This window comes from Scomber scombrus, chromosome 21 (assembly GCF_963691925.1).
Source record: "Scomber scombrus chromosome 21, fScoSco1.1, whole genome shotgun sequence".
Classification (NCBI taxonomy): Eukaryota; Metazoa; Chordata; class Actinopteri; order Scombriformes; family Scombridae; genus Scomber; species Scomber scombrus.
The window spans coordinates 20,025,990-20,137,439 of NC_084990.1; the positions used below are offsets into that span (position 1 = coordinate 20,025,990).

General features: G+C 39.1%; 10 protein-coding genes and 7 non-coding genes across 18 annotated transcripts in view; 9 read left to right on the forward strand and 8 right to left on the reverse strand.

Moving 5' to 3' along the window:
• The window catches only part of prph2a (peripherin 2a (retinal degeneration, slow)), a 4,770-nt gene extending 3,190 nt beyond the window's left edge, over positions 1–1,580 (forward strand). Inside the window, exon 3 of the mRNA XM_062442870.1 lies at positions 1,374–1,580. Coding sequence (XP_062298854.1) covers positions 1,374–1,580 — 207 coding nt within the window. The remainder of the gene's footprint in view (positions 1–1,373) is intronic.
• A 7,566-nt stretch (positions 1,581–9,146) lies between these two features.
• qki2 (QKI, KH domain containing, RNA binding 2) lies at positions 9,147–25,774 on the forward strand. The gene is given in 11 exon segments (XM_062442749.1): positions 9,147–9,758; positions 12,513–12,661; positions 14,013–14,025; positions 14,028–14,128; positions 17,385–17,480; positions 17,482–17,529; positions 18,854–18,941; positions 19,180–19,464; positions 20,343–20,366; positions 21,060–21,137; positions 23,115–25,774. Coding segments are annotated over 11 exon segments (1,047 nt in total). The 5' UTR covers positions 9,147–9,616; the 3' UTR covers positions 23,138–25,774.
• A 6,719-nt stretch (positions 25,775–32,493) lies between these two features.
• timm23a (translocase of inner mitochondrial membrane 23 homolog a (yeast)) lies at positions 32,494–37,007 on the forward strand. The gene is made up of 7 exons (XM_062442414.1): positions 32,494–32,866; positions 33,430–33,488; positions 34,529–34,622; positions 35,018–35,102; positions 35,206–35,264; positions 35,506–35,616; positions 36,152–37,007. Exons 1-7 carry the CDS (start codon positions 32,761–32,763, stop codon positions 36,268–36,270), a joined length of 633 nt encoding a protein of 210 aa, XP_062298398.1. The 5' UTR covers positions 32,494–32,760; the 3' UTR covers positions 36,271–37,007.
• Positions 37,008–37,156: 149 nt separating this feature from the next.
• Positions 37,157–40,736, reverse strand: zgc:112285 (uncharacterized protein LOC561476 homolog). Its single transcript, XM_062442882.1, has 6 exons — positions 40,497–40,736; positions 40,266–40,375; positions 39,103–39,197; positions 38,687–38,967; positions 37,639–37,802; positions 37,157–37,523 (listed from the first exon to the last, which is right to left on the reverse strand). Exons 1-6 carry the CDS (start codon positions 40,624–40,626, stop codon positions 37,344–37,346), a joined length of 960 nt encoding a protein of 319 aa, XP_062298866.1. The 5' UTR covers positions 40,627–40,736; the 3' UTR covers positions 37,157–37,343.
• Positions 40,737–48,489: 7,753 nt separating this feature from the next.
• On the forward strand, positions 48,490–52,624 carry syt15 (synaptotagmin XV). The gene is made up of 7 exons (XM_062442917.1): positions 48,490–48,626; positions 49,181–49,368; positions 49,836–50,128; positions 51,028–51,195; positions 51,287–51,395; positions 51,480–51,662; positions 52,485–52,624. Exons 1-7 carry the CDS (start codon positions 48,505–48,507, stop codon positions 52,622–52,624), a joined length of 1,203 nt encoding a protein of 400 aa, XP_062298901.1. The 5' UTR covers positions 48,490–48,504.
• Positions 52,625–54,045: 1,421 nt separating this feature from the next.
• nat9 (N-acetyltransferase 9 (GCN5-related, putative)) lies at positions 54,046–58,107 on the forward strand. Its single transcript, XM_062442551.1, has 6 exons — positions 54,046–54,182; positions 54,856–54,965; positions 55,696–55,836; positions 55,982–56,041; positions 56,495–56,589; positions 56,692–58,107. The coding sequence occupies exons 1-6, from the start codon at positions 54,106–54,108 to the stop codon at positions 56,839–56,841; spliced, it is 633 nt and encodes a 210-aa protein (XP_062298535.1). The 5' UTR covers positions 54,046–54,105; the 3' UTR covers positions 56,842–58,107.
• Positions 58,108–61,877: 3,770 nt separating this feature from the next.
• Positions 61,878–69,418, reverse strand: lrrc59 (leucine rich repeat containing 59). Of its 2 annotated transcripts, none has more exons than XM_062442431.1 (8): positions 69,305–69,418; positions 69,073–69,183; positions 68,368–68,427; positions 67,182–67,340; positions 66,378–66,482; positions 66,217–66,289; positions 64,071–64,262; positions 61,878–63,774 (listed from the first exon to the last, which is right to left on the reverse strand). In XM_062442431.1, exons 2-8 carry the CDS (start codon positions 69,172–69,174, stop codon positions 63,491–63,493), a joined length of 975 nt encoding a protein of 324 aa, XP_062298415.1. In that variant the 5' UTR covers positions 69,175–69,183; positions 69,305–69,418; the 3' UTR covers positions 61,878–63,490. The 2 variants fall into 2 exon arrangements, with proteins under 2 accessions (XP_062298415.1, XP_062298416.1); XM_062442432.1 differs by having other exon boundaries at positions 69,318–69,341.
• A 1,688-nt stretch (positions 69,419–71,106) lies between these two features.
• LOC134003128 (uncharacterized) lies at positions 71,107–80,610 on the reverse strand. The gene is made up of 14 exons (XM_062442260.1): positions 80,574–80,610; positions 79,035–79,204; positions 78,649–78,693; positions 78,382–78,491; positions 77,174–77,343; positions 76,888–77,048; positions 76,105–76,315; positions 74,501–74,677; positions 74,081–74,238; positions 73,715–73,928; positions 72,715–72,903; positions 72,134–72,204; positions 71,241–71,458; positions 71,107–71,164 (listed from the first exon to the last, which is right to left on the reverse strand). Exons 1-14 carry the CDS (start codon positions 80,608–80,610, stop codon positions 71,107–71,109), a joined length of 1,989 nt encoding a protein of 662 aa, XP_062298244.1.
• Positions 80,611–82,740: 2,130 nt separating this feature from the next.
• Positions 82,741–82,814, forward strand: trnat-agu (transfer RNA threonine (anticodon AGU)). Its single transcript has one exon. It is a non-coding gene; the product is annotated as a tRNA-Thr (tRNA).
• Positions 82,815–83,792: 978 nt separating this feature from the next.
• Positions 83,793–83,866, reverse strand: trnat-ugu (transfer RNA threonine (anticodon UGU)). Its single transcript has one exon. It is a non-coding gene; the product is annotated as a tRNA-Thr (tRNA).
• Positions 83,867–84,119: 253 nt separating this feature from the next.
• trnat-agu (transfer RNA threonine (anticodon AGU)) lies at positions 84,120–84,193 on the reverse strand. The gene has a single exon. It is a non-coding gene; the product is annotated as a tRNA-Thr (tRNA).
• A 1,191-nt stretch (positions 84,194–85,384) lies between these two features.
• On the reverse strand, positions 85,385–85,458 carry trnat-agu (transfer RNA threonine (anticodon AGU)). Its single transcript has one exon. It is a non-coding gene; the product is annotated as a tRNA-Thr (tRNA).
• Positions 85,459–85,701: 243 nt separating this feature from the next.
• trnat-agu (transfer RNA threonine (anticodon AGU)) lies at positions 85,702–85,775 on the forward strand. Its single transcript has one exon. It is a non-coding gene; the product is annotated as a tRNA-Thr (tRNA).
• A 457-nt stretch (positions 85,776–86,232) lies between these two features.
• On the forward strand, positions 86,233–86,306 carry trnat-agu (transfer RNA threonine (anticodon AGU)). Its single transcript has one exon. It is a non-coding gene; the product is annotated as a tRNA-Thr (tRNA).
• Positions 86,307–86,763: 457 nt separating this feature from the next.
• trnat-agu (transfer RNA threonine (anticodon AGU)) lies at positions 86,764–86,837 on the forward strand. The gene has a single exon. It is a non-coding gene; the product is annotated as a tRNA-Thr (tRNA).
• Positions 86,838–90,709: 3,872 nt separating this feature from the next.
• LOC134003129 (5-hydroxytryptamine receptor 3A-like) lies at positions 90,710–96,903 on the reverse strand. Its single transcript, XM_062442261.1, has 11 exons — positions 96,867–96,903; positions 95,422–95,582; positions 94,303–94,347; positions 94,041–94,150; positions 93,748–93,917; positions 93,474–93,635; positions 92,911–93,144; positions 92,640–92,819; positions 91,121–91,212; positions 90,873–91,019; positions 90,710–90,715 (listed from the first exon to the last, which is right to left on the reverse strand). Exons 1-11 carry the CDS (start codon positions 96,901–96,903, stop codon positions 90,710–90,712), a joined length of 1,344 nt encoding a protein of 447 aa, XP_062298245.1.
• Positions 96,904–99,684: 2,781 nt separating this feature from the next.
• On the reverse strand, positions 99,685–108,141 carry LOC134003130 (5-hydroxytryptamine receptor 3A-like). The gene is made up of 10 exons (XM_062442262.1): positions 108,105–108,141; positions 106,164–106,324; positions 106,038–106,082; positions 105,812–105,921; positions 104,257–104,426; positions 103,470–103,630; positions 102,908–103,118; positions 102,390–102,548; positions 102,193–102,278; positions 99,685–101,406 (listed from the first exon to the last, which is right to left on the reverse strand). The coding sequence occupies exons 1-10, from the start codon at positions 108,139–108,141 to the stop codon at positions 101,188–101,190; spliced, it is 1,359 nt and encodes a 452-aa protein (XP_062298246.1). The 3' UTR covers positions 99,685–101,187.
• Positions 108,142–111,450: the final 3,309 nt, after the last annotated feature.

Genomic DNA, 111,450 nt, shown 5'->3' on the forward strand with positions numbered 1-111,450 from the left:
GAGGTCTGTAATGATTGAGTTAATGTCTCAGCTATCTTCCAATAAATTCAGGGAAGGCTCGGTAAAAAAATCTTAAAAGTCAGGTGAGGTGAGATACACGAATTGAGGTGAACAACAAGTGTATAAACATGCAAAGCTGTGACCCAGTTGGCATTCTTGTCATCCACCACCTCCTTCTATTTTCCTGTCTTCTCTCCTTTCCACTCTCCGCCCCCGCCATCAGCAATATCTACTTACTGCATCACCTTCCTAAACAACTCTATCCTCTTTTTCTAAACAGCCTCCTCCTACCGTACTGTCAGATTACCCTGTAGCACTTTTGGCATGTATGGGAGTGCAGCTTACCTACAGTACCTCCCCTGCCACTACCCAAAGAGTAATCCTATGGCACCCAAATGGCATCTCTCCTCTCTTCTCTCCTTGGCCCCCACTGCCAACATCTGTTGTTGTTGTTGTTGTTGATGTTGTTAAGGATCTTCTCCCCACAAACATACACTCACAAATTGGTGAAGTCAGCCATAACATGAGTTCCTCACCTCCAGCAGACAGTAGATAGTACTATTTAAATAACATCTCTGTCCCAGAAATCCAGCAGCTCTAAAAACTTTGTGGCGATAGCTGATCAGACATACAGTCGGAGGAATCCTAGATTTAACAGTAGTTATGCAAGCGTCTCCATGCTGACACAGATAGTGGACTCAGAGATGGAGTAATGAGTTAATCTGGGGGAGGTGACCAGGACAGACCCACTTCCTGGAGCCAGATCTCCTGATCTGATGTCACCATTCATAGTAAATTACTTAACTTTTCTGTAGAAGTTTAGTCTATAAATAAGTTCAAGAATTTCTAAGATATCTAAATGATTTTTTTAATGATTGTGATTATACAGATTTTATCAACTTTTTTCCTTTACATACAGTTTATGTAAGAACATATTAGAGATTCAAGAAGCTAAAAATGCAGCTGCAACCACACCGGTTGAGTCCAGCCAGAGATCTTTGTTGGATTTCATCCCCATCACTTTTCTCCCTTCATTTCCTGTCTGCTCCATACTGCACATTATCTAAGAAAGGCTAAAATGTGCAAAAAAAGAACATGTTAGAGCTCACTTTTATAGCAATATGTACATTAAGTCAAACAAAACTGTAAAAATGTATTTGAATGAAAACTTACTGACTTTGTCTATATCAAGTTATTTGTATTCTCATGTTTCAAGTTGGGGCCTATTTGGTTACTTTCTTCAAAAACAACATATTATAGCTTTGAAAAAATAGTGGGCCTCAGGAATTTTTTGTTCTCTTTGTGGAAAATAATCTCTAATAGCGCTCATAAAAGGTTGAATTTGATCTGATATGTGTTCCTGTCATGTCCAGATTGCGGTGACTGTGGGCCTGCAGTATGTGGACACCTCCCTGTCCACTCTGGTTAACCCGGAGGACCCAGAGAGCGAGAGCGAGGGCTGGATCCTGGAGAAGACAGTAAAGGAGACGTTCACCGACATCATGGACAAAATGAAGGCTATGGGCAAAGGTACCAAGGTGGAGGAGGGGGATGAGGCAGCAATTGCAACGGTGAGCTGAGATAACCCCTCCTGCAAAAACTGACACCACTCTACTCTCACTTGATGAGGAGGAAGGGGACGTGTGAGATTTTTTCTACCAACATTTATTATGTAGATACGACCTTCACACACATATTTGGTTATGAACTCCTTTTAAATGGACTCCTTACAAACGGACTCCTTGCATAAATAATACTTTATATTCACACATAGAAAGAAATAATTGGAAGGATGAGTTATTGGTTATGGTTTTTCATTTTGGTTTTCCCCAACCAAACGAATCCATCTCAATCTCCAACTCTGCTTTACAGATTTACTGTTTTGGTTTCTTACACTCTGTGGATTTGGATCATTCATATTTCCAAAAAATGTACAAAATAATAAGTCAAGCAAATGTGAAATGTTTTGGTTAAAATCAGATGCTTTGCATTCACAAGTAAGTATGTATTTTTTCCTTTCTAGCGTTGTCAGATAGTTTGGCGGGGAGAGCAGACACTTAGGATGGGGATGGTGGTTGCTATGCAACCCCCCCTCTCATGGAAATCAGAGGTGCAGATGGGAGATATTTACAGGCCAAAAAAAGCAGCGTTTTATTTTTGTTGACCTGTCTATAGTGCTTTGGCTTGTAGCTGATACTGTTTGTAGGCAAATAAAACAAATTAAAGCCCACACCCACCAGTTTTGATACTCCAGTCCACCTTTATCCACAATGAAAACTGGACCTGTTCTTGAGATGGAGTAAAATTAAGAATTGAATGGATCAGGATGAATTATGCATGAATGTTGCAGCACATGGTCAAACAGTGAGGCACGGGAATCAGGAGGTGAGCCCCGGAGAGAAGCAGGGGCAACTCCAAACCTGTGGAGGACGAGGGGAAATTGGCAGCTAAATCTTGGCTCCTGACACCTGCACTATAATCTGAGATCCTCTTTGATTCTTCCCTCGTGCATTCAGTATCTGTATATGACACATATGTATATTCAAACAACTGGGTTGCTGTCTTTGTACATAGTGTAGAAATTATGAAAAAAATTTAACTTTTTTAAAATAATGTAATTAATCTAAATCTTTTATTTAAATCCATGTAAAGTTTCTTTTTCCATATGATTTTTTTTGGCTCTGTGTGTCTGTGTAGAAAATGAATAAAGGATTTTAGTGATGTGAATCGAGTGTACAATAATAATAATGTTGTGTTGTCCCGACCTTGAGTCTTACAGACCTGAGATCAAGAAGTGAAGGCACGCTGTGAGTGCCGCAGGGTTCCTGATTAAGTCAATAGGATAAGGGCAATTATGGAATTACTGCGTTCACATGGACATGGGATGACTCTTCACATGTCCAGTGTGAGGACGTGTCTGTGTGTGTGTGTGTGTGTGTGTGTGTGTGTGTGTGTGTGTGTGTGTGTGTGTGTGTGTGTGTGTGTGTGTGTGTGTGTGTGTGTGTGTGTGTGTGTGTGTGTGTGTGGGCAGGAGGGGTGCAAGAGAGGGGTTATACACCAGATGCATTCACAAACCAAATAATGCACGCACATGTCTTTGCAAGTGAATTTTCCATACACAAGTTTCTCATAAATTGCATTTTTATTGATTTCATCCACAATCTGATGTTTTAGAATCAGCTTTGACTTCACAGGACGCACATTACAAATCATTTGATCCCCTCAGTCCATATATTGATAAATGACAACTTGTAAGATATCCATTTTGTTGAAACTCAAAACCCACATTTTGGTCTGATGGTCGTGATCCACAGATTCTGAAAAACCCCAGACATCAAGAATCGGCAACCATGATAAACGAGCCAGTGTGGCTTAGTTAGAGCAGATGGGAGGGGGACGTGAAGAGTCAGCAGGAACGGTAAAGAGGCCAACTCTTCACGGTATTTTTGTTGGACCAAAGCACATAACCGGCGCTGAGTAGATAAGAGGCCTAATCGGCTTTAGATTAGCATGAGCCCCTCGAACCAGGTGAGCAGGTGATGTCCTCCTGCAGGACTCACGTCACAAAGACAGAGACAAACAAGAGAAAGTAATAGTCAGAGCAGGATGAAAAATCATGTTGTTGAACAAAACGTTATGTTCCTGTCAAGGCAAACAGGGAATCACATTAAAGATTTTCCACTAAATAATAGTTTGGAATATCAAACTTTACAGCAAAGCACTTTCCTTTGCCTTAAAAGTATTGATTATTTATGTATTTTAAAGGGAACGATCAGTTCAGTTCTGCACTTTCACATAAATAGAGAGAGATCCCTTCTGGCTTGGATCCATCTTCAAAGATGTGCTGTTCTCTGATCATTCATTGTAAAGAGATATTACTTTTAATGAGACTACCTCATTAAATAAAGGTTATAATTATGATAATAATGATAATATTGCCATACATTAAATTGTATGGCCCACAAAAGGACAGGAGCAACTCTGGATCAGAGTACTTCAACATGCTTCAACTGATTTTTCTCTACAGTAGAGTGTGTTTGAGTCCAACTTTTAAACGATAAATGAAATATGGTTTGAGGAAAGAAGGTTTTTGAAAATTGTCATAAAATATTAAGTATCAGTTCATGTGTTTAGCTATATTGGCAGTTGCAGTGTTAGTTTGGCTTCTGATGGTCATAAATCAACATGGCAGACCCTTGTTTGTATGTCTTTACTCATATTGCATGATAAAACATCTTCCTAACATCTGTCAGAGCTTGTTTTATAGGCATATATTTATACAAGTTTCCAAATGTTCTTTCCAAACAAATTCTCACTCACAAAGACAGCTGTAACTACAGCCGCAGAGCCAACATCTATTTACTGTCTTGTAGTCAGAAAAACAAACAAGTGGCTGGCTGCATCCTGTTCCCACTGTATTCTGCTGCTCTCTGTTGGTGACTGCAGGTAACAAATAGAGATTACAGCTGAATCATACCCACTGTGCCAGAATCTAATCAATTATAGATCTCCTGCAGTGATCTTAAATTTAGTTAGCCTTCCAGCGGATTCACTTTCCTTTCTGTGATTTCTGCAGCTCTCCAGCTGTTTTTCATATTGCTCACACCCAACTTTTTTATGTGCCTTTCCAGATGTAAGTTACTTCATACTACAAATTACATATTTCCTCTGTGTCCTTGACAAATATGTTGGCACGCATCAAAACTCCTGACCACTGACAGCTTCTCACTCTCAGCTGTTTCAGTTACACTAAACGTCCTCAAGAGGGTATCTTTCCATCAGTGATAATGTTTCTCCCACATTCTTGTTACAAGGGCGGGCTCCCCATTGCTGAAAACTGCATCAGTAAAGAAAATGTGTTACTCAGGCTTGATGGTAATAAAAAAAGAAACATGTTTAAAACAATTGCAGTAAAGCCCCTTTTTATGTTCTGATGTTAACACCCCAGAAAGACTAATGATACGAATGAGCTTCAGTGAGAACAATTATCCCTCCATACTCTTCAACATTTTAAAGGAAATAAACTGGATTAAGGCTTCAGTGATACAATAATGATTCATTTCATCAGCAATTTATCTGTTGATTACTTTTCTGTGGAGTAACTGTTTAAAGTATAAAAAGTCAGAACAAATATTAAAAAATGGCCATTAAAAGTTCCTGGAGTTTACAATTTGGCTATTTTGTGTGACCAACAGCCCAAAACCTAAAGCTATTCAATTTATAAACGATACAACAAATGTGTAATGCACTGAAGATAACTGGATTTTATCATATTTGTCTCTCCATGGGAAATCCTCCTGTTAAATTCCTCATCCAAATGAATGAATAAATCTTACCAAACATTTTTACAACATCTAAGCGCTTGACTGCAAGAATTGTGGTTGGCTACAACAGTATATTAACATTTGGACTACCAATTTAAACATTTGCTCTGTAAAATGTCCATTACAAGTTTCTGGAATCCAAGTTGTCATCTTGAATTTATTTGTTTGATCAACCAACAGTCCAAAAACCCAAAAGTATTTAATCTAAAATGGTTTAAAACAGAGTAAAGCAGCAAATCTTCACATTCAAGAAGGTTGAAACAATGAATATTTGGCATTTCCTCTTTTTAAATGACTTAAACAATAAATTGATTGACAAATGTGATCCATTAACTAACAGTTTCAGCAGTAGAATGATGTATTCAGAGTATAGATAAACAGATGTATAAACTGAGTACATAGACGTCATAGGCGATCGATTTTAAAAGCAGCTATATATGCGTCCAGTATGTGACTTATAACCAGATGCACACTTAAATATGCATCGAGAGGCTCCACCGATGAATATATGCAACGTCTGAGTGTTAATTAATCATTTAGAGTAGATATTGAACATGCAATAGATGTAACAGTGAAAGGATGAGTGGCATGTGCTCTAATATTAACTGAGTCCACCTTGAGGTTTCGCCCAAAGGTCAGGGACACTGTGGCTCACCCAGAGCAACTATCACATCTCACTTTACACTTCACTATGGCTGAATAAATATGGCAGACAGAAAGAAAAGCAGAGGCAGAGGCAGAGAGTGAAAGAGAGGCCCGTGACTGGTAGATGTGTGGCCTGCTCAGAGGGGCATTGTTGGAGCTATGAGAGGACAATGCACTGCCCCCGCCCTGAATACTCGCCATACCAGCTGACCAGCCATTACCGACACTGCTGCTGCCCCATTACAATTCCTGCTGCTCTGACACACATACACATACACACACAGAGAGAGAAACACACACACACACACACCTACACACACACGCACTCACAAACTCTCTCAATCATAACTTTAGTCTTACAAGGCAAAAACACACTTTGTCTAACAGCGGACAGAGGAGAGAAACCAGGTGGGAGGCCAGCAGCGCCTGACAAAAGGCTTAAGTCAAGGCATGCATGGGCACACATATTATCTCGCCTCTGTGTCTGTGTGTGTGTGTGTGTGTGTGCATGTGCGTGTGTGTGTGTTTGTTCACATGTGTGTGATTTACAGCGAGTTAAGTTTAGACCCTCGCACCTAGCTGTTCCTTCAGCAATGACATTTCAGTTGCCCGAGCAGCAGCCACCCAGAGAGACCAAGCGGCACACCTCGCACCATCTTATTATTTCAGGATCCTCCCGGGTCAGAAACTTCCTAAACACAAGCGCTCAAAGATGAGGGTGTGAACAGGAGGGGAGAGTTTCACGTTGCATAAAAAGGCTGCGAGAAGTTGAAGTATTCAGATAATTTACTTCAGTAAAAAGTAGAAACACTGCGTTATAAAAATACTCTTTTACAAGTAGAAGTCCTGCATTTGCTTTACTACTTTAACTGGAGTAAAAGTAAAGAGGTGCCATTACTAAAATACATTTAAACAATCAAAATTAAGAGTGTTTATTGTGCAGAATGTCCCCTTGTATGGCTATTATTTTCTTATTAGATCATTATCATTGATTTGTTAACATGTGAGAGGTCATTAATGTTGTAGCTGGTTGAGGTGAAGCTCATTTTAACTGCTTCATGTACTGTAGGGTACAATGCATCACATTTTATAAACTCAACATGTAAAATCTGCAAAGTATAGGCCTGAAACAATAAATGGATTAATCAATAAGTTGATTTACAGGAAAATGAATCATCAAAACATAAAATATTTGAAGAAGAATGAAAAAATCTCCAAATATTATCTGGTTTCAGCTTCTCCACGGTGAAGTTTTGCTGCTTTTCTCTGTTTATCAGTACATCACTTTACATAGAACTTCTTCTTCTCTTTATTACACTAAAAATATTCAACATATTCATCAATAATAAAAATAATAATAATCTGCAGTGGTGGAAAGTACTGTACCGTCAAGTTATTATGTAGTATTTCCATTAAATGCTAGATTATACCCTATTTATCCACTACATTTCAGGGAAAAGCTCTGACAGCCATACAGTAGTTACCAGTTAATTTACAGATTGATATTTAACATAAAAACAGTAGATCCCAACCTTTGTAGCTGCATAGTGGCCCCTTACAAAAACAGCAGCATCTGGTTGGGGGCCCTTCACACGTCTCAGATGTCTACGAGTTGCTGTAAACTCCACCAAACATCTCAGATTAAATAGTTACAGGCCAGAAAATGTAGAATTGTCCAATATTTCAAAAATAAAGCAAACAGTGTAGAAAAGTCTGTTATTTTCTTATTTACAATGCTCCCAACCCCCAAACTTGTGACCCTGTGGAGAGGGTCCGACCCCCAGTTTATGTGCCACTGGCCAACACTACCATATATGTAGACCTCACGACCTCAGGGTTACTACTACTACTACTACTATGACCTAAGTGGTTAAGAGATGCTGTGCCCCATCAGTACTAATCTCATAACGAAATATGATCATACAGTATGTCATGGAGTCCATTTTTCAACAGAAATTGTACTTTTACTTCTGTACTTTTACTTTTAATTAAGATAGTAGGATTTTGAATGTGTGAATTTTACTTGTAAATGAGTATTTATAAATTGTTGTATTGGCACTGAATACTCCCACCATTGATAATCGATGTAGCTGCAGCTCTCGTAGCTTTACTGCAGCTGTCAAATAAATGAGCCATGGTAGAAAGTACAGTATTTCCTCTTGCGGACCCCCACTGACATGGATTACACGCTATATTAACGTAAAATCTCATATCTCATATCTGCACATTTGTAATCTTTGATGGCGCGTGACATTAACACAACTTGTGTTATTATTTATTAATTGCACGCTGCATAAACTGTTTTACACTGTGAAGATTGGCACATTCCTGCACAATAGTCTGCACATTTCATTTCAACTCAGTGTCATCTTTTAAATCTATTGTCTATATTGTATTGCTTTGGATCTTTTACTTTTTTTTTTTACTGTAAAGCATTTTGTAACTTTGATTTGAAAGGTGATATATACATAAAGTTATTATTGTTATTATTATTATTATTATTATTATTATTATTATTATTATTATTATTATCTTCAATTTAAAGCTATTCTCATTTTGAATATATTTTACATATTTTTTATTTATACATTCCTTTATTTCTTCTTTTTTATAGGATTACTTAATTTAGATTATTTAATGCACAAAAACACCAAATGCAAACTCCTTATATGTGCATCTACTCTGCAGTAAACCTGGTTCTGACCTGAAGTTGCATGTGTGTGTGTGGGAAATACTCAAGTAAAGTACAGGTAAGTGAGCACATATACGCACTTGTAATAATTATGTTGCACTACTGGTGAGAGGACACATGCACACACACACACACACACACACACACACACACACACACACACACACGTCCTCACACTGGTGATGGACAGTGACTCTTGCAAAACAGGTGTGGAGTGGATACCTATCTTAAGCTGTTATATTGTTATACTCTGTGTGTGTGTGTGTGAGTGTGTGTGTGAGTGTGTGTGTGTGTGTGTGTGTGTGTGTGTGTGTGTGTGTGTGTGTGTGTGTGTGTAGCTGTGCAGAGAGAGGGGGGGACGAGCACGAGCACGAGCCTCCACCCCTCTGATGACGGTCACGCGCAGCACGCCCCCGCGAGACCATCTCGTGCTGCTGCCGTACTGTAATCATATGATAGGGAGTAGATCCCCGGCCGCTGCAGAATACCGACACACCGGGCGGACGAGCAGGAGGAGGGATGGTAGATTTATATCTGTTTTTAAAAAAAAGAAGTGCTTTGGAGTTGGTTTAAAGTGTCGCCTGCTGTGTCTAAAAACTGAGCAAAACTCTCTCGATAAGGAACTTTTTCAAACTCTGGAGAGAATCGGACAGAGGAAGGGGGGATCGTTTGGAAGAAGAGAGAGACAGGGAGAGAGGGACCGAAGAAGGACAGTCGATTTAACGGGGGCTGAGAGAGGTGGTCATTGGGTCGCAGCCGGTGTTATCCCGTGGAACTCCTCTTATTGCTTCTCTGGGAAAGAGAGAGAGTGTGTGTATGTGAGTGTGTGTGTGTGTGTGAGAGACAGAGAGTGTGTGTGAGTTTTTTGTTGTTTTTTTTTTTATATTTAGGTGGAGTTTTTTTATTTTTTTTATTGAAAGTTTTAGTTTAGGTCATTTTTTTTATTATTGAAGCCATGGTCGGGGAGACAGAGGTGAAGGAGAGACCCAAGTCCAATCCGGACTATCTGATGCAGCTGATGAACGACAGGAAGGTGATGAGCTCCCTCCCTAACTTCAGCGGCATCTTCACGCATCTGGAGCGGCTGCTGGATGAAGGTAACAACGGAGGATCCTTCACTCCTTTACTCTTTCACTCACAACCACTTGTCACACTCAAGAGAAAATGTATCCTCTTCTTTTTTCTCTCTTTTTTAAAACCCCCAGAAACAAGACATTTGACGCTCAGTGTTGATAAAAGTCATTAACCAATTAATGAATTCCTCTCTGGTTGCCTGGAAACGTGACAGTTACGTTATCCCATTAAGATACTAACGCTCATAAATTAGTAAAACACTCACTTTGTATTTTAAGTACTTCCGTTTCATTATAGTTACCAGCATTTAGTTGCTCATTTCCTATAAATGTTATATTTGTGCTAACAGGTTGTTCATTTTTGCCTTAAGTCATATTTTTTAATTTGTTGAAAGCAGCAGATGAGCTCTCCTTCTCTCTCTCTCTCTCTCTCTCTCTCTCTTCTCTCTCTCTCTCTCTCTCTCTCTCTCTCTCTCTCTCTCTCTTCTCTCTCTCTCTCTCTTTCTCTTTCTCTCTCTGTCTCACACACCAAGACACCTTTTCTATCCCCTCTCTCTCTCTCTCTCTCTGTCTCACTCTCTCTCTCTCTCACACACACACACACACACACACACACACACACACACACAGCCAGTTGGTGATGGGAACAAACAGACAGTTGTTAGTCTTTCCCAGTGACCTAATGCGCAGGCTTATGTGAATGCTGCAGCCCATCCCTGAGCAGGAACGAGAGCATGTCACTGTGTAAAATATTTGATTTGAGAGGCCCCAAAGACAGACTGCTTCAATGTGCTTCGAGTGTTGATAAACTGTATGACATTTTTATAAGCCGCCTTGACATCGAGGCGTGAAGCTTAAGCCTTATTGCAACAAGTATGCATTCCTAAAAAATAAAAAAAAAAGTGGCATCCTGACTCCATTCTTTGGATCATCTTCCAGCAGGCCAACGAGAGCCTGCTGTTGTTGCTTATTGTTGTTGCCACATCAGGATCACCGAGGTCCAGACTTTGTGCTCTGTGACAAGTCTCATGACGCAGCAAAGGTTGTCCTCCGACCAGACGACCTCTACAGCCTGACAAATGGGTCAATTTAAACATCTCTAGTCTTGCCCGACTCGAAGGCTGACAGCCAAGCATATTCAACCCTCACACACATGATAATGTGACACCCACGTTTAGAGGGAAAGGCATTGTACCCTGCCCACTTTCAGCTGGGCTGTCCTGTATATTCTGCTCTGCCTGAGTTAGACTTATGTGGACAAGGCACTCAGGCATAAGGGCTCTGTACCAAAAAGTTTGTGCAGGGTAATAAGAAGGCCTGCCAGACACACATATTGTCTGGCTGCGTTTGTGGCATATCTAGAAAAGCTGTGGTTTAGTCCAGTCTATATTTAAACCTATGACAGGTTGAAGTGTTAAGATAAGGCCTGCTCTAGCTCCCCGTGTTTTATCTTTCTCTTCTTCGACTCTCTTGTTCTTCTTTCACTTCTTGTTTTTCTTCAGCAAGTGAACTGAAGTATGACAAAAGCTCTGCTTGCCTGTGCAGATTTGTTTGTGTGCGTGCATGTTTTTTTTTTTTAATAGTCGCTTTTGGTGTGTAACAGGTCAGAATAGGTTATTAGAGGATCATAGTTGTCACTGTAGCTGTGGCTGTAATTATAGAGTCCTACTGTAGTTATTATGGTCAGACTTATCACTCTCAGAGCAGGGAGACATGACTGTCAGCCTGCTTAGGTCAGATGATATTTGTGCCTCAAGGCAGTTATTCTGCCGTGTGTGTGTGTGTGTGTGTGTGTGTGTGTGTGTGTGTGTGTGTGTCTGTCTGCGTGTGTGTGTGTGTGTGTGTCTGTCTGTCTGTCTGTCTGTCTGTCTGTCTGTCTGTCTGTCTGTCGGTCGGGTCTGTCTGTGTGTGTGTGTGTGTGTGTGTGTGTGTGTGTGTGTGTGTGTGTGTGTGTGTGTGTGTGTGTGTGTGTGTGTGTGTGAGTGTGTGTGTGTGTGTGTCTGTGTGTGTGTGCGCGCGTGTGTGTGTGTGAGAGTTCAACCCGGGGCTCTGTGTGTATGTGTTGCGTATGTGTTTGTATGGTGCAGTAGTCAGTTATTATTGTGCTAGTGTGTCATTACAAAGGCATCAGAGGCTAGCATCGGTCATTGAGTCGACCCTAAACAAACAGACCGGCAGACAAACATAGGAGTCATTTATAATAGTGCTTCTGCACAAACAGCCAGACATAAGCCAAACATTTGATCTTCCAAGAATTGAATCTTTCTGCCAACAATGGTTGATTATGTTTGGTGTTTTTTATTACTCTTGATAAATATAGATGAATATTTCTATGATGCCTAACGGTGTTAACGCCTTTTCTGTGTTGTTGTTGTTGGTTAACTTTTTCTTGCACCAGAACTTCATAGACACTGGTGGGAAGGGTAGGTCACTGTGACCCCCGCCAACATTGCGTACAAAGTGAAAAGGGGGGTGGAGGGGGGAGCAGCATGTGTGTCTGTGTTGAACACGAGAGAAACTGTCGGTAGTAGAGGAGACTTGATTGCAAAGCGTTCAACAGTTAGATTCTACATTGTGGTGCAGAATGCTGTGACTGTCTGTCTATCTGTCTCGCTGCGTGTCTCCGTCCTGTAATTCTGGTAACAATGAATCATCCCCTTAAGTAACGGGTAGTCTGACGAAGCGTGAAAATTGTTGTCCGCCATCAGACATAAATGTTTGTGTACAGCCTCAACTCCATTCACTCACCTTGACCCCCCCCCCCCTTCTTTCTTCCAGAAATCGGGAGGGTACGCAAGGACATGTACAACGACACAGTGAACGGAGGCATGTTCAATGGTCGGGATATGGAGGAACTTCCTGAAGCGATCGGCCCCGTAGCACAGCTGCAGGAGAAGCTCTACGTGCCTGTCAAAGAATACCCTGATGTGAGTGACCTTTGACTTTTCTTTTAGTGGCGTTTCTGTTTACTCTGTCTCTCTCTCTCTCTGTTGTTACCTTATCTCCTCTCAGTTACAGAAAGGGTGCCAGAAAGTCAGCGTGGCTCTTGTCGACAGGGACCTTTACATTTTTATCATTTACATTTTATCTTAAAGTCATTCTGAGATCATCTCTGCTCACACTCAATGACGTAATCTAAACTGAAAATTGATCAATAATTAACTTTGATCAGTGTTTCCAGTAAGATCAAAAATTTACAATTTACAGTAATATTTTAAGGATCCAGAGTTACTCAAAAAGGTGATATTTTCATATAAATCCCATCACTTTGACACTGTTTTCAAGTCTGCGTGCCACAACTTTAAATTATAAATATTTAAGAGCTTAAAAAGATGGATTAAGTATTTCCCCCAAAATATAAAGACAAGTGCACCGCTACCAAGTGAATTTACGATCCAGTACATCCCTGCTCACGCCAAATACAGTTAAGTGCTTCAATATGAGTTGTGTTGATCCAGACTCAATGGCTCACATGACTTTCTCCATGCATCAGCTCGCCAATCACCGAATACAATGACAAGCTGTCCTCACTCACATGACGGCAGACTAACAGGACACTCACGCACACACAGGAGCGCATTGGAAAACGGTTGAGATCAAGGTTAAATTTAGAGAGCAGTTCCTCTATCAGGATTCGTGTGTGTGTGTGTGTGTGTGTGTGTGTGTGTGTGTGTGTGTGTGTGTGTGTGTGTTTGTGTGTGTGTGTGTGTGTGTGTGTGTTTGTGTGTCGAGGGTCATCCTAGAGGCCCGAAGCGAATATGTCGCAACTGTTACTGAAGTGAACATTAAGCCAGGAAGCAGACTCAGTAAGCAAATCAAAGAGGAAGGAGCTGGACAAATGTTAGAAGTGTATGAAGAAAGGCAGGGGGATAGTGGCAAAGAAACAAACACATGAACACAAATACGCACACACACACACACACACACACACACACACACACACACATACAGAGGGCCAGCTGTCTACTTAATCACTCAGTCTTGGTGGACAGATAAGGTTAAGAGAACGTTGCTGTTCTGTCATGCCACCAGCACTAGCCAGTACCCATATAATGAGCTATTTTTGTCTCTCTTAGTAACACAAACATATCACAGATGCACAAACCTCAAAGTGCGCACACACACACACTCACAATGAGCACATGAAAATACACACATAGTTTTGCCTATGTGATTGTGCCTGTGATGTAATATGCGCCTGTCTTCCTTCAGGCTGTAGTTGCTTTTATTTTTTTATTTTTTGTCTGCTTTTTCAGTATGTTTTGCTCTTTTGTGTAGTTCAACTTCGTAGGAGGATCCTCGGCCCACGTGGACTGACGGCCAAACAACTGGAAGCAGAAACCGGCTGCAAGATTATGGTTCGAGGAAAGGGCTCCATGAGAGACAAGAAGAAGGTACGCATGCACAACATACATTAAAGATACCTCTCACTGTCCGGTCCAATCAGCTATTCCTCTCTTAATACACCACTGATTGGCTAGCACTTGTTCCTTTAGTTGCTTGAGTTGACTAGGTTTAGGCATGAGGACTGAGATTTTGTTATAGGGTTAGTGTAAGAATATCAGTGCAAGCCAATCAGAGGCAGAGTCGGCGGGTCTTAGCAGCGGGATTCGTAATCACGCAGAAACAGCTAGCCTTACTATCTCAAAATATTTTTTAAAAGGACTAGCAGCACTTTTAAAACTCACAAATGAACACACTGTGGTCTTAGCCTGGCTAAGAAATAGTCCTGCAGGCTAGCTTTTTTCCCATTATTATCAGTTTGTATGCTAAGCTAAGCCAAAAATCCCTTGGCTGTAGCTTCATTTAATGGACAGACATAAGAGTGGTCATTTCATCGAACTCTTGACAATACAGCGATAAGTGTATTTCCTAAATTGTCAAACTTAAGTAAGCCATTGGTTTTCATGTATTTTTTTTATGCTCTGAAAATCAACTGGCTAAAATCCTTGGCTGACACAGGTAGTCCATCACACTGAGCATCATTTGGGCTTTCATTATTGTCAAAGTAGTGTTCAAATTCATCTTTAACAATGCAGCAATAATAATATATTTTTTTTAAAAGAAAAAAAAAAGGAATCAGGATGTGATTTTCACCACAAGCAAGTTCCAGATGTGGTTGGACAGGACTTGAAGCAGTGCTGTCATGAGTGGGAATCCAGTAGGTGACTGCAAACTACGAGAAATAATGAGAATCATTTTAAAAAATAACTCTCATTTGCTCTGCTGCTGTTCTGCAGTAAAATTGATTCATGTCATTTGTAGAAAAGAGACTGAAATGTGCAAAAAGATGAAAAAAGGAAACATAAAAGAGCAAGAAACTCTTAATACATATTACCAAAAAAACACACTATCTAACTATCTATCTATCTATCTATCTATCTATCTATCTATCTATCTATCTATCTATCTATCTATCTATCTATCTATCTATCTATCTATCTATCTATCTATCTATCTATCTATCTATCTATCTATCTATCTATATATCCGCCCTTCTCTTACAATGAGTTTTGTTACTCAGTTTTTCTCTCCTGTCCTGGTGTTCAGTCCATCTGTCCTCCCTTCCTCTCCCCTGGTGTCTGCTGTTGGATGGAGTCAGCTCAAGCTTTCCAAACGGCAGGTGGAGCAAGTCCAGCATTCCTCCCCCCCTACCTCCTCCTCGCACCCCCCTCTCCCCCTCTCTCTCTTTCTCCCTCTCTCTCTCTCTCTCTCTCTCTCTCTCTCTCTCTCTCTCTCTCTCTCTCTCTCTCTCTCTCTCTCTCTCTCTCCTCTCTCTCCTCTCTCTCTCTCTCTCTCTCTCTCCAGAACATTCCCTACCCCGCACACCCCTTAGAGAGAGACACACACAGAGACAGAGAGGAAGGAAAACAGAGACACAGTGGGAGGCAACGGGGGAGAGGAGAAAAAGATGTTGACTTTTAGTGCACTTCAGAATGATACATCTCACTTGACAAAACATGCAGAGAGGATTACTATCTCCCAGCGTACCACACTGAGATAAAGGTTTCATAATTTCAGTTTCAAACCGGGGGCTGCAACCTGAAACATATCATTTCAATAAAGATTAATCTATTACATATATAATAACTAATAGTTCAGGCTGTAAAATGGAAATGAGACTACAGTTGTGTTTGTGGATCTGTGAAGCTGTACTTAGAGGAATACTAAATTCATTTTTTGCTTTCTTGCAGAGTTAGATGAGAGGTTTTATACCACTCTCATGTCTCAACGATAGAAATTAGACCCAGTCAGCAGCTGGTTAGCGTAGCATAAAGACTGGAGGCAGGGGAAAACAGCTAGCCTGGCTAGGACGTCAATGCACCGGGCCAAGAAATAGTTCCAGCTCATAACCCTTCTTAAAACCACAGCACAACCCAGGCTTAGGTTTTTGTATGAACTATACAAATAAGATATAACGTGTTAAAAAGTTAGTATTACAGCTGATTTTATTTTACCTTTAAACACAGACTGCTTACAGTTGTTATGCTAAGCTCAAATAACCATCTACTGGTTTGTTTGGCTGTAGCTTTCTAAGTATTGGACAGAGTGACATTTTCATTTGATGATGCAGCTACATCAAAAGTGAAGGAAACCAAAGTAGTTACAGATGATACTGAGGGGAATATCAATGTCTGGGCCAAATTTCGTCGCACTCTTTCCAATATTTTTTGGATATTTCACTCTGAACCACAAGTGTCAACCTCATGGTGGAACTAGAGGAAATGTTAGATGCACCAAAGTCACTCGATGAGTGTGTCCTGTGCAGGGTGTTAATGTCATGTACAAAATTTAATGTCAGTACCTCCTAATATTTGCCAAGATATTTTTATTTAGAGCACAGACCGACTGACCAACATTGCCATCCATAGAGTCAGCATGGCTAAAAAGAAAAAACAAATCACTGTCACAAGTTTCCCAGAGGCCAATTAGACTTTGTTCAAATTGTTTAATTTAATGATGAACTTTAACGGTAAAAAGACTGTTACAAATATTGTGATGATAGGAAAAAAACTGGGAAAAGCAGATAATCCATTTTAAAGAGTAGCCAGGTTGTGTTTTGTATTGAGCAACCATGTGAACCAGTGAAAGAGAGTAACAACCAGCAACAAGGTCTGTGTTTGGTCATTTTAACTTGACACATGACTCAAACCATTAATCAACTACTAATGCTGCTATCATTTAATCAGAATATCAGTTTATTATCTAATTATTTCAGCACTAGTTTAACAGTAGAAACAGAAGAAAAAAAGAGTGAGTAAGCAAAGAAAATGCGTGACATGTGGGGGTAGAGGTTCAAGGATGGAAGATTATTAGCAGATTAGAAAGAAAGAATCAGATTCGAGCAGAAACCTTCGATAAAATGCAACACCCAAAACTGTGTTACCACTGAAGAGCAACATGGTTCCTGATAACACCTCTAAAGCTGCATTAATGGACCTTGAGAGCTTTGTGTGTGAATGTGTGTGTGTTTGTGTGTAGTTTGAGGCCGATCCAACAAAAAAAAAAACAGCCAAAAAAGAAGAAAAAGCAAAAATCCTGTTCCCTCTCTGCAGTAATGGACCGAGCTGGCAGTGCATTCAGACAGAGCATTTCAAATCTTTTTATTTTGTGTGTGTGTGTGTGTGTGTGTGTGTGTCTGTGTTTCAGGAGGAGATGAACCGAGGGAAGCCCAACTGGGAGCACCTCAGCGAGGACCTCCACGTCCTGATCACGGTGGAGGACACACACAACCGGGCCAAGATCAAAACTCCAGCGGGCCATTAACGAGGTCAAGAAACTGCTTGTACCCGCTGTGAGTATGCATCCGACCTCACGGTATCGAATATTACAGACTGGACTGATGGAAAAACTCTGTGTGTGACTGGATGAAAGTTCACTGTGTTGGTATGCATGGAAGGGGGAAGGGGATTGTCAGTCCAAAAGTGTGTGTTTGTGTCTTTTTTGTGTGTGTGTGTGTGTGTGTGTGTGTGTGTGTGTCTCTCTGTGTGTATGAGAGAGTATGTGTAAGGGGTTAGGGTAATTAGGGAACACGCATAAAGGGGTTTCCATGGTAACCCCGGGTTGTTTGAAAGGCTGAGGGGAATGAATGGAGAGTCTGTTCACTCGTTCTCCCCACTCCATCACTCTTTTCACTCGTTCACAACTCACTTCATTCCCAACTACTGGCTACAGTATTCCTTTTTCTCCCTGGGTTTTTTTTTTGTGTGTGTGTTGTTGTCCACACAAGGGGACATTTTGATTGCACTCCTCAACATTTCTCACATTCTCCAGCCACCTACACCACCCCACACAGCCAGACATACGTACATAAATGTGCAAAAGAAACAACCAAACATGACCACAAACAAGAAATACACATCTGAACTTTGCAAAGACGTGGGCATAAAGTATGCACAAAGACACTCACAAAAGCATATATTTTAAGATCACAAGGCTCCTTCCTTTTTTTGTCCTCTGCATTATTTGCAACAATGGAAACAGACTGAAAAGACCAGCAGGGGAGATTTCTATTGCAGCAATCAGCCGTCACTTTCAGCTCACATCACAGCACGGTATCAGTCAACCCCTAAAGGTTAAAGGATGTATTAAGTCTCTATAGGCAATCAGGAGCTGAACACCTGTTAATCTATGTTTGTGCATGCATGTGTGTGTGTATGTGTGTGTGTGTGCGTGTGTGTGTGTGTGTGTGTGTGTGTGTGTGTGTGTGTGTGTGTGTGTGTGGGGAGGGTGAAGTTAATAATATGTGTTAGTTTAACCCAGCTGACCTTGTCTTCCAACTGTAAATCAGTCAAGCTTTTCACCGAGCTGTAACTGGAGCTGAGAAGCAAGCGTGTTTGACACTCAATATGTCTTGTGTGGTGGAGAAGCTGCTTTCAAGGTCTGGTCAAGTCTATTTGAGACAATGTAAGAGTTATTTTAAAGAAGTGAAGAAGAAAAAAAAGACTTCTTCAGAAAATGTTTTAAATTATATCATGATTAGTTTCAGCACACTGTAAAATTTGCTGACTTCATGACCGAACTCTCAGAAAAGTTAATTAAATGGATGAATGGTCGTCCTCACTAAGAAAGCTGACTGTCCTTAATTTTCCTATGTGTGTGTGTGTGTGTTCGTGTAGGCCGAGGGGGAGGACAACCTGAAAAAGATGCAGTTGATGGAGCTGGCCATCCTCAATGGAACGTACAGAGACGCCAATGTCAAGACGCGTAAGGATGACATCATAGCTAACATGTGGAGGAGGGTTGGTGGGTGACAAAGGGGTCTCGGTACAGGAGTCCACTGTATATATGAACAATGCCTCTGTTTCTCCTGTTAAATAGACTGTTTGTCTCCCTCTTGTCCTCTTCTTCTTCTTCCCTGTCTATTGTATGTATGTGTGCTCTGTGTGCGCTCGCGTGTGGGTGTACACATACTTGCATTATTGTATGTTCGTGTGCCGTACAGCCACCGGCGCCTTTCCTTTAGGGACCCCTCATTCGCCTCGAATCATCACAGGCCCGACGCCCGTCCTGCCTCCCAGCTTGCGCAACCAAGCCCCTGTCAACACGCCGACCATCATGCCCCTGATTCGTCAGATCCAGAGCTCCGCCCTCGTGCAGGGAGGTAATCCGCATGCAACGCTGGTGCAGCAAGGACCCGAATCTGGAATTATCTACACGCCCTACGACTACCCCTACACACTCACGCCCTCCATATTGGAATACCCGATTGACTCAACTGGAGTATTAGGTAAATAAATGCAAAAGTCCTCCACAGTCATATATAGACAATGGATGTATTATGAGAACTGGATACTTGACTCAAACAATAGTTGCCTAAGATGCCTAAAAAACGTATCTCTCCCCGAGCTCGCCCGCTTACCCTAAAGACTTAAACATCACGCATATGAAACTCGCTTTTCGAGGCTCTGGGGAAGTACTGAATCTTCATGGTTTAAAAATTCAGGAAATACAGCGTAATAATTGGCATCCTGTCAACAACTTACAGTAACAGATGTGTTTTGTAATGACAGCCAATGGGGAAAATGTGTTTTGCGCCAAAGTAAAGTTCTGCAGGGGCCTAAAACCAAAACCTGAATCTGGTTTGTAGCTGTGTCTTTAAGACCTTAGTTAACTCGACTGGTACCAAATTTGAGCCCTGAATCCAATCATATACTAGTGTGAAGCAAGTAGATGATTGGCTCAGTCAGAGAGAGGAAGAGGAACAATTTTTTAAAGGATAAATTACAAAAAAGTCTCAACCCAGCTTTTTTTTTTGAGCTTCCTCAGCATATGGAAATAGCTCAGTTGCCATCACATGACGTTAGGATGGCACTTTACTTTCATGATAACTGGTGAACATATATGGGATCAGATGTGTTTTATTATCACATATTTGTCAGTATCAATGTCAGCCAGTCGAGCCTGAAGTTTTATCCAAAAAAATTTACCGAAAACCAACCGAAAAAACAAATATTAACCAGACAATCAATCAAGGACAACAAGTTGGGTTTAATAGTGGTACTCTCGATGTAGTACCACGTTTCACCACTGGGACAAATATCCAGCTCTTGTAGTACATCCTCGATTTACATAGAAGAATACCGATGCTCATTGCTGGGCTAACAGTCCCTTCTTCCTGTGTTTTTACAGGTATGGCTTTCCCAACCAAAGGCTAAGCGATAGCAACCCTTCCTAGCACACACACGGACTGGCTTGCAGAGACCTCCCCTACCCCCCTTCTCCCCCTCCCCTACATACTTGTCCTACAGGGGCAAACACCCAAAGTTTGCTCATACTTTAGGATGACAGATTCCTCGACAGTCATTCTGTAGTCAAGTGTCCATTCCTTCGCTCATTACTCTGTTAATTTCCTCTTTGTATTAGCAGACTAGTGTTGTGGTGTGACAGCGTAACCTATTTAACTTTTTTTAATAGTTCAGCTTCCGCTTGTAATTTTTAACACATTTTAGTGAACCCATAGATATTTTAGCGCCACGCTGTTTGTGATTTAATATACTGTATGTTAAGGCTTATTTTGATCACAGAGCTATAGAGTGACTTTGCTTACAGCTGATATTGAATCTACTAGTGAAGCTTAGTGAGAAATTAGTGGTTTGGATTAATCTTTTCTTTAGAGAACAGAACAGAAGACCACAAAACAACAAAAAAATTCTGTCTCTTAGAAGCGTGATGTTTGACTTATTTTCACCCTTCAGCCTTGAACACTTTTTTTTTTTTTAAATTCATGGTTTCACTAATGTTGGTGCCATGGGTGGACTGTCTGATGTCTTTCTGATGAGTAACCTTCTGTGTTCTGTTTTGGCAATGTCATCGCGCTGTTAGCAGGTGCCATGACCACTAAGGTACGACGCCACGACAAGAGAATCCATCCTTACCAAAGGGTAGTGACCACAGACAGAGGTTAGTTAGCTCACCAGCCACTTTATGTGTGTGTATGTGTGTGTGTTAGTGTGCGTGCATGCAGACCAATGGACCAATTTCAGTTTACATGTGTCTGTAATACGGCATGCCTAAAAAAAAAAGAAGAAAAGAAATAACTGTATCAGGCAAAAAGGTCACAGGCTGAAGCAGATTCAGTGTAAAATGTGAAACAGTATTTGTTGCAGTGAAAGTGAACTAAGTGAGCAGATTGAGAGGAACCATGTTAGAGGTGACAGCTGCAGCGGTTATCTTTGCTCGCCTGTTAGATAAACTGGACGGCTCGCAGGCCGGGACCCTTTCAATTAGAATGGATCACTCCATTCATGTGACTCGGTCCTTGTGACTCTGGATTTGGAGTCCTCTCAGAACTTTTTTTTTGTTGTTGTTGTTTATCTCTTCACTACTACTTTTTACCCTACAAATACTGTGGGAAGTTTTATTTATACCCAACTTCATTCCAGTAGATTTCCACAAAATGTATTTTTTATTATTAATTAATTCCTGTGTTTTGTGCCCAATGACTATATGATACTTAAAGTAATAGTGATTGTTTTCTAAAGGTCATTCAATTCAAGTGCAGTATGATCTTTGGTCTTTACTACTAAAACACAGCGTGTGATAACTACTGAAGTCTGTGTTACAAGCTCTTTTGTATGAAATACTGTTGTTTGTGGTCTTATCAGTCACCCACTGGACTTTATCATTGGGACTGTTTACATCTTTCATATATTTCCTAGCCAGAGTGGTGCTGTTACCATGTATTTAGCTGCAAAATAAATTTGTATATAGGGATTTTAAGGATTTAAGTGCTTATATGAAGCTTATGGAACAAAATCGCTTGGAAATACTTGTAGTATTCTTTTTTCTTTTTTTTTTAGTTTTTTTTTTTTAGTTTGTAAATTTTTATTTTTGTTTTTACGATATGCTTTTTATAGATGAAGTGTCTCCATGTAAACTTCAAACTTTATTCAAAAGTGTGTAGCTACTACTGTTTTAGTCACCGCGAAGGTGGCAATGAAGGCAGTGTTTTGCTCTGTGTATTTAAGATGAGGTGACCTTCTCGATTCACAGGCCTCGTGACTGTTTTATGCAATAGAAATGGACTAGCTAGCTACATTATGTGTGTGTGTGAGCGGTGGTGCTCTTGTTGTACACGATGGACAAAAAACACTAAAAGGCAATAAAGATGACTATTGAAAAAAATCTCTAAAGAAAACCAAAGCCTCTAAATTCTTGTAGTTAGACTGTCTATTGTTAAAATGTTTCTTAAGTCCCTCTAAAATCACCATCTCTTAACCTCTCATCGCTGTCTCTTATGGTGCCTCTTTGCTTACTGTAGTGATTAGGTGCTCTTCTAATACTTCCTAGCAAAAGGATCAAACCATAATCAATAATAAGAAAACCTTAATCACAACTGTTAATCATCAAGATCTTATGCCTGCTGCTAAACAACAGCTCCAGTTGTCAATGATTGAAAGTATCTCTGAGGCCCAGACACTTTTCTTTGGACATAAAGGTCACTCTCTCACCCACATGGAACCATGCTGTCTCCCTCTCTGTCCATGGTTTCACTGTCTGTCTGCTAGACGTAGCACAGCTAGCATGAGTAGTTTCACTTTAGCAGCAGTCACATGATAGGAGGGGTATCTCCTTAAACCTACCCAAGCAAACACCTTCATAAGCACATGTTAGCATCGCTAACAAGCCATTCCTTATGTCAACGCCCGGCGGTTGATCTAAGTCCTTGTGAATGGTTATGCATGGCTCATGAAGGTGTTCTGCTGCTCCTACCTCGAGCCCCTTGTGCTGTGTGACTGCAGTAGATCTGCCTTGTTGTCATCCTGACGCCACTAGCTGACACTAATCTCTCTTCTATCTTTTTTTCTTTTTATGTCCCCTTTTATGTGCCCTTTTTTTCCTTTCCACGTCTGTCCGTCTCTGTCTGTCTAACTCTAGCTGCCACGGCAACTAACCCATGACCCCTTGACCTTCTGACCTTTCCGCCCACTGATGACCCACCCATCTCTGCCCGCTGGCGTGCTCATTGGCCCACGGCCCCGCCACTCCCCCAGCTCAGCCAACCAGAGACCAGCACATTGGGAACAACCTGGCTGCTTCTGTCTAACCAACCAACCAGACGACAGCGATCATGGGAATAAACCTCAGGACCCCGCCCATCACCGAGTCCTAAACTTAAACTTTACCAAACGTGCCTTCCTTCCGAAAGTTCAAAGCCAGTAGTTTTTTTATAACCTTCCAACAGCCACAATCCCAATTCGTATTTGCATAACCAGTAGACTTTATTTGGGATCGGCCCCAAAGCGGTGAAGGGCTCCCAAACCAATCCTTGGCTGTGCCAAACTGTCTCTCTGAGCTGCCCTGCCCTCAGTCCATGTGATGCAATAATAATGACTCTATTAATAGCATGGTAACTATACTTATTATGATGATAATTGTACTTATCCAGCACAGAAACCCTCCAGAAACACTAAACTAAAAGAGATATGTTGATATTTTGATGTATTTTTTCCTCACTGGGCGCCGAAGCTTACCAAGTGTCTTTTTAAGTGTTTCCTCTTTGGGTCATTAAATGATAGGTTCACAAATTGTCAAGTCGGAGCTAAAACAGCAGTCAGGTGCCAATACTAACATTGACGTGTGTTTTTCTTGCTGTTATCATTCCTCCTGTTTATAGTGACCATTAGAAGATCCCTTCATGATGTGATTACAGTGTGTGTGATGGGGGGCAAGAGCCACAAATGTTTGCCTGAACACTTAATGAGGCTTCAGCTATCCAAATTAGTCAAATCAAGTTACTGTCTTTTTAGTGCCAAATTCCTTCTTTTTGTTAAGATCTTTATTGGACTAATTGAGACGGTTTTCGGATAAACTTTTGCAAAGAATGAAGACGGAATGGAATTTATGCCCCATCACTTACAGTCAAAGTGCATTTATAGGGTATCTTTTAATGGTCAATGTGAACAGGAGGAATGATTACAGCAAGAAAAACCTGTAGGCACCTGAAAATTGTGACCCTATCCTTTAATTTCATCACAATAACACATAATTGGTGTTAAAATGTTAAAATATATTAACAAGCTTTCCCTTTGAATGTAACACCAATTGCGTCATTCCTACAATCTCTTTAAAATGTAATTTTCTTTTCTTTTTTAAGAGCACATCATTTTGTGCTTCATTTACCTTCTAAAACTGTCTTTAAAACAATTGAACAAATAATGCTACAAAACTTTTTAAAAGCCGTCGTTTACATGAGTGAAAACGCACAAAGAACTTCTCTTGTCATGAAGCGGCAGGTGCTCAATGAGGAAAAATAACAAACTGGAATCCAAAATACCAAAATATCTTGTTTTTTTTCTTAGTAGGTAAGGCACTCTGAGTCGACATATACTGGATTAATGTCAAGCCTGTGCTCATTCACAGTACAGATACACACATACACACACAGAGAGGGGAGGTTGCACTTCTTTTGTCAAAATGTGGAGGACTTACACAACGATGCCTTTGCCTTTATCACACTACAGTATTGTATGAGCTTGAACAACAGTGCCTTTATTTATGGAGAACAGTGTTACACCTAAATCTTTTACAACTACATTATGGATTTGAGTCATTTGAGTTTATGCAGATGAATTAAGGCTGTGTGAAATGTGTCGCAGCCTAATTGTCGTGGACAGTTTATGGCTTAAATCCATATAACTCCTCTCAAATCCCATTTTAGTGCCAAAAAAAAAAAAAAAAAGTGGCTCATTTGACTTGGAGCAGCAGCACTGAGCTCCGACTACAATGTCTGAAATGTTTATGTGAGGTTCAGATGAGCCTCAAGAGAACAGTGTTATATTTTATCCTCTATTTTTTTGTTTTTGTTTGTTTGGTTGTTTGATTGTTTTTGTTGAAGATGAATTCGTCCATACGTATATTTTGCATGTGTATCCGCTTTTTTCTCAGAGCACATGCAGTTTGACTGTGACTCTACACACACAGTACACACACACACATACAAAAAAAGCACCTGATGCCTTGATATCAAACAAATCATGGAGTCGTAACATCTGTAACAAGTTTATAATGTATTTTTATATTCTATTTTGTACGTGAAAATAACATTAAATGACCTTTTCAGATAAGAATGTAATGCCTTATTATGGAGAATAATTTGATGAATTTAACTATCTATCTGTCATGTGTCATCAGTAATCCTGTCACCCTCTCAATGTCCTGAAATACTGGAGTCTCTGATGTTCTCTGTTTTAACTTGAGCCTTTGAAAATCAGCATTGCTTGCCTCCTGTGCCTTTTGTATACACGTGTGACAATTAACAGTGTAGTTCAACATTAATCTACTCTTTTGTGCCAAGTGTAGGTTACTAACTGTTACCACTTCTGTGATTATTAACCACTTTAATTGTATCTGTCTCTGCTTTGGACTCCTTTTAAAAATACATGTGTGTCTAAAAAGTGGAAGATAAAAAAAGAAAAGGAAAGAAAAGAAAATATATGTGTGATCAATGAACTTTTAACTTTTAAAGTATTTGAGCAGGAATAACTCTTTGTACTGGAAGGCAATCCTAGCACACTATTAAACTCATAGTTGTAAAAAACTAACAAACTTTGTTGCTTTTTCTCTGTAGCACTTAATTATGCAAATCAGCTTCCTTTCTGCATACTAATCACCAAACACTCCTTAGATACTGAGAAAAGAAGTGGTGTTTTTGTTGGGTTTTTTTGCACCAGCCAGACCTTTGACTACACAAACACCGAACTGATACTTCAGACTAAATGCAGGGAAAAGGCCACAACATGGTTTTTCCCACTTCTCCTTTTTTTTGTTTTTGCGTTCTTTCCCTCGTTCTCTATCTTTTTCCTCGCCGTTGAAGTGGGCATTACACACGTTTGTGTAATAAGAGGGAACAAAACACACCCTGCTCACCATGGTTTCTCAGAGGCATGCACATGTATAACAGCAAAAAAAAAAAGGGGAGTTTCAGGTTTTGGAGCACTAGATGGCTAGGGGATTGAAGGGAAATTGATTGTGCAAGCTCGCCCTCAAACATCTGCAGAGTAAATATTACACAGGATCACAGTCTGTCCCCGGAGTCCACCCCTAATAACCTACATGTGTCATAGTAGCAACATTTGTTTTAATTTTTTTTTTCACAGCTAATGGCCCACTTATTAAAAATTAAAAACACAGAAAAGTTAATTTGAGCCTTTTGAGCTTTTGACGCTTGGAAGTTAAAAGTTAAAAAAGAAAAAAAATCTCTTTAAACTAGCAAACACATTTTTTGTTTTTTAAGAAAAAGGAGGAAAAAGAAAGAGAAAATCACATGGGGTTTTCCATGGTGAATGCAGCAGTGGGTGGCTCATTCGTCCTCTCCCTGCCCTTCCTGCTTTCATTGTGGAGTCGGGGGTGATATTGAACTTCAGGCTTGGAGTTGAGCCTGCTCTACAGCCGCAACCCCAACCCCCTGATCAGAGAGAGAGAAAGGACATAATGTGACCGCTGCTGACAATCCTCTGGACAGGAAGAAGCAGAGATAGCAAAAAAAATAGAAAGAAAGAGAGACAGAGAGAGAGAGAGAGAGAGAGAGAGAGAGAGAGAGAGAGAGAGAGAGGGGGGGGGGAGAGAGAGAGAGAGGGAGAGGGAGAAAATAAAAGTGAGTGAGGATAGGGATGGGTGGGGGCGCATGAGTGTTTGGATGGGTGTGTACTCTTGTCTCTGTTTTTCCTGTTTTTATTCAAGTTTTTTTCTTCTTCTTTCTTGTTCTTCTCTTCTGGTATGAAACACTCTTCGAGCATCTGGTAATGTATTCTGCAGTCAGCTCTCACCATTGCCAACACTGGGGCCCAGAGCACCCAGCGCTTATAATCAAAGTGTGTGTTTTTTGTGTGTGTGTGTCTGTGTGTGTGGGAGAAAAAGAGACAGGGGAACAGACAGGTTGATTTACATTGCCTATGTATGCACGGCATTCTCCACATAATGAACAGCTCCAGATTTCCTCTGCTTGGTAAATATTTAATGACCGAGTGGCGGAATGATTTTAGCCGGATAACAGTGGAGTCCTAAGCTGCAGGGGAACGGCTCAGAAGTTGTATTTCAAGCCCCTCTCTCCCCTTGTCCTCTTCCCATGTAAATAAGGCCAACTCCCCCTAACTCCACACACCCCTCTGAGGCAGTTTAAAGACCCAACACTGTCTCCTTGTCTCCTTGACAACCAGCATACACTGGGGTCCTGTCGTGGCCTCTCTGTCTTTTGTGTTTGGGAGCTCAGAGAGACAGAAAGAAAGACAGAAAGAGAGAGAAAGAGTGAGAGAGGGAGAGAGAGAGAGAGAGAGAGAGAGAGAGAGAGAGAGAGAGAGAGAGAGAGAGAGAGAGAGAGAGAGAGAGAGAGAGAGAGAGAGAGAGAGAGGGAAAAAAGAGGAGAGAGGAGAAGATGAAAACAAGAGTTACTGGAAAAAGAAGATGACAACAAAGATGACATCACGGCTATTTTATCCGACAACCAAAAATTTGATGATGATGATGATGATGATTAGCCCCAAGGCACAAAATGGGTGGCAGCACAGTCTGGGAGTGTGAGCGCACAGAGAGAGAGAGAGAGAGAGAGAGAGAGAGAGAGAGAGAGAGGCCCAGGGCTGAATGGAGCATTGTGGGAAGACAGTGGGCACACTGGGCAGTAACACAGAGAACACTAACTCACAGATCATGCCAGAGAGTCTGAAAACACCCACACTGGGCGACAATGGCAAACTTCATCGCTCCACTTGGCCCCTTCTGAATACACACATACAATGGCAGAATCCAAATAAGATGCTCTTGTTATTTGCGAAATTCAACACACTAAATTCCTTCAGTGGCTCTGTCCCTTTGACCGGCAGCAGATGGCCATGAACGTGCATGTATGCATGTGCGTGTGCATGTCCGTTTCCATCGTGTGGTCTTGTCTCTGTGTTGCATCATGGGTAAGTACACGCAGCGGGGTTGAAAGGTGGGAAATCGTGCACTTACACGCCTGACAGGTGTCATATGAAAGCTGCCACATGCTGCTCTGCTTATCTGCTTGCAGTGGTGCAAACAGTAAAACCAGCTCGTATCTATCATGACAGGCATCAAATTTAACTTCATCAACCAATTAAATCTGTTTAGATTTACGACTAAGAAGAACCAGAACCAATGAGTTTGACTCCTCTTTTATCTGGTTTTGTCTTTATTGTCGGCTCTTTGCTGCCTCCCTGTGGCTCATATGAGGAGGTTCAGCCTTTATTCTTAAAGGACAAATTCATAATTTTTCAAATCTGTCTTTTAAGAAATAGAGTATTTAACATGAGAAAGAGTATAATCTGTTAATTTGAATGTATTTCTTGACCCTTGGATAAAATTGGCTTATTTACAGATTTAGTCACATGCTGTCTACAGCTGACCACCTGTTGCAGTCAGTGTTGGGAGTAACTAGTTACATATAGCAGCATTAAGTAATTTAATTACAAAATAAATGTAACTGTGATCTGTTACAGTTTCTTATGAAAATGTTGTTGATTATAAAGGCAGTTACATCTGAAGTCAGACCTTTAAGATTTTGCTCAGGAGGGTTTTTTAATATTTAACATGTTACTGAATACATACGCTGCTGTTTTTAATTCTTTGAAATCAATATTTTTTTTAATATTTTGTAAATAAAGTACCAATTGAGCCAATGCCAGACTTTTGACTTCTTTTTCATTTTATATTCCAAAATCTACATGAACTAATGAATACATTTTCAAATGAGAGATAAATCTTACTTTATAAGAAATTATCTCCCTTATAAACATGTCAGTGTCCATGAAAAACACCTCAACTTCGATTCTTGTACTTAATGGGAACACTTACCCTTGGTTAAATATTGGTTAGAAAAATTAGAAAAGTAATCAGAAATATGAGAAGTTACATTACTTTGATTAAATAATTGAAAAAGTTACATTACTTATTACATTTTAAATAAGGTAACTAGTAATCTGTAAACTATTACATTTCCAAAGTAAAATTCTCAACCCTGGTTGAAGTTTACTGCTAATTTTTTAAAGGATAGATTCAACAAATCTTTTCCCAGTCCCTCTTAAAACAGCAGTCAGGGGCCCATATGAACACTGAAAGAGGTTTTCCTCACTGTAATAATTCCTTGTGTTCATTACTTTACATTATTACGTAACTTAAGTAGTTATACTGTAATACTAGAATTTTAAGATATGTGTAGGGTGCTTGAGTGTTTCCATTTGTACTTCCATTCATTACATTTCTGAGGGAAATATTGTACTGTATTGTATTTGTATTGTATTGTATTTTATTCCAGTTATTTGACATTTAGAGTAACTTCTTTGCGAGCATACAATACAATACAATACAATAAAATACAATACAATACAATACAATACAATACAATACAATACAATAGATCTTTATTGTCCACCAGGCTAGAAAACTGTCTTGAGCTCACCAAAACATAAAACCTCACATGATTCTTACTGGAGACAGTGAAGCAGTCACTATAACAAACATCACACATTAAAACCAGTTCATGTCATTTCTGTGGTTTAAATCTCGTCAGTCACTTCTTCTTACATACATTTTTATTTTCTCCGGAGTCATTCTATAGCACCTCCCAGAGCTCAAAGGCTCAAACCGGCTAAGAGAGGAGATTTTTAATACAAGTTTATAAAATGTGATGCACTGCTGTTCACTTATTTTGTCCCGAAACTCTTTTAGAAAACCTACATCTCTAAATAAGGTTATTCTTTACACATCTATGCCTCTATTGATTAATGAACTATAAGCAGGACACTGTGCTTATTAATTAAATTATTTGTTAATTTAGGTCATGTAGTCTGCTATCTATTCTCAGACCGTCTGCACAAAGCATATCTCCACTTGACCTTGGTTACCATAGGAGACAATCAGCCTTATCAACAGCTGCTTATCCATCAAGCCTCAGTTGTCAGAGGGATGAACCGCTCTGAAACAGACAGGTCACGACCTACAGCTCCCAGGATAGAAACGACCAGAGAATGACCTGGGGAGCACAACTATTTGGCCCACATTCAGTATCAATTTACAGATAAAAGAAAGAGAAAAAAAAGCCAAACTGGTTTTCACAAAGCAGGTCAAACAGCACAGCACTTTGGTTCAATTCAATTTTGCTCTAATTCAAAAGCTCTAAAAACTATGAATACCTGTTTTTGTTTAAACTCTTTATATGAGCTGTAACTTCCTCTGGCTCAGTTTGTTTTTCAGTATTCGTCTGTAAACTGCAAGAATAAGGTTCATCCAAACCTCCATTATTTACATTTTGAGTGCATTATGATGGGATCTTCTAATGCTCAGTACACAGGATGAATGATCACAGCAAGAAACCCCTTGTTGCAGTGTTCACTTGGGCACCTGACTGCTGTTTTAAGACAAACATGAAAAATTTTGAATCTATCCTTTAAAAAATGTGAAGTAAACTGCAACAGGTGATCAGCTACAGACAGTGTATAGCAATTAAATCTTCGTATAATCCAATTTTACCCAAGCCTAAAGAAATCCCTTCAAATTAATAGATCATATTGTGTATTATGTTAAAGAGTCTATTTCTGCAGGGCAGGACAGGGTTGGTTGTCACATTCATTAGATCTCTGTCTCTAGAGGGCGCTGTTAAAAAGCGTTGGTACTGACAATTTCAGGATTTTGGTAAAATGTTACTTCCAAGGTCATTTCTGAAGTAAACCAGTTGACATTGAGATGAGGGGACATTTAGTGTTTTCATGTGAAAATGTAAATATCCAATTCTTCGGTGTTAAACAGAATCAACTTAAGGAGAGTAAGTCGACTCCATTCCTACCTGACACTTTAGACTTCCTTTACCCATTAAAAGGAAATCTGTTCAGGAGTTTATGAGAAATTCAAAAGAAAGTTTAAAAAGAAGTGTGACTACCAACCCTGATCTCCCCTACTCAATTTAAAGTTTTTCCTTTTGGTCCCTAACCCTAAACAAAATAAAAATAAACATTGTACTGGAGCAGTTTTACTCTGAGTATTTTCCCCTCCGCACTGTTTAACCCTTACTGACCCAATTTTATGACTTCTCCAACAGTGGCCTAAAACATCCAAAAATGGAAATATTTTTTAAATGATTGATGATAGAAAAAGGTTATCGTAAAGCCTGCCATCCTTCACTTATCCTTACTTACATTAACAGAAATAATTAAGGCAGTTTGTGTCAAATCCAAAGAAAAAAGTGAACTGAATTGTGGTTCAAATTTTAGTATAGGCAACAATTACTAATTGATACCTCAGCCGGGTCAGAATATGAACAGTACATATGTAAGGGTTAAAACAGGGGTGTCAAACTAATTTTAGTTCAAGGGCCACATACAGCCCAATTTGATCTCAAGTGGGCCAGACCAGTAAAACCATTGCATAATAACCTACAAATTATAAATAATATATTATATATTATAACTTTACTATAATAAGCAATCTATTTACTGTGAAAATTTAGTGCAATTTCAACATTTCAGGGTTTTTTTCAGGATTATTTTTCCCAGAAGCTGCTTATTGACAACATTTTGTACAATGTTTAATATATGAATTGTTTAAATATGACCACAATATGTATGTATTGTATTCTTGTATTACTTTGTAATTGTATTCTAGTCAGAGTGGGGAAAAACCCCTCTGAAGCAGCAGAAAAATTGGAATTACTTTTCTGCTATTTTCATTCTTTGCAAAGTTATCCAGCAGAGTAATAAAAAGGTTTTCCAACAGAAGTCTCTCCGGGTCCAGGAGTTGGTGGAGGATGACTGTTTTTTCCCAGGCGTCCAGCCACATATCCTCTGTTATCTCAATGCTCAACTCTTTTTCCCCATCGTTGTTTCATATAGTTTGTTGTGTCCTTTTTCAGTGAAGTAATGCCATGATATGAACAGTATGTAAGGGTTAAACCTTTTCACCTAACACAATCCAGCAATAAACCCAAAGAAATCCTTATTTGTTGAAGGGGAAAATTATTGTTCCTCTTCTGCTGGTCTGAGGTCAGTTATGTAACATCGTAGCTGCTTTAACTCGTTCATCCTTCAATTCAATAAACTGACCTGAGATCTGTTGGAGCTGTCGTAAAACTGTGAGAAACTGTTTTATCGCTTTACTGATCAATTTTTAAAGTTTTAGTCATTTTTAGTCAGGAAATAAGCAGGTTAAATAATCTTTTATGATTGTTTTTTCCTACGTTTTCCACCTTTTTGGTGTTCATGGTAACGGAGTTGTGACGTAACCTCACCGCGACGTTTAGCGGTCGCTTTACGGCAGAGCGTGTTGCTGCTGGAGGTCAGAGGCACGTTAGCAAACTGTAGTCATCAATTTATAACGAAAGAAAGACACCGTAAAGAAAAAAAACCACGCAAGATACAATATACGAACTGTTAGGGGACACCTTGTTTTATCGACACTGAATCCAGCAGCTTTGTCGCTTATCTGTTTGAGTCTCATTTTGTGAGTGTTGCGACATATCTTAGCTAGCTAACGTCCTCAAGCCTGTTCAGGTGAGCTCCTCTTCAGATCCTCTTCAGACATGGACAACAACTCTCAGGGTCCCGGGGGGGCCAAAGGAGGTTTGGGGAGTCTCTTCGGAGGTGGAGCACCTGAATACTCCAACACAGAGCTCGCCGGTGTCCCATGTAAGTTTTTTTTTACTGTTAAAGTAGCTAACTGCTGTCACATTGCTGCCTGGTGTTATGGTTAAACAGGTGACCGTGTAAACTGGTTCCACTGCTTTAAAACACAAGCACAACATTTCCTCGTAAAAGCCTTAAAGTTAACCTGTCTTAAACTGAATTTTAAACACACTATATATACATGTATTCGGTTGATTCTTCTTGTTTTATATTATACAAATTAAATGTTGTCGCTGTCTGACAAGCAGCATTATAGCTGCCCGGTGTTACGGTGTAAAGAGTGACCGTGTTAACTGGTTCCACTGGTTTAAAACACAAACACAACATTTCCTCGTAAAAGCCTTAAAGTTAACCTCTCTCAGGGTCGATTCTAGGATCAGACCTTTAGGGGGGCTCAGCTCCTAATGAGAATTTGTCATACAATGCCCTGAAAGTGTTCAAACCTCCTGCTAAACTACTAATTTCACTGGATAACAGAAATTACAACAAGAAATATTCATATTCAATCAGTAACAGCAGCGTCACAAAAATAACCTCCTTTATATTTGTGTGTTGTTTAATTTCAGTGACTGGAATGAGTCCGCTGTCCCCGTACCTCAACGTCGACCCTCGTTACCTGGTTCAGGTAAGATGAACTGGAATATTAACTGTAGGTCAAGTCTGTTTTTATTTGTGCAGCACTTTTCATACACAGGGGCATTTCTAGGTGCTTAACATGAGCGTAAAAGCAACTCATCATCATGATGAAATCATTTGGAGCAAAGTTTAACTTAACAGAAATACAAAAGTTAGGAATGAGCACCAAATCAAGCACATACACACACAGACTCACATTCACACACAACAACAATAATAATAGTAATAATAATAATAATGACAATAATAATAATTTAAAATAATAGAAGGAGAAAAAACAGTCTAGCCACAACCCAACCCAACTTAATTTGTAAAGCACTTTAAAACAACCACAGTGGACCAAAGTGCTGTACAGAAGAATAAATAAAAGACAACAGCTCACACAAGGCATAAATAATGTATAAAATAAATTAAAAAACATAAAGCATGAGTAAAAATAACATAACCACATACTCAGGTGAAAAATTGGCTATTAATAATCCTGAGGTTTTATAGTTTTCTTTTAATAATGGAAACAGTAGTTACTGAGGTCGTTTCAGGCCATCTGGTAGTTTTTTTATAGAGAGAAAGAAAGACTAAAGTAACGTAAAGCTCTCTCTGAAGATGTGGATCTAATTCTGGGCACAGATAGACGACAACTACCAGATGACCTGAGGGTTTTGGTTGGACTGTAGTCAGTGAGCAGCTCAATGATGTACAGGGTAGCCAAACTATTAATGCTTTTTAGATGATTTTACTTTATAGATTATATTAGCAGATCTTTGAAGTTGACTCTGTGCTGTGCTGGGAGCCAATGAAGAAATTAAAGAACTGCTTTTGTGTGTTTGTGTAAAGACTCTCGCTGCAGCCTTGAGATTGTCTGTTTTGGCAGCATAGTGTAAATAAACCAGTATTTCAGGGTCTGCTTGAGATATGAACCCTCTACCTTTGGATGTACTCTTTAAGCTGATGTAGTTATGCTATTGACTCTGAAAGTTAAGATTTTGTGTATTTTTCTGACTGTAACAGCTGATTAATTTTGTGTTTCAGGACACAGATGAGTTCATTCTACCGACAGGTGCCAATAAAACAAGAGGACGGTTTGAACTGGCTTTCTTTACCATTGGAGGCTCCTGTATTACTGGTGAGAAACAAATAACAACTGTTAGATTTCATAAATAAAAGCAAGTAGCTGAAAAAACATACAAACATAAAGAAACAACCAATAGACAACAACATACAGTGTCTGTATTCAGGTGGATCTGTTTTGTACAATGTAAAGAGGGTACAAGTAGTGCAAAGGTGTGTAAAGAGGCCTGAAATACAAACTGAATAGGTAAGTAGGGGAGACGTTACTCTATGACATACAGTAGGTTGTTATGTACAGTACTATGAGATGTTCACTAATCATGTATGGATTCAATGTTACAGTGTCCACATACTTAAGGCCATGTACTTAAAGTGAAGTAATCTGAACTCAAACAGCTCAGTGTTTTGAACTCAAGTAAAACCTTTCTGCCTCTTTGTTTTTGACTTCAGGAGCTGGGTTCGGAGCTTTTAATGGTCTCAGGATGGGCCTGAAGGAGACCAGAGACATGTCGTGGTCCAAACCTCGTAATGTACAGTAAGTATGGAGACATTGAAGAATTCAGTTCACTGTTAGACTCCGCTGGTGTAACACTTGGATGATTTTAACTCTCCTCTAAATGCTTACTTTCTCTCTCCAGGATTCTCAACATGGTAACCAAGCAGGGTGCATCATGGGCCAACACTCTGGGCTCTGTTGGTAAGACTGTCGTAATGTAACTACAACAAATATGATTTAAACTCATGGTTGAAACTTATTATAACATTTAAGATGGTGTCACTTAGTTTTATGGATGCTTCTATGAATTTTAGGAGCCTTAATTGTTAAGTTTCTATCTTCTGAATTATCGTGACTTGACTCCTGTATAAGACAAATGTGCTGGAAACTATTTTTGCTGTCTCTGCTCTGAAATTTTGTGCATTTTTCTTTGTCATTGCAGCCTTGTTATACAGTGTTTTCGGTGTGGCGATAGAGAAAGCCAGAGGAGCGGAAGATGACATCAACACAGTAGCTGCCGGCACGTTAACCGGGATGCTCTTTAAATCAGCCAGTAGGTGTCTTCTCTGCTTGTGTATCTGTCATTAATGTGAGCTCTGCCTTAAAATAAGTTTGACTTTTTAATGTTTTAATGCAATTACAATAACTGGGTTTCATAATTTGTCTTATGATAAATCTTCCTAAGTAAGTATTGACCTCAGTAAAACATGACTTTTGAGTTTTTACGCAATGCATTGTGAATAATGTTGTAATTTTAAGGAACTGATATAGGTTATGAATCATCATTGTGGCATTATTTTTGTACATATCATTCATGTTTATATTTTTCTGACTTCCTTTTTAGGAGCTCTACAGGCGTGTTGTAACATACATAAGTCAATAATAAGATAATCATTATAAAGCAAACAAATTACACTTTAAGTGGTGTTAACCTTCTTTATAATTGTATAAATTAATGTGCAAAGCTCAACCATCTGGTACAGAATTACTTTAATGAAGTTAATATTGGACAGATGGATTTGGTTCATGTTAATTTTGTGTTCGTACTCGGCTTCATTTCTCATTCTGTTACTTTTTTGTTTTCCCAGGTGGCCTGAAGGGTGTCGCCCGTGGAGGTCTGGCTGGTTTAGCTTTGTCTAGTGCCTATGCCGTCTACAACAACTGGGACCACCTGACCGGCACCCCCTCATCCTCCAGGCTGTACTAAACTTTCCCTCACATCTTCTTCAACATTAGGGCCAAATATCTGCAGGACACAGCCTTTAACCACAGCACTAAGAGGAATTAGACTCTGGTCAAATGCAGTGTGCTCTCAAGTGAAGCGAGCTGGTCCCAGTTTGCTGGTGCCCCCCCACCCCCCTCCATAGCTACTTTCCTGGAGCATTTTGGGATGAAAATGTGGATTTACTCCACTGAGATTCCAAATGTAGACCGTCCTAAAACACCCCTCGCATCATTTGTCTGTATCCTCTGAGGTATTCCTGTCACTGATCAGATATCGATCAGTAATCTGTTGGAATATAGAGGTGTGTCATTTGTCATATTATCGTTTATAAGAGACTCATTAGTCTCCAATAATGCTAATGCTTTTTTCAAATCAATGAACCCATGACACGTGGGTTTAATGTGACCGTATTAATTTGTAAGATGACTTGTGAAATCTGGTGTTTGTGCTTCACCAGATGAATGGCAGAGGATTCATGTTCTGATCTTGGACTAAAAGACTCTTCTCCTGCAGAAGAGCAAATAGATATTTAACGACGACCTGCAAACACAGCTGTTGTATTTATTGAAGCGTAACCACAGCGGGTTACTGTGTTACTACGCAAGAGGGAATCTTGCCTGAAGTGACCGTCGTTGTAAAGCTGTACTGAAAGTGCGTGCTGTTTATGTGTCGCCATCAAACCCACTGAGTTATAAACGGAAATAATAAAAACATGGGAAAACAAACGTCTTTTTTTTTTTCATCAATTTTATTGCGCAAATGTAGACTGTAAAAGGTCATGAGTAGTCTAAACTATACAGTGCTCTGTCACAATCAAGTGTTCAAAAATTAGAGCACTGCATAGTATATACTGCCAAATATGGTGAGTTAGAAAATGATTATTGCACATTCAGAACATGTATTTACATCTTGAAGTGGTTGTATAAGTTCCAGAAATGGTGTGTGGGACAGAGGGAGACACACAGATCATATTCATTTATCTGTAGACGGCCGAGAGGTGACGAAACACAAAGCGGAGCTTATGTTTGCTGTCAGCGCTGAGTAAGCTGTTCCACTTAGTGCAGGAAGAAGTCTCTGATGCGTGTTGCCTCGATCCAGGGGATGTAGGTGGCGGTGCGGGTGAACACGCTAGGTTTGTTCTCCACGGTGCAGCCGATGGGGCCGAAGCTCACCACGCCGTGCACCTCCCAACGATCATGTCCCAGCTGGCACAGCAGAGGACCACCAGAGTCACCCTGAGAGAGGAGGAAGGAGAGGAGGGGGGTTGGAAAGTTTTCATGACGAGGTGTTTTTAAAATAATTTATTCATTCTCACTTCTTTCCCAAATATTGTCTGTAAATCTGTCATACCTGGCATGCTGCGGGGGGATCCTCAGTGTCTCTGAACCCAGCGCAGATCATCGAGTCTCGGACGCGGTCGCCCCAGAACTTCTTTTGCCTACAGGTCTTGAAGTCAATGATGGGAAGACGGGCTTGATTCAAAGCTTCTGCCAGAGACACATTCTCCTTTCCACCTGAAATGTAGAGATGAAATTTTAAAAGTCACATTTAAATTAAAACCTGTACTGTGGAACACCAATTACATTCAAGCCCCCTGCTGAATGATTTCACACCATGCTGATTATGCCTTTCACCACCAGGTAAATATCTCCATTTCACAGTATACTGAGTTTTAATCTGGTGCTGGGTTTGACATTCCCGTGCTGGCTGGATGGATGCATACATGCTCTATGGGCAGAGAATGAGCACTAGAGACTTCCGGTTAGCTACAACAGCATCAACAGAGTACGCTACGGTGGAGCCTATGACATAAGCATGTGTCAGCAGTGTTTTTGTAGTTACTCTGACTGCCAGGAGGGGGAGACAAACGTCCTTCACTGCAGCTTTAATTTTTCAGTCATGCTAGCGGCTCAACAGAGGGTAGCGTCAGGTCTGGTTTTCCATTTCCAACTGTTAGATGGGTTGCCAGTAAATAATATACAACTTCAAACAATGAATCTCACTGACTCTGGTGAGTTATCTAACTTAACCTTTAGCGCCACCAGCAGGTCAAAGTTTTCACGTATTCTTTGTGAAATATCTCAACATTTACACGTTGGATTGGCACGAAACTTTGCAGAGGACTGATCCTTAGGACTTTGAGATAGACTTTCATTTTTGCTTGAAAACTGACTGAAATGATTAAGTAATCATCAAAATAGTTGCTGATTCCCTTTTTATTTTGATCCACTAATTGACTTAATTGTTGCAGCTCTTGTGCACACATTCATGAGCCCCTCAGGATGAGTTGTAGCGTTAATAACTTTCCTCTAGCGCCATCATTAGGTCAAAGTACAGTAGTAGTAGTAGTTTATGAGTGGACCCAGATCCTTCTACTTTCATATTTTTCTCTACTCACCCCGGGTGTCCCCCCAGCCTGTGACCCAGCAGTAGTGTCCTGGCCTGAGGCTGGTCTGCTTGCGCGGCAGGCAGGCGTAGCGGATGAAGTTGGAAGGGGAAATGTCTGTGCCGGCCTTCACCAGGGCGATGTCATAATCCAGTTCGCTGTGCATGGGATAGCGGAAGTTCTCGTGACGGTAGATCCTCTTCACAGGGAAAACCCTCTCTGCGGTCTCCGAGCGCCTCAGCTGGTGCTTTCCCAGGACGATCCTCCAGCTCCCAGCATCCTCAGCTTTACCTCTGGGAGAGAAAGAAATGCTCTTGTTGTGTTTTCTTCTTGTGTTGTTTGCTAAAAACATTTATTCAAACATCAAACTATAACTTTACGTGCTCCTCTGTGTTTCTTCTGCTTTGTTTTTGGAGGGGATTTCTTACTTTTGGAAGCAGTGAGCAGCAGTTAGGACCCAATTCTTGTGGATGAGGGTTCCTCCACAGACATGAATGTAATGTTTACTCCCCCTTGGACGAACCTAGGAGAGACAAGACAGCTTCCTCAGTGATGAGCGCTTACTCTAATGGTAAACCCACACATCTCAGATCTTTTTGTATCTGAAACCTGCTCTTATGGCCACTTAAACATGCCGTGTACACAACATGAGAAGGAAGAAAAACCGACATTGCCCACCAAAGAACCCTTAATCCTCTCTCATATCTATGAGCCCAATTATCTGATCCTCCTTTGATCCATCAGACTGTCTAAACTGGTGTGATAAGAGTCAATCTTAACTGAAGAAAGCTCAGTGATGAATGAAAGTGGCTTGACCCGTTGGAGGTGTGCTAGTCATCTGCAGCTTTTCCTCAAACATCAAAAATCAATGTGGATGTTTCTACTTGTACTGTTCCTTCCTGCATCATCTCTAAGTTGAACAAAGAACTCCTTATGTCCACACGTTGTTTCGACCAGCTGTGAGCGCTGCTAACGACCCTCTGCTAATTCAGTGATTTTCGAATTCGGTAAATTCTTTGCAGTAAAAGTCTCCCATTATTTAGTCAATACAAGCTTTTAATATGAAGCAGGAAATGGTGGGTTTGCATCACCAGTAACTTAACACGATTATGATACGGCTGCTCCTCCGTAGGCTCATTGGGAGGGGGGGCCTTAAAGAGACAGGAGCTCAGACTGCCTGTTACGAGACAGAGGCTGAACTGAGGGACTTAAAGGTCCAGTATAAGATAAATAAGGAGTTGGGTTTTTTTTTTTAGAACTCAATCATGCAAAGCTACTCAAGTAGAGTCCCAGAGTATAAATACAGAGCTGGAAATTAGCATAATAAGTCCCCTTTAAAAACATCAACTTGTAAAAGCCATTTTCACTTTTTTCTGAGTTAGTTTGAGATAAACTAACGATTTTAAGTTGCGTTCCTAGAAGCAATAATTTGGCTAAGCCAGTGTGCAGCAGTGCCTCTTAAGCAAGTAAGTGTATAAGTAGACTGAAGACTTCACTATGACGTTTTCAAGCAGCCAATAATCCCATTGTCCTGTTCAAGACCTCCCTATTCTTTAAACACTAAACCACATGTATACAAAGAAAGACTTACCTGCAGAGAAACCTGCCAGGGCCAGGAGTGAGGTCTGGCTTCGTTCCCAGACACAATCCTCTCAGCCATGTTGGGCTTGAAGTGGGCCATCCCACAATCCTTAGGCCAGTCTAGTAGAAGAGACACACCACACAATACAGAACAGATCAGGAATTCAAAGTATTTTCAACAGCGGCCTCTGTGTTGATTGCTGATGTGTTTCCAAGCATGTTTGCGTGTGTTCTCCCTCACCCAGATGGAGGACTTTGTGCTGTCGTCCGGGGGTGAGTTTGTATGCAGCTGCAGGCAGGGACGCCTTGCTCAACAGCAGCGGCAAAAGCAGAGAGAGAAAGAGGAGCAGAGGAGGTCCTGGAACAGCCATCGTCTTCCACAGAATCACCGGCCGGCACACATCCCACGCTATTTATACCAGGCAGCAAGCACACGCAGATGTACATACACAGGTACACATACAGTACACACACAACCGCACACCTCCACAGACAATGAGCGGTTTCACAACAAAGCCAGAGCGCTGGATTGTTCCCCTGTAGCTGTGAGTTTCCACTGCCACTGAGAAAAAGGGGGATTTCGTGGAGTCCCATCAGCACTTTCACATACATATTTGTTCACAGTACATATGTTGGTGTACACAGGACAAAGGCTGTACACAAACAAACATCACATCATGCCACACAACTCATGGCAGTGACATAGTGACCTGAAAATCACCTTTATCTCTGATATCACACTATAGTTCATCCAGTGTAAACATGGCCCAGCGGAACAGATGTTGTTACCTGTGCATTGAGCTGAAAACAGAACCTGAATATTCATAGATGTCAGTCAGTCATAGTAGCAGGGGGGGCGAATGAAAGGGGGCAGACCAGACTTTAAAGGGCCAGATCTAGAGAGACCACTAAATGTCCATGACAGATATACTGCATCTGTTTTAGCTTATATGTTGGAAGAAATGCATTACAGAAATAAATAGTGTTGCCATTTCATAGCTTGTCCCTCAGAGGGCATTTTAAGGGATCTCATCAAAATACTGTTTATATCAAACATTTATCTCATTTGAACTCCTTCCTAAAGAAGAAATAGTCAAACTGTATATTTTGTGGGTTATTACGAGTGACTGGGACACTGATTTTGTAAAGAAAAGTTTGAATTTTTAATATATTTTTTTTACACCGCAAATGAAATTTGACTCACCTCCACTGTATTGCAGTCGAGGCAGAAATATTAGCGACAAAAACCTTAAAAATGGGCATATAAATTAAAATTACCTGTGTGGCACGATACCACAAGTGAAGAAATGTTGTATTTTGGGTGAGCTGACCCCTTAAAGACCAGAAAATAAGAATAAAAACATGACAGAGACCCTCCCTCTCCCTTTACTATCTGTGAAAATATGGCAGCAACAACAGTAACTGCAGTGGAAGCCACTAGTGAGTTGAGCTTTTTGACTGTGGTGAATGAGAGAGAATGTGCCCGCTCATCTGAATGGCAGGGTCTGAATGGTCAAACATCACCACTGTGGTTCACCAAGTTTACATATGACTGAACTTTGTGTGTGGTTTTATTTTTTATTTTTTCACCTGCAGTGAATGAGTTGAGTGAGTGTGGGAAGAGAAGGGGATCGGGAGTTACAGTTACACAACACATTTGTGCTCTGAAATTATGTTTCATTGCATAATTCTGTGCATGTGTCTCAAGTATTGATTGGGCTTCAATAGAAAGTAAAATGAAAAATATCCAAATGAAGAAAAACTTTAATTATAATGCTTTTTTTTCTCCTTTTATTTTGTAAGTCACCTTCTTTTTCATCAGTTTTACGACTGAGAAACAGAAATACAAAGATGAAATTTGTTTTATTTATTAAACATCTATATTAAGAAATCACTAATCACTAATTTACTGGTAAGTCTCGACTTTCATGAAAACCTCCCCATCACTAAAATGAGTGGAGGAACAAACTTTTCTAACTTTCTTTTAACCAAATGACAAAAAATATGCTGACAGAATGAGAGTCTATAGACCACATCAGGTTTGCTCAGTGTCTTTCTCAGTTTTACTTTATTTTTAGAGCTTCTGTGCAAACTGAAGACTTGATAATCAGCTGTTGATGATCAATAGTCAGTTTAGTCTTAAAGATCAGTCGTCTGTATTTCTAGAGCTTCCACACCACCCAGGCCTTTTCAGCGACCTGATCACACTCCTCTTCCGTTTGACTACACTCCCACGTGAGGGTGACTTTGGTGGGCCCTCCTCTCCGTACACCTCCTCCTCTTTTTCTTTTGCGTTGTCTCCTTCTGTTCCACTTGTTGTACGAGCATCTTCCACTGTTTCCTCCTTCTTTCTTTCTCCCTCCTCCTCCGCCTCCTTCCCTTCATCGGCCCCCAGTGTCTCCTTACTCTCACGCTCCGCCAAACAAGTTGATGTGATAATCATCACAGGTGGGTTCAGTTCTGGTGTCATGGCCTTTACCACATTTGATATGAGAGGAGGCTTCGGTGCTTTCTTCTTCTTTGAGGAACGTCTCGGTGGTTGGGGGCTGTATTTGAGTTCTAGATGTTTCCGTATTGCTGTGCTCAGCACCTCCGGGTCCAAAGAAGCTCCATGCACATCCCATGTCATCCCGTCCTCATCCCATTGCACCTGCTTCATGCTGCTTCTCCTCCCCAGCTCTTCCCTGTCATGGATCTTCAGACATGACCGCCTCCTCTCCAGATCATTTGAGGATGCAGAGTTGACATCCCACATCGGGTCGTCTCCTTGTCTCTCTTCCTCCTCGCCACTGCTCACTGGGAACATGCTGGAGGATGGTGACACCAGGTTGGAGTGAGAACCCACTGAGGACTTCAGGTTCAGTCTCGATCCAGGCGGTGAGCCCAAGATGGAGTGGGAGCCCATGTTGGATGATATGTTGCTCCTGAGGTCCCAAAGAGAGTTGGCAGGAGACACCGTCTGCACCGCAGCGTCTACCAGTTCCAGCTGTGAAGTCATCGTACCTTCCTCCCTGAACACCTCTACTCTTCGAGTATGGGTGATGCCTTCGCTTGAGGTGAAGCTGCGTTCACACAACTGTGAGTCACTCAAGGAAGAGACCAGGGGTGACCTCCAACTTCTTTGCCCCAGTTCCCATGGTAGCTGGAGATGGCAGACTGACGTTCCTCCTCCAGATTCCTGTCTCTCTGCTGCTGAATTTGGTGTCAAGTCACTAGACATTAGCACTGTGCTTCTCATTCCTTCACCTTCCGACAATGTCATGCCTTCAGGCTCAGGCAGCTCTTCTATGACACCATCAACAAGGCATCCAGGATCTGATGAAGACACTCCTTCCTGTAAGCTAACAGAGGATGTAATTGAGGAAAGATATTGAAATGAGGGCAAATTATTTTCCAGGAAACCTTCATTGTCTGTCTCTGTGAGCTGGAGGACATTGGGGGAGTTGGGTGGCAGAGGTGAGGTGGTGGGAGCCTGGAGAGGCGATGGCAGGGGTGAGATGGTGGGAGCCTGCAGGGGTGAGGTGGTGGGAGCCTGGAGAGGTGAGGTGGTGGGAGCCTGCAAGGGCGATGGCAGGGGTGAGATGGTGGGAGTCTGCAGGGGTGAGGTGGTGGGAGCCTGCAGGGGTGATGGCAGGGGTGAGGTGGTGGGAGCCTGCAGGGGTGACTGCAGGGGTGAGGTGGTGGGAGCCAGCAGGGGCGATGGCAGGGGTGAGGTGGTGGGAGCCTGCAGGGGTGACTGCAGGGGTGAGGTTGTGGGAGCCTGGAGAGGCGAGGTGGTGGGAGCCTGCAGGGGCGATGGCAGGGGTGAGGTGGTGGGAGTCTGCAGGGGTGAGGTGGTGGGAGCCTGCAGGGGTGACTGCAGGGGTGAGGTGGTGGAAGCCTGTAGAGGCGAGGTGGTGGGAGCCTGCAGGGGTGAGTGCAGGGGTGAGGTGGTGGAAGCCTGGAGAGGCGAGGTGGTGGGAGCCTGCAGTGGCGACAGCAGAGGTGAAGTTGTGTGACCTGGCAGGAGTGAGGTTGTGTGAGCCGGCTGGGGTGATGGCACGGGTGAGGTTGTGGGTGAGTCTCCCTGCTGATGTGGAAAAGGAAAAGAAGTTAAAGGATCATCAGCTGATAAAGAGGGCGTCTGCAGGGGGGAGATGAATGGAGACGGCGTGGTTGGGGAAGAAGCTCCTTTGGACATTGGAGAGTCCGGTGCAGAATAGCAAGAGGCTTCCTGGGTGAAACTGCAGGGACGTGAGGACACTCCTTTCCATACCACCGTGTCTGGAGTGCTGCTGCGGCTGTGTGTGCTGCTGCTGCTGCACCCGCTCCAACGCTCCAGGTTGGCAAGCCATCGATCGCTGATAGCTCGACCATGTGTGTCCAGGTGTTGTGCTGTAAGTGGCGCCTGAACGTTGTTGATCTCCTGCAACATGTGAGGGTGCTGCTCAGAGTGTGTGTTGGTGCTGGAGCTGCGTCTCATGTCCATTCTGGTCCAGGCTGGGTCCCGCTTGTGTGGCGGTCCCGTAGCCATGACCACATCCATAGAGCTCTTGGAGAGGGAGAAAATGGGCGCCTTATCGTCCTCATCCTCCAGTCCTTCAGTCCCAGCTGCACTGGAATAAGAGAAAGACTGACTGACTGAACAATAGGCCGGCTGGTAGTTCTCAGAGGCAGGGCGCACGGGCTTCGCCATGGCAACAGCAACAACCTGCAAAGAAAAACACAAGTTTGAGCGTTGAAATGCTCATATGATACCACTGTAAGGACAAAAGATGCTTAGCTAAGCTTAGCTTAGCATAAAGCCTGGAAAAAGGGGGAAACAGCTAGCCTGGCTAGACACATTTGTGTACGGATTTAACAAACAAGATATAACAAGTTAATTAATGAGCTTTAGAGCTAATAGGTAGATTTTCTGCTTCCTCCTGCTTTTCCCCCTCTATGTTCAGATAGAATAACTAGCTGCTTGTTGTAGCTTCATATGGTGATGTCAACCTTCTCTAACTCTTCTTGGCAAAAAAGCAAACCTATTACTTTAATCTTTTCTTTCTTTCTGACTTCTGACTGAGCACATCATAAACCCAGTCAGTGCGTCTGCACACATGCACACATTCCCTTGCAGTCAGAGATAAACCTAATGAGATTACACATCCAGATTATTTGATTATTGAGACAAAATGTAAATTGATTAAGACAGATTTAAGAGGGCTTTTGCCCTCCAGTTGACTGAAGACAAAGAAGCAAGGGAAAAAGAAAAGGACAAGATCACAAGAACGTATGATACTAGCTATAAAAACAGCGTCATTGTGTGTGCTATGCCTAAATTTCTTTTGTTTTTTTAAACGATAATGCCAGTCCCACAGTTATTGAAATTGTATGGTCAATGCCTGATTTAGTAGAGCAATAAACATGCCCAAACCCATTATTACATTAAAACGGACTGTATAACCACCTAATTCACCTTTGTCCCAAACTGATCTGGTAGTGATTTGACCACAAATGACCCAGACTGCCTTACAATTTGTCAGTCAAGAATAAACAGCCCCTAAAAATATACTGTTCGATGTCCCAGCCAACAGAAAAATAAGCTCTTACCTGTAAATTCACTCTTTGTGTCCTGTTTTGCTCTTTAACCCCTCCACAGAGCAGGTAGTGCTAAATGGCATCTCTCTTTCCTTCCCTCATTCCTCCCTCACTTTAAAAGAAGATCAACTTTCTTCTATCCAGCAACCTCACACACAACTCAGCTATCCTCTCTTTATGACTTTCCTTCAGCTCGAGCTTCTCCTGAGTGTCTTTTTTTCTTTGTTTATACTACGTGAAGTTGACATGAGCGGTTCTCTCTGTGAATGTATGCCTTCTGTGAAGTGTCCATGTGCATGTGTGAGAGAGGGCCATTACTGTACCTTTAGCTCCGAGGATTAGCTGCCTCCTGTCATCTCATTAGCTATTGTCCAATCTCTTAACAGTCTTGAGTGTGTGTGTGTGTGTGTGTAAGTAAATGTACAGTTGGCTGGATGAGTGGCTAATTCTGATTTAGGTTTCAGGTCAGCAGTCAGGTCATGCTTATTAATGTTTGTGATAAGAAAAAGCATAAACACACCAGCAAGTTTTATCTCCTTAATTATAGATTACTATTAGATTATTAGATTACTATCAATTATATAAATTCACTCTCTTTTTTTCCTTTTTTAAATAGATCTCTTTTATTGTTTTCTCATGAACAATCATCCATTGTTGACATGCCTCAGATATGCGTCAGTGTGAATCCAGAAAGAATGAAAAAAACATGAATCTATCATTTATTTTTACATACATATAGAAATAATACAGTTTAGAGACACATTAGAATTTCATTTAAAAGAAAAGGCTTATGTATGGATCTACACACTTGCATTAAAGAGAAAAGTCCTTTAAAGTATAAAATATGGCTATTGAATGTAAATAATATAAATGGAGGAGAGAGGATCATCAAATCCAGAGAAGCACTGTCCAGCAGAATCATCAGAATAGCTCAGAGGGGATCAGGAATGTGGTCTCCTGCTTAAATGTACAAATACAATTGTGTAACAGCTAAGTAACAAGAAGCGTGGGGGCGGATGCAGTCAGCATCTTAGTGTTGCCGTTACTCAGTTGTAGTGAATGAGGAAAGGTAAAAAGAGATGAGATTGTGTACTTTGACATTAGTTTCTTTGTGTCTCCATAAAATAAGAAAAGCAGTTGCAATTGTTTTTAATTCAGCCACAAGTGCAGATTGATTGCTTCATAGTGTAAATTCACAAATTATCAGCATCTATTTCCTCTAATCTTTGCATTTTTTTTCTTGCCCCAGGTGGATTAACCTTTTGCTGTTGGGCCCCTGTTGACTATCACCCACCTCTCCCCCTCTGTGGACTGTGTGTACCATGTCGCCTCCAATTTCTAATTAACTACAGACTTACACAGCAGATTACATCATACACAAAAGCTTTATTATACGACCAGACACCAATACTTTTGTGCTGGAATAACATTATCCGGTCCCAGGTAAATCAGTTTATGGTAATTTGATCTAGTTTATTCAGGAATATGGACCATGTGAGGACAATATGAAATGAAACATTAAAGCCTTAAAAATAGGTAATGACATGGGGCCACAAGATCAGGGCCCACCTTAGTTGATATTGTGCATTTCGTGGTGCAAATTTGAAACTTGGTGACAAATTTGTGATTAACTAATGGACACTCTGGGGTCCATCTGGAGCTTTTGAGGAAGCTGCTGATAGTCCAGCCTTGTGTCCTGTGAATGTTTGAGTATTTGTATCTTATCAGACCTGTAAAGATTCTTCAGATAAACCATCACTCTTTGTTTGAAGGGGTCAAAATGTTTAAGAACTGGATAACACAACTCTGCCAATTGATCCCTGAAAGGGGCATTAAGAGATTTGTGTTTACTAGAGATATAAAAAGACAAAAACTGACAAAATGAACGCAGCAGTAACACAGATATCCTGAGCTAAAAGAGAGTAAATATTGCACTTACATTCACCACATGGACTCCGAATTAATGATACTGTTGCTCAATAACTGCTATGTGGACTTAAGCAACTGTTTGCCAACAAGTTCAAAAGTTTAAAAGGTGATGAAATGTCAAGGTTGTCTTAATGACTTGTTTCCTCTGTGCCCAAATGGCCAAAACATTTTGAGGAAATGAAGTGAGGTCATAGCCGCCTGGCAGGTCAGAAAAATACATGAACAAAAATTAAATACTATAACATGGTTTGCAAATGATTAGCTGTAATGTGAAGTAGTGATATGTAGTTCATAAATGAGGTAAAACATCCTAAATCACTGGTATGGTGCTTGAATGAGGCATGAATGTCATCACCAAGCAAAAATCCGACTAACAGCATGAAACTGTGAGAATCAGCCAGCTGTGTCGGACTCTACACACACACACAAGCCACACACTACAACTCTTCAACTCTCACTTTACTAACTAATACTATGACATAGCTTCAGCTTCAGACAGTCAGTCAGTCCGAGTGAACACTGGCAAGAGGAAAATCCAAATAGAGCTGCTTTTTTTTGAGGTTGGAGCTGCAAAATAACTTTTATCTCTCCATGGCAGGTAAGTTGGAGCCTTATCTTCCCGTGTGTGTGTGTTTCCCTTGCTTGCCACAAACTTTCATGCTGGTTTTCTGGTTTATGTGTTATTTTGTTTAGACCAGAAGTTACCGTTGGCCGTTGGTGTGTCTGTGGGTCTCCTGGTGCTGCTGCTGCTGGGTCTGATGTTGTACTATCTGTGCAGGACGAAGGACCAGAGACAGTACGAAGAGCTGCTCTCTATGGTGCCTTCAGTGCCGGCATGCTCTGCACCGGTCATCCTGGTTTCTCAGGGCTCCTGGACCACGTTAGTACCATGAGAATAAACATTTAATATAACATATGCATAGACAGGATAAGGCCACATTTTTTCCAAGTCTGCCGTAAAACAGCACTCACATGCTCACATTATTAATCACTTAATTAATTTCATCCATTAAAGCAATGAGGGACACATTTTGTTGTCGTCACTTTGTGCAAAAGTGCATTAAAGTTTAGTTTAACTAATATAAGTCTTAAAACTGTTTTTTTATTTTTTTAAATACAGTCTATTAGCATGAAACTCCCTCTTTGTATTACTGCTACTACTTTGTATACAATTATTCTTCAGTTAAAATGCACATACAGGAGTGTAAAATATAAATCTTAACTATTATTTTGGTTTTATTTCACTGCTTAGTGATGTCTTTAAAGATTTAGATTGTAGATTGAGAAATATTTGTACACATTTGCAAGGACATTAAAATGACAAAACATAATTTGAAATCTAAACATTTGTTAAACATTTTAATTCATTTAAAAATAATGAGTTGATTAAAAAAAACAAAAGAAAAACTGAACATTTGTCTCTTTCTATAAAAGACCCAGTGAGGTCCCTTTCACTTTACCTCCACGCTTTATGACACGAATCCATGACAACCAGGAGACTGAAGAGAAAGTGGAGGAGGTAGAGGAGGCGGAGGAGCTGGAGGAGCTGGAGGAGCTGGAGGAGATGAAGATGGAGGCTCGGAGGGACATACTGGCCCACCGTGGGTCACTCTCAGTAAGGAGTAGGTCATCGCTGCGTTTATTTGACAGTATGAACAAATGGTTAGAGACACTAGAGAATTTTAAAAATGAAATTCAGTCCTTTAAAACATAAATTCACATAAATAATGATCATACTGTTCATACTAATGTGATTTACAGATAGAAATGCATATCACTACATTTAAAAGACCAGTGTGTGAGATTTAGGGGCATCAATTGGCAGGAATGGACTATAATACTCATAGGTATGTGTTAATTAGTGTATAGTCACCAATGTGTTTTCATAACCTTAGGATGAGGCCTTTATATCCACATAGGGAGCAGGTCGTCTTCCATGGAGCACCACATGTTGCACCGCCATGAGTATTCAGTTGGTTGCAATCTGCAGCCTCACAGCTAGATACCACTAAATCCTACACACTGGCCCTTTAAGTGGTGACAAATTCTTACATACAGAACACCTCCAGTGTCTTTATGTTTCCCTCAGGTTGGTACCCAGTTGGGACTCTGCTGGCTGGTTTGTACTCTGCTCCTCCTCTGAATGAAGTGGTGGCGCCTCCTCCTGGCATGGCCACACGTCTCTGCTTTTCTGTGGAGTATCGACACAGCAGCGAACAGCTCATGGTCTCCTTGCTCCGCCTCGGCAACCTCCCTCCCCCTTTTCATGGCAACGTCACATTGGTGGAGCTCCGGCTTCTCCCTGACGACCGGCGGCCTCGCCAGGCCAAAGCCAGAGGAACGGGCCCTGACCCAGAGTTCAACGACTGCTTTGTTTTCCAGGCCAGGACCAAAAGTTTTTAATCAACTTACACGCACACAAACAAGACAAAAGAACAGATACTTTGAATAGAGACATTGATTAATAATTCATGTCTGATATGGTTTTTCCACAAAAACAGCAAAATGATCTTGTTACAATCCTTAAAATGACATTTTCTCCATCCATTAAATATTCCATCATTTTTATAACTTTAACTGCTGGAGACAATATGTCTCCTACGTCACTGTAAAGTAAAGTCTAATCTCAGTGTTTGTATACTGGAGGCTCCAAGTTTCCAAATCACCCTTGTGTGAGTTGAATATTGGAGCAGGATTGGCTTCCAAACTATTTGTGAAGTCACAAATCATGCTTATAGGTCCAAGGATTTATTGAATATATCTGAGGCACTCAGGAGGGTAAAACATTTTAAAAGCCTTTAATCATTCATGGCCACTTAGTCTACAGATAAAAACATGCCTACATATATCAGCCATTAGGGCCTTCAATGGCTGAACTATGTAGGCATATTTTTTATCTCCAAATTATAACTGAGCAGCTATGAATTATTAAAGGCTTTTTATTGATTACCCCCTTGAATGCCTCAGATCTATTCAATAACTCTGGTAGGATCCCCAAACAGAAAAGCATCAGAAAGAATGTGAAAACAACAGAACATTTTTGAGTGGAGGGGGACTTTAAACAATTTGGCTGGTGATTTTCCGTATTTTTCTTATTGTCAACAACTCTCAAGTGTAGAGGAATAAGATATATCATTGAAGATACATGAGTTCATTGTTGTTTGGCTCTGCACATGAGATTTGTTGATTGTAAGAAAAATAAAGAGAATCTCCAGCTTCATCCTTTCATTTGTATCAGCTCTCATCTGATGTGTCTCACTCTCTGTATGTTCCCTCCACAGGTGTCAGGAGCGTGTGTGCCTCAGAGCACCCTGAGTGTGTGCGTGCTGAGTGTGGAGCAAGACGGTAAACGCCACGCGGTGGGCAGGGTGCTGTTTCCTCTGGAGGGAGAGCTCGGTCAGGCCGGCAGGGTGCTCTGGAGAGACCTGGAGACCGAGGACGACACACAGGTAGCAGACAGACACACACAGGAAGCATGCATGAACACAGAATTTGGTGTTTAAGCTCATAATTAGTCCTTCCTCTTCAAATCTCTGTTAGTGTTCAGAGCTTGGTGATGTGAAGGTGTCTCTCAGCTACAGTCCAGCTCTGCAGCGCCTCTCTGTGGTGGTTCTGAGGGCTCGAGGCCTGCAGCTACTCACAGATGCAGGTACAACAATGAGTCAAAATATGAACTAACTCAGAGGAGTAACAGTGAAAGCAGGGTAATACAGCACCTGTGTTTGTTTCCCAGGTGTGTGTGTCCAGGTGAGCTTGCAAATACACACTCGGGTGGTGAAGATCAAGCGCAGCTGTGTGGTGAAAGGTGAAACAGACCACTACTTCAACCACAGGATGACCTTTAAACTGCGATCCCAACACCTGGACGAGGCCTGCCTGAGGTTTGAGCTGCAGCAGCCAAATGACATCAGCTCAGGTGAAAGGTTGACTTAAAAAATGCCTTTTGAATTTAAACTATCCCCAGGAAAGATGGATAAAAATGTTCATTTTTTTATATGAATATCATCAAATTTGGTTCCAGTGAGAGTTCAGAGCTGTGAAGTGTTTTTTTCTTCAACTTATAATTTAGTTTAGTTTCCTTTTTATGGTTCATGTGATAATTTAATGTAATAAAGTGTAAATTTTCTCCACATATTACAACAAATGCAATCAGATATCACCCAAACATAACTTAAATCAAAATTATTTGATTAAATAATGCTTCAGGTAATCAGATTTTATCCACATTAATTTACAGACAGAGAAATTACGATGCTAAAAAGAGATTTGGTCTTCCAGTAAACAAGCAGAGAAGATTATTAACATTTTTGATTAAAAAAAAAGAAAAACAAGCAAAAAACAACGATTTACCAAAGCGAAGTTTTCACTTCACAGCTTTAAAGGATCTTTTGCACCATATTACATACCAGTTTCACAGTTTTCTGCCTCAGTTTTCCTGTTAATTTAAGTGTGTCGGACTGACAGAAGCATCAGATTGATAAACAAAGGTAGAAATATTATTACAAACAGTTTATATTTCAGGAAAGAGGATGACTTTTTTGTTTTTGCTGGGTTCTGTAATAGCTACACTTCAGAAAAAAGGAGATTAAAAGATTGAGATTCTTGATTGATGATGGTTCATTTCAAGAAACATTGTTAAGCTGATAGTAAGCATTATAAGCTTCAGCCTGAACAGATGGGAGGAGTTGAGCTGAGACAGAGTCAGCTGTGTATTCACCTCTGTTCATTTGTGTCCCAGAGCGTCCGGCCATGCTGGGAGTTCTGGTTTTGGGTCCCTTCATGTACGCCAGGGGCCCGCAGCTGCAGCACTGGATGGATATGGTCAACACACCGCAGGAGCCGGTTAAACTGTGGCACGGACTCAGCAGGGCCACTTAACATCCAAACCACACTCACACACTAACACATGCTCATACGCTCAATGTTTGCTATAATAAAAAAGGACAATACAAACTAAATGTGTTTGTTATTTGCTGCAAAGTTAAGAGACATTATTGCAGTAAAGTGACAAGTCCAATAAAAGAGATGAATCAGGAATTTGAGGATTGAACAATATCTGTGATGATGAATTTTATTCACAAGGAGCCATAATCCTGATTTGAAGAGATAATAACAGTAAATACACAGCTGCTGCATTTACTGTATACAGGAAATTGGTAGATTGGAGAGAAATCTAGAAATGTCAGAGGGAAAAAGTTTGATTTGGTTATAAAACAATACAATAAAAATACACAACTTAATAGAAAAACAACCAAACAAACTTAAGAGCTGTTTCACATGGTTTCAGTTTGAGGCCTAAAAAGCTCAAATTGTTGACTGTTTCACAAAAAGCAAAGATTAGAGAAAAGTACAAACAATACTAACTTTTTTGTAGGTTGGTGTATCCGTACTCAATACCTTTAAGGTATCGATCAAAATAAATCGATACCAAGTAGTATCGAAATGTCTCTGGTCAAACGATAGCTGCAATAGTATATGATGTGGAGTATGTTAGTATGGGCTTGCTCACAACCAATCAACACATGTGTTCTTTAATTTAATGTGACATGTGATTGGCCCAATGCCACAGCAGCTACAACCCGTCAGTGGTGGTGAAGTCAAGGTCAATTTGAGTTAGTGCCCTTAGCAGTTCAGCAGACAAGATGCCACCTAAACGCTCTGAAGTGTCGCTACACTACACGCCTGTTGTGTTAGATACAAGCAAGTGCACAAAATGTGTAATAATGGGTATCAAATGAAGTACTCAATTGGTATTGGTATCACTTTAAGGATACTTGTAATGGTACTGGTGTCATAATTTCTTAATGATACCCAGCCCAAATTTTTTGTATTCTTTTTTCTTTTTTCCTCTCTCATTTATTATCTTACAACCTCACCGATATTCCTGGCGAGGCTGGACTCCTTAGTTAGACTGTAAATACAACTAATTCATATACAATATATGGATTAAACCTTTGGAGCTGACAAAAGCACCGATATATGAGGCATCAAGCTTGCACAAAAAGTATAGGTTGGAAACTCATTTTATAAAATCTATTGTCTTTTAGTTAATTTTGTATATATTATTCAGACTGTGGGACACTCTGATTATTGAGGCTTTGTTAAAACAAGTCTCTATTTTTCTATGTATTTCATATATTTCTAAAAGGCAAGAAAACAGAAGAAGGTGAGGAGGAACCTGGCCTGACTTTACACTATTTTCCAGCAGGTGGCGACTGCAGGCTTTGTGTCCGTGAACGCAGCATCAGTTTAAACCATGGAGTGAATGAAAGCGGAAGTCCTGTGATCATGGACACCAACGTGACTAATTGATAAAGATATCAGTGTTTTGAGTGGGTTGTTTATATCAGGATTTCATCATGAGGATAAATGAGAATACTTTACTGGAGGGACACAAAGTCGTGTTGGTTCCTTATAACGCGGAGCACGTGCCCAGGTAACGTCCAGCTGTTGTTAAAACAGCTGTTTGTCTCTTTTATTGTTCTCTTCCTGGTTATTATCCCGAAAAAAGAGCCTTTATTATTCTACGTGCTCTCAGTGCTCAATTATTGTTTAGTAAGCTTTGCTTTTGATCATCATAACGTTGCAACAGTTAGTTGATTAATCGATAAGTCGCCATAAATGTAATAAACCAACTATTGTGATAATCTATTAATCATTTTTAGTCGATTTCTAAGAGAACAAAATGCTAAAATTTCTGGTTCCTGCTTCTTAAATGTAAATATTTTCTGGCTGCTTATAAGGGTGTAACTAACGACAATTTTCATTATCGATTAATCAATCAATTAATTGTTTGGTCTATAAAATATCAGAAAATAGTGAAAAATGACAATCACTGTTTCCCAGTTTATAGTCACAGAAAGCTTAAAATATTCACATTTGAGAAGTTTGAACCAGATAATCTTAGTATTTTCTGTTAAAAGATGGCTCAAAAGGATTAATCAACTATCAAAATAGCTGATAATCAAACTAATTGATTAATCAACTAATGACTGTAGAAATTTCCTTCTTACGTCCTCTCTGGTAGTAAACGGAATATCTTTGGGTTGGTTTTATAGACCAAACGACTAATCAATTAATTGATTAATTGACGTGTTTGTGCCTTTCAGGTATCACGAGTGGATGAAGTCTCCTGAGCTGCAGCAGCTGACGGCTTCAGAGCCGCTAACCCTGGCTCAGGAGTACGACATGCAGACGAGCTGGAGGGAAGATGACGACAGTAAGACGTCACCAAAAACAACATAAACATTATAAATCCTTTTAAAGCAACGGTTATAACAAGAGGTCACAAGATAAATCTGAGGAGACAGTTTAGATAACATTTTTTAAATGTTCTTTTAATCTTTGAAAAATGTTGTCTTTGTAAGAGTTACTTAAAATAAAACTGAGACTAAAATCACCTGATCATAACCAAAAGCAGCACAAGATAAATATGAGGGGCTGTTATTCAACAGACTTTTTACTTTCACTTTTTAAAATGTAGTGAATTAATAGCTTTTAGCTTGTGAATTACTGGATATTAAAACCTTTAAACATTTAAAAATGACACAATCCAAGAAGGAAAACTCACAGGGATGTTTGCTGGTGAAGATGGGTTTCAAGTAGACGTAGAAGGTCCCTCAAGGCAAAAAGCTGACAAACTATTTATTACTATAGTTCAGCTTTCAAGGTTTAACGTGGCAGTCAAAGTTTCCAAAATAGACTTAAAATGTTATTTCTTTTACTATAATTCTAACTACTATAAAGTGAGAGACAATAAGCTTTAAAAAAAAAAAAAAAAAGAAGCTGCTTCTCACACAATCAAATGAAGAGTCTGTCGAGTCCGCTCCGCTGATTTGAATGCATGGTGGGAAAGTTATCACTGACTTTGATAATACTAGAAATGTATTATCATCATTGTGTCACCTCATTCCTTTACTTGAAGAAAATCTGTTTTTATTTGATATTAGAGTGCACGTTTATCATCTTGGACAAGCAGCTGTGGGCGGACCCCAACGTACCGGAGGAGCAGTGCATGATGGGAGATGTGAACATCTTCCTGACCGACCCGTCGGACCCCTCGCTGGCTGAGCTGGAGGTCATGATAGCAGGTGATGCAGAAATGCAAGAGGGACAAAGACAACTTATATTTACTACGTTTTTTAAACATTTGAACCATTTAACTCTGTTTTCTCTTTACTGTTGATTTTTTAATCCTCTGACAGTGTTTGATTGTGAGTTCATTCTTTTTAACAGAGACGAGTTACAGAGGAAAAGGCATCGGAAAGGAGGTGACGCGCATGATGATGAGCTACGGTGAGCAGATCTACGGAGCATTTTATAATCTTTCAGCTTCTTTTGGTTTTCTCTATGAAACCAAATCCTTTAATTTCTTTTACTTAAAAAAACTTAAGTTAACTTTCTAATTATGGGGAACACTCAGGGCTGGTTTTCATCTATTTTAAGGGGTTAAAATCAAATGACTAACTAGTGAACATAGTGCAGCATTTGGCAGATAAAGACAGATTTTTTTCCTCATGAGCTAGTAACCACTAACTACCAACACAACCATTAGGAGAATGAATATTGGACATACGTTCATCAGGACAAATAAATAATTTATTGCAGGTTTACATGTTTTTAAACCTGTGTAGTGAAGGACACTCTGACACTGACAGGGTGTGACAGGCTTGAGCAAGGCAGTGGAATACAGCTTTTTACCTTAAGTTACTTTCTGTGAATGATGATCAATATGTTGTCGTCCACCAGGAGTCACCAAACTTGGGATTAAAAAGTTTGAAGTGAAAATCGGGTTGAAAAACGAGGTCAGCATCGCCATGTTCAAGAAGCTCCACTTCCACGAGGTATAATAATCCACTTACTCTCATCGTGGGAACGCACTGACACGATGTTAAGGTATGAACCTCTCAGAGTGACTCCAACCATCGTTGTCGTGTCTGTTTCAGGTTTCCGTGTGTCAGAAGTTCAAAGAGGTGACCCTTGAGATGACGGTGAATAAGTCTGTTCGGACGAAGCTGCTGGAAGACACGAAGTACATGAATGAGAAAGACTACAGACAGTCCTGCAGCAACAAACAGGGAGTGACTTCACTGTGACGTGTCTTGCTGAGCTTCACACACACACACACACACACACACACACACACACACACACACACACACACACACACACACACACACACACACACACACACACACACACACACACATATAGTAAAGACTTCCACCCATGGAAAAATACTCTGGGACACGAAGTTGAAAACTGGTGTGGAGTTAAGACTCCTATTCACCTCTATATGCTGCTCCTTTTAAAGGGGACATTTCATCCTTAATGCAGGTTTCTGGTGGATATTTATGCTTAATATGGAGTTCTTTGACTGTAAATCATGCAAAGATATTCCAGTAGAGCCCCAGATTAAAGACATAAACCTGGAAATGTGCTTAAAATGTCCCCTTTAACAGTTGTCTCAGTCATTCCTGGACACCTATTAGTTTCAAGGTGCTGATAGTATTTTCTGCTTTCTGTCCACTACATTTCGGAGGGAAGTACTGCACATTATGTTGCCAAAAGTATCTGCACACTCCAACACAAGTATACGGACACCAGAAACCATTATATGAGATAGAAGTTACTTCGACATCGAGCGCTGATGTTTCATTTCTTTATAGATGTGGTTTTGTGCACTGGAGGGGACTGAAGGGTCAAACCCAAACTCTTGCTGCAAAGTTTGACTATTGTTTAAAATATTATTGTATGGTACAGGGTTGTAACTAATGATTATTATACTTAGCGATAAGTCTGGCAATTATTATCTCAATTATTAATTCAATTAAACATCAGAAATCGCCCGTCAGAACATCCTATAGTCAAAGGTGATGTCTTATTTGTCCAAAACCTTAAAATATACTCAAAGATTCTTACATTTGACAGCTTTGAACCAGCAAGTTCGTGACATTTTGATCAAAATAGTTGCTGATTAATTTTTTTTCTTGTTGCAAATCTAGACCAAATCTTAAAGCATTTCTTGTCTATAACTTCTGTGGCTATGTAGTGTGTGTGTTGTAGATTCAGGTTTTACTTCCAATATGAAGGAAATACGAAATAGAAAGAAAAAGAAAACTCTCACCTGGAGAATAGAAAAAAAAAATACTTATTTCCCTCTTTCTTAATTTTTTTCTGTCACTTTATTTACTCTTTTCCTCTTTTGCCTTCAATATTTATTTATTTCAAGTGAAAACCTAAAAATTCCCCAAACCACCGGTGTGATATTTTTTACAGTATTTGCTTTCAGTTTTGATACTTCGGTGCATTTTAATGTTAATCCTTGTTTACTTTTACTCAAATAAAAATCTATACCCAGACCTTCTACGTGTAATGGAGTTTTTTTTCTATTTCTGTATTATTACTGAATATTTTATTGAAGCAGCCTAAATTTGGGCTGTTTTATGTTCAAATATATGAGAGACTTGTTTCTGAAACTGAGTATATGATTATGTCTTTCACCTCTGATTCCCTGACACACTGTCACACAAAATACATGCAAAACAACACATTTAGGCTTCTGATAATGAGTTTGTCTTGTTGGCAGATGCACTTATTTGCTTTATTGATGAGACGAGATGATCGATATCACTCTCGATCTTATGAAAATCTCAGCAAAATGTCAAACTATTCCTTAAATACATGTGTTTTATAAAAGCACAGTATCTATTACACATAAATAGGGCTCCAACTACTAACAATTATTTTCATTATTGATTAAATTGCAGATTATTTTCTTCATTAATCGATGAATCATTTTATCTATAAAACACTTGTTATAACTTCCAGGAGTCCAGGGTGACGTCTTTAAATTTGCTTTAAAAAATGACTAAAAAGATTATTCAATTATCAAAATAACTATTTGTTTTTCTTCTGTCAAGTTATTGAATAGTTGTTATGAAATCAATGATGCTGTTCGACCAAAACTTTCTTCTGCTTCCTCTTCTTCACTCGCGATAGATTAAAAAGTCCATTAAATTGTCGTTTTCTTCTTGGACAGTTTTAATGGGGATAATATAAATCATTTTAATTAGCTGTCAGTGATTTGTATGTTCAGACTAACTGCTTGTTGCAGCGGTCTCTGATGATGAGTGTAGCGAGAAATATGAGATGAAGGATAGAAGCGTCCTGCGGTTTCTAATATCTGGTGGTTTTTTAGTGGAAGTGGGAAAAGAAATATAAATGAATCTGTGTTTGCTGATGGGGATGAGAGCTGTGTGTGGGCTGTCCTCATTTGAACTTTGGAAGTAACTAACATCCTTTAGAAAAACCTTTTTGACTCGATGTCCAGTTTGTAGAAGCAGGAACATTTCTGGTAGCTAACAGCGGCCTGAATGTGGAGGAGGAGGTTGGTGTTTGTCTTATTTGGGCCGACATCTAATTTAATCCCCAAACTTCAAATCATTTTTAAGCACAAAGCCTCATAATTCAGGTTGTGACAGTGTGACAGTGTGTGAATGGAAGACGAAACAAAAAATATAAATAACCAAAGCTCAAACAAACCCAGCAACTCAAACAGGAGAGAGAGAGTGAATTCTCCAAGCTCTATTTATAAAGGAGCATTCACACCAATTCGGGTGTTGACCATTTCTCCTGATGAGCCACTTCCCAGATCCCTTACAACCAATAAGAAATTAGGTCAGAAAAAAATGTTAGAGAGTCATTCTGTTCGTGTACAAGATGAAAAAATGAAACTCAACTTCAAAAATGTCTCCAGCAGGATCTCTTATGTCAGCAGTGTTATTCTTCATTTATACACTTGCACAACCTGTATCTATAGCAACCATAATGCAATCTGATGGTCTTTTTGTGCATTACATATCTCATACAAGTGGTAAAGATTGCCCAAAAAGGCTTGTGCATTAAAAACAGAACGCCTATTAAAGGTTTAACAGTTTTGTCTGTAAAACTTGAAGAGCAGAACTTGTCAATGAGAATCAAGAGAAGCATTTTTCATTTTCATAATGAGTGAAAAAAAAGAAGTTGTGCATTACAGCAAACATATTTGTCTCAGTTTCCTCCTAATTGCTGCATTAGTCACAATGTTCCTGCTTGAAACTGAAGTGAACCGACTGAACGACTTCAACTATTCCAGTCAAGTCTTTTCAATGCTTTTGAGATCAAGAGACATATTTCAGATTCAGTTATTTAATTTCTTATTTAATGATAACATTATTTAACAGTTTTTATTCCTGGGTAGTGTTATTTCCTAATTGTTAGGCAACTGTTGTTATTCCTTTTTAAACTTTGCTTTTGTGCACTGGGCAATGATATTTTCAAATGTGCTTGAATTTGCACATTTTAATTCATATAAAGTCACAAAAACAACATATGAATCAAAATTAACATGTATGTATACAGAAGTGAGTAATTTCTTAGAGATTTACAATTATACTGTAAATCACTTTCACAGATTAGTCCACAAATAAATATATGTAAATGTCATCATATCCGGTGATTCATATGTTGTTTTTCTGACTTTATGTGAATGAAAATGTGCAAATTCGCCTGGTTTCCTTGATTGGAAATTGGTCACAACATTGACATTTGTGGATTTGCATTAAATGTTACGACTGTTGATGGATGGTCAAGAAAACAAACATTCATATCCCTTTCAAAATGAATATTAATCTATTAATCTTTATTTGTCCTTATTAGCCTCATAGCAGCATGATATGAAAAGTATGATAACCAGTTTCATCATAACACGATATTTGCTAGACTGATTTGAATGTATACAAATGCAAAAATAGCACTTTGACTTCTTTTTTTTTTTGGTTTTTAGTTGCAATTATTCAGAAATGAGCCACAGTAGAGACTTGTTTGTGAGTACTTTAACTTCCCCGTGCTGCAAGTTTCAGTTTTCAAGCTACTGCGACAAATGCATTGAACCAAACTAATGGTGAGTGTGGTTTGTGGCTTTCACATGCTGCTCTCTCTCACATATTACCCTCATGTTTCAGTCGTCACATGAGCTCACTCACATAATGTTTCCAAGTAGTCTAATGTTCAGTTAAAGCAATGACGATAATTAAGAAATTGATCAAATCCATCATTGTAAACATCTGCTCATGTGTGTGTGTGTGTGTGTGAAGGAGTTTAGTTCTTAAAGTCACTGTTACATTTAGAGGAACTTTCTATCTCTAGTTTATTGCATCTGTCTTTTATAAAACACATTTTACCACCTTCACAATGACATCATCAAACTAAATGTCATTATAGACCTTGGAGACAGCAGTTAGAGAACAATCTCACCATGGTTAGTTGCTCTGGAGCTTTCCATTATATCACATGATCTTCATCACCTCAGCTTTTAGGCTTTTTGAAGATGTATTAATTGTTTTTAGTCATTTTTTCCCCAAGTAAAAAAGTTCTAATTCTGTTATTCCAGCTTCTGAAATGTGAATATATTCTGGTGTATTTCATCTTCTGTGATAAACTGACTATCTTTGGGTTATTAACCGTTGATGAGGACAAAAGAGACATTTGAAGATGTCACTTTAAGGTTTGGAAAACAGTGATCAACATTTTTACCATTTTCGGACATTTCATAGACGACTAATCGAGAAAATAATTGACAGATTAATTGATGATGAAGGTTATCATTTTGTTAGGTTTTTCTTTCATCATCCTCAATGTGAAAAGTACTGAAAATGTATAATTTGGTTATTAAATCCAAGGGTTCACTTACTTTTTCCACCAGCAATGTGAATGTTTAATGGATGTGTTCAATAAAGACATATATGTCTACATATATGTATATAATATTATTAATGATTGTGTGGTATTAGGTAAAGCTCATTGTGTTTGTCTATATTTGTGACTTACATGTAGATCGGCTCACATTTTATGACCAATTAATGCAGAAAACTAGGTAATTCCAAAGGATTCACATACTTTTTCTTGCCACTGTATCTAAAAATCTTCAAATTATAACTACATAATATCACATTACAGTTTTAATCTTTACTGATTAGTCTACTTTGGCTCCGAGGTCTTAACTCTCAGTAAGGAGAATTTTCCATTTGACAATGTTTTAATTTCCAACATTATTCTTCTGTCACACAAACAGTCACATCGCTCAGATATTTCCTTGCAGTGCATAGCCTTTTATTAATGCTGTTGATGTTTGAGCATAGACAAAGCTGTACAAGAACCAGTGCAGCAGACTGTAAAGGCAAATTTCTTGCATGAAGACGTCTCGGCAGATGAAAATAAGTTCAAAAGTCACCAGCTAAACTGAAAAAAAAAAAAGAAGCCATTTCAGACTTGGGACCCTCATTCACCAGAGTATTTGGATGTTTAATGTTATGACTATTGCAGTGTTTAAATGACAATACCAGTAAGATCTACTTGACAACAAAACATAAAAACCCAAATTATTTTTGTAAATCATGCTGTTTGTGTTTTTGCATTTTTTCCCCATCTTCTACGTTTCGACTGGTTTCTATTCATGGTCTCAAAATCAATTAGCAGACTCGTAAATCTTCATTATTGTCAAAGTTGCATTATGGCTGTCTGGTAATGTAGCTTGTACACTGCATTTCCCTCTAACTACAATTAAAACATAAATAATTTAATGTTCCAGTGAAGTCTAGCACGTTTCAAGAGTGTAACTGATGTTCAGAAATAAATGGAAACCAATGACTGTAGGAGGAGAAATACATGAAATGTCTGAAGTGTGACAACATGATTAGCAAAATGAGATGTTAACAGCACAAAGTGTAACACGTGCAAATCTTCAGCATGATCCTTTAAAACTTTTAGTACAGTTAGTTCACCGGGAGTTTGCATGTTTGAGCCCAGCTGATTATTTTAGGCCAAAACAGAATATCAGTAGTTTATATTAGTAACGATATATTAGCCGTTATTTATTTTTTTACTTGTTATTTTCAGTTTTTTTTCAACTTGAATTAATTTATTTCAGAGTTTAGAGGATTTTTACTGAGGGGTATGTTTTACCTTTGACTGTGTAATGATTACTTTGTATTTAAAACATCTCTTAGACATCTCTGTACTGCGTTTCTTGTCATTTACATACAATGAAAATCTGTGATGTAACTGTTGGGCTCTAGTTTGTGTGTGTGTTTGTGTGTGTGTGTGTGTGTGTGTGTGTGAGTGTGTGAGATTTAGCTGGTTTGACTGATGTAAGAATTGAAAGACGGAGGAGGCATTCATTCACACAGCCTTCACTGCACATGCTCAGACTGCCACGTCTCACACTGGCTGATGCACAACTCTTGACTGGCAGTGAACACGTGACTCGACGCTCCAGTGCAGCACAGACAGGGCCACCTGACATTTCACTGCATCTCTCAAATCAGCCCGAGCTCCGTGTAACGCACTGAGCTGCACAACAGCCTGGCTGCTGCGCAAAGTGCAAAACATGGTCGCCGGGCTTTTAAGACGATGACTTTTTAAAAAACAGGCTGTAGTACAAAGAGGGTACAAGAGCGACAACAATTCCATAGGAATTTAAGATGGGTTTTTTTTGTTTTTGTTTTTTTTACACATCTGTCCATCCTCCATCTATCTGTACAAACTCTTCACCTCCCAGCACCACAAACAGGGCGAGGGGAAGCAGGGTTACTCATCTTAATGAAAATCATGATTTCAGCATTTAAAAAAAAAAAAAAAATCCCAGTATTCACAGATTGGAGTGAAAATCTGAAGCTCTGGGTATCGATGGAGGCAGATGAGTATTTAGTTCTTAGACGCTTGCGTGGATTCAAGAAACTCCTTCGCTGCAGTCGACAGATTTTGCACCAGCTGTTTGACCACACCCTCCTGCACTTTGGCCCAGGATAGGCCGTCGTCTACGGCGGCGTTGATTGGCACACACATGGCTTCCTTCTGCAGGTCGGTCAGCCGGCAGGCAGCGGCGACTCCGGCCAATCCCAGCAGCAGCAGCAGGAGGAGCTTGAACATCAGGCCAATCAGAGAACGTCGAGGTGTCGGCGCCGATTTCACAGCTGCCTTTTTATCTGCTGAAATGAGACAAAGTGATATTAGAATGACAATTCCTTTAAAAAGTTATGTTTTTGAACAGTACATGTGGAATTTCGCCATCGTGAAGGTGCTGAGAAAGAAGATTCAACATCCAATATTTAAGAATCAGCTGCCAAACATCAACCATGTCAATTGTGATGCTTCTAAGAAGCTGATTCTCAAATCTCAGATGGTGAATCTTCTTTAAAATGCACAACCAAGACTAATAAATCCTCAAAAATACCACATACACTGAACAGCATCACCATTACTTTAGTCCATTATTTAGTCCCACCTGCTGCCTGCCCGTTCTTCTTCTTCTTCTCCTCGCTCCTCTTCTTCTGTTGCTCCTGTGCAGCCAAAGCCGCCTTCTGAGCGTTGTACTCTTTCCTCCTCTTGTCCTTCTCCTCCGCCTTCTCCCGTTTACGAGCCTCCTTCTCTCTGGCTTCCCGCTCCCTTTGCTTCGCCTCCCTCTTCTTCTCCAGCTCTGATTGAGAAAAAGATCGCCATTTATGTTTGTTCAAACCAGAAGATTAATCTAATTTCACATGGAGGTGTGCTGCTGGTTTCATCTTCAGCTTTAAACCTCATCAGATAAAAGTCCTGAGACAAGAAAAGCACTTTACTTTTCTGTCTTAACCTACTTATCGTGTGGTCAGCTAGACAAACTAAATTAATCTTTGAACGACATATGGGAGGAAATTCAGAAGGAAGTTTAATTTGTAGACAGGAAGTGTGAGTCTAGACTAACTCTGACCTGATAACACTAATAAATCTTAACTTTCAGCTTTATTTCAGAGTGTAACGACTTCCCATTCATTTATTTATAGATCATTGTCTTGATTAATCATTTCGTCTATAAAACACCAAAGGAAAAAATGCTGATCACAAGATCTTAAAGCACAACTTGGCATCTATAAATGTCTTGTTTGGTCTGACCAACAGTCCAAAACACGCCAAAATACTCACTCACTGTAAAGTAAGACCAAGAGAAGCAGTGAATCATCACATTGGAAAAACCTGGAACCAGTCAATGTTCATTAATTTAGCTTGAACAGTGACTAAAACAATTAATCAACTACCAAAATAGTTGCCTGTTCATTTTCTTTTGATTCATTAATCGCTTCATTTCTGCAGCACAAGTAGGAAGTATAATAAAATGAACTGGGCAGGGTTTTAAGATTGTAGGAAATGTATATAACTAGACAGTCTAGAAAATCACAGAGGATCCATCTGGGTGAAGACCCGAGGTAGAGCTAATTTTCAACCCCCCTGTAGCTTAACACACCTTTTTATGGTCAATTCTCTTTACCATGTCTAGCACATGTTGGTGTATGATGTCTGATGCTTTTAAGTTAATTGTTTTTTAGTGGAGAATTGTGAGAGAGCAAGTCTGCAGGAAGCAGATTAGGCCTCATTTCCAGCATGAACAAAATGAACATAATCAGATCTCAGCTTGTAACTGTGATGGTGCCCTCTGCAGAAACAGTCTCATAGAAGGTGGGACGGTGTTTTTACTTCTGTAAAACCTTAAAAAGATAGGTTCAAATATTTCACAGTCTTTCTTCAAACTATAGTGGTTTGAATGTGTGTACTTTAGCTGAAGCTGATAAGAGATGTATCAAGTGATTATTAGGTTATTTGTCTTTTTGGCACGAAATTCCTACTTTGTTTCTAATTTGGTACTAAAAAAAGTAACTCAGACTGCATGCTTTAGCTGCACTTAAAACTTCATTTTTGCATGAAACAAGGATTTGACCCTCTATTGCTTACATTAAAACTGCTTGAAGAAAAGATTTCTTTGCAGCCAGTGCAGGCAGGAAGAGCAATTACAACAACCAGTGACTGTTACTTTGTTGATATGGGCGTGTCAGTAATATTTTCAGATAAAACAAAGCCTTCCTCGCCTTATCTGCAGGGCGCTGGCTCCCCTTGGTTATGACTATTTTCAGGTGTGTAGACTCCAGTAATTTCACATTTTAATCAACAGGGCAGGTGGTGTGCTCCTAAAAGACTACTGTGAATAGGTGTTATAAAAAAAACTAATTATAAAATAATAAAACATGATAAATATGCAGTATGTAAAAAAGTAAAATGTACATTCATTGCTGGACAAGGTGGAGGATACACAGTACAGAGAGATATGATACTGGAGTTTTCTACAGTTTAATGTGAAATATGTATTTTACAAAAGAAGCCAAAGTTCTCAAATTTATAAATGTTGTCAAAATTTACAATCTACTTAATAAAAGAAGCTAAAACAGGCTAAATTTCTAACTTAAATCAGAAACAATCTGATCAGAGGGTAAGAAAGTAATGGAAATTTTCAGTATTCATACATTTTTGATAATCTGGCTATGAACACATTTCTGTCAGTACCAAAAAAGTACTGCCACTCTCTTCCTTTGAAGCTCAAATTCAATGATTTCTCGATGACTCACCTTTTTCCCTCAAAAGCCGTTTCTCTCGTGTGCGATCAACCTCCTCCTGTATTTCTCTCATGTGTTGCAGAACCTGAAAGAAACTTTTCATCAGTTTTACACAATTGACACTGAGAAGCTGTACTGTACTCATTTAGTCATTGTTGGTCTCTCTTTCTCACCTTGGAGGAGCACTGTTTGCACTGCTTCTCATCCAGACAGTCTCCCGCAGCCTTGGCCAGGTCGGCCTCCAGCGGGTTATCCTTCAGATCCAACCACTTCAGACTCTGACAACAAACACACGCACGAGCAAAGTTAGATAAATAGTGTCAAGACGTCAAAAAGAATAATATGCTAATGCTAATACAAATTTTGAAAGTGTAAAGTACTAAAGTTAGTCTGAATCTTAACACAAGTCAAAGTTCAAATTTTTACCATTAAAGGAATAGTTCAACTTTTTGGGAATACTTCAGCTTTCGTGCAGAGAGTTTGATGAGAAGATGGAAACCACTCTAATGTCTATATACCAAATGTGATGTTACACCAGCAGCTGGTTAGCTTAGCTTAGCATAAAGACTGGAAACAAAGAGAAGCGGCTAGCCTGGCCCTGTCCAATTAGTGTCCAAAAATCTTAGTTAAATCTTACAGACTAAACAAATATTTAAAGTAACTCAGACTAGGTTTTTCTCTGTTTACACTTTTTGTGCTAAGCTAAGCTAATCAGCTTCTGACTCTAAAGGTTCATATCTAGCTGATAGATATCAGAGTGGTATCAATCTTCTCAAATCTAAATCTCTGCAAGAAAAACCAAATAACTCCAAAATGTCCTTTAAAAAAACAATGAGAACTTCGGGTCTTTTTCTTCTTCATAACTTCGTGTCTCCTTCGCTCTTTCCTTTTGGTCAGACCGGCCAACACATCTTTAGTCTAGATATTACACATGTCTATCCAATCTTACTATGATTAGTTTTGTGTCTGCCACCCACCCGGAGCTGAGAGAAGCTGACAGGCAGCGTAGTCAGCTTGTTGTTGTACAGGTCCAGGTGTTGAAGGTTGGCCAGATTCCCCAGGTCGTCTGGCAGACTGGTCAGCTGGTTTTTACTCAGATCCACTTTGATCAAGTGGGTCAGGTTGCAAAACTCCGGCTGTGTGAAAGAAACCCGGCAGGAGGACAGAAGAAGATTAGTCGAACTGTTTTTCGGTGTGTTCAACACAGAGACAACGCTGGAAAATCTGCAGGTGAGTTTAATGTTGATACGATAAGCAGAAAGCAGCACAAATACATAAATAAATGGTGCAAAACTGTATCTTCTATAGCTTAGTTAGAGAGTGTGTGGAAGACTTAATACACTTAATGTTAATCTCTACTTTTAACTGCTTCAATCTGTGCCAACAATCAAAAATAAGAAAGCTAAATAATATCTTTTAATGCCAAATTGTTTTAACAATGTTTTAAGGAAATCACTCAGACTCAATATTTTATTTATGACCCAGTAAAACATTCATTACTGAGCGGTTTCTGCCTTAATGGATCAAACTGCAAATAAATCCTATAATAGTTGAAACATTACACTAACCTTCCCAAATACATAATAATGATTTAATTATTCCCCTTGTTCATACTGAACACTAGAAGACCCCTTCATAATACTCTTATATGTAAGTGATGGAAGCATCATCCATGCAAAAATGTGTTTAAAGGTTTGTCTGAAGCTAATATGAAGCTTCAATTGTCCAAATGAGTCAAATCAAGTAGATATCTTTCAACGTTTATAGTCTTTTTAGTGCCAAAGTCCCTCTTTTTGTTACAATGAGAAGGAATTTGATGTTTAAAAGACTGTGGCAGATATTCACTTGATATGACTAACTCAGACTGTTGAAGCCTCATATTAGCGTCACATCTACTTTTAAATGCATGTTTGCCTCATCACTTACACTGAAAGCACATTTGAAGGAGATCTTTTAATAGTCAGTATGAACAGGAAGAATGATTACAGCGTGGAAAACCTCTTTCAGCATTCATATAAGATATATTTGACAAAATTGTGAAGCTATCCTTTAAGTGTTTCAAAATAAAAAGTTTACATTCATATAGTGGGTTGAAATTTAATATGTCATTTAATATAATTAATTGTGTGGTTTAGTTCAGGATTTGTGTATGTTTGTACTTACAGGGATGGAGGTGATGTTGTTGCAAGACAAGTCTAACACAGTTGCTTTAGGGAATAAAGCCTGTTGGAGATAAATTAAGAAACATTTTTTTTAAAAAGTTGTGATATTTAACCACCATTTTAACTGAGAAACCAGCTGACATGAAACTATAGCATGGCAGCTTTATGTTTTAAGTTAACCCTTTGTAGGTCACACCACTAAAGTGCTATTTAAAAAAAAAAAAAGTCCTTCCTCTTTGAGGCCATGACAACATAAAACATGGATTCTTTTTGTCATTGACTCTAAATTTGATGTTTAACAGACCTCTACAGACCTCATTTGTTTAAGAAAAAAACGTTAGACTCATTTTGTTCGTGTACAAGATGAAAAATTAAACTCAACATCAAAAATGTCTCCAGCAGGATCTGTTATGTCAACAGTGAATTGTGTTCTTCTTTGTTTATACACTAGCACAACTTGTATCTATAGCAGCCATAACTCAATCTGATGGCTTTTTTTGTGCATTACCTCATACAAGTGGTAAAGATTGCCCCAAAAAGTTTTAAGTTAAATAGATTTTGTTTTTGACCAGATATCTTGACACAAAGTGACCTCTACCAAACGACTGAGCAGACCTACAAAGGGGTTAAAGCACACTGATGTAATGTTTTAATGTGTTAATCTCACAACATAATAACACACAGACTGAGACACAGAGCAACTCACCAGCTCTCTGATTGGCACCTCAGACAGGTTGCACAGGCTCAGGTCCATTTCATTACCGCTGATTTTATCCTTCAGGTTCAACACTTTGCTGATTTTACTCATGTTTGGTGTCTGTGGGGGGGGAAACTATAAGAAAGCACACAGTAAAGTCCATGTGACAAATAAATACACATCACATGAAAGCTAATTTATATATTTTTTTAAACCCATTTTTTTATAAAACACTTTCCACATTATCTGCTCACCTGTTTTACGAAGCGGTAGAAAACGAGTAGTCCAACTTGTAAATATGAGTAAAGTTAGTGGGAAGGCTGAGAAATGTTGCTGAGTCTTGTGTGTGTTTTTTTGGCAGCAGTGACTGCATGAATGAAAATCCACGTCACTGATTGAGCGTTAGAGTCGAGGCTTTGGAAGGAAGAGCGCCCCCTGCAGCACGGGAGGAGGTACTGCACCCTTCAACCATTTGGCCTATTATAAAAGACAGAAGTAGTAATTAAAGCTTCAGTTGGTAACTTTGAGGAGAGAGAAGACTTAGCATCAAATTTTAAGAAGTACAACTTTCAGATCCTGATTTGACGTCAGTGTCAGGCATTATTTCATCCTTTACAGCTTCTACTAATCAAGGCTTTCCTACTAATACCTGAAAAACTAAAACTATGACTGGTGAAACTGAGGTCAAATTAGCTGTGTTTGTGGTCTCCCTACTGGTACTAGCCCATTATCTCAAGAAGTCAAACTGAACAAAATATAGTAAAGATGGAGGGAGAAAATGAAAAGAAAACCAGAACTACACTGATTTTATCTGCAATTCAGTTTAGTTTGTTAGTTTTGCATTGTTCATTGTAGTTTTTATTTTGTTTTCTTTCTTTTTTCTTTTTATTTATTTATTTCAGTTAACTAAATTATTTTTTCACTGTTAGTTTAAGTTTTAGTTAACTATAATAACCCTGCCACACACAGCTCTCAGTGGTGAATGAGAGGTTTGTATACCCCAACGTGTATCTCTGCAGTTTCAAGGTTGCAGGTGGAAAGATTTTGTGAAAGCTCTGCTCAGCTGAAAAAATAAATTATAATTTGGTAAAGCAATGAAAAACAACACATTTTAAGGGTGAGGTCTTGGTGACTTAGTGGTTAAAACACATTTAATGAACAATACTCCCACTGGTGGATATCTTAAACCTCCTGAATTTGATCAAAAACAATCACCTGTGCTCTATGGTCTGACCTGTTAAAAACTGCTGAGAACCTACACGGACATAACTGGGGTGGTTATAGAATTGACATGTTTTAATTTCTGCCATTTTTTTCCCATCAAACATTTCAATTAAAAGTATGGAAGATCCCTTTAGGTTATGAAAACACCTCAAACATTTTGTTTTTTACTGTTTATTTCTGCATGAAAAAGACTACTTTATGTTTTCACAACAAGATTACAGAACTGTTGTTTCATGAGATTAAAATCACAATGTAATCAAAATACAGATGTAGATGTAGATCTTGAAGAACACAGAATTATTCAATCCATATAAAAACACATTTAAATCTTCTGAAAATAATCCTGTGACCCATGCAGCCTCATGCAGTAACCACATTATACTGCTACCTGTTTGCTTACACTTACATGCTTCCTTTTTTGTACATTTAGATTATGTATTTGGTGGATTCATTGAACATTAGGACTGTGCATATTACATATGGAATACATCATAAATCTACTACTTGATGACATATTAATACAGTTTCATAATACAACCAAACTAGTGTCACAGACTAATACTTAGTACATGTGAAACATGCAAGCAACACTACTGAGCCACTACATATAGTATATCTAAGATCTTATGAGGTTATAGGCTGACAATTTTCTCTTAAAGGGGACATATCATGCACATTTACGGGTCTATATTTATATTCTGGGGGTCTGCTTGAATATCTTGGGATGACTTACACTTTGAAAACTCATTTGAGTCTTACTGGCACTTTTGCAGCCCCTCAGATCAGCCTCTGGAACTAGTCTTGAACAGGCTATTTTAGTTACTGTCTCTTTAAGGCCAACCTCCACATGAGCCCACTCTGTTCTGATTTACTCTTGCTAGGAGTAATAAAGAGGAACATAACTCAATCATATGTTTCATTATTTTGCTGTTGTTGTTTTTTATGTAGTATACCATCCGGAAAACAAAATGACTAAAAACACACAGGAAACTATCAAGTAGAAAATGAAGAAAACTTTGTTGATTGTCTTAGTCTTTGTGGTCCAGTAGCCGGGCTTCACGTCTTCCTTCTTTCTGTGAAGGAGCAGAGCCAGTGTTTTCATCACCTCCCTTAGATCATCTGAGAGCTTTTCAGCGCCATGTGTCTCCTCCGTCAGTTGGCTGCTGCTACCCTGCAGAAATGGTTAAGGTGACAGTGGTTATGATATGTAGCACAACAAATTAGCGAAGCTCTGTCTACCATACACAGAACAGCTCTCTCCACAGACTGAAAACATTACCGCTGATATTAGTCTTTGGAGCAGTTTCTATACAAACTAACATGCCCATACTCTTCATGGTTGAGAAATACGTCACCCAGTGCAATGGTGTGGCTCATACATGTGCTTTTCACAGTTTCTGGTGAACAACGAAGGTCTCCAGCATGGCGGAATAAGATATATCAGACTTTTCATACACACACAATACTTAATAAGTAGATCAATTCATTTATTTAAGTACAGTACACCCTGGACATCGGGTCTTCTGTGTTGCATATCAGCTGTGTTTCTTTTAATTTAACCATTTGCTTGTGTTTTATGTAGGGTAGTGTTTCTTTATGACACATATTCATAAAGTGGTGAATGGGTTTTCTTAATATTAATTAATTTATTAGCAATTTTTTCCCCCTAACTTTCATGCATACTTTGCCAAAATGTGAAGATGTTTGCAAGTTTGTGTTTTTTGTCTATATGCATGTTTTCAATGTTGAATGCACCTAGCTCTCTCAGCCACCGTAGTATCGAGGTATAAAAGTTTATACCCCGTTTTTTTCTAACCAGACCTTTAAAGTGCAACATAATTCCAACCTTCAGCAGTTCAGATGGAGTTTTATCCGCAGACGCATCAGAGAAGCATTTAAGAGTCCATTTCTTCTTCCCTGAAAGGACATATTTGGCACAAAAGACAGTTGGAGCATATTCAGTATTAATCGGTTTGTATTATAAGTTGTAAATGTGCCAGTTTCAACGCATTTGGAAAACGATAGACGTCACAATAACAGTAAAAATATAGCAGAGTAGTTCCTATACCTCTGCACAAACTGACCAGTAACCTGTAGCAACAGCTGTGTTAGTTCAAATGTAACTTGGCCAACTTATTATCGATATGTGAGATTTTTGCTTCACCTCAATACAATGAAATAGAATTTCCACAGATATCACTGTGGACCATCTTCAGTAGATTATATACAATCATTGGATTATACATTGTTTAGAAATAGAGATGGTGCTGTTGTATTGAGGCGCAGACAAAAATATCAGAGGTGGAAAAACAAAAACATTCCACATACACAGATATCACTTAGAGGGATAAGAGAAAATGTTATGTACTTATTGTTGATTTTACGCACAAACTGCATCAGGCTGCTTTCCTTCCCCCCACACCAAACCCTCCAAGCCTCTCTGCTCCTTCTCCGATGTCACACAGGAAGAGGTGGAGGACATCATCACAAAATTGAAGCCGTCCACCTGTGCCCTGGACCCTTTCCCTTCAGCCCTGCTGAAGGCCAACATCTCTGCCATTTCTCCATTCATCACCAAGATCATAAACCACTCCCTCCTGGCCGGCCATATCCCATCTGCATTAAAAACTGCTGTCATCAGACCACTACTGAAAAAACCCACCCTGGATCCAGAAGTCCTCTCCAACTACAGGCCCATTTCCAATCTTCCATTTCTGTCAAAGGTTCTGGAAAAAACAGTTGCAGCACAACTTCAGGATAACCTCAAACTCAATAACCTTTTTGAGAAGTTTCAGTCTGGTTTCCGCCCTGGCCATAGCACAGAAACAGCCTTGGTCAGGGTCACCAATGACCTCCTGATGGCAGCAGATACCGGTTCCCCATCTCTACTCATCCTCTTGGACCTAACAGCTGCCTTTGATACAGTTGACCACAACATCCTCCTCCACCGCCTGCAATACACCATTGGACTCTCAGAAAATGTACAAAATTGGTTCACTTCATATCTGATCGACAGAACCGAGCAGGTCGCCCTGGGTAAAGCAAAGTCACACACCCACAACGTCACCTGCGGTGTACCTCAGGGCTCAGTGCTGGGCCCCACCCTCTTCACCCTCTACCTGTCATTAGCAGGCATGGTATATCCTGCCATTGTTATGCTGATGACACACAGCTCTACATAAGGACAACCCCCACTTCTTCTGCTCCCCTGCCAACATCCACACTGACCACCTGCCTGGAGGAGATACTGTAGAGGCGTGGATGGAGCTCAACTTTCTGCAGCTAAACAGGTCCAAAACGGAAGCCATCCTAGTTGGCACACCACATCAGCTCCGCTGTTCCACCATCTCCAGTATCACCTTCTCCAAAACATCCCCCTTTCCATATCTGTCACCAACCTGGGTGTTAAAATGGACCCTCAACTCACCTTTGATACCCACATCAAACACCTCTGTAAAAAATCTTTCTACCACCTCAGGAACATCGCCAAACTCCGTCCAACACTCACCCTGGCAGATGCAGAGAAGCTTGTCCACGCCTTTGTCTCCTCCAGAATGGACTACTGTAATGCACTCCTCATCGTGATCTCTGGCAAGAGCATCCAGAGACTGCAGTACATCCAGAACAGCACTGCCAGGATCCTGATGAGGGTGCGCAAATATGATCATATCACCCCCATCCTAAAATCTCTTCACTGGCTCCCTGTCACACTCAGAATTGAGTACAAGGTCTCCCTCCTCACCCACCAGTGCATTCACGGACATGCCCCCCTATACCTCAAGGAACTCCTCACCCCCCAGATCTCCTCACGCACCCTCCGTTCTGAAAACATAAACATAAACACCCTCCAAGCCCCCAGAACCAAGCTCCGCACCATGGGTGATCGGGCCTTTTCCTCTGCAGCCCCAAGGCTGTGGAACGCCCTCCCTGACCATCCGAGGGCCCCACAGACTGCAGATGTTATAAAAAGAGACCTAAAAACTTATCTTTTTACAAAAGCATTTTGCTAAGTGTCTTTTATAGGTTCTCCTTTTAACCTTTTTAAAAAAAAAATGTTTTTAAATGTTCTGCTCTGTAGCACTTTGAGATTGCTGAAATGTAAAGTGCAATACAAATAAAATGTATTATTATTATTATTATTATTATTATTATTATTATTATTATTATTATTATTATTATTATCTTTGAAGTTCTCCATAAAAAGTTACTGTACCTCCATTACAGTTGAATTTCGTTTCGCCATGCTTGTCCTCAAAGTCCTCACTCAGGCTTCGGTCTCTGTCTACCTCGTTGTCTTGGGATTCAGAGTCTTTCTTCATCAGATACATCACAACAATGGTCTCCAGGAGGCTGAGCAGCATCAAACCAAAGACTCCAATGCAGTAGATCGCTGAGGGGAGCAATGCAGATGAATAACTACAGTCAGTTAGTGGGTCAGTATGTGTACTTCCCACTCATAGCACCAACCCTGTCTCTCAAAAATATTTTGACAGAAACTTAAAGCTTGTTGAATTACTGAACATAATGAGAAAATGTTGATAATAAACATATTCGGCAAGTTGAAAAAATCGTGATACTGAACATACAAGTGTAATGTTGATTTTGGAGTACAATATCCACTGGTAAGACTACAGAAACATTACACATTGTGCAGTTATGTTTAGGCACTGGCAGCAATAGTTGGTCTAGATTTAATCATAGACTGTATAACTATGATGGCACAGCCACCCTGATGTAACCCATTTGTTTGTTGACTTGTGCTTTGAAGCCTCTGTCACTGTCGCCACCTTGAATTTTCAGAGCCAGAAGTGATAACAAGTTACCATATTTGGATGACCCTAGCGTTAGCTGCTAGCTTGGTTTACACATTGCATTTACAGTCATTTCAGTGTATGCACCTCAGATGTGCAAGCACGTGCAATTATATTTGAACTACTGCTCTTATTTATTATTTAATCTATATTTATTACTACCTCCTATGTTTATTACTGTAATTCTTGTCTTCTCTTTCTTCTTTTTTTATCCATAGTGTTTTTTATGTCTCCCATTGTATGTTTTTTATGTTTATTGCCTGTTGGTGTTTTTATGTGTATTAGCCACAGGGGACACACAATTTCGTTGTACTGCTGTGCAATGACAATAAAGGCATTGAATTGAATAATTGTGACAATGCTAATGCTAATTTTCAATAGTGAAAAACTGGCTTAGGACCGTTAAATCAAAAGGTACTTACCAGAAAACCGAACGTCCAACTCCTTAGTGGGTCTTTTAGTACATACAAACACTTATTATCAAATTCATGGGACCATGATTTACAAAACTGAATAAAACTTAAAACTGAACTCATTAGGAAACCCATTTCCCATAGACTTTTATGGAATCAGAGCCAGTGGAGTCGCACACTGAAGGCCACTAGAGAGAATGCAGATTAAAGGCACTTCTGTATTGGCTTAGCTTTTCAGACCCAGAACTACCCTCTTCAGTTTAATAACAAAGTCTGCAATGACTTGAAGCTCATGTTAAGCAAAACCACAGACTTTCACTAACCTTAACCAAAGTGTTTTTGTCGCCTAAACCTAACCACACGTGGTACTCAGGAGTCCTCTATCTTGTCCATCTACCATTTACCCCAATGACTACCTCTGAGTGTGGTTTATAAATGTAGTGCTTCATTTATTTTTTTTAAATGTTGCCCCTGAACATCATCCAGACAGTGTTTTTGAAAAATATTTAGTATTATATAAATTATATAAATGTAATTTCTTGGATAGGGGTTTTGAAGTACAGTCCAACAAAGGCAATACTGAGCTTCCTTACCTATAAGTGGAGCCCTATTTGATGAGGAAGGCAGAACTTCATTGAGAATAATCTGCATCACAGTGACAGCGAGCAGCACAGTGATCTTGAAGCTCAGCTTCTCACCCCCATTGTCTGAGATCAGGAAGGAGGCAAAGTCCAGACACAAGAAGAACAGGATAGGCAGCAAGAAGTTGATAATGTAGAGGACTGATCGCCTCCTCATTGTGACCTGTGAAATGATGTTTAGAGGTCAGGTGGATAATCCTCCTACTCCCGTACTTTTGACAAAAGCAACTGAATCATCTACGTAGTACCTAGGTCAACAATGTAATCTGCCCCAATCATCTCATATGTGCAGTGCTGGAAGAAGCCTTCAGATTATTTACTTTAAGGCAACCTGTGGAGTTTCTGACCTCAACAATGAGCCAAGAAACACAATGATGCACCAACAAAAGCAGGTAGGAAGACTGCAAGCCAATAAAAAAGGATGTAAGCAGTGCAGGACTTAAAATACTGTTTTGCAAATGTTTTATAAGGAAAGTGCTGTCCATAAAACTTTTGTCAGACTTCAAGGATACACACAATAAACGAAAATCAATATAAACATGATAAAAACAGACAGTGAAAGTAGCAATAAAAGTGGTAGAATAGAAAGTCTGTGTCTAGATTTTTGCTTAAGGAAAGTATTAGCAGTAACATCTACTCCAGTACCCAAATTAAAAGTACATGAACTTCCTTAAGAGTAACAGGTACAGGTGGAAAATAGTTTTCACCACTGTGTCAGTATCCAGAAATACGTACAGTGTAAACGATCATGCTTTGGTCGAGGCCAAAGTGGTCCAAAATTGTCTCGGTGGTTGTTATGTTGATAAAAAGCCACTCATATTGGGTCTTCATCACTTCACGAGACCACTCTGTGGCCTCTTCAGAGGTAACGACGGCTTTAAGTTTCAGTTCCCCACCTGAGATGGGAAATACAGATAAAACTGTAAGGCCTGTTAGCAGGTCAACAAGCAAGTAACACATAAATAACTTATATTAATGCTTAGACCAAACACAACATTTTAGACACAGGTCACGACCTCACCAGTGTGAATGATAGACCTGAACGATATGTTACAGCTCTGCACGTCAAAGGGGAATTTGTGGACTTGCATCTTGCAGGCGCTGACTAGCACCTGAGGGTTCCAAGATGAAACTTGACCTTCAGGGTAAATGGTGAGATAAGGACTTTGAAAGGCCTTGTATGTTTCTGACCTGTATGGGAACAAGTATGCACACAGACATACACACATATATTATGATACACACTTGATAAACACTTTATGCTTCAAACTCAAATTCTATGAGGCAATTTCTCTATTTTAATCTTACATGTTCTTCTCTAATTTACCCATATGTTTCTTTAAATATAAAAAAAACACACTTATCTGCTTGTTCCAACATTTAGTAAATATTTTAAACACATTGAAAAGTACAGGGAATAAGAGGGGCACATTTGCATTTAAGAAGGACCTTGATTAAAATGACACTGCTAATAATTTTTAAATAAATAAATACATTTAAAAAAAAGTTCAACTACAGCTTAGTTTGTATTCTCCAAGTCTGTGTGCTTCTTGTATAAATACTCATCTGCCTCTGCTCCAGGTTGCCTGATCGCAAATTCTCTATTATTCTGTGACAATAAACTCCCATTTCCAGGTGTTTGTTCGGCACTTTGGGTCACAATAAACTTAATCATAACACCTTTGATTAGGATATGTCCATCCACCTAGAGCCCAGTTCTACTTGAGGTTTCTTCCTGCCACTGTCGCCAAGTGCTTGCTCATGGGGGAATGTTGGGTCTCTTTAAATTAAAGAGTACGGTCTAGACCTGCTCTATGTGAAAAGTGCCTTGAGATAACTATATAAATAAAGCTGAATAGAATAGAATTACTGTATTGGTTGTTTTTGCTGCTTTGACGCAGCTTGTTTATGTCACAACTATAGTCAGAGTTGCTGCAGCTTTTCAGTCTGTCTTTGTAGGTTTGGGTAGTTTTTATTTATTTGTTTATTTTTACCATTTTAAAATATCCAACACAGCATTTGTATCAAGTTTTCAGCTTTTTCCTTGTGCTACCTGCTAACTTTGTTATCTGTAGGATATCTTGCCACAACCTCACACTCAAGGAGCTGCAACCGTATGTAGTTATGGAACACAAGTAATCTCTTAAAAAATATCAATACTATATAATAAACTACACTAGTTATTGTTGTGAGTATATATGGGATCTGCAGGTGTGAGTGCATACTCACATCTCTTGAATGGTGACATCTGGCTTCCAGAAAATATCAGCAGGAACCACTATACGGTCAATTCCACAAAAGTCATCTTTGTCCCATCTAATGTGTTCATTCTCCCACTCCTTTATAGATAAAAACAAGGAAATAAGACAGTAAGGAAAAGGGATGAAAGAAATAGGTGAGAGAAAGAAAGAGTGAAAAAAGCAATTTAAAGGAAATAATTTGAGTTTCTACTGAAGTTCAGTCAGTCTTGTTCAGTCTTCCTCAGAGAGAACTCACCACAAAAATCCAAACGTTAGAAATGAAAGTCTGGTCACTCTCTCTCTATGAACAAAGAAATACACACTGAAAAGCAGCACAATTAACATAGCTCACAAAATATCATAAAGCCATACAGTGCTAATATAAATTACTAAGTTCACACACAATAATGTGATTTACAAGACTATTCGTACATATCTTGTGATGGCAATACAAAAGAAATGTTTAAATTATCTCAAGATAATTGAATGTTTGTTTTTGCAGAATGGTAAAAATTCTGGAAATTGTGATTTGAGATTTTCCAAAGTACCCAGGACTAAAAATGAAGAATTTAATTGAGTCTGACAGATCTCATTGCTATCTGACTAAAAAACGAACAAAAAAACAGAAGATTTCAAGCTTACCATATCTAGGATGGCAGAGATTACCATTTGCAGCTGTACAATTGTAGTCGTATTGTAGTTTTTAACAGGCCGCGACATGGAGTACAGATCATTTTTATTGGATAAACTCAGGTTCAGGTGGTTTAAAAGATACTGGTAACTGCAGTTATCCTCAGAGGACGCCCCTTCTACTGCAACAATATCAAGACATGTTCTCTGTCACAGTGAATTCTCAAAAGGAAAGAACTGCTTTTACATCTGCACTTTAGGGTCTGCACATACAGAAAATCACTAACATTTGTTTCTGTGGGTATAAACTGATTATATGAATTTCAAAGCCATGAAAAAGTCACAGAGAAAACAGTCACAGTAATATCCTGTATTTGTGGTCACTAAAAGGCCATTATAAGATTAACATTGGTACGACTGCGGATTTAATCACATTAAATGTGAGCATTTTGCAGTCATTTAAATCCATTTAAATTTGCTACACAGTGTTTTCCAAAATCATGTGGCTTAAATCAAGGCTAAACCCTCCCAGAACACATTTTTAAGTATTAACTTTTAAAATATTCTTTCATATAATAAATATACATATATGGGTCAATGACGTGACACCTACATTTTCAGTCTAACTGCATTTTTTTCAGTTAGAAAAAGGTTTACATTGATTTTTAAAAAAATGTAATCACTTTAACTTTTCAAAAACCACAAGTTATTAGTAATTTTTCTGTTATTTAAAGTGACAAAATATCATGTGGTGCGACCAATAATACCAATAACTGTATTAAATTCAGAGTAAAATATCACTTTTAATATTAATCACTGATACAGTATGCTTAACTAATTGTATTTTTGAAATTTTTTTCAATCATTTTTAAGCAATTTACAGGAAAAATAAGTCTTACATACATTTCAGAAGGCAACTGTGACATTATAGAACATAAATATGAGATTATTATTTACAAAAACTTAAAGGAAATGCAAATAATTTGTTTCGAAACACTTAAATTCATTTATTTTAAGATAGATCATGGTCGTACCACATGACTTTTTTAAGGTCAGTTCTAATTCTTTATTTTTAAATAAATCCTTATACGTCATTGACCCATATAGACATAAATAAATTGTAGAACATGGCATTTTGAAAAAAATAAGGATCACTTCAATAAATCCACAGATAGATCATTACTCTGCCATACAGATAGTTTTGGTTCTAATTTGTTTTAAAATATTCATCTCCAAGATCTTTGCCTTTCTACTAAAACGATGGAGGTGAATGGAATTTAGTTTGTGCTGATCACTTCACTGTGTTTTTTAAACGTCAATTTGATAAAATCAACAGCATCGTCTCTGCCCACATGCCACATTGTGAAAACTTTTGAAAATAATTTTAGAAAAGAAACACTGCTATAAGTTTTTTAATTAAAATGTTAACACTGTGAGAATCGCGCACAAACTCTTTTTCATCCCCCTTGTATTGGGGATAACAGCAGAAATGTAACAGCAGGACATCTCTTAGAGTTAATATGCATATATCATCAAACTGTCCCGGCTTACCTGTGAGGAGGAGCAGAAAGAAACCTGCAAGCATCATGTCTGTGAGAGGTCTGCAGAGTAAATGAGCATCCCTGTCCTCTCTGTGCTGTTTAGATGTCTGTAGCAGTAATATCACTGCTTGGTACTAGAAGATGATTGGTCAGATTTAAAGACCAACCCTTTTGTCTTGTTAATTTATGCTCATCTGATTTATCTGATTAGTCTGTGGATAGGAACTGCCAACACCCCTGACACTCAGCTGCATGTGTGCAGTTTTTATTTAATTTGAATTATAGATATAGAAAACAATGTATGCAGGGGATGATGTGTAAAAGACACTTGTTTCCAACATGGTCCCTGGCTATCAAATCAAAAGCAGTTGATTGCTCCCTTTCATAATTGTTTCTGTTTAGTTTCAGAAGTAAAGCAGATCAATGTAGGCGGGTTAGGGTTAGGGTCTGAAGGAAGAAATGTCACGCAAAAGCTGGCAGGCTACAATATACATTTATTTACAATAAATATACAACTAATCAGGTGTGTCAATCTTTAACACATGGTCCAGGGCACACTTCTTTTCTTGCCTTTTTGTCACATCGAGCATTTTTGTCAACACACTTGCCACTTCTGATGGAGTTAAAAAAGGAAAGAAGCTCCTGCCTGTGGAAGTATTTTCCCCATATGGAAACGCTGATAATTTGATGTTATCCTATCCTACTAATATAATTGGAGAGCGGGATGTTGGTCTGTCTTTCTGTCCGTCTGTGTTCCACCTTTCAACCAATCCACATTCCGCCAACCCATCTCCATCCCCTCCAAGGTTCAGGGAGCCCGCATTTCATTTCATGTCAACCAATTTTTTGGTTGTTGGATAATGCTGGAAGTAAAATTATTGTTGATCTTCATTTTTTACGATAGGCTGCATTCATGTTGGTTACCACTAAACGGCCAAGCATTAGCATTAGCTACTGTGTGGATTGTGTTTTGAAGCAAAGTTAGTGGTTTAGTACCTGACTTCTCTGGAGTTCAGCTAGATTCCGCCACAGTACTTGGTGCAAGATCTCAACACTCTCAAGTGTGTTTGGGAGACATACTTACTGTGACCTTCATATACAAATATACATTCTTCTCACTGCTCTAATCTATAAGCTTGCATCTTTTGGCAAGTAAACATGCTGCATCTAGCCTGGGTAAACCCATGCTCTCTTTCCAGCGACATTCCACTTCGCTCAGAAAGTTAGCATGGCCACCAAGACAAAATATTCACCTGAGATAGGGAACCAATCACAGAACGGGGAGGCGGGCTCAAGGCGATGACGACCGTAGAGCGACTCTGTTTACATCCAGCATGGCGGCCACGGAGGTGCAGCAACTCTTTGAAGCAGCAGTAGATTGTGTGCTAAATAAATTGGAAGGCAAGTTCACTTTAAAAATAGAACAAAAAACGTGCGCTACATGATTTTCCCTTCATAAAAAGGATGTGTTCGCACTGCTCCCTACAGGCTCTGAATACGTCATTGTCTATCATTGATATGATTGGCTGTAAGCTCCTCGCCAGACCCTACCTCACTTGTGGTAGGGTCTAGCGTTAGCCAGACGCTGCATCACCTAACGGGCGCATATTGTTCTAGTGTTATTTATGTGAAAGCCATCACTTTTAAGTATTTCAGTCTAATTTATGATAAATCATGTTTTTTCCTCATTTGGTATGGAAGATGGCTGTAAATACTTCTTCCATGTATGCCAGTAAGAAGCCAGTAAAAGGCTACATTAGCCACTATTACAGTAAACACAACCAAGACAATTTATCGTTATATTACCCAGCAAGCTACTTAGAGAAAATCAGCACTTTGGATCCAATGAAAGCAACATGAGACCTTCAAAGTTTCTTTTGCTGCAATAAGTAGTTGATTAATCAGTCAACAGAACAATAATCTGCAAGCATTTTGATCATCCAGTCCAAATGTTCTTTTGTTTAAGCTTCTGAAATGTGAGAATGTGCTGCTTTTCCTCATCGTAAGGGTGCAGTAAATTGAATGTTTTGTAGTTTTGGACTGTTGGTCCAACACAACAAAATGTCTGATGACACTTTTTTCATTTAAACTATTCATAGATTATGAAAATAATTAGTTGTTTCTGCCCTATTTCTGGATATGAATATTACTTTAACATGAGAGGCATGTTTTACAGAGGTGCTGTGGCTTAGTTGGTTAAAGCGCCTGTCTAGTAAACAGGAGATCCTGGGTTCAAATCCCAGCAGTGCCTGATGTTCATAGGATCTGTTCCCCCAGTGACTACTTTTCTGTGAGGCATTTTTTCTCAATCATATCCCTCAATCATATACTTTCTCAGTAACCTTTTTTTGGAAATACCTTTTTTATTGAGTTTAAACAAACAGAACAACATACAATGCTCCAACCCCAGACAGCTGTACAGCAAACCAAACAAAGGAAAAAGAGGGAAAAAAATAACTAAGGACACAAATTTAAAAAATATTGACAATACATGAGGAAAAATAAATACATTATACATTATATTCTTGATACAAAAAAACATACATTAGATGAATATGCTGACTAATAAAAGCTAAAAGTGCCTGTTAAGTAAACAGCAGATCCTGGGTTCAAATCCCAGCAGTGCCTCATGGTTGTAGGGTCTCTCTCACGGTGATTACCTTCCTGTTAAGGCTTTCTTCATCTTATCCCAGAATATTTCTTCAATGAACATATTTAGTTAAATATTTTTTTGCTTCGTTCTCAACCGAAGCAACAATATGGATCACAATCAATACAATAAACATGACTTTATCAAATTAAGTAGTGTAATCAATTAATCAGTGTGAGTGCACTTAATGATCGAGCACATTGTCAGAGGTGCTGTGGCTTAGTTGGTTAAAACACCTACCTTGTAAACAGGAAGTCCTTTGTTCAAATCCTAGTAGTGCCAGGATTTGAACCCTAGATAATAGTTAAAAGTGCAGTAACACCAAGGTGAACTGATGTGTTTATTTTCTTGATTACTATCAAGTTGGTTGCTTCAGTTGAAAATGAAGCAAATATCCCCGGATATAATGGAGAAATAATGCCTAAAAGAAAGTAACAGAGTGTAGCCACATTTGTTGCTGTGGCTTGAGATGCTTTCCAAAAGTTTGTTGAGCAAGGCATTTACCAAAGGCAAGCCAATAGTGTTGGCTGCAGTAAGAAAGAGTTCAGTTAGTTTAGAGGACATAATATCCTGATATTGAGGCACTGCTGGGATTTGAACCCAGGATCTCCTGTTTACAAGACAGGTGCTTTAACCAACTAAGCCACAGTGCCTGCTGTACTATTTTCTCTTATATTAAACACACAGTAAAACTGAAGTGAAGACATTTATGAACTGATTTGATAAAGTTATGTTTATTGTGTTGAATGTGATACATGTTATTGCTTCCGCCAAAAATGAGGCAATTTTCTTTAAAAACAAATGTGGTCACCAAGGAAGTACCTCAGGATAAGATATGAAGGAGAAATAAAGCCTCAAAGAAAGTAACAGAACAGTCCTCACTGAGAAAATGCTTTTTCAACCATGAGGCACTGCTGGGATTTGAACCCAGGATCTCCTGTTTACTAGACAGGCGCTTTAACCAACTAAGCCACAGCACCTCTGACACACTGGCCTCTCATGTTAAAGCTACACTCATATCCACAAATAGGGCTGCAACTAATAATTATTTTCATAATCAATGAATAGAAAAAAAAGAAAAGTGTCATCGGACATCTTGCTGTGTTGGAACAACAGTCCAAAACTACAAAACATACACAGTAGCAGCATGGAACAATGAATTGTTCAATGAAATGAAGTAGTGAACCTAACCTCTAAATACCTGCAGGAAACCCGTGTAAAATGATCAATATATAAACTTCAGAACAGGTTATTTTCTTCTTATTTTTCCTTATACTTTTAGGAACACATTTTTTCTCTGTGTTATGATTTCCTTTTCATTTCACTGTTATACACACATCTTAAGAGTCCAGGCCGAGTGAATTTTAATTTCAAGCTGTGAGACTGTGTTTCCTGAGCCAGTGATGGGATGTCTGGTGTAACGTTGGTAACAACCAAACTAAAGTCACTGTGCACATCAAGCCTGTCGTGTGCCTTTGTTTTGATGGTGACCACAGCGCTGCAAGCTGACAGGTATTTTTGTGACAAATGGCAAGATCAGTCTGGTGGTCACGTGATGACCAAGTCTCGGAGCGACTCCTGGTCCTTTCACAAGCCAAAACCGCCTGTATCCATAAAACCGCTTCCAGAGAGAATTGGACTTTATATCCATGAGCTCATCCTCAGCCTCCCTGACGCTTCACCATTTCTCCATTAGCTCTGTTAACGTTGCCAGCTTACCTCCGTGTATACTGCAGGAGGGATGTTCACGTTAGACATGCCATTTCCTCATGATATATATTTTTACATTTTTCTATAGTAACTTATTTATTTATTTATTCACATAAATATATAATAAATAAATAATGTAACCCCTGCTAAATGCTCAAAAAACCTGATCCCTTTTTAACTACAACAGCTACTTAGAGTTTAATTTTAAGGAGAATTGTACAATACTGATGGCAGCAAGTGGAATTTCTATTGTGTGTGTGTATTATGTGTTTTAGTTAGTTTAGTACCTAATTAGTTTTAGTACTTAATTACTCATTTATTTTATTTTTTTTTAAAGCACCTTTTATTTATTTTTTTTACTTATGATTTCAATTTCGTTGTAATGACAGTAAAGACTATTCTTATCTTATAAATGAATTAAAATTATTACACCCCTGAAAATCTGGTTGGGACACTGTTCTAGGCACTGCTGGGATTTGAACCCAGGATCTCCTGTTTACTAGACAGGCGCTTTAACCAACTAAGCCACAGCACCTCTGCAAATGTGTTCCGTCATAAAGTGGACTGACACTGATGCAAAGACATTTATGAGTTTATATGATGAAGTTAAGTTCGTTGTCTTGATCGTGATCCATGTTTTGTAGTTTTCTGAGTGTTGTTCCGATTACATTTTTACTTTTTTTTCTCTAACCGTTCATGGATTATGAAAATAATTATTAGTTGCAGCCCTATTTCCGGATATGAATTTAGGTTTAACATGAGAGAAGTGCTTGCTGGAGGTGCTGTGGCTTAGTTGGTTAAAGCGCCTGTCTAGTAAACAGGAGATCCTGGGTTCAAATCCCAGCAGTGCCTCATTATTAGGTTGGTTGTCTATAAACTACTGAGAGATGTCTTATCAAAATCTATATATACAGAAAAAAGGAAAAACCCTTTCTTACTGGTCTCAATGCAGCCATTAATGAAGTTTTGAGAAGTACAATACACCAACTAATGCAGCCAGTTAGTGGTTAAAGTGCTTGTCCTGTAAACAGAAGGTTCTTGGTTCAAATCCTGACACTCCCTCATAGATATAAGTTGATCTTCCCTGTGATAAGCTCTGTGTTACTTTCATTGAGGCATTATTTCTCCATCATATCCGGGGATACTTGCTCAATGATCATTTTTTGTCTACAAATGTTAGCTTCATTTTCAACAGAAGCAAGAAAATTGATCGTAATCAAGAAAATAAACACAACTTTATCACATCTGTTCATAAATGTCTTCAACTCAGTGTTACTGCACCTTTAACATGAGAGCAACTGTTACCAGAGGCGCTGTGGCTTAGTTGGTTAAAGCGCCTGTCTAGTAAACAGGAGATCCTGGGTTCAAATCCCAGCAGTGCCTCATTATTAGGTTGGTTGTCTATAAACTACTGAGAGATGTCTTATCAAAATCTATATATACAGAAAAAAGGAAAAACCCTTTCTTACTGGTCTCAATGCAGCCATTAATGAAGTTTTGAGAAGTACAATACACCAACTAATGCAGCCAGTTAGTGGTTAAAGTGCTTGTCCTGTAAACAGAAGGTTCTTGGTTCAAATCCTGACACTCCCTCATAGATATAAGTTGATCTTCCCTGTGATAAGCTCTGTGTTACTTTCATTGAGGCATTATTTCTCCATCATATCCGGGGATACTTGCTCAATGATCATTTTTTGTCTACAAATGTTAGCTTCATTTTCAACAGAAGCAAGAAAATTGATCGTAATCAAGAAAATAAACACAACTTTATCACATCTGTTCATAAATGTCTTCAACTCAGTGTTACTGCACCTTTAACATGAGAGCAACTGTTACCAGAGGCGCTGTGGCTTAGTTGGTTAAAGCGCCTGTCTAGTAAACAGGAGATCCTGGGTTCAAATCCCAGCAGTGCCTTATTATCAGTAACCCTAAATTTGAATCCACTACCAAGACTCTTCTTTTTGACAATTTTCCCCCCCAAAATATTTAGTTTAATCTACATTTTTGTGATAGTGTTTAAAGAGGACCTATTATGTCAGTCATATATATAATGTTACAATGTCAGATGTTCATATTAATGAGGTATGTATGTGTAAGTTATCCCTGTGAGCAAAAAGCGCTGGCTTCAGACGCTTTAAACTTTACATTTCTGATGTTTTTTCTCCTTTAGCCTGAGCCAACATCTTAAAACCTTGTGAGACAGAAGCTGCAACTACCTGTTATGAGAAAGAAGCTTAACTGAGGGATAAAGGTCCATTATAAGGTCCAGTATAAGATAAATAAGTAGTTTTTGAACTGTGAATCATGCAAAGCTACTTTAGTTGAGTCTTAGAATAAAGCTATGGAGCTGGAAATAACAATATTAGGTCCCCTTTAAAGGGAGGAAATAAGGATATTTCCATGCTCTTAGCTATCTTTTAAACTTAAAACTTAATGGCTGTGACGTCTGTCTGGACATTAATTAGCTTATGTCCTGATATATATATATATCATAAACTGCTTCTGAATTTATTCTCAGACCATGACAAACAGATATCTGCAGTAATATCCAGTGATTGTGGTCACTAAAAGGCCATTATGAGATGGGTGTTGGCAGGACTTCCGGATCTATCTCATCAAATATGAGCAATTTGGAGTCATTTAAATCCATTTCAATTTGATGTCAATGTGCTTACAATATGTAGGACAGGACCAAAAGCATGTCTCTCAAATCAAGGCTAAACACTGCCAGAACACAGTTTTGAAATATGTTGAATATTATCTTTTGAAATATTCTTTTATATAATAAACACACGAGTCCATTGTAAAACATGGCATATTGAAAAACATAGTAAGGGTCAGTTCACTCAATTTCCAATAATTTCTCAGCCATGCAGATAGTTTTTTATTTTAACTGGTTTTAGATTTTTGCCTCTACCCTAAAAAAATGAAGGCTCTTTCTGGTAACTGCATCCCCATTCCTCTAGATTATCCACATGCTACACCGTGAACAGTTTTCAGGATACCGATTTTGGAAAAGAGATGCTGCTATAAAAATAATAAAATCACATTTTTTACACTGTGAGAATCACAAACAAAATCCAATTCATCAGAAACTTGACACATAGAAAACTTAAACTTTCAGATGCCAGTAAAGGATTTCTTTAATTTGGGTAAATCAAATAGTTGTCGGAACTGAAAGTTGTCTGTGTCACTGTTTTAAAAAACAATGTCATTGAATTAAATTAACAAGCCAAAGAAACCTGCAAGCATCATGTCTGTGAGAGGTCTGCACAGTAAATGAGCATCCCTGTCATCTCTGTGCTGTAGAAATGTTTGTAGCAGTAATATCACTGCCTGTACCTTTTGTCTTATTAATTTATGCCCATTTAATCTTATTAGTCTCAGGATAGAAACACATGTAATGCAAAAACTGTGCCAAGAAATGCCAACACCCACGACACTCAGCTGTGGTTAGGCAGATCAATTTCTTTCACTTCTCTCATCAAAACAATATCAAAATATGAAGTTTAATGACATTTGGGAACATATGGCTGTGGGAACATATGGCTGTGGGAACGTTCGGCTTTGGGCACATTGGACTGAAGGAACTTTTGGCTGTGGGAACATAGGGCTGTGGGAACATAGGACTGAGGGAACATAGGACTGAGGGAACATATGACTGTGGGAACATAGGACTGTGGGAACATAGGGCTATGGGAACTTAGGGCTGTGGGAACATAGGACTGTGGGAACATAGGGCTATGGGAACATAGGGCTATGGGAACTTAGGGCTGTGGGAACATAGGACTGTGGGAACATATGGCTATGGGAACATAGGGCTATGGGAACTTAGGGCTGTGGGAACATATGGCTGTGGGAACATAGGGCTATGGGAACATAGGGCTATGGGAACTTAGGGCTGTGGGAACATATGGCTGTGGGAACATAGGACTGTGGGAACATAGGGCTATGGGAACATAGGGCTATGGGAACATAGGGCTGTGGGAACATAGGACTGAGGGAACATAGGACTGAGGGAACATAGGACTGAGGGAACATATGACTGTGGGAACATAGGACTGTGGGAACATAGGGCTATGGGAACATAGGGCTATGGGAACTTAGGGCTGTGGGAACATATGGCTGTGGGAACATAGGACTGTGGGAACATAGGGCTATGGGAACATAGGGCTGTGGGAATATGGACACACTCCCAGCGGACCGTGGTCTGTATCCGGACCTAGATGCAGTCCTGTAACTGATTAAATATAGAGGATTGTTAAATTTTGCCCAAGAGTTTCTATTTTAATGGGCGCAGCTTCTCCAGCTATTTCGGTAAAAGTGGAGCAGCCCTCAGAACCTCACATACCACTGTGCATAGCCAATCTTCTCACGTGACGCTAATCAGCCAATCAAATCCGTGCATTCGGTCACATGGAGAGACTCAACTGTCAGTGAGATACACACGGAGAAAAGAGGAAAGACGTTTTGTTATAAAGTTATTAGATGTGAAATTAAGTTTATGGTTTAAAGTTAAGATAAGTTTAAAGTATAAGTATAAGCATATTTTCCTAAAACTAATGCTACGTAAAGGTACCTAAAAATAACACAGATGATGTTCCAGACATTGAATACCCCTGATCTAGGTGTTCAGTAGGTTTATCAACAGAGGTCTCCTTCTGAGGGATTAAAACTGGTAGACTGAGTTTATCTCAGCTTGTTTCTTGGATAAATCAATATCCAGATGTCCGATGACTGAATTCCTTCACCCCAAAAAAAAAACATGCCTAAAATGACCCAGCTCTTAAAAGTTTATCATAAAATATGTTTTAAAACTGGACAACCACAACACTGACATGTTATGCTGGATTATGCACACAAGAGCATTATCATATTATGCATGTATACTTTTTGGTAGTGAGAGTATGGCACCACTGACAGGCGACAAAATGAAACAGATCATTAGCTGATTAAAATTACAGATTTCTCTGGAAATTGTTGAAAACATTTTATATAATGTAAGTACACAACTCAATGAAGTTTATCACATATGTCTAGCCATTTTTAGACATTTCAATGAAGAACGGTTACATAGTATAGCTTTTTTTCTTCCCACTTTCACTATTGTCACTGCTTAGTTTCACAAGTAAAGCAAATCAATGTAGGAGCTGCGTCTGAAAGGAGAAATGTCTGGCACAGTCAAGTAAGCTTTAAAGATGATAGATTTTGTCATATTGATGTGTTAGTTCCTACAAATAGTCTGCACCAGCGCAAATCAAGCAAGGATCATACTCGCAAAAAGACAGAGGAGAAAGGATTTGTTCATTCACTGTCTGCCATCACAAAAAGGGAACACCTAACTTTAGTAGATCATAACATATTAATATAAAGCATTTACACAGAGATACTTTGGTTCAAGATGAGACCAAACTTTTCTATGTATGAGCAACAAAAAGACCCAAAAAGTGGCCTTCATCAGACTAGGTAACCCTCGTTTTTGACTTAACAAATTACCAGAAATGCCTTTTGCTATGTTGTAATTCATATTGTAAAATGGCGAGGACTGTTGAAAAGACGAAACTCTAAGCTTAGGTGCAGAAAGAATGACCTTATAGAATAGGTTTTTCAAACATTGTAAATCATTGTAACCAGGTCTTTGAGCACGCAGTCATAAATGTGCACAAGAAATATTAGAGTAATGAGATGTAATAGGTCCAAAAGTATGCGAGATTAGCTGCGGACACAAACACACACACACACGGACACATGCACGCACACAATCAAAAACATGACCCTCTCCATGCTTATGCCTGGCAGAGATAATTAGCAGAGGGTTTAACTATTCATATCAAGTGACTCAGTCATATGCTTTCATAACCATCTCTAAGGATTGCTCCAGCTTGTAAATAAAATACTTAAAAACACACTGACCATCGTTACATAGAAAATAAAGAAAATTTTGTTGACTCTTTTAGCCACTCTGGTCCAGTAGCCACATTCGCCATTTTCCTTTCGGCTGTTGAGGAGCAGAATCAGTGTTTTCTCCATCTCCCTCAGCTCATCTGAGAGCTTCTCCAAGTTGTGATACTCCTCTGTTTGTTTGCTGCTGTCACCCTGAAAATAGTAGTTAACACATTCATGAATTAGATAACACTGTCAGCTGTTACATTTGACATTGAGCATTTTGTTTCATGAGAATTAAAGTTTAACCCAACTCTAACCTCATTGGCCACAGGCAGCCGTTCACATGGAGCTTCACCGGCAGACACATCATAGACAGACGTACATTTAGCCCATTTGCGCACATCTGAAAACATTTACACAGAGATGTTTTTTTTATATATATATTTTTTTTAACCACATTAAAATAATACAATAAGCAAGTTTGTACGGAGGCTAATTGACCAAGCTTGCATATGGACTGCAGTGACCACATCCAATGGGTTTGGAACCACTGGTTGAGCTTCAAATCCTTTACCAGTAAAAGATATTTATTTGGCCATTTTTCCCCAAACTCACTGACTGTGTGAGCTAACGTTTAGCAAAATAACTCCATCAATTGAAGAATTGAGTCAGAGCCAGCTAATAAAACACAAGTCTCTCCATGTATTTTCCTGTAAGCCCTCTCAAATTGGTTTTGCCTCAGTTCGCTTCACTGAAGATGGGTCAATGACGTTTTTTTGTGTCCAAGTGGTGTAGTCAAATTTAAAAGGGTTCAAATTTGAAAATAAACTTATGAATAACTTACACATATTCTTTTTTGTGGACCCAGGATAACATTTCTGCTTTTAATCCAGTTTGAGAGAATATATTAGAAAATTATGGCAAAAATGTCTAAGTGGTGTAACCATAAAAACTTTGTACCAAATAATTCAACTTGCTTAAAAACAGTAAATTCTCAATAAAACACCATATCAACTAGTTTGGCATGATCTTACATTATAACTTTTATATTAAATAATGGTAATGGAATACAATTGTTCTTAATTTCAAAATTTAATCCGGGGAATCATGTAAATCAGGAACCATTTCAATATTTAAGTATACTGTAGGTGTTTGTGGTTACACAATTTGACATTTTCAGGAGCATTCAGTCGGTTACTTTTGGTCTTAAAAAATGGTGCAAATGTAAATTCAAATGATATAAAACCAACAAAAATACTAAATGTACATTTTAACAAACCTGATGCTGCTTTTAAAACTAGTTTTAAAGATATTTTTGAATTGCTCATTTTGCCAACCCTTATTTGTCACTGAGCCAGAGACAAAATTACAACACTGCCGTCTTCTTTTGTAACAAACCACTCAAAGTGGAGAATTACTCGAGGCTGCAGTCCCAAATGCCCCGGCCAGGCCATGTTTCAAACTACACGTGTCGTACAATCAAGCTAACTCCCGTAACACCTGAGGACTGTTGCACAAACGCAGAATGAGGAAATCCAGGATAACTTTAAAAAAGCGTGGCTCCATGGTAAATTATGTGCCTCTGCTTTCATGCAACCGAGTCGCGGCTAAATTCAACCAGGATAACCGGAAAATCCCGGGTTAATCCGCTATCTAGGATTGGTGCAACAGCCCTCTGGTAGCAACTAGATGGAAATATTTAGCAACAACCAACTTCTACTTAAAAACAAGTGTGTGTGCTCATCCAGTTTAGATTAAGTAGGTTAAATTTGTGTTAAACGAAGTTTGAATTTACAATAAACAGCTGGTGCAACTGGTTCCTAGTCTCACCTCGTTTAAAGTTGTTGAAGTGGACCTTGCCCTGTTTTTCCCCACAGTCCTCACTCAGGCATTGGTCTCTGTCTGCTTTCTTATCTTGAGATGCTTGGTCTTTCTCCATCAGATACATCACAAAAATTGTCTCCACGAGGCTGAGCAACATCAGAGCAAAAATCCCAATGCAGTAGGCCGCTGAAAGGAGCCGGCAGAATCATTAATGCAGACAAATAAACTACTCGTTGGGTGAGTATGTGCTGTTCAAGACAAGATTGAGCTTGTTTACCTATAAGTGGGATCCTGTTTGATGAGGCAGGCAGAATTTCATTGAGAATAAGCTGCAACACAGTGACAGCGAGCAGCACAGTCACCTTGAAGCTCAGTTTCTCACCCCCATTGTCTGAGATCAGGAAGGAGGACAAGTCAAGACACAAGAAGAACAGAACGGGCAGCAAGAAGTTAATGATGTAGAGGAGTGGTCGCCTCTTCATTGTGATCTGTGAAATGATAAGAGAAGCAACTGAGCACCCAGGTAACAACAACAAGGTTATGACCAATCTGTGCTTAAAGCAATCAAGTTATTATGTTTAAATAGTGTCCTGCAGTGAAAAAGTACATTCAAAATCACTAATGCACTCAAGGAAAGGTTGATAGACAAGACAGGATGGGAGAAAAAGAAAAAAATAGGGAAAGAAAGAAAGATTAGCAATGTTTTTAAGTGTATCTCATGAAGTTAAAAAATGTTTTTTTGGAAAAATGTAACTATCAACTGAAGTCAGATGATTTGAAATACAACTACTTCAATTAAAGTGATTGGTGATACAGTGTCTGAATAATCTGTATTTATACGTACAGTGTAAACGATCATGTCTTGGCCAAGTAAATCGCTGGCATTGTGGTTGGTGACTGTCATGTTGATGAACAGCCATTCGTACTGAGTCCGCATCACCTCACGAGACCACTCTGTGGCCTCTGACGAGTTGTCGCTCGGATGGAGCCGAATGTCCCTAACTGTGGTGGGAGATAAAATCATTGTGAGGTTGATTAGATAAGGAAACAAGGGAGGAGTGATAGCTGGACAGATTAGTTGTAGTCAACAGTAAACAACGTGTCACACCCTCACCAGTGTGTATGACAGACTTGAAAGAGAGGTTGCAACTCTGAATGTCGAAGGGGAAGTTATAAATGTGCATCCTGCAGGTGCTGACCAACACCTGGTCGTTCTGAACTTCAACATAACCCTTGTCATTTATGCTGAGAAAAGGACTTGGAGGGGCTTTGTCCTTCTCCGTCCTGTATGAGAACACAGAGAGACATGTGAACAGACAGATGCTTCAAGATATTAAAAAAAAGTCCTGGAAACTAAGTTAATGAATATAACTCGAGCGCTAATACCTGATCCACTCAATCACTTACATCTCTTCAATAGTGAGATCTGGCTGCCACAAAATGTTAGTAGGAAGAGAGACATTATCAATTCCACAAAACTCCTTTGGATCCCAGGAAATGTATTCATTGTGCCACCTCTACAGGAGAAAACAAAGGGCAAAAAATAGTAACCAGTCAAGACAAACATTCAAAGATGCAATTTAAAAGAAAGAAATTTGAGTTTCCCAACAATGTGAGAAGGAAGATTTATCAGTAAGTTCAGTTTTCATCACCCACAGACAGAACTCACCATTACAGTCCAGACATAGGGGATGAATTTCTGCTCTTTCTCAACCTGTAAAAAAAAAAGAAAAAAGAAAAGAAATATGTGTGACGTAACAAAGACAGCCCACTATTTGAAATTATTCATCACATTGCAAACTGCACTAGCATTACTAACTCTGTTATAAGCATCAGTCATACTACGAGCAACACATCAGTCATCATCAGGCATTTAATTGGTTAAAAATGCCTGACGAGGGTGACTTGGTGAAGGTGACTTTTTAATTGTAACACTTCACCTTGCTTAAAAACAGAAAAAGGCACACATGCATAATTTAATTTAGGCCACAGGGCGGATCTAATATCTGCTGCAATTAGAATTAGAATGGCTGAAAGCAACGAAGACGAAGAGAAATCCTCTCTCTTTGCCTCACTTTAGTTCATGTTAAAATGATATATATGAACAAGTGTTGGAATGGTCTTTGTTTTGGACCGTTTAAAAAAAAAATTTAGAACATTTAATTTAAATAAGTTGTTTAATACACTTGTAATAGTGTTAATATTTTTATACTAAACAATGTAAAATAATGGTAATCTGGAAATTATTAAGTCTGAATAACTTATGTGACATACATGCACACACGCCAATCATAGGTGAAACATTTTTTGAATTAGGCTGAATTATAAAAACCAGATGTTTATTAATGATGAGCCGCTTGGGAGCCGAAAGAGCCGCCTCTTTCTTGCTGGAAGTCAAATGATGTGGCTCAGTCAAAACAGCCCATGTCCATCACTAGCTGACAGTGAGCCAAACTATTACTTTAAACAAACATTTCATAGGAGCAAGAGTGCATATACAGACTTTGATACCTCATTATAAAGTAATGAGCCTAAAGGCTGATTTAAATCATTAAATTAAGGCATTACAGTAAGATCTACCTAACTTTTTTCTTTCTGTTTTTTGTATTTTCTGCTGTTTGCCCTTGTAGATGAAATGCCATCAAAGTGTGCAGGATCAGTCTGGCTGCAGGAATTTGGCAACCAATTAAAGAAAACATAAATACAGACCGTCCAATTATATGATCGTTATCATTTCAGAGAATAAATACAAATATTAAACAAATATTTTAAAACTTGAACCACTTACCACATCCAGAATGGCATACAGCGCTACTTCAAGGGATACTCGAGTGGGCTGTTTGTAGTTTTTAACAGGCCGAGTCATCGAGTACAGCTCATTGTTTTGGGTGAGGTTCAGGTGTGTTAAAACATCCTGATAACTGCAGTTACGCTCAGAATACACTCCATCTACAGCAGACACATGAAGACACATTATCTACAATAAAAAAATACACTTTAAACGAAAAAATATGTCCATGCTCTTAACTGCAGTCATATCCTGTGTCTGTGGTCACTAAAAGGCCATTATGAAAAGGGCGTTGGCAGATATGTGGGGGCTATTATCTCATCAGTCTACTAAAAGATTAAGTGCCAAATCCATAAAAGGATTGCGCAGCTTTTGTGGATTTGGCAGCTAAACATGTGCAAATCAGTGAAAAAGATTTCATTGTCAAGATGTCAAGCATGTCATTCACAAAGCACCTGAAAAAGGGTGAAAAGCACCACAAACTGCGCCACCAAGCAAATGGTGCAGCTGTGTCATTTGCATGTGTGTAAATTGGGAAATATTCCTACATTTGCCACTGCTGCTGAGTGATGCTGCAGCTAGCTGTGGGCAACAAACAGAACATCGATACTGATGTTTCTTCAAAATTCGTCACCTGAACATTATTTTAGAGATTCAGACATTAATCTAACATGTCAGACTTTTCTGAGTCATATAATAGCTCTAGCCTAATTTTGATGGACATTTCAGAAGATTATATTCCTAATGTGTAATACTAAGTAAAAGAAGCAAAAAATATGAAAGTTGGTTTGTGATTGTGGAGATCTCTCTTTACGTGCGCACCTCTGTTCATAAAAGAAACGCAATTTGAGGCTTCTGTACTCTCTTGGGCGCAATCTAGTTTTCTTGGCTTTGGTCCCAAGCTTTTGTCCAGTCATTCGAGTCTAAATATGGCTGACCGTTTTAAATATATCTGAATTATGTTAGCCATATTTTTGAAATCAATTTTCTCTAAACTAATTATGTTAATGTTTTGACATTTTGTTAACATAATTAAGTTGCTAATTATGGTCCACTTAAGGCCCTATATTTTGTCAATCCAATCCTTTTTATTGTTGCTATAATAGGTAATACTTTGCATCACTCTGGAAGTCCTGCAATTCAAAATTATCAACAGGAAGCTCTTCACTTCACTCTGAACGTCTTGTGATGACTGCTGGCTCACACTGGTTATTTCTATCGTTATAAACACCAAGTAGACACATGCAAATGACAAAAAATATAGCAGAGCAACTCTTAAAATCAACCGAGTTTCCACTTTCTTAGCCACCAAGACAATGCAGGTTGATTAAAATAGCAAGCCAAATAGAAATGCTCAGGAAAAAGTGAACTCTTTATCCAAGCTGCAGTAGTTTTCTTAGTGGGGAACACCTGCATGCATCATGCTGAACGTTGTCCCGGCTTACCTGTGAAGAGGAGAAGCGAAAAGAGACCAGCAAGCATCATGAGTGCAACAGCGATGTCTGTGAAAGGTGAGTACAGCTAATGTATATCCATGTCCTCTGAGTGTTGTCTGGAAATGTCCCCAAATCTGCAGTGGCAATAATATCACAGCCTCATACTGAAAGGGGAGTGGGCAAAGTGAATTACAGACCCTTTGTTTGTGTGTGTGTGTGTGTGTGTGTGTGTGTGTGTGTGTGTGTGTGTGTGTGTGTGTGTGTGTGTGTGTGTGTGTGTGTGTGTGTGTGTGTGTGTGTGTGTGTGTGTGTGTGTGTGTGTTTTTATGGTATCAGTCTAATAGCCATCTGATGATAGTGGTCACTCCCACAGTGGTCATCACAGCATCACTCTGTGGTCTTTCGGTGGAAGAAGAAGTGGTGAGTTAGCCCCCCGGTGGAATCGAAAATATGAATGGGCTGTAATGACTGGTTAACAGGAAAAGTAAATACAGTTAATCCACATTTTTGCACACATTCAGGCGAAAAAACACAGACAAACAGAGTCAGTAACAGCATATAACACTGAAATTACAGCTTATCACATATATTAATAATATATCATTTCGGTTGCGTTAGTGTGCATTATCCTTCTGCTGCAAAGGATAACTGATTCTTTTTGTGGTAAGTAAATGTAGTATTTAAACAACATTCTTTCCTCTATGATCTATATGTACACCTGGCATATGATATTCCTCTTCATATTAATTTAATATTTTACACACTATGTTTTAATGACATGGCACCCATCATTACAGACTTTAGGGACATAAATTAGTGTTTTTTATTTCGATTTTCATTGAATCATTTATGACTCGTAAGATACTGATTCTAATTGTATGTGTTTTCATATCAATGGTTTTGTTGTGTTTCACAAATGAATGTAACTAGATGCTTATGATGTCCTTGGTCATTTCCTTCCTCTGGGCGAGTGGGCGATATTTATTTGGTGGAAACATTGAAAACAAAATTAAAGGGAGCTCTAATTTTGTGTGCTGGTTCTCCTTTCATTAAACAATCCTAATCTCTTCATGTTTTTCCTCCTCTGGAAAGGTCACGTTTGACACATGAATTCACATTCAAACAACCCAAAATACTCACATTTTAACCCTTACTTAACCTTACTTACTTTTAACCCTAACATATTGTTCATATTCTGACTCATGATTAGTCTCTACACCAATTCATATTCATAAATTATTAATCTGTTATTAATACATGTTTGATTAATCATTCTGTTTTATTAAAAGACATTTACAATTACTATTTTATGATCCAAGAGAACATTTTATAAAATATGAAGAATACAACATTTGACGCAACGTTTGAATACTGACTTTTTTAAATTTTTATATAAACACAGGTACATTTGTACATTTGCATATATAAAAATGTTATGATGTAAGAGTAGTTAGATCCAAACTAAGCAACATTTTTCTTTCTTTATATATTTTGGAGCCGCCATGACAGTGAACCCAATGACATTAGAAAGAGCATAAACATTTGAAGCTGACTCTGGATGTTTAAAAAAAAAAAAAAAAAAAGCAGAGTACCCCTCCTTGTGGAGACACAAAGACACTGTCAGAGGACACTGAAATGAAGCTCAGCGCTACATTAAAGTCCAAATTAAATTACATTTAATCATCCCTCCCTTTGCAGTCAAAAATAGTTACATGATTTTTAATGTTTGACTGATTGTTTTGTATTGTTAGCATCCAGAAATTCTTCGAGGAAATGTCAGAAGTGCTCTTGTTTTTCTCAGCCAGCCAGGGAGGCGTAGGAGGTTTATTTGATTGACGATAACTGGCAGGCTACCAGTGACAGGGTCAACTGCTGTAGCTTCAAGTCATGGACAGTCTGTAGCCAGCAGGGATTCTCACTTTGGGATTTTGGGATATTGAGCAACGACCAAACAAACATCTTACGGAGCCAAAGTGACATTTTTAGGCACACTTACATGCCATTTAATGTGCTGCAGCCTGCTAACTAATATTTTCCTAGGTGACTGTTTGTTTTGTAGCTCATTCAAAAAGCTACGGTGCTTTGCGTTATCGAAATAATGACTCCAGCTATATAAGCTGATGGCTGATTGTCCTCATTCAATCAGGTGTGATACTGATCATGGAGGATCAATAAACAAGAGGACACTCAGGCTGCTTTTTTTATGATGAACAACAAAAAAGCATAAAAAAGGTCTTTTTTTTTGTTGATCATAAAAAAATCTAATAAGCTAATTGCGTCTCCTTTTTATAGGCGCTGTAGCAGCCTGAGTGTCCGCTTGTGTATTGAGAGATTGTCCACAGCAATAACGTCTTATCCACACTGTGAGGATATCAGGCTGGTGAGGATGGACGTGATTGGTTTAAGGTCTGAGAGACAGATGAGCTGTGAGGTGAAAGAAGACTGAAACAGGACAGGAGAGACAGATCTGTTTGTTAGAGGGGTTGGAGAGATAATGTGAACGATTACAGTGTAGAAAATATGACATCAGTGAGCCTGTGTTTCTAAAAGTACACACACACATTATCAATGTTCTCAACGTGAAGGATTAGAAGTGGAAGCAATAAAATGTATCCTTTAATCTTTAGTGATCGATTGTTACATTATCCGGTGGTTATCTGTTTTTGACAAACTGCAAATGAGATTTTAGGAAGTGCTCGTGACCAAATCGAGGTGCATATCAAGGCAAATATGAATCTCCTACGTCATAAACCACCAGACACAGTTGCACCTTTATCTATTTTTATTACATCAACCTTTTTTTTGGCATTTACATACATAATTGATGAATCTTTAATGGATCAAAAGTCTAAACATTTCACTTTCATTTTCTTCTTCTTCTTTCTTTTTTGGATTAACCTAGGTTTGATGATTGCATTTACTCATTTACACATTTTATTCTCTCTCTTATTCATGTATTTATGTTAGATTATGACCATTACCATTACTTTTTCTAAAAACGTATATATATAATATATATATTCTATCTGCATCTATCCTTGTATCTATGGCTAGGAAAGAGTAAGGATCATTCATTAAACATTTTATAAATAATCATAATAATAATAACCATTCAAGCATTACAAAGTGCTTCAAATTAAAACAAGCAAATCATAAAATAATTACATTTTAAAAACAGATTTTCAAAGAGGACATTTTAGAAGATAATCAAAAAGTAAATTCATGAAAGGCTCCTCAATAAAAGTATATTTTAAGAAATCAACCTGATTTCCAGATGTAAAGCCAGCATGGCATTAAACTGGCCTCTGCAGTACTAGTTGTTCTGCACTCTTCCCAAAATGAATGACATCCTGTAATTAAGACGCCAACCTGATTTCCTCGGGGCCGGTCGTTCCGGATGGAAATCCAGCAACACATTAAACCGGCCACAGCAATAACACATGTCTACAGGGTCAGATCAGGTGAAGCATCACTTTCAACTGTGGACAACTTTGAAGTGTGAATTATCTCACATAAACACCGAAAAGACAGAATCAGTGTTTTAAAAGTACAACATGACACTTGAACATTTTACAGTCGTAGAAGCCTCAAATACATTAACAAAACATACTTTGACACAGTCTACAATACAGAAAACAATGTATTACAAGCTATTAACCCTCTGGAGTTTGTCTATTCATTGGTGAATGTCGTGTTTATAGTAACATCATTTTATTTGTATAACATGAAGAGACAAAGTCTAATCTAAAAAAAGGAGTATTTCATGTCATGATCATTTTTTAAAGACATTTAAACTGTTAATATCTTTAATGATTTACAGTGGCATGCACACTTTAACTGAAAAAGGCACAAAAACTAGATGGTATAAAATCACTTAACATCTAATAGACTATAATTATTCCTTTTTTTTTTTAGTGAAACAATATTTTTACAACCTTAAACTGTCCTGTAATAATAATAATAATAAGAAGAAGAAGAAGAAGAAGAAGAAGAAGAAGAAGAAGAAGAAGAAGAAGAAGAAGAAGAAGAAGAAGAAGAAGAAGAAGAAGAAGAAGAAGAAGAAGAAGAAGAAAAAGAAGAAGAAGAAGAAGAAGAAGAATATTTTAGTGACTATCAGTAAATATTTGTACCTTTCTAAAGGAGCTTGTGCCATTTTTCTTGTAATATAGGTTCCTGGTAGTTAGACATATATCTGAGCTTGTGTTGAAGAAAATAAAAGACACTATGCTTGTGGGGGAAGGGAAGTTTAAGAAACAAAGAGGAAAATCAATGCATGGAAAGTGGGAAAAATTAACCGAAAATGAACCTGGACTCCAGAGAGGGTATAAATTTAACTGTTCCACTCCATGAAGATGAGGGATAGAAAAGTTGAGACGACGACCAAGTAGAAAATAAAGAAAGCTCTGTTGATTCTTGTGGCCCAGTGGTAAGACCTCCTTGCCTCCTCTCTGCAGCTGACGTGCAGATTCGCAGTTTTCTGCAGCTCCTTCAGCTCCTCCAGGATCAGCAGTAACACATGAGACTCACCTGTCTGCATGATGCTGTCCACCTGCACACACACCGAGGCACAGAGGCACGTAAATCAGTTTATTCTCCCGCAGAGACTGATCATGTATTGTAAGCAATGTTTTGTGCATGGATATAGACATCTTTAGTCACTGCTGCTTAACAGGTCCAAATCTGGCATCTGAATTTGTTGAATTGAGTTATTACGACAATGTTGACTGAAGCCTCCGAGCCATACAGGCCGCAAAACCCTCTGCTTATGTTGCTATCATACAGTTACGTAATCATGTTTGCAATGAATCTACAGTCTAAATATCGATTATATACTGTAGTATACTGTGAACAATGGACTTAATGAGCCACTAAACCCGTATATAATTTTCTAATTCTTTGACAGTCTCCAATGGTTTAATGGTCGAGAAAGCAGCATTACAGGGAAACGAGGGCCATAACAGTAACATGATATTGCATACAAACCCTTAGTCCTATCATGGTCCTACTCTGCAACAGAGCCACAACGGCTAAGAGGACCTTGTAAAGTTCCCGCCCCTGAATTTTACCCAGAAGTTCCTTCATGGAAATGAGACTAAGGTCTGACTTGGACTAGCTACGAGGAACGTTGCCCTCTCGATATCTGGGCAGATACGTTTTCACAAGCTAAGTAGTTTCTCCCTTATAACGGATAAACTGACCCTTTATGTGTAAAATCTGTGGAGCGTCCCAGTTAAAGACGATAACATTTAGCATGTAAAGATCCTGCATCAGAACACGCATACAAGAAATCACCCTAACCCTAGTAATACTGTAATCTGTATCTATGATTGTGTACCTCTTCAGCCACAGGCAGCAGTTCATGTTGTTTCTCACCGTCGGGCACTTTGCAGATGCAGGAACAGCCAGTCGGTCTTTTATCCTCTAAAAACACAAAGATCATTTATCATTTGTGTTTTTTCACAGTATCGTATCATTTATACGATACTGTGAAAACTCTGTGATCACTGCTCTTGTCTTTGATCTGGGTCTTACCTGTGTTAGAGTTATCAATTTTGACTTTTTCCTGTTTGTCCTCCCAGTCGTCCCCAATCCTGAGCTTCGACTGGGAGTCTTTCTCCATAAGATACGTTACGAAGATTGTCTCCAGCAGACTGAGCAGCATCAGAGCAAAAATCACAATGCAGTAGGTTGCTGAGAGAAAGAAACAGTCAGTAACTACTTGTTGTATTGGTAGTTTATGCTTCTGATCATCACAATCCGGTTAAAGACTCAGTCCAGCCAAATGATAATACCTAGTCATGGAGAATAATTTGGTTTGAATCTCAATACAATAGAAATGAAAAGCATTTCATTTGTGGTGTTTAAAGTGTTAGAAAAATTACATTTGGACAGCAAACAGCAACAAACAGCTACTTTCTACTGAAGAAATAGTCTCAGTGAGAATTGTTGATGTCTGCAAAACACTAAAGATACATGATTAAAATTTTTCTTTGTAATTTGGATGAATTGACCCTTTAAGCTGGAGTTTCTTAAGGTTCAGGTTTTTATACCTATGAGCGGGGTCTTGTTGGACATGGAGGGCAGGATGTCGTTTAGGATGAGCAGCAGCACGGAGATGGCCAGCAGTACAGTGACTTTGAAGCCCAGCTTCTCTCCTCGATGGTCGGAGATGAAGTAGGAGGCCAAGTCCAGACACAGGAAGAACAGGATGGGCAACAGGAAGTTGATGACATGGAGGAGGGGTCTCCTCTTCATGGTGAACTAGGAGGACAGGATCTCATGGTCAGGTGACCAAATGACAAACAAAAATGAAGGCAAACACGTAAATTAATTGATTCATTGTGATTAATTCATGAAACTGACAATACTGTTTGAAGTTACAGAATGTTTTGCTCACTGTGTGCCCAAGTTAATAATGCTCAAAAAAGTGTGCACACTGCTCTGTGACACATTGCTCCCAAATCTCTTATTCGTCTGATTCATAAAATGTTCCTTCTCATCAAACCAATCACTGCACCTTCGTTCCCTGTGTGGAAGCATTTGCATTTACTATGTTTCTCCTCTCGTTTATTCTGGTTTTTACTCTGATATGTTGCTGTCTGTTCAGCGTACTGTGTATATGAGCTGTTCCCACTGTTTGCTGTCGAAGGTGAAATTGTAGCTGGCGACGGACAGATGGAGGAACTCCCACTCTCCTTGAGTCTTCATCACCTCCCTGGAGAACTGCGTGGCCCGAGATGAGTTGGAAGAAGGGTAGATGCGAAGTTCATCAACTGTTGAGAGAAGAGAGGGAGGTATACGAACATGTTTACAACACTGATCTTCAGCTTTTAATTCCCAGCAGTGAAACTCATTTGCCACCAAGTCTACAGACAGCAAATAATATAAACATTGTGTTTATAGTACGCAACAAATAAATAACCCCAAATAAGCCATTAGGACATGATAGACTGCTGAAAGCTGCTATTAATCTAAGCCACATCTAAAGTGTTCATTAAAACATCTGAAACCTTCCGAGTCGATGAGTAGAGCACTGAGGCTTCACCAGTCGCTCACTGACTGACCTTCTGCTCTTGTTATTTTGGAAATGTAATAGATTACAAATTACTAGTTACCCTATTTAAAATGTAATAAGTAATGTAATTATTTCAATTACTTAATCAAAAGTAATGTAACTTATTATTACATATTATATATGTTATATAATATTTAAAAATGAGGAAAAAACCACCTGAGCAACCTCCTTTGTAATCATCAACATTTTCTTAAGTCACTGTAATTTAACTACGCATTTTTCTCAGTAACTGTAATGGATTATTTTGTAATTAAATTACGTAACACCGTTACATGTAACTAGTTACTCCCCAACACTGGAGACAACACACGCTCACAGCCTCACCAGAATGAACAGCAGAGCCAACCGAGATGTTGCATTTCTGTGTGTCGAAGGGGAACTTGTGGACATCCATCTTACAGGTGCTGACCACCTTCATGTCCTCTTCTGAGATGACCGTCCCATCGTAGGACACGATCATGTAGGGATTCTGAGGGGAGTCGTCCTTCTGTATCCTGGGACAACAAACACAGGCACACACTCTATTCATGGCCAGTTTGTAAAGATTGTTTAAACGACGCCGTGTTTCACATTAATCACTCACTGAATGGAGCTCCTCCGGACACCACAGCAGGATAATGTTTGTGTATTATTAGTCTAATAATAGTGCAAGAACAGTTGGGTTCACTTTAACAAAACCGACCATGTGGTGAATCATTTACCTTCCAAACAAACACGGGGTGTGTGGGCTCAGCAAATATGAGCCTATTAGATGAATAAATGTTCAACATCCCAATTCAAAACCAGCAGTATATAACCATTTAATAAATGCTGTATTAGCAGGTTATGTAGCTATAATGTAGCTGTTAGCACATATAAGGACATTTTTAAGTATGTATTAGTATACAGTATTGACTAACAATTATAATCTCATGAACACATGTTTTATTATCTTATATTAAATATACCAGCACTTGGTTATGGATGGCTAATATCAACAACTACATTATAGTATGTTATAAAAAATTAATTTGTGTTTATACTATTTATAAACGCTAAATAAGCAGCTAGCACACAACACCCTGTAAAGGCTGATTTATGGTAGGCCACTCAACAGAAATTAAAAAGTAATTTGACGTTTTTTTTTATTCATCTCCATGGTAACCAGAAGCTATCCTCCACTGGGAATAATTAAACAAAGACATGTAGAGTTACCTAAAGTTAAACACCTAAATATCAAATAAGGAGGAGCAGTGGAAACTACAATCTCCATGGAGACGTTAATAACGTACGGAAGAGGATTAGGGCCACTTTGGTGGGTTCTGACTTTTTTCTTAGAATTCTGAGTTTAAACTCAGAATTCTGACTTTAATCTCAGAATTCTGACTTTTTTCTCAGAATTCTGACTTTAAACTCAGAATTCTGAATTTAAAGTCAGAATTCTGACTTTTTTAATTCTGACAAAAAATCAGAACTCACTTTTTTTTCCACAGTGGCCCTAATCCTCTATCGTAATAACGCTACCCAATCGCATTGCACAACAAAATATGACGGTGTCCACGACATTGCAAAATTCTCAAGGTGAGAGACATGAAAGGAAAGTGTTGAGCAACACTTTTTTTGTTGAAAATGCACCATTAATGTCATGCAAAAGTATCATCAAAAGTGTCGAGTGACCTCCCATAAAGCAGCAAAACTGCAACTTTGTCATTTTACATTCATGAATTAACAAACTTTAGAGCTTTAGAGGTGCTGGTAGGACGGTTTATGTTACCTTGTTTCCCCCTGTTGACAACCTGCTGCTGGCTTTAGATTCACATTTAATAGAAAAATATAAGACAGTGAATAAGTGTAATTTGGGTTAGACTACGCTTGAGGTGAGTGTGTGTCTGTGGCTCACATCTCATAGATGAAGAGGTCTGGTTTCCAGAGCATGTCACGAGGAACCGAAATCTTAGTGATTCCACAAAACTGAGCGGGGTCCCACGAGATGCGCTCATTGTTCCACATCTGCAGGGCGAGGGGAAACCAAGAGAGACAATGGATAGAGGAGTCACAGGTGAAAACACGTCCACAGACATCCAAAGACATTCAGATGATGAAAGGCCAAAGCAATTAATATTCACCATTGTTGCCCAGATGAAAGGAATGAATGTCTGCGTTTTCTCAATCTGTGAAAAAACATACGCACGTCAGAGCCGATCACCTGCATGAAAGATGAATGTTGTTCAAACACAGCACCAGAAACCCACCACGGCCAAGATGGCGTAGAGGAGGATGTCCAGCTCCACTGTGGTGGGGTGTGTGTAATCAAGAACGGGCCGGGTCAGTTTATACACACTGTTATCTCTGGTCAGGTTCAGGTAGTCCACAACGTCCTGGTAGCTGCACACTTTTTTACAGAGCGCCCCATCTACAATAAAGAATGTTCAGAGAGACGTTTTCTTAAGACTTCAATTAAAAAACCTGTTGTACAGGTACACCTTGTTGTGTTTTAACATTATACAGCCTCTTAGTTTGTGTAATTGAGTGTAATTTACATCATGTTATTTAGATTACAATGCCTGGATGCTGATGTTTTTGGTATATATGTATATGTAGCCTATATGTAACTTATACTATTGATATATATTTTGTTGTACAAGTTTCCCCCTCGTCTAATCTAAACTTTTCTTTGTTTGTTGTCATTTAATTTGATATATCTTGTATTCGTAGATTAAACACAGAACAAAAGCATTAATAAATTCTAAATATGCCTATGCAGAATTTAGTGACATCTTGCAGAACAGACTTGGCAGAAATAGAATATAATATTCATAAGTCTGTGTTCATTAGTGTATAATCCCATAAAATGAAGAATCGTGGTGTTTGCATCACCTCAGACGGAGCTCTTTATATCTATGTAGGAAGTGGTCATGAATGTATTATGAGGGTCGGATACCGGACCAAAAATGACACCCATTCAGTCCTTTAAGAACTGCTTGGGTGGCGCATACACCAAAAAGGTTTCTAGCTTCCAGGTTTACTTCGGCGATAAACAGCCAAATGAATATGTGCAGAAGTTTTTTAATAGTTTTTGTCGATTCAAGGAAAATTTTGCAAATATAAAACTTCCACCTCAGTTTGTTGCAATCTCCAACTTCACTGCCAGATGGAATTAAATCCTACATATTGGTCCTTTAATTAGCATGCTCATCTTATTGATTTAAGTGGTCAAATTAAACCTACAGTGCAGAATTTTTTGTCTCCCCCTTCTGGCAATGAGAGTAATTTCACGATCACTATCAATGTCATTATTTTTCTCCCACCTACAAAGAGTATATTTTTTAAATATTATAACATTTTTAATCAGGCTTATTTTCTTTATGAATTCTTCATCAGAGGAGAGCCTCTGGATCTTTGTTCCATTCATGGTTTTGAGATAGATTGAACAAAATAATTAAGTTCATCAAAGAAAGTTAAGACTCAAACCAACTGAGTTTTATGATGCTATTGAATTTCCCTCAGGATGCCAGTTCAGCAAGGAAACTGTTACAGAGCTGAACAGGAAGTTATTATAAAGGAAATGCTAGATCCAACTCCTTCATATATACAAAATGAATGTCATTATTGTATGCAAAACCTGATTAAGTCTCAGGATAATTACAAAAAACAAATCTATTAAATCCATTTACCTCTTTGCAGCCATTAACTTCAGTTAACCTCTCCCACCTTTGCAAAAGTCATTATTTTTGTTCACAATAAATCCCTCGAGGACAAAGTTGTTTAATAAACATTGTAAATTGATTGATGCTCAAGAAATCCACTCGGGCAACTTGAAAAATAAATTTTTCCTTTCAAAAAACCCTCCCATTTATAATATAACTATTTGTCCCTGTGACTTTCTTTAACTCTATTTGTGTGTTATTTTGAGAGATGCAGACATTTTGCCATTTTTGGTTCAAGATTTCAAATGTCTGCTTAAAGTATGATATGAAATAACACTGTGAGAGCACTGCACATCTACTAACAGCTCATAAATCAGATAAAAACAGCAGTAATGTAATGGAAAAACAAGATTACAGCAGATAGTAGGTATCATTAATACTTTGCTGTCTCAGGCTCTGAGAGAGAAATGAGCCACATGTTTGCAAATAGAAAATAACAAGAAACTTTTCCTTCTTTCAAACATGCAAACTGCACTAAAGTCTTACCTGTGAGGAAGAGCAGGACGACGACAGCGACACGCATCATTACTGCACCTGTGCTCGTGTGTGGACGTGACACCCAAGACCCAAGCTGTGATCTGAGCCGAGGAGGGCTGGTGCAGAATGGATGACCAGAGCGTTTCCCTCTATTTGATCTCACTGCCTGAGATGAGAAAACCCCTCCCACAGTGGAGAACATGGATTGAAGCTGTAATTGGGTAAGGGGAGGAAGGGGACATACATATCAGACTTTGGGAGACAGGTGAGAGTGAAGATGATTGGTTTAAAGTCTGAGTAACAGATAACACAACTAAAGAAAAGGCAGGCGGAGGAGATTCATCTGTCTGAAAGGGGGGCGAGATAATATGAATTTACAGCTTTCTTACAACTTATTTGACACCCATGACAAAAGCAAGAGCGGGGTGTTAGTGTTAGTCTGTACATGTGAGCACACAGTTACAAAACAGACATTTACTGTAACACATGCAGAGCAGCACATGATAACTTAGAAGGTAAAATTCAATTAGTGTGGAACTTGATCATTTAAAACGACGTGGTAATGACATTATACACACTGTCCCCATCTAAACCCACTGACTCTCATTTCAGCCCACTCATCCGCTGCCAGTCTCACAAGCTGAGCATTAAAGCTGATTTATTATTAATGCAAAAAGTACTTTTTGAACAGTAACCACGTGGTTTTACTTCATAGACCGGCTTCTTGTTTTAATGGACTTGCTTTAATTACACTGGAGTTTATGAACAATCAGGGGCTGGATATGAGCTGCGGCTAAAGATTATTTTTGATTGATTATTTTTTCTGTTTTATGAATTCAGAGGCTCATTTTAACTGAAGGGTCTCATACAGCCCAATTTGATCTTAAGTGGGCCGAACCAGTAAAACCACTGCATAATAACCTACAAATATACAATATGTATTATAAATTGAGTATAATAAACCATACATTTACAAAACAGATGAACAGCCGGATGTCTCAAGAAAAATGAGTGAAATTACGACAATCTTAGCCTTCACAAGTGCATCAATATTCAGTGTCAAATCTTGAGAAAAAGCTTGTTTACAATAGATAAGTAGTGTATATGTATATAGAATATGCACAACATTTTTGCAGCCAGGTCAATTTGGGATTAACCCTACTGATAAAAATGTGTCCAAGCCCACTGAGGCAAATTTGTCCGTTTGTCACTTATCTGAAATTGGATGTTCTTGACTGTGAATACAGGCGAAAATAAGTGAGAATAGCGCTGTATTTTATTGAAGAACTGGAATTACTTTTCTGTAATTTTCATACTTTGTAAGTTTCATACTTCGCTTGGCCCTTCAGGTAGACCGGTTCTGGGAGGAAGGGACTCCTGCAATACCGGAAGCTGCATTTTCAGGACCCAATTTCTAGGACACTTAGTTCTGGTGTTTATGCAAAGATGGACGACATGAGTGTGAGCACTGAATATGAATTAAGTATTAAGTTGACATTAAAACAATTATGGTGTCTTGAATTGCACAACAAAGTTAATGTAAGCTAACTGAAGTGCAACTTTTTTAGACCAGAAACAGCCTCCTATGTCCCGCTCGCCAAACCCACCAAACTCCATTCAAAAGAGTAGTGATTTAATTATCATAAAACAAATGTAATTTAAAGACTAATAAGGATTTATTTCATCCAAACCACAGTTGGTTATACTGTAGTTAACATGAGCAACGATGGTTTGGATGAGTTTTATTATACTTCTGTTGACATTGTATTAAGTGTGTTTTACGATGATTTATTTATTGCTTTTTAATTACAATGGGCCATATGTTTGACATCCCTGAGTTACTTGTTTGGTGTTTAAAATGTCTTCAAATTGCTTGTTTTGATTAACAGCCCAAAGATATCCAAATCTCAGCTAATGTTTGCTTATAAATGATTAATTACCAACATAATTCTCAACTAATTTTCCATCACTCAAGTATTTGACTTATTGCTCCAGCACTACAATCAACCTGTTATTGTTATAATTATCACTGTGCATCTCTCTCTCTCTCTTCTGTCTCCCTCTCTCCTTCCTCTTTGTCTACCCAGCTGGTCAAAGCAGGCGGCCGCCCACCTAAAGTCTGGTTCTGTTCATTAAAGGGAGGTTTTTTTCTTGCTGCTGTCGCCAAGTGCTTACACATGGGGAATGCTGGGTCTCTGTAAATTAAATAAGATGGTCTAGATCTGCTTTATGTCAAAAGAATCATATTGGATAATTTGTTGGTAGCTGCTTGTAAACACACAGCATTGGAGTGACAGAGAGAGAGAGAGAGAGAGAGAGAGAGAGAGAGAGAGAAAGCAAGCTATGAATAAGAGTGAATGAGTGAGAGAGTGTGCAGAGAGTGAGAGTGAGAATAAATCCATCAATCATATAAATGTTAATTTAAATTTGTTTTAAAACCACAATAAACACCCACCAACCTGTGGGAAGCCTGTCCGCTGTGGCCAACTCTGCTCTATGTGTGTGTGTGTGTGTGTGTGTGTGTGTGTGTGTGTGCGTGTGTGTGTGTGCGCAGCTCGGCACGACATACAGTCCTGCAGCTCTTTATACATCCGAGACACAGAGACAGAGAGCAGAGTGGAGGAAAGAGACGGAGACAGTGATGTAAACTGATGGCGACACTATGAGTCCCGGCCTCACACCCTGCACAGTTATTGGCTGGGGGCTACACACCCACTGCCCAAAAGATGATGCCTAAAAGCGTCACAAATACAGCAAAATAATGAGAAAATAAAAAAATACAAAAGGAGGGCAAGGTCTCTGCAGATAAATACTTACTTGCTTATTTACACACCCAGCAGCTACGGAGCAACATTGTCATTCATTTGGAGTTGTGTGTCTGTCCAACTAGCTCTGTTTTTGCTCTCTACCAACTCCTGAGGGAAATGTCTGGCTCTTTAGCTGCTAAATGCTTCTCTACATTCACCAGCTAGTCTACAGCTAACTGTGTCTGCTTGTTGTTTGTCGGTGCTGAGCAGGTAGTGTCTGGTGGCTTTTTAGGACTCTGTCTCTCAAAACAACTGCCTGCTGTGGCCCTAAATGACACTAGTAGAGTGCTGAGAGTGAACCATGACAATTAAGTTGCAGCCAGACAGCAAAACAATTAGCTGAAACTCACTATAAATATTTTTTGTTTTTGTATGTGTTCACATGTTTGACCGGTAAAGCGGAGAACACAAAGTTATAGCTATGACAGTAGACGATGCTTCAGATATGGATGTTGCGGCAAAGAAGTTACAAATTCTATAACGTGGATGCTTCACTCATATCAGGAAATCTAAACAATCACCACAGTTTCAAGGTGGGCAGCCAAGAT

Excerpts from the sequence above, each read along its gene's own strand:
- timm23a (XM_062442414.1), top strand. The coding sequence starts at position 32,761 with ATGGACAACAACTCTCAGGGTCCCGGGGGGGCCAAAGGAGGTTTGGGG. Across the intron at positions 35,103-35,205 it reads TCCAAACCTCGTAATGTACA|GATTCTCAACATGGTAACCA; the intron begins GTAAGTATGGAG and ends TTCTCTCTCCAG. Across the intron at positions 35,617-36,151 it reads GATGCTCTTTAAATCAGCCA|GTGGCCTGAAGGGTGTCGCC; the intron begins GTAGGTGTCTTC and ends TTGTTTTCCCAG.
- zgc:112285 (XM_062442882.1), bottom strand. The coding sequence starts at position 40,626 with ATGGCTGTTCCAGGACCTCCTCTGCTCCTCTTTCTCTCTCTGCTTTTG. Across the intron at positions 40,376-40,496 it reads GCACAAAGTCCTCCATCTGG|ACTGGCCTAAGGATTGTGGG; the intron begins GTGAGGGAGAAC and ends CTCTTCTACTAG. Across the intron at positions 37,524-37,638 it reads ATCCCCCCGCAGCATGCCAG|GGTGACTCTGGTGGTCCTCT; the intron begins GTATGACAGATT and ends CTCCTCTCTCAG.
- syt15 (XM_062442917.1), top strand. The coding sequence starts at position 48,505 with ATGTTGTACTATCTGTGCAGGACGAAGGACCAGAGACAGTACGAAGAG. Across the intron at positions 50,129-51,027 it reads ACGACTGCTTTGTTTTCCAG|GTGTCAGGAGCGTGTGTGCC; the intron begins GCCAGGACCAAA and ends TTCCCTCCACAG. Across the intron at positions 51,196-51,286 it reads AGACCGAGGACGACACACAG|TGTTCAGAGCTTGGTGATGT; the intron begins GTAGCAGACAGA and ends AATCTCTGTTAG.
- nat9 (XM_062442551.1), top strand. The coding sequence starts at position 54,106 with ATGAGGATAAATGAGAATACTTTACTGGAGGGACACAAAGTCGTGTTG. Across the intron at positions 54,183-54,855 it reads AACGCGGAGCACGTGCCCAG|GTATCACGAGTGGATGAAGT; the intron begins GTAACGTCCAGC and ends TGTGCCTTTCAG. Across the intron at positions 56,590-56,691 it reads AGAAGCTCCACTTCCACGAG|GTTTCCGTGTGTCAGAAGTT; the intron begins GTATAATAATCC and ends TGTCTGTTTCAG.
- lrrc59 (XM_062442431.1), bottom strand. The coding sequence starts at position 69,174 with ATGAGTAAAATCAGCAAAGTGTTGAACCTGAAGGATAAAATCAGCGGT. Across the intron at positions 67,341-68,367 it reads ACAACATCACCTCCATCCCT|CCGGAGTTTTGCAACCTGAC; the intron begins GTAAGTACAAAC and ends TCTTTCACACAG. Across the intron at positions 64,263-66,216 it reads ACGGCTTTTGAGGGAAAAAG|AGCTGGAGAAGAAGAGGGAG; the intron begins GTGAGTCATCGA and ends TTTCTCAATCAG.
- LOC134003128 (XM_062442260.1), bottom strand. The coding sequence starts at position 80,610 with ATGATGCTTGCAGGTTTCTTTCTGCTCCTCCTCACAG. Across the intron at positions 78,694-79,034 it reads TCTCTGCCATCCTAGATATG|AGAGAGAGTGACCAGACTTT; the intron begins GTAAGCTTGAAA and ends CTTTGTTCATAG. Across the intron at positions 72,205-72,714 it reads GGAGCAGAGAGGCTTGGAGG|GGAAGAAGAAATGGACTCTT; the intron begins GTTTGGTGTGGG and ends ATGTCCTTTCAG.
- LOC134003129 (XM_062442261.1), bottom strand. The coding sequence starts at position 96,903 with ATGCTTGCTGGTCTCTTTTCGCTTCTCCTCTTCACAG. Across the intron at positions 93,918-94,040 it reads GATCTCACTATTGAAGAGAT|GACGGAGAAGGACAAAGCCC; the intron begins GTAAGTGATTGA and ends GTTCTCATACAG. Across the intron at positions 91,213-92,639 it reads CTTCAACAACTTTAAACGAG|ATGTGCGCAAATGGGCTAAA; the intron begins GTGAGACTAGGA and ends AAATGTTTTCAG.
- LOC134003130 (XM_062442262.1), bottom strand. The coding sequence starts at position 108,141 with ATGCGTGTCGCTGTCGTCGTCCTGCTCTTCCTCACAG. Across the intron at positions 104,427-105,811 it reads GACCTCTTCATCTATGAGAT|GATACAGAAGGACGACTCCC; the intron begins GTGAGCCACAGA and ends TTGTTGTCCCAG. Across the intron at positions 101,407-102,192 it reads TGCTGCCTGTGGCTGAAGAG|GTGGACAGCATCATGCAGAC; the intron begins GTACACAATCAT and ends GTGTGTGTGCAG.